The sequence below is a fragment of the Manis pentadactyla genome, chromosome 3 (assembly GCF_030020395.1).
Source record: "Manis pentadactyla isolate mManPen7 chromosome 3, mManPen7.hap1, whole genome shotgun sequence".
In the NCBI taxonomy this organism is placed as follows: domain Eukaryota; kingdom Metazoa; phylum Chordata; class Mammalia; order Pholidota; family Manidae; genus Manis; species Manis pentadactyla.
In genome coordinates, this window is record NC_080021.1 from 31355440 (window position 1) to 31499618 (window position 144179).

A 144179-nucleotide genomic window follows, 5' to 3' on the forward strand; every position below is an offset into this window, starting at 1 on the left:
ACATGTTTATTTATTTGTATGAATGGCTTGAGATAATAGTTATTTTTGCTGAACTCTAATGATAACCTAAAATGTCCAAACCTGAATAATAATTGTAATTTTATTAACACTTTGTGAATACAAAATTGGAAAAAATCCTATCCTTGTACCTACAATTATTTCAGTGTATTAATTAATTTATTTAACATACCAATTAAGTATAAATCATGTGCCTCCCTCTGTATTAGGTACAGGTGAATTGAAAAGCAGTATTTGTTGTCTTTACAGAATAATAATCCAGGTTCATGAGTCTGGTATTAAAATACAATACAAGAATGTCTTCTGGTGGTTTGTACATTGTGCTAGGGAAGCACCCAAAAGAAGCACCACTCACCAGGACTTAGGTGCTCAGAGGAGATTCCAGGAAGAATGATCCTGTCTAAACTGAAATCTGATGAAGAAAGAGGAGCTGTCCAAGAGAAGAATAGAGTGTGAAAAAAAAAGTCCAAGGTAAAGAGATGACTACATGCAAATGTCTCAAGGTAAGATAATCCCCCTTTATTATGGAAAAACAAACTGCTTTTAAAAACCTTTAGAAAAATAATTCAGTGTCAAATTGTGTCCCTTCATTAAGGAACTAATATTTATACTTATATGGCTTCTTTTATTATTTTATAAAATACTACCTTGCATTAAGTGTAGTAGTGAAAAGTAAATTGTAGGTTCTCAACATGGTATAAACCCTAGAATTTCAGGACAATTTTAAAGAAGCTCTAGTAGGTAGATTAAATAAACCAAATAAAGTACCTAATCCTAACAAACAGTCTGAGTGGGATTCAGATATCTCTTAAAGGTCATTAAGTTACTTGTGAAATGAATTTCATGACACTACCCAAAAGACAAATAGTTACTAAGTGGAGACATGATCTACTTCACTAACATAAGAATAGGACAGCATTTCCTGTAAAGACTAAAAGAAAGGAGCCCATGAATTAGAATTTGTTCAATATAATCCAGAATTTGAATTTAATAACTGGTCATTATGAGTGAGAGAAGATGGAAAAGTAGAATTATATAAAAGGAATCGATCAATGAGAAAACAGTCAAACTTAGCCATTTGAAAGAAATCTTAGAGAAGACTATAATTATATCACTAGATGTAATATGATGATGGAGTAGCCAAGATCTATAGAGCATAACTATTTTCTGGGTAAGTATGTTGTAGAGAAAGATGTATCAAATATCCTTCATGACTACCATGTCCTTTTGTTTTCATTATGTCGTACTCAAGCCATTTCTACTTGTCTAATACAAGCAATAAAAAAGGAACTGAACATCTTTTATTATTAAGTAGAGTTTTATATTGACCTGAGCATTCTAAACCCCAAATATGATGATGTGGCCTTGAGCCTGGACTCTCCCTGTCAAGGTGCAGATATAAGAAAAAAAAGTCCAAGGTAAAGAGATGAGTACATGCAAATGTACTGAGAGCCCACCGAGAGAGGCTGCTTATACTTTCCTCTCTTTTTGTCTCTGCCACATGTTCCTTAATTATAAATTAGGAGTACCGCAGTTGAAGTACTTCAAACAAATTTCCAAAAAATTAATTTTGACAGCTCAAATATTATAGTGGTTTTTCATGCAATAATAGTCCCAAACTCTACTAATTGGATATTTACTGTAAAGAAGGCCAATTCATATGACAGAAGCTAATGAAAGGATATTGCAATGATAGAGCTGCAGAAAAGTAACACATTTTTTAATTAACTTATATTAAAATTGAGATAAGCCCCATATTGCATTCTTAGTTTTTTCTGAAGATATTTAATCAGCTGATAAACAGTTTGCATTATTATACCAAACTTTGCTGTGGAACATGGTGTATTATTATCAATGAATCAATATATCACTGACTCCTTCTAGCTTTAACCGTGTTTAACCTATGCATTAACTGAACATGAATTGACATTAAATTAACAAGATATTTTATTTAACCAAACTCAATTTTACGTTAACCCCATGAACATATTGTTAATAAAAAATTGTGTGAGTAATCTTCCTAAGTAAAGAGATTTATGAGAAATGTGTTTGAACCTAGAAAACAACATCCAATCAGAACATGGAAGTTATGTTCATCTACCTCTTCCCCAGTTAGGCCATGAGAGAAAGTAAATAAATGAACAGAAAACTATATCTTCATATTTCTTATTTTTTTGATGATTCATCTTCTAATGCAACTTCCAACCTCCAGACATTAGGATACTCTTTCCAATCACAAATGGGGGAGTCAAGTCTTTTAAAACTAGAAACAGGCATCGAATGGGGTGAGAAGAAATTAGTTAAAGACAAGCCAGAAGAAATAAGGCCTGCCTGACACTATCCAAAGTCAGAAAACCTCTGAATTAGACCCAACAAAAACTGGGGGTGAGGAGTCATAAATGTAAAAGTTCACAGATGTCAGTTTGGTCTATGAAACAGGGACAGGAGTCAATGGAAATGGCACCTCTACAATGTGTCATGAAGGACCCCAAAGACAGGAGCCTACAGGCAAGTTATTAAATTTTTCTTCAAGTGTTAAATAAAAATACAAGTGATAACTACCTCATAAAAACAGTATACTGCAAAAATTAACTTGAATAACAAATGTAAAACTGTGTTTAGTATATAACTGGCCAATAAAAGAAAGGTTATTAATAAAGGAGGGTTATTAAATATTTTAACTACTGCCTACAAGGAGATGTAACATTTAAGTGACTTCAGTTAGCATCTGCAAGAGGAACAATTGACTCTCAGTTAAGAATCAGAAAACCTTCCTGAATAGCTGTGGTGGAGTTTGAAGATCAGGGTTGATAGTGCCTTGGACAGGAACCAAAAGTAATTTGAACCAATATCTAGGGCAGGCCCTGTTGACACTGAATATAGTGTTAGTTAATAATCCTCCAGAGCCAAAATATGTGAGCTTGATTTTGCCAATTTTCTGTAATGTCAACAACTACACATAGCAAGAATTTTAAAGCATGATCTGGCCTTCTATGTCTGCAGAAATGCACTAGGAGAAATACTTAGTTGATTTAATGAAGACTCTCTGCAGGCTTTTAAACTTAATTTCCTAACTATAGCTTAATTTATTCTTGGGGGATGAATTTATTTGCTATACTCATGGGTAAATAAAATATCATTCCATTAAGCACATGCACATTAATATGTAAAAGAACATTATAGAATTTCTGATAGCATTCTGAGGCCTATAGAAAAGCCTTTGCCTTACTTGTGTCTTTATAGATTTTTTTTAAAGATTGATGCTGAGATTCAATGTGTGAAAAAATTCTACTGCAGCATTCAGATAGTGTTACAGAAATATAATTATGAAACCCATTCATTTTTATCACTGAGTAAACATTTATTGAGCATCTACTACATATAATACTACTGGGATTTATAGGAACTATAGGGCAGCTATAGTTTTTCTAGAGACACAAAGCACTCTCCCTATTTATGCAGCTCCTTAATTATTTCTGTAAATCACAATCAAACTGGTAGTCTTCTGCTTTCCCTATCCATCATTCACTGATTTACTTTATGTAGGTGATGGAAAAAGTAGAAAATGTCAAATTAAGTAGAACTTAAATCTATGAAAATATTTAAAGATGGTACTTAACCAAATAATAGTGATAATTTGCCCTATTTGGATCACAGAAGGTTTTCAGTGAAGTAGATGTAAGTCTGAGTGTGATTCTATTACAAAAAATAGAATACAACTCCAAAGATGTCAAGCCCCACTCCTCACTAGTTCTATACCCTACGCAAGCCTACAGTTAACCTTTGACATGCTGAACAGAAAAAAATACAGATTGTAATATTCTTTTATGCATATTCATAGCACTAGTCATGAATATAGGTATTACCAAATGTAATTTAACCTTCAAAGAATGATATGTTAAGATAGATTTATTTCTCAGTGTTTGACAGTCTAGAAATGTCCTTGGGTTTCCAGCTCATGTGAACATTTATAAAGCTTTTAACCTAGTGTCCATGATAATTTATTTGAACTACAGGGATATTAAAAAGGGATCATCAAATATTTGCATTAGCTAAATGAAATTTATCCCCAAAGGCAGTTATATCCTAATTGACAGTTAATATGCATGATAATTAGAATGTTAAAAAAATTTCTATACAACCTGTAAATCAATTTTGCTCATGAAAAGAATATATTTTACAGAACATTTTAGCTCCTCAAAGAATGACACATTCATATCTTTGAATTTTGTCTCCTTCCATTTCTTATATCTTTTTAAAAAAATAACTAAATGTGAAAAAAGTCACATGATCAAAGTCCATTTCTCGGTTACCTGAGGGCCTACGTTATGCTACTGATTTCTCGCCTCATCAAATTTTAATAGGTACCCTTTTGACAACCCAAAATACTGTGTGCTTGGGATCAAACACTCCTTTACATTCAATTTGTGAGAACAATGGCCTGTTGCTCTTTCTGGGAGGAAGCACACATTCTCCAAAGCCTTAAGTAATGTAGGGGGACACAGTAAAGTGCCTAGAGGGTGATCAAGGATTATATCCGATTTAAAGCTCATATAGAAAGAGTGGCATATTTTCCAGTATTTCAGATACCTTTTTAGTTTCTTAAGAAAGCCACGCTTATCAGATGGGTTATTGATAAAGTGAATGAAACTAACCTTATGTACTCAAACTGGTCAGGGCTTTGGTAGTGCGCTGATCCAGAGGTGTAGAGTGATTAAAAGATTTCCATGGTGACAGTGCCCACATGTGTGGGAGATGTTCATGGAGATGGATGAAGAAAAAAGGAGAAGGAGGAAACAAATCAGAGGCCAGTCTGTTAGAGTAAGTAGCTAGCGAGACATGAGCAGGGGAGAGGGCAAGGGCACTTCAGCTTACTGCTGTATACAAACAGCTGGGGGTTCACACTGCACGTATCCCATGTAACCTGTTCTCGTGGGATGTGGGGAATGAGAGTGTAGATAACAGACCAGCTGAAATCAGCTGCTTCCAACATGGAGGAGAGGTTGACCTAAACTTCACCCAAAATACATTTTCCACTCTTTAACATAATAAAAATCACACCTCTCCATGCCCTGACAGCTACAATGAGAACCAAACATAGCCAAAAATACCCTCACCCATCCTGAGGGTGAGGGAGGCCTGAACTCTGAGAAGACCCAGCCTGTGCCCTTTGTGACCTACCCCACTTAGTGACCATCCAGCTCCCCTTACAATCAAAAAGCTCCCTATTGTTTCCTCAGGACAACTCCCTTGAGGGTCTTCTCTCCAGCATGTACTTTTATTTCTTTAAACTCTCCAAAAAACTCCTAAAACAAACACTTTTGTGCCCATCCTTGAATTCTTTCATCTGATGAGACAGAGAACCCATCTCTGGTAACAAATCTAGCAATCATAAATTTTCCTTGTTTTCATGCTTTATTCTAATGAAGAAGCTAATTTTCACGGTGCTCCAGGAGAGTAGGATACTATTATATTTTATTTCATGTTTCTCCAACTAGAATGCAAGCATCTTAAGGGCAGGGAATTTTGACTATTTGGTTCATGCACATAGCCACAGTTCTAAGAACAGTGCCTGGCACACAGAAGTTGTTCAGTAAATATATGTTGAATGGACTAAAAAAATCTTCATCATATTTTCTGTAGTTGAAATTTTCCCCTTTGGCCTAACAGTAAGTATGAGAAACACATATCAGAATATGGATGGAATATTGGGATTTGATCATGTATATATGTATAAACTATGCCTCTAAACACAGCTAGTTTAAAAAAAAACACATAACTTTAGTCACAAAGATATTCCATTTATAAATGCAACTTAATCAACACAAATAGATCATCATACTAAAGAAAAGTTACAAACTCACACTAGAGCAATAGCACCATTGTAGTTTCAGTTGTACATAACTAGAGAATTCATCACATTTCCTGACATCGGAACTTGAGATACCATGAATATATACATGAATCTTGACAAATGTTAGTTTTCCCTATTTTTGATACTTAATTCATGTCTTCCTGAGGCATCTGTGGTAAATCAAAATAATGTCCCCCAAAGATTCTCAGGGATTCCCTAATCCCTGGATCCTGTGAATGTTACCTTAAAAAGAGACCAATGACTAAATTAAGAGTCTTGAGATGCAGAGATTATCCTGCATTATCTGGGTAGGTTTAAATATAATCAAAAGTGTCCTTATGTGGGTAAAATTGCAATATTTCCAGAATCTCTCCCCTGGACTTAGTGCATCTCCATAACAATAGGTGATTACAAGGTGGGTGGGGGTGAGCAGCACCCGGACCAGAGAGTTTTTGGTGAGGCCTTGGCAGCCAGGTCGCAAGAGACATGGACGAGCAGAAGTAGATAACTGCTTGTAAGCAATAAATGAGTGTCTCTCACCTTCCTTATTTCTCCCTTTGACTGATTTTTCCTTCAAAGGTTTGTTTGCCCCAGGCCAGGAACATATTTTCCCCAGAGTTACACCTTATAAAAGGGAAACAGAGGGAGATACTACCACAGGAAAAAAGGTAGTAAGATGACCTCCACAGAGAGAGAGATTTGAAGGGGCTTTGCTGCTGATTTTGAAGATGGAGGAAGGGGCCACAGGTCAAGGAACAGAGCTATGGAAGCTGGAACAACAAAGCAAAGGATTCTCCTCCAGAGCCTCCAGGGGGACCACAGTCCTGCTGACACCATGATTTAGGCTCATTAAAAATAATTCTGGATTTCTGATCTCCAGTACTATAAAAAAAAAATTTGTATTGTTTTAATGGACCAAGGTTGAGAACTGTTACAGCAGTCTTAGTAAAAGAATATAGTACCTGTAAAGATGCTTCAGGCGAGTATCATAGGGGGTGTCTATGAAGAAAGGGTTAAAAGTGGTCAAATATTAGCCAAGGTAATTGCAGGTAGCAAATGCTTGAAATCAAAGAGTTAAAAAATTGTAATCCAAAGGAATACTGATAGATTTAAATCCAGTGAGACTTAGCATTAAATTAATCAAGATAAAACTGTATCACAAAATCAGTAAGATAATTCTAACTGTTCTTTAATTAAGATGGTGAAAAATATCCTCCAAGTCCTAATGTCAGTATATTGAAAGTCTCAATTATTCAAGAATCTTATTACAAATATCTAATAAGTATAATAAATAGTTTAAAATCTTAAGATGTAATTATTGAATAGATATAATAAATAGTTAAAATGCATCAAAAATTAAGTCAGAAACAATATTTTACTACTATCAGTGTTAAACTTTGAGCAGAAATATAGAATTTTAGAGCCAGTAAGGATATTAGGAGATATATTCCAAGTAACTATACCAGTTTCAGCATTTGCGCCAACTCTGGAGAGAAATAATTCCATCATTGGCTAGTGAAGTGCTCCATGGCCAGCTGCAAGCACGACTGACACGGTAGCCTCTAAGTACATGTGACCTTGGTCAGCTTCAAATGCTGTTTTTTCCAGATATGACTAAAACACAGAAAAAGAGCCTGAACTATAGACTAAGTCATTAGCTGAATTACACAAGTTAAGTCAGCAGCAGTGACGGGATTTTTAACTATGGTCTCCTAAAAAAAAATGATTGTCTCTTCTTATACTTGAAAATACTTTAGTTGGAAAAATAAAATAATCGATATTTTTATAAGAACTGTCCTGAGATATGAATTCACTTTTTCTCTAACCCATGATAATGTTCCCTTTATCAAAAAGAGGCATTCTACTTTATTCCTAATGCATTACATAAAAACAAGCCCACTCACTACTATGAACCATTAAATGGCATCCTTATGTTTCTGAAATCCACCAAATAGTGGGTAAAAGTGTGAAAGAATTAGATAATACCAATACATGAATTCCAACAACTAAAGACGATACTATTTTTTTTTTCCTGTTAAGGTTTCAAATGTTTGCCACAAAGAAAGAAAGAAATATTCATGTTTGATCTAATAATTAAATTGACATAAAAAGATCACAGGAGAAAAACAAACTTTATGTGTATGCGTGGGAGCTTATAGAAATATGAGAAAAAGAAGTAATCAAAGCAGGCAGCATTTATATCTTTAGACAAAGAAACAACAAATTTGTGAAGAACTCAGATGACAATGTTTGGGCCTGAGGTAGTGTTGTGCCCCATTTCCTTGAGTCCCCCATGTGGAGCCGCAGTCACCAAGCTCAGTCGTGAGATGTAAGAGCAAAACAGGTCTTTATTGCTAGTTTGAACTAGGGTCCCAGTGGCCTGTCAAAACACAGGACTCCATCTGAGACCCTGAACAAAGTGCCCTTTTTGCTTTTATACTGTAGCAAAAAACAGGGGCTTTCCAAGGGGGGGTGGTTTATTGTGACCTTAGCTGATTGGCTGAGGAGGGTTGCTGGGCAAGGTTTCCATGGGAATGGGCGTGGCTTGAGAGGGAAACTCAAAATGGGGGACACAAAACGAAATGGAGGGACATAGTTATTCAAAATGGAAGACACCAAATGGAGGCAGGGGTCATGTAGGGGACACAGCTATTCAAGATGGTGGACACAAAATGGAGGCACATAGTTATTCAAGATGGGGGACACAAAATGGAGGCAGGGTCTCACATTCCCCCCTTTTCTTTTGTGCCTGAGTGGGCATTCTTGTCCCACTATGGGTCTGCATTCAGTTGGTGACATTGGTGGAGTCAAGGAGGACTGAGAGATGGGGGGCAGAGGCTGGAGTGTCATGGTGTGGGGTGGCGATGCAGCTTCAGCTTAAGGGGGTTCTGCAGGTGCGCTTTCACTGTCCACTGTTCCCCAGCAGGTGCAGGTGTTTTCTCTGGGTTGGCTCACCGGATGTGTGAGTAATGGATCCACGGCCCAATGCCGTCTACCTTAAGGGCTGTAGGGGTGGTAAGGAGCACAACATAGGGCCCTTTCCATCTAGGTTCCAAAGCTTTGGAACAGTGACATTTTACCCATACTTCTTCTCCTGGTTTGAGGTCATGTTGTGCCTCCTGGTGGCCGGGGCTCCCCCCAACAGCTCGTAAGAGGGGCCACACCTCCCGGTGTACTTCCTGCAGCCTCTCCAAGGCTTCCCGAAGGGCCAGGGGTCCCAGGGATTCAAGAGTTGAGGCTGAGTGGGGTAAGATAGGAGGGGGAGCCCCAAACATGATTTCAAAAGGGGTCAGTCCTAATTGATAAGGGGTGTTCCAAGCTCGGAACAGGGCAAAGGGAAGGAGGGTCACCCAATCTCAACCAGTCTCTAGTGCCAATTTAGTGAGGGTCTCCTTTAGGGTCCGATTCATCCTCTCTACTTGTCCTGAACTCTGGGGGTTATACTCACAATGCAATTTCCAATTTAACCCCATGTGGGCAGCCACCCTCTGTATAGCCTCTGCGGAGAATGCTGGTCCATTGTCTGATCCTATGGTCAGAGGCAGGCCATATCTAGGCATGATTTCTTCTAGCAATTTCTTACCCACTACTAATGCCGTTTCTCTCTTTGTAGGGAATGCCTCTACCCACCCGGAAAAAGTGTCTACCATCACTAGCAGGTACCAGTACCCATATCGGCCAGGTCTCACCTCAGTGAAGTCTACTTCCCAATGTTTCCCTGGCGCATGGCCCTAAAGGTGAAGTCCTGTGTGTGTCTCTTTAACTCGGCCCGGTTGCATTACCTGGCATGCAGTGCATGATCTCAAGAGAGCCTGTACGTGGGCTTTGGCCCCTGGGATCCGGATCTTGGCTTTTTCTAAGAGCACTTGAGTCTTCTTCTCACCCAGGCGGGTAGAGGAGTGCAAATTAGTTAGCATCTCGTTCCCCAAGGCCTCGGGTAATATTAGCCATCTGCCTTGGTCTCGGTACCATTCCGGAGTCCATTTTCTCTATCCAAAGCTGTCTCTTGATCCACTGTGTGTCTGAGGAGGAGTACTCTGGGGTGTGGGGAAGGGCCCCTATACCTGGCAGTGGTATTGGCTCTAGTCCTGACCCCCTCAGTCACTGTCTTCTCCTGCATACATCACCCGATGTCTAGGGGCCTCATCAGGTTTTTGCCCTCCTCGCGAGGTGTGAGGGCGATGCAGATGGGGGCACTCATTCTTCCAGTGCCCCATTTCTTTGCAGTAGGCACACTGGGTGGACTTTAGGTTTCCAGAGAAAGGCCCTTCTTTTTCTTTATTCCAAACTAAGCTGCCATTTGCTGGGCAGGTGCAGCTGTAAACCCCTCTTCCTTTCTCTGTCTCTCTCCGTTTAAGGAGCCCGAGGAGCCTCGGGGTGGACAGCCATCCTGGGCCCCCAAGTGGAAGATGCGGGCCAGTTCCTTTTGATTCTTATGGTTTTCTTCTGCCCTAACTTTCCTCTCTTTCCTTGGGGGTCTCTTGGTTGTTGTAGACCTGCTCTGCTATTCAGAGTAGGTCTTGTATAGTCTGTTCCCCAAGTCTATCTATCTTCTGTAGTTTTCTCCTGATATAAGGGGCGGCCTGGTTAACAAAAGCCAAGACTAAGGCGGCCCTTGTCTCATCTGCTGAAGGGTCTAGGGGAGTGTATTGTCTAAATGCTTCCATTAATCTCTCAAGGAAAGCAGCTGGGCTCTTGTGGGGTTCCTGTCTAATGGAATTTACCTTGGCCAAATTAGTGGGCTTCCTGGCAGCTGCCTGGAGACCGGCCATCAGAGTCTGGTGGTAGACTCAGAGACGTGCCCTACCTTCTCCCATTTCAAAATCCCAGTCAGGGCATATTAAGGGGAATCCTTCATTGATGAGGTGGGGCTGCATGGTGGGACGACCATCGATACCTGGCACCAGTTTACGAGCCTCCGTGAAGATCCTCTCCCTTTCCTTGGTGGGGAAAAGTACTTGGAGGAGCTGCTGGTAGTCCTCCCAAGTAGGACTATGGGTAAAAAGGATAGATTCTACCAGGTCAATAAGACCCTGGGGTTTCTCAGAGAAAGAGGCATTTTGGGTTTTCCAATTATAGAGATCACTAGAGGAGAAAGGCCAGTATTGATAATTATGGCCCCCATCAGGCCTCCAGGGCCCGATTGCTTGGATAGGAAGGGCTTGGACATTGGAGTCATCTGAATCCATGTCCGTGGAGGCAGAGGATTTGCTAGTCTGGTGTCTACCCCTGGTGCCGAAAGCCGGACCCCCTGGTAGCCGTCCCTGGGTGGGGCGGGCCCGATTGGGCTCAGGGTCCTCCAGAGGTGGACTGCCTGCTCACAGATATGGGGGAGGGAGAGGTGGTAATGCTGGTGCAGTGGGTTGGACTGCTTCGGCCTCCAAATCAAGAGCACTAGGATAGGGGGCTGACTCTGAGAGGACCTTGGAGCCTGCCGGCTTCTTGTCATCTGAGGTGGTTGCTATCGTGGCTTGGATTTCTGGGGGTGGCAGCCCCGGGGGTGTTGGTGCCATGGGAGCGGGTGCAAAGAGAACAGGTTTTAGCCAGCGAGGGGGTTTCTTAACAAGGTACTGCCAGGTGAGTATGTAGGAGGCCTGGTCAGGGTGGCCTCTGGGCCCTGGGTCCATGACTCTGTCTCGAACCACCTGAATCACAGAGAGGGTGAAACATCCCTCTTGAGGCCATCCCACACCAAAGGCAGGCCAGTCTGCAGAAAAAAAGGTTATGAGTTTGCTCTTCCAGACTTCCAAACTAAGATTACGAGCCTCGGTTCTGAAATCAGAAAAATGGTCAGTCATGAGGGTCAATGGTGAAGATTGCCCTTACCCCATAGTTGGATGAGGGCTGTGAGAGTAAGAGTGATAGAGGGAAAAAGTCAGAACTGGCCAGACAACACAAAACAGGACAACACAAAACAGGACAATATGACTAACAAAAGTAAATAATGACAACACAAATCAGGACCATAAGACTAACAAAACCAACCAAAAAAACAAATCCTTCCAGAAGTCTGACAGAAATATCTTTCAGTTAGTCTTCTCTCTAGAGAAGACTGACCCCAGAGACCCAGGACCATTCGCTATGGTCCTGAGCCTGCAACAGCCTCCCGGCGTGTCCGCCAACCTCGGTCTTATGTTGCCCTGAACCAGACGGAGGTAGGTCCTATGGAAGAACTTATGTCCCCTCTATTCCAGCCAGCCTGTGGAATTCCCAGATTCAATAAAGACCTTACCCGGTGGCTGAGGCTGGTGCTCCTCACAGGGATCCCAGATGAGCCCCCAAATGTCGTGCCCCGTTTCATTGAGTCCCCCATGTGGAGCCGCAGTCACCAAGCTGTCGTGAGATGTAAGAGCAAAACAGGTCTTTATTGCTAGTTCAAACTAGGGTCCCAGCGGCCCATCAAAACACAGGACTCTGTCTGAGACCCTGAACAAAGTTCCCTTTTTGCTTTTATACTGTAGCAAAAAACAGGCAGGGGCTTTCCAAGGGGGGTGGTTTATTGTGACCTTAGCTGATTGGCTGAGGAGGGTTGCTGGGCAAGGTTTCCAATGGAATGGGCGTGGCTTGAGTGGGAAACTCAAAATGGGGGACACAAAACAAAATGGAGGGATAGTTATTCAAAATGGAGGACACCAAATGGAGGCAGGGGTCATGTAGGGGACACAGCTATTCAAGATGGCAGACACAAAATGGAGGCAAGGGGTCATGTAATTATTCAAGATGGAGGACACAAAATGGAGGCACATAGTTATTTGAGATGGGGGACACAAAATGGAGGCAGGGTCCCACAGTAGTGAATTAGTAAAGAAGGAACAAGGTTTGTTTACACAGTCTTTCTTTCTTGGCCTTGAATTCTCTATCTTTAGCAAAAAGGATGTCGTCTTCCTTAGTAAAGGAAGGGTACCTTTCACATGGGAGATTTATTTCTGCTTTCAGGCAGACAAAGGATGGTTAGAGTGGCCTCCTTGCATAGGTTGTTCTTACATAAATTTAATTTAAAATAATAAAATATGACTAAGTGACATGAACCTCATCAATGCATAAGAAAGATGTTAAGGAACTTCATAAATATTATGTTGTGTTTTTAAAACCTCCCTATGGTATTTTCTCTACTTTTAAAATAGATCATGCCCTTATGCAAACATTATAACCATAAAAAGGCATGCATATGTCTGGTGAAGGTAGACCTTTGTATCCAACTGTATTTACCTATCCAGTTAACAGCAGAAGACGGTTGGGAAATTAAAGTCTTCCTTTGTGACATAGTCACCAGCATTTTAAAGATTTAGAAATTAAAGTACTTTATTAATAATGTCTACAATTTTTATTTTTCAGTTAAGCAGATAATAAAAACAGGCATGTCTGCTTCACACACATAAGATAAATAAGTAACACCTATAGAAACTGATTCTGTCCTCACATGCAAATCTTGGCTCTGAGAGACTGAGCTATTGGCCAAGGATACACATATCTTATTCGGCCTTATGCAATGGCTGATCCAATGATGGAAAAGGTACTCTGCATATCACACAGCAGTGACTTCTGAAGGGTGTTTCCTGTCATCTGCTGTTCAGTGCATCCACACTAAAGAGAGTAAAGCTAGAAAAGAGTACAATCTGAAAAAAAAATGCACAAAACTGAGAATGGTAAAATTGATTCCACTTTCTCTGCCAAAGTTAGTGCAACGTAGAATAAACTAAACTGAAAAAAGATTTGTAAATCAATGCACTTTTTTATTAGTGTATTTCCTTTTCAGTTCATCAGCTTATAACTGTATCACAAGAAAACACATTTCTTTCCTTTTCTGCTCCAGGTAATTCATAGCATTTGCATGCCAGGGATCCTTAAGATCTTCAAATATTTATGTAACCAGATTTCTCACTTCTACTTCATGAGCTAGTTGAATCCCAGGCTAATTTCTCAGTAATATTAGAATTGATGTATACCTAAGCTAGAATTGTCTTGACAGTTAACTCCACATCAGAGCCTCATACGAACACTGAGAAAAGGTGAGAGTGGTGTGCAGATTTCTGGGAAATCTTCAGTGTAGGAAGTGTGAGCAGTGTTAGAATTCAGCTGGATTCACAGAGTACAGACATGTCAGAAGGAGGAAATCACAGGAGGAAAGAGAATGGAATTGGTTCTGAGAGGAGTATGTCAGAGATGCTAAATTTATTATGTGACTCAAATACCCACACTGGGGAACAGGGCAATCAGGTTTCAAGCAAACTTTCATTAACAGTGAATTTCTTATTCCTTCCATGCTTGAATTATGATTATTCCACAAGATTTTCTTCTCAACTCTCATTGACCTCATCTATCCCAGTAACTTCAGCCATCCCCTGCTTTCATAGCCTCTTAAATTACCATGGTTCTGAGACACACAGAAATGAGTCTGAATCTTGCCATGTCAACTTACTAACACGGACCTGCTGCAAGTTAACAAAAACTCTCTTACCTGTAGAATGGGTATAATATTGACCTCAACCATTTAAGTTTATTATGATGATTAAAAAGGACAGTACATTTAAATTGTTTAACAAAATTTCAGCCAGGGTAAGTACTCAAAAATATTGGAAATTGTAATGATTATGTACATGCAAATTTGCTTTTATATTTCCATTTGAATTAACACGTTGATTCATTCTTTTATCACTTTAAGTTAAATGTCTACAATTGCTTTTCCTTCTTGGTAGGTTTTTTTGATCCTTCTCATGGTCATTTTAACAATGGAAAATTTAGCAAGGGAAAAAGAAGTCTGCATCGTTAATGTCACTATATCATTTTCTATGCATGTTTTAAATAGTTCAGTTTTTAGTTTTTACTACAAATTATATAGTCTGCAGTTTTACTTCGCAATTTAAATGTGGTACTTTTCTCTTTAAAGAACTGCAGAAACATTGTTTAATGGTCTCATAGTATTATTTTATGCGACTTCTAGAATTTACTTAACCAATTCTGATTTTATTACTTAAAAAATACTGCAGTGATTGTGTGTAAGAATATTTCCTTGTTTGAAGATTCTGTGAAGCTCTTAAAAGGTACAGAGTTTCTGTCTGGAGTGATGGAAAAGTTTTAGAAACAGATAATGGTGACGGTTGCACAACATTGTGGATATAATTAATACCACTGAATTCTACATTTAAAAATTGTCAATATGGCATATTTTATATTATGTATATATCTTATCCCAATAACATTTAAAACTGAATTATTAAAAAATGTACAAAACCAAATAAGTATAAAAGAAATTTTAAAAGTTAAACTTTAAGATGACTTTATAGTGAGTTTGTAGCATTTGGCTTTTGGAAGTTATTAAAGCTAAAAACCACAAAGATGAGTATATATTTATTATAATACATATTAGAAAAATATGACTAGTAACTAAAGTATAATTAAGTGATATGGTTTCTTGCTAAAATATACTGATTTAAAATAAACTTTTAAAAATAATAGTATAGGTTGTATGGTGATATGACAAAAAATGAAAGTTTTTAGATAAAAATGAACTATCTCATATGTAAATTATCATATCCTTGTAAGGCATAAAAGACAGGAATTAAAATCTCTATTTTGCAAATGAGGAGAGACAATAGCTAAGTAATAAAAATAAACATTACTGTTTCCAGGCACATGGCAAAATGCCTAGGAAAGAGCGAGTAATCAATGAGTATTTTGAATCAACAATGATCTAATATCAAACAGATATGAAGTGTGTGTATATATATAAATACTAAAACTATGTCAAGTCTTTAAAACAAAGAATAAACCACTAAGATTGAAGAGACTAGGCAGCTAGTTTGGGATGCAATTTCCCAGACCCTCTCCCTCTAACTGAAAATTATAGCTTATTGGCAGCCATCTTTCCATGGCCATCAACTCTGCATTAAGTATTAAAGACACCTAGTATGAGTCTTTCATATCTAGTCACCAGCAGCTTTTATATAATTATAAAAGGCATTTCCATCCCAGTGCTCTATAAAGCTTTCCAAAATGACCCCAACCCTCATTGATCATGTCTTGTTGAATGGGATCCTATCACACTGATTTGGCTCATTTTTATTGTTATTTATCTGAATTATAGACCTTGCTAAAACAGAAGATGTCATATTTTTGTTTGCTTTAATACTCAACAACTAGTATTTTGTCTATCAGACAATAGCTTCAAATTTATTCAGGAAAAGGATAGTTGGGGCTGGAAAGAATATAGTAAAGAAAAACATGGGTTTTTAATTTTTCTTTTCTTCTCAAAATAGGGAGTGATAAATTCACAAAAGAACAAAAATTAGAAGTCACACTGTGCCTTTAGAAGGATGACTTTTCTGGCAAAAGTCTTATATAAAACACTGGAACACTAGTTAAATGACTAAATAGAATCTGCCACAAAAACAGACTTCATGATAGACAGAAAAGAACAGAAAAATCTTATGAATTTACTGTATAAGAGGATTATATTTAATAATAGACAGTAGACTCATAATATGAACTTAGTTTTGTACTAGAGATTGTTGGATTTAAAAAATTCCCAAGAAGGAATATTAGGGCTAAGTTCTTCTTGGATTTTGTTTCCATGTGTAGCAGTATGGCCTCTTAAAAGCAAAAATAGAAATAGAATGAGCTTGTAACCATAGAAACTGCATGTGGCAGGGAAAATGTACTTAAGATGTAAAAACACCAGTGAATATACAGTGAATAACAAAAACATATTCCTAGTTGTCAAACTGATGTACAAGTGTGAATATTGTTCACAATAGTCTTTGATAGTAATCCAAGTTCTTAAGGAGATGCCTCATAAATGTTAGTGGAAATGAGCTGCAAATATTAAGAGGGGGAAAAAATCCCTTTTGTGATAATTATAGTCTTTGAGTATGCTAATAAGAGATTAATGGAAAGCATATATAACTGAAGTTAAATTTCACTTAAAGATGCATTACAGTCTTTAATCAATAAACAAAGAGTGTTTATTGATTATATAATAGTCCCAGTGAAAAACTAGTGTTGTACTTTATTTTCTAGAGGAATGAACAATATTTATTCCTCAAGACAAACTAACAAAGATCTGATCATTATGAACAAGACTACAGATTTTCCTTATGTCCCAATAAAACCATTGTAAATTGAAAATAACGTAGCCGAAATTTATATATACCTTTTTTATATATACCACATTTAATATACCTAACCCACCAAACATTAGAATTTAGCCCAGCCTATCTTAATTGTGTTCAGAACACTTAACATTAGCCTACAGTTGGGCAAATCATCTAACACAAAGCCTGTTTAGTAATAAAGTGTTAAACAGCTCATGTAACTTATTGAGTACTATACTGAAAGTGAACAGAATGGTTGTTGGGATACAGGATGGTTCTAAGAATGTAGGTTATCATTGTGATCACACGGCTGACTGGGAGCTGTGGCTCGCTGCTGCTACCCAGCCTCCTAAGAAAGTATCATACCACATATTGCTATTCCCATAGCAGGTTAAAATTCAAAATTTGAAGTCTGGTTTCTACTGAATGCATGTCACTTTCATACCATGGCAAAGTTGAAAAATTGCAAGTAGAACCATCCCTTAGTTGGGAACCATCTGTAGTGATAAGAATATAGGGCATATAAAAAGGAGCATTGATAAAGAATTGGTTCTTCAACAGAGTAGAGAATACATTAAAATTGCATTGAACTTACATATTAAAGTCATTAGTGTATGGATGCACTACACTTTACCACTGTAGACTTTATTAGCATATTTAAATAAAAATTAGGATAGTTTTCTGTTTGTTATCTTACTTCCCAACCAGATAATAAACCCTGTGGGAGTAGGAATCACACATATTCATCATTATACCCTCAGTACCTAGCACTGTGCCATGAGTAGATATTTGCTCAGATACTTTCTGAATGACTAAAAGAAGAAAAATACTTTAGAAAAATCAAAGTAATTAGGATCAGGTGAAGAGAGATTAAACTAGAGAAAAAGAAGATAAGCAATGAAATAAAGATACTAGAAAGTCATGGGGTGTCCTGTCATCAATCATCTAAAGGGCACAGTTTATCTCCTGGCTCATAGTAAGGACTATTTAATTGGAAATATTAATATTATGGTGATGAAGGTATACCAGATACTCTATTAATTCCCAAAGACTTAAATAAAATATGATCCTACTGCAATGAACTTTTTGTTTAGTAGGTGATAATTTCTAAAATAGGAATTTAACAAGATAGAGCTGTTAAAGCAGAGTGGCCAAGGGTTTCTAAGGAATCAGTGATGGGTTTCTTGAAGAGATGTCAATTGATCTGAACTTTAAAGAATAAATAGAAGGTTAATGAGACAAGAAGATGAGTCAAGGTATTCTGGGATGTAAGAACAATATGCACAAAATCAAAAAGACAAGTCACTGGGAAAAGAAGTGGTACAGTTCTGGTCAAGAATCAAGTATAAGAGGGAAATGGTGGGAACTGGTGCTAGACATAAAATTGGGATCTGGAAAAAAAGTCTATATTTAAGAGTATGAACATTTGATTGGAAAATTGGAGGAAATTGGTAGTTAAGCAGTTTTTTATTAAGAGAGACATGATCACTTGAGGGTCGGTGAAAAATTAATTACAGAAAAGCTTAACAAGAGCATTAAGGAAAATTAATCTTATGAAAATAAACAATCACAATAACTGAGCTACAGCTAAGATTTCTGAAGTTTTAACATCCCCATCTTATTCTCAGTTGAAAAAATTTATCTACAGATTGTGGCTTCCAAGAAAGTCATTAAGACAAAATCTAAATATAATGAACAAGCTGAATTAGCAAACCAGGTGGTGTGGAGGAGGGATTCAGACATGTCTCAACCACCAAACATGAATTTATTTATATTGTATCATTATCATTTTCATTATTAAATAGAAGAAAAGGGACAGGATGTTAAATGCGCATTTCACAGATATAAAAGATGTTTTTAAGCAATCTAGAAAGCTGCAAAGCCAAGAACGGTATAGACTGGGCTTGATCCAGCTCTTATTGGGAATTCTAAAAGAAAAGTAAAAGTTCAAATAGAAATTAGCTTTAAATGAAAAGCATTCAATAAGGTTGTTGAAAAGATAATAAAGTATTATCATTGACCTCCTTAAAATGACAAAATGTGTTTTCATGGATAGAATAAACCATTTCAAAGTGTTTTAATTGACTATATCTTACAGCTAAATAAAATGTATAGTTCTACTAAGAGAGCTAGATTTTCTGTAAGATATACTAAACTAAACATTTATTAAGTTTGCATATTCTATCAGCCATTCAGTGACTGACTCTTATGAGGATTTTCCAATGTTTTAAGAAATTCCGTCTTGGAAATATTAACAAATAGTTATGCCTTTTAATACACACATACAAAAATATCTCATGTGCATTATTATAATTCTATTTTTAAAAAAACAGATAAATCATGTGGAAATATCAAAGATTTCAATACATTTTAAGACTACATATGTAAAATTCATTGTAGTACTGCATATTTTAGGAAGAATTTGCTAAAATACATCAATAAATAAATTACTTGAAAATTTGTATGGCAGGTTCATTTACCAGTTATTTTCACTTATACATATATGCATCATTTGCTTATTTTACTATTCTAGCAGAAATGAAAATTAAGATATTTTGCCAGGCTGGATCAAAAATTTATAAAACTTGGAGGATTTTGGTTTTGAAAATGTTTAAGTCTGGAAAAGAAAGAGAATATGGACAAAATGACATTCTGTCTCTATGAGACCAAGAGGATTCCTTCCAGCCCGGAGGTCTCAGCGTGCTGCAAGGCAGCACGGGTTACGTGGGCACAAGCCTTCTGCCAGGTTTTCACTCCCGTGCAGGGTCTCCCTTGCTCACTATCTCTTCAGATTGTGTGAATTCAGGCAATTAATTATCCTCTCTCTTCTCATGATTTTTTAATCTAAAAAATGGAAATAAAAATAATAAGTGAGCCATAGGATTTTAGGAGAATCAAATATAATTTCAAATTTTAAAGCAGTTAGACCAGCATCAAGAATTGGAGTCTGTACTATATAACTGTTCACTATTACTATTCATAAAAAAATAATTTTTTTACTTCATATTATCATCTCCTCCCACCTCTACATACATGCAGGTGTATATGCACCATACATACACACCAAGATATTCCAGGAAGCAGAAACTACACAGGCAAAGACAAAGACAGAACATTTTCAGGCATAATGTGATTTGATTCTACAATAATCAAGCAGAAGAGGAAAACGGTGGGATAGGACAGGCAAGAAACTGGGGTACAAGTAATGCATGTAAGGAGAGAGAGAGTTCTCAGTACTCTAATCCTGCTCCACTTCCCCGAAAAGGCAACATTAATTTACACCTTTATGTCAAAAACAAATAAAAGCATTTATCAAGTAACCACTGATTATGAGAGCCAGAATCCAGGTGCTAGAGCACACTCCACTTTAAACGGAAAATGATGATAGCTCAAGAATTTTAGTCTATTAGAGCAACAAACAAGTAACAGAACACCAGTCCCTCCAATAAAAGACTGAATATGATTAATGTCACAATATAATTAAAAAATAATCTCAACACTTACTATTCAAAGGAATAGGACAAGATGGAAGAGATAGGGGCAGTTTTAAGGAGGGAGTGGCATTTAAGGGTATACACAAAAGAAAGGTTGGATTTCAAGGTCTGGGAATGTAATTTAGAGCATCTTTCCATGTTTTTGCTGTTTTCATGTCACAATCTTTTCTTCAACAATATAAAGCCACATAATCTACAATTATGCAACTTCCAATAGAAGTTTGGTTAGAATTACTCACGTAGTTCAAGCTGTCCTCAAAATCCTCTTTAGCAATCACCTTCAAATTAAATTAATATGATTGAAACATCTAATTTCCCGAAAAGAGAAGTCTATGCCAGATGCGGCCTCCCTGGCAGGGAGTCCTGATCTTTCTTGGGCAGGAACAACAAATTTTAACATCACATTAAATATTTATCCACACATTTTGAAAAATGTAACAGCAAATTATTTGGTGCAATTCAAAAAATTGAAACAATATGTCAGATACATAGATTTGTGTTGATAATATTTCCACAGTTCTTACTATTAAGATTGTACATTATGACACATGCATCAAAAATGTCATTCATAAATAAGAATGAAAAGCAAGTGTTTACCGAGAAACTCTTCAGTTTGACTTGAATGCTGTAAACTTTTCAATATAAAAGATGCTAACCAACAGATAAGGTCATTTTATGGGCCAAACATACATTATTCAAGAGGACAGCACTAGCCGAGCATGGTGACCCCAAGAAAGCTAGAAAGTGCAGCCTTGCACGCTGCATTCCAAATGTGGGAGCAGAGAAAAAGGAACCTTGATGCTTGATTCTAGATGTATTTTCCTTAACCTTTGGTGCTCTCCTCAGTAATAAGGGTTCCATTCTCCAGCAACCTTATTTCCCCCAGCTTCTCTTGCTCAGAATTTTCTCAGATAACGAGATATAAAAGATTTCAAAAGCAAAGAAAGGTAATGGTGTGACTGAGACTCAGCAGGAATTTGGTGAATGCAACATGATACAGTAGGACAAACAAATGATTTTGGGAAGGACAGAACTGGGTTCCATCCCAGCCTTGCCATTAATGGTAATGTGACCTTTGAAGGTCACTTGACCGCATTAAGCATCACGATTGAAATGACTGACTGCCTTCCCTGAGCGTTTGGGAAGGTTAAATTAGGTAAGGTATTTGGAGTGTCTAGCTAAGCACTTCACATACCCTAAAGACTCGGTAATGTTGGTTCTTGCACTTTTTTATGGAGCTACAGATACAGAAATCTTAAGTATAGGGGTGAGTTTTGAAAATACAATTAATGATCTAATCACCAATTTTTATTTCCCCTTTTTAGTTCTCATCTTATTTCCTGGAACCTTGTTGATCTCCCCTTTCCTTCTGTAAAATCTCTTCTTCCTTTAAGTTCTTTCCCTTCTGTTTCTTATTCTATATCAAGGACAGTTATTTCTCAGTCCCTTTTGCTTCTCTTTTATTTATGGAATATCATTAAATATTATATATGTCAGTGTTCCTGAGGGTTCCATCCTAGCTCTCCTTCTCTACTAAGTGACTTCACTTGTTTATATGGATTGGCTTCAATCTTTACATCTATAGCTCCAAAATCTTATGCCCTGTGATTCATATACTATTTGCAAATACCTGAATTGTCTTCAAGTTAGTATACAAAAACCAAATTTATTAATTTTCCTGTCAAAACTAATCCCCCATAGCATTCAACCAAAATAAAACCTGTTACTTTATTTTTTCCACTTCTTCACTCACAATATTCAATCCATTACCATGTTCTGTTGATTCCATTTTCTGAATACCTCTCGGCTCACCTGTCACCATTCTCACTGCTACCAGTCTAGTTTTAACCCCATTAGGCATGTATTCTATTAAAAGATTGCTTCAATTCATTTCTAAATCTTTAATCTTTTTTCTTTCATTACCCAGTATGGAAGCCACTAACCAATGTGGCTGTTAAAATTTTATGGCTAGTGCAATTCAAATATGCTATACATGTAACATATACACATCAGATTTTGAAGACATAAGTGGAAAGGAGAAAATAAAATAGCACATTAATAATGTTTATATTGATTACACATCAAAATCATAGCATAGGTATATTGGGTTAAATAAAACATTAAAATTAATTTTACCTGTTTATTTCTACCTTAAAAATTTTTAAGTGCATATGTGGCTTGCATTCTATTTTTACTAGAAAGCATTGTCTAACCTACTTAGCCATTTTCTGGCAAGAGCCATCTTTCTAAGATACAAATTGGATTGTGTCATTCCTGAGCTTTAATCCTCTTGAATAGGTTTTCAATATCTTTGAAGCAGGGCTGCCTCATTGTGCAATTCTAGAATATAAGGAGAATGGTACCACTTTTGGTTGTACAACCAGACTTTCAAACAAACTTAAATTCTCTACCATAGCTGAAGTGTCCTTTCAACTTATTTCACCATCTTTATCCCAAATCACACCCTGCCCCAACACTGAGCTCTGAGCACTTTAGCCACACTTGACTAGTTCAATTTCCAAGCAATCCATTCACTTGTATGACCTTGTAAAATTTAACTTGCTGTTTTAGACTTGGGAATGCCCTTGTCTCGGCAATCACTTGCTAATTATGCAACTGAGACCTCAACTCTCTGGAAAGGCTTTTCCTTCAAATCCTTCCCTGGAAAAACTGATTACTTTCTTTTGTTCTTAGTACCACTCAGCACATGACTATATTTTGTATTTACTACTTGTCAGGATTGGTTTTTATAGATGTCTCATATTCATATACCAATGGGTTCAGATGAGAGACTGACTGATTTACTAAGCCCATATATTTTTCTCCACCTATATTTTATTCTGCAGTGGTACAATTTCTCTCTTTTAAGAGAAAGAGAAAGATTTGGCTGGGCCCAAAGAAAATACTGGGAATTTTGGCTTTAGTTGGAAAACTATAAATTATTTGCAAGATGGGAAAATACAGTTGGTTTCCATCTAATAATATAAATGATGGATTCCACTTTTCAGAAAAGTATAATCACATTAATAGATAAGATATGCATTGGAAATACTATTTAAAAATTATAAAATTATGTTTAATCAAAATAGGCATAATATTTTTAAACTGATGGCTTCCAGAATATCTAAATCTAGATATTATGTTGGGGAGCCCCTCTCTCTCAGGGACAGTGGGAAATAATCAGTCAGTGTTTCTGGCATACTGAGATCTAAAGAGAAGATGCATTAATGAGAAAAAGAGAAGTCCAACTATCTTTAATGGGTTTCCAGTTGACTCCGAGTTCATGTAGTTTTCAAGGAAGCAGTTAATCTACCATATTTGCCTTTCAGAAGAAAGGTGGAGACAAATGTTATCTTTATCAGACTGGCCGACAGAATGGTTCAATCAGGACATGCAGCTGCCACTTACTTAAGGATAGTTTGCATTTCCTCACATTTCTACAAGCTTTAAGGCACATACCCTTCTCGTCTAGTGTTGATTTTTAAAGTGTTTATTGGACAAGGGAAAAGGCACTAAAGGCCTAAATCAAATTAGTTATTGAACTAAGCATATATACCTAAGAATTCTAGGTGTCACTTTGTACAATATGAATACATACAATTTTTGATGAACATAAGAAAATTCTGATTCATATCTGTTATTCTATTGATTATAAAAATGGATTATAACAAATCAATCAATACATTTATATGTCAGATATTATGTTGTTTTTTTGTGCATTATTTCACATGATTATCCTCATAACTCCATAAAATATATCATGAAAGGTATCAGAGTTCTTAGACATAAGCAATAAAAACTATTTCTGCCTAATTAAGTAAAAGAAAATTTAATAAAAGCCTTTGAATCTTCAGATTCAATGGCTGCTGAAGGGCCACCAAGAAAGAAAACAACAGCAGCCTGAGGTTTAAGAAATCAGAAAGACATAATCTTTACACTTTCAGAATAGCCTGCTAAGGACATCACTCTGCCTCTACTACTGTTACATGCATGACCTCCAGTAATTCCGTTTATCCACCTTCACCCTCTCAATTCCCAGAACAGAGGACCAGAGGTCGAGGAACCTCTCCGTGGTAGCAGTGGAGTAGCAGAGAGTCTGTCTCCTTACTCTTCCTGTATTTCGTATAGGAAATATTTTTCCGCCGAAACTACACACTACTCGGGGTGGGTAATTTCCCCAAACAGAAATCAAGGTGCTACTACAAAGTATATAAAATGCTAAGAGATCAGATATTAAAAAGGTCCACTCTGGTCCAGCCCTTTTGCTGCCCAGTATCCACATGGGCATCTCATACTTCCAAAAGTGCTTCCACCTGACAAAGTGAAATTAGCCTCCATAAAACTGCAAATGAGCTCATCCTCTTCCTCTAAACTTTAACTGGTTTTGCAGCATCTTGGTGCCATGACTTAAAGATAACAGATTCTTTAAGCATAATCAGTAAAAGCACCTGCTCATCAGTCTGTATGTACTGTACAAATATAGGACTTGAATTTATCATTGCTTTACTTTAGCCCATTCAGCTGCATCAGTGGCAGCCACCCAACTCTGTAGTTCCTGAATTCTCCACAGCGTCATAACTTTGTCTGTGGAACCTATGTGTGCTCACAGAAGCTGGCCTTCCAAGTACACTCAGCCACAGGTGATAATGTATTTGTTAATTTCCACCACAGAGAGTGAAGTTATCAGATTCTCATTCCAAAGTGCAAGTGGTACTTTCACCACCTTATGCCCGTCCCTGCTTAAATAAAGAATACAAAATTATGCAAATTTTCCCAAGGATCTTTGGCCAAATATCCATGTTCTAGTGTCAATTTATTTTTCAGTGGTTTTTGTGATTCCACAAAAGAAAAACAACAACAAAATTATAGCTGAGTCTTAAGAAGTTGGAGAACATCATAGGAAGGTTTTTAGAGGCCCACAGTGTTCACGGAGATTGAAATCGTTGAGGATGGACAGGAACTAGGATATCTCCATGTGTGAGCAAGCAGGGACCTCTGCCTCTCCTTGGTGTGGTGCCTTACCATAACTGCACCTTCAGTGGGATGTCTTCAGAGGTATTCAAAAACCTCAACTGAAAATCTGAAGTACTTACTCCTTTTGTTATCATGGAACTTTGTCTCTTCACCACCTCATGACTGTTGACACTTCTTTTTAATGCCTTAGCTTCTCAGGACCTGCTTTCCACTTTGTTTCTGGGAGTTTTGCCCACACACAAGTAGCTAAGTTGTTCTTGAAGAGAAATTGCAAGAGAAGTGTTGAGTTTATTTTTCTCCAGTTTCCATGTTTCTGAGTTACTGATGCTTTGAGTCCTGGCTTCTTTAACCAATTATATTGAAGCAAGTTTCAGAATTTAATACTTTTAGCTTATTTTGTCTACATCAAAAAGTCAAACATCTTGAGGAAAAATGGAGGCAAACATGAGGCTCACCTCAAAGTTCTGTCACTTATTCTGGGTTCTTAGCTCCTTACTTCTTGCTGCCTTGGATATTCTCTGTGCTTCATTAGGTTGGTTTTATATTTTTGTTCAGATCTTAAAGGTATTGCTTTCAGGAGAATTAGTCTATTATAAGCCACTACATTATAGCCAAAAGGGGAAGACCTTCCAGTAGCTGGTTTCTGCTTAGAAGTCTTTGAGAAGAGCTAAGTAATTCAGACTTTTCTAGTTGGGCTACTTTGTAGATGACAGAATCATTCATCAAGAAATCACATACAGGAAGAAGAAAAGGTTTGCAAAGGATACATGTAGGTGGTGCTAAATAATAACTTTAGCTGATATTTTGGTTCCTTTCTCTGGTAACAAGGTAGGTCACATATGTACATCTCACATACACACAATTTGAAGCAAACATAATGATATACTGTATGTGGGCATTGCTGATGATGTTATGGCAATACTGGGGTTATCCACCACATATCACTTTATTTCAAACATTGTCAAGACCATATTTCAAGAAATCTAAGACATTATCCTGAAATATTCTACTCAACCAAACTTGTGAAGTCAAAAAATTTTCACCTATTCTGCCTAGAGTAAATTCTAACTTCATGGTTCTGCTAGGATGAATCTTGATGTGTATTCAAAGTATTGAAATAGATTATATTCTAAAAGAAAAAAGATGTCGTCTCTGATGGCTTATCTATGTAATTTGTTCTAGGCAGTCTAAATTTGGTCAAATTAATTTGGCAAAATAGAAATTCCAAAGCTCATAAAGCCTGGAAACAAAAATTTTTGAGCCTCTTTATTAGTGTCTGATCCATGATCTTGTCTTTATTTTGCTCATTAAATATGTTGATACTTTCAAGCTCAGGCTGCTTTCTCAGTATCTCAGTGTCTTCCCATTTAAGTACTGTTTTTTTGGCAGAACTTAAATTTTAAAAATGAGTCTGGAAATACTTTATATATTAAATTTGTCATATTCTGAGGAGAGTTCAGAAAGGTCTATGGGGTAAAAATCTTTTCAAATGGATAACTGTTCCAAAGGTCATAAGGTGGACCCAAAGCCTTTAAACTAATTAGATTGAAAAGCTTGATTCAGCAAATGCAGTTTACTTACTACAAACCACATTTGACCTTCCCCAAGTTTAGAAATGATTTCCATTACTTGTGACAGTAGTAAGATGCCTCTATAACTTTTCACCAATGAAAGAGGGCAAACCTTCAACCCTGGAGATGATCTATTGTACATCACTTTACGATCATTAGCAAATGCATAAAATTCCTGAGTGCTTTATAGTAGAATGTACTTACCTTTAAATTTGCTTTTGTAAGTGGGAAAATTTCCCTTTCTTAATACCTAATGAGTGTACTTTCCAACCTGGTGACAACACCTTTCTGAAAATCACAAGCAAAGGGAATAAATTTGTTTTCCTTACTTAATTTACTTTATAATTTTAAACAAAAGTCACACTGTTTATCCTACATGAAACCTGGAAGTTTGGTTAATCTGACAGCTATCCATAAAAACTAATTGTTTTCATCAACATTAAATTGGTCTGATTTACCTTAAATATGTGACTAGAAGCAGATTTCAAAACAAAGAATGTAAAATTAAAGAAAGGTAAATAAATGAACAAGCAATTTGTCTTAATGTCTATGTGTCTTATCTAAGCTATTTTATTTTGGTTCAAATTCCAACACATTCCATTAGCCATAGAAAGGTGCATTATATATTGGGAGAATACAAACCAAGTTAGGTAGATAGACACCTGGCTCATAGTGATTCCCTAAGAATGGCCAGAGAATTCACAAGTACCATCACCTTTATTTTATAAACCATAGATATTTGCTTGACAGAAGCCAAGTTGATCCACTATTACTGTGGGAATTTAAATTTCAATGGGGAAGTAAATTGACCTGAAGTCAGTGAAACTGAGTCACTTACAGGAAGAAGATGCCCCTGAAATCCTGTTATTATGAACCAAAAAGAATTCTGAGACTCAGTTTTTAACTGTTACCCCTATTCTATTAGCTACACCAGTGTATTTCCAATAAATTATTTACTTTTTCCAAAGCCTTTTATGCAATCAATAGGAATTCAACTGTAAAACGGATAGAATATAGCAGGATATTACCTCTTTTGCTCACTCTTATACATGCATCACGTACTCATTGACAGGGAGAATAGCATAGTGATAAAGTTTAGAGATGTCTCTGATCCAGTCTCAGCTCCAAAATATATTTAACTGCGTGAACTTGGACAATACTTATTTTTCCTATGTTAAATTTAATATAGAAAGTGTTAAACTAAACATGCCACATAGAAAACAACCTATTAGTATTATCTATTACTGTTTCATAGCCATTGAGTCCCAGGTGCTGCAGTTTTGAAAGAAGAAGATGATTCAGACCTAGGGGCAAATCCAAATGCAAAAGATTGCATAGAACAATTAAATATTCAGGTTCTACAGCAGATAATGTAATGGAATTTCCACAGAGGAGTGATTTTTTATGACTGAATCTCTTTTGAAAAACCATGTACTTGTTACCAAAAGTAGTCCTGTTTTTAAAGAATATAGAGTCTAAAAATATTTTGGTTTTCTCATGCAGTGGCATTGGAAGAGAAAAAAAATGTTGTTTTATATTAAATGGGTACTAAATCTATGAACTACTGGAAACTCAAGTGATACTCTGCATGTCTTGGCTATTTAAGTTCATTGATTTTCCCTAAGAAAATAAAGATAGATATGGTTAAAAGAATATGTATGTTAGGATTTGTGGCATGAAAAAAATCATGCCAAATAACAGAAATAATTTTTAAATAATCTATTAATAAAGAAAAATAGCCAATGATCCAGGAAACATGAAGCAGTAGGTTAGTACCCAGCAACATGAATGCTTTATGAAAAAGAATTATTTTAAAACTTTAATTTCTTTTTCATTTAATGGAATAGAGATTCATATGATTCCCTTATGGTCTGTGGTTGAAACTTAAGATAAAACCCCTCTAAGGCATTATTAACAAAACATCCATCATCATTTAATGCAGCAAAAACGTGTTAGGTTGGCTGTGTTGCATAAGCTTTCTAAAGTCAGTGCAAATGAATCTTTATGATATAAGATTAAAATAATGAAAATGTATGTAAAACTATGACCCCTATCCTCAAACAATTTAAATTTTTTTAGAAGACAGATGTGTACAAATGGACAACTACAGCAAAGTAATGAGAGTCATAATGGAGATAAGTGGAAGGTGAACAGGAAACAGTTCCTGAGCCCTTTGGCCTGAGTCAGGGAACACCATGGAGAGTGACCCTGGGGCCTGGGAAGTGAACAGCACTATGTGGAGACATAAAAGAACATTTCATCTTTAAGGAACTAAAAATAGTAGTATATTTCTGAAACTTAGAGCATCAAAGAGACTGCCTAAGGGAAAAACTGGACAAGTAAGCAGGGGCCAAGTCCAGAAGGAACTATGCTATGCCCAAGAGTTGACATTCTGTCTTACAGTGAAGATATATAAATTGAAGAAATCTGCAATTTCATGATACTTGAAAGACATATCTTTATTTGTAGAAATAAGATTATAAGTCATTACTCTTATATGGTGTGATATTGTGGCTTATGAGAAATATATATTTGATCTGTTTATCTTAAGTTACAAATAGCAGTAGATGAAAGAGAAGAAGAAAATAATCAACCTAGTAGAATAATATTAAACTATTGGTAATGATTTTATATGACAAAGAAGTTGTTTCTTTAAATCTATCCCTACCCAACACTGGCTTCTCCAAATGTTAGGCACATTTTGTTGGTACTATTGTTATCTGTTCTATATACCAAATAAAAGTATTGTGCCAGATATGGTATTTTGCTGTAAGGGATCTGTTTTTGAGAGTAAGGGGTAGACTTCCATAGTTTAATTTATAAGAAGAATATATATTGGATCATTCAGATGACAACTACGTTTCTTATAAAGGAATGCCTTGCTTTATTGTTTTACTTTATTGCACTTCACAGATAGTGTGTTTTATTACAAATTGAAGGTTTGCAGCAACCCTGCCTCAAGCAAGTTTATCAGTGCCAGTTTTCCAAAAGCTCATTCCATTTCTCTGTGTCACATTTTGGTAATTTTAGTAATTTTTTTTTTCATTAATGTTACATTTGGTGCGATGTCTGTGATCCATGATGTTCGATGTTACTATTGTAATTGTTTCGGGTGCCATGCATGCACCCATGTAAGATGACGAACGTCATTGATAAATGTGTGCGTTCTGACTCCTCCACTGCCGGCCACTCACCCATCACTCCTTCACCTCAAGCCTTCCTATTCCCTGAGACAAAACAATATTGAAATTAGGCCAATTTATAACCCTACAATGGCCTCTGTAAGTGTTCAAGGGAAAGGAAAAACCACATGTCTCTCACTTTAAATCAAAAGCTAGAAATGATTCAGCTTAATGGGGAAGGCATGGCAAAAGCCAAGATATGCTGAAAGCCAGGTCTCCTGTGCCAAACGGCCAAGTTGTGGCTGCAAAGGAAAAATTCTTTAAAGGAAGTTAAAAGTGCTCCTCCAGTGAACACACTAATAATAAGAAAGTGAAGTAGCCTTGGTGCTGAGATGGAGAAAGCTTTAGTGGTCTGGCCAGATGATCAGATTAGCTACAGCATTCCCTTAAACTAAAGCCTAATCTACAGAAGGCCCCAAATCCCTTCAATTCTGTGAAGGCTGAGAGAGGTGAGGAAGCTGCAGAGGAGAAGTTTGAAGCCAGCAGAGGGTCACAGGTTTAAGGAAAGAAGCTTCTCTAACATCAAAGTGCCAGGGGAAGCAGCACATGCTGGCGAGGAAGCTGCAGCAAGTTCTCCAGATGATGTACAGATGATGTAGCTCAGGTCATTCATCAAGGAGGCCACACTCAACAGCAGAGTTTCAGTGTAGGTGAAACAGCCTCCAACCGGGAGGAGAGGCCATCTAGGACTTTCACAGCTAGAGAAGTGAAGTCAGTGGCTGGCTGCAAAGCTTCCAAGGACAGACTGACTCTGATAGGGGCTAATTCAGCTGGTGACCTTAAGTTGAAACCAGTGTTTATTTACCATTCTGAAAATGCTGAGGCCTGATTATTTGAAAGATTGTTAGTGCCCTATTATTTGAAATTTCAGAAGAATTCACCATTCTATAAACCATTTAGAATATTCATGGGAAGAGGTCAAAATATCAACATTAACAGGAGTTTGGAAGAAGTTGACTTAACCTTCATAAATGGTTTTGAGGGGTTCAAGACTTCAGTGGAGGATGTAGTTACAGATGGGGTGGAAATACCAAGAGAACTAGCACTGCAAGTGGAGCCTGAAGATGTGACTGAATTGCTGCGATCTCATGATAAAACTTTAATAGATGAGGAGTTGCTTCTTAGAGATGAACAACGCAAGTGATTTCTTGAATGGAATCTACTGGTAAAGATGCCATGAAGACTGTTGAAATGACAACCGAGGATTTAGGATATTATATAAGATTAGTTGATGAAGAAGCAGCATGGTTTGAGAGGGTTGCCTCCAAATTTGAAAAAGTTCTGTGGGTAAAATATTATCAAACAGTAATATTGCAGGCTACTGAAAAAATGTGAAAGAGTCAATCAATTTGGCAAACTTCATTGTTATTATGTTAAGAAATTGTCACAACTGTTAGGCAGACATGAGCAGGATGAAAGAGGGTGAGGTCCACCAATAACTCAGGGAGTTTATCAGATAAAGCCAGAGAGCCAGAAAAGACTCACAGAGTTAATGCCCTTTGCAATGTGGGTTCAGTTCACATGCTCTGAATCTGGGATGACTTTGAGACTTGTCTAGCTATTGCAGGTGAGATAGGGCAGAGACATGAAACAAGCAGTATGATTAATTTTCATAAACATGCTAAGATATAAATAGCATAGTGAACATATTACATATGTTAGTGCTCTTAGTGAACATACAGGAGAAGAAGGGTGTATCTTGAGGCTAAGAGCAGAGAGTTGAGGGGTTAGATTCCTAACATATTCTTTGGTAATCAGACACCAATTTATCTTAAGGCAAGGCAAGCAGTCTTAACTGGTGTGTTCCCAGGACTTGGGAGTAGCTGCTCTCTTAGAGAAGAGCAAAGAGTTTGTCCTACAGAATTACCTGGAGGATTAGCTACAGACAATGACATAGTGTCTCTCACTGGAAATAGATGTCATGAAACCACCTGACAAGCCTCTGACCCCAACCTTTTACCTTTATCTCATTCTTGAAACTCTTTAAAAGACATAATCCCAGATTTTGTTGTACCTTCTCTCTGAGGTTCACACTCACCTTTCTTTGAGTGTGTCACTCTCTCGGTCTGACTTCAGATAAATAGGGAGGGGCTGCTGACAGCTCTGATTTGGGCTTTCAAGTTCCTGTCACCTGGGTGACGCAGACAGGACTGAAGCTATACAATCATTCTCCTTAGAAGCCTGCCTGAAAAATCTCTTTCCTTTGCCTTTAGGAAGTTCTCAGAACATAGTCTCACTCTATCCAGGGCTCTGTGGCTTCCCCAAATCCTGGGGTAGCAGGGACTCAGTTTCCACACCATTCAGATTCAGTCAGACACTGGACACCAGGTGTCACTGGCTTTAGGAGTTGGCAGGGGATTATGCTCTATGCCAAGCAGCATTCAGTGAGCTTCCCTTTCCTCCCTCTGTTTTTCCTTCCTATCTGCTCTATTTGAGTAAACCTGCCTTTATCTACCTTGACTTTAGCCCATTCTTCCCTTAGAGTGTATTTAAATAAAACTTTTATTCTGCTTCACTACTGTGTCTCTGCTCTTCAATTCTTTGTTGTGGTGGGAACATGAACCGAGGAGAACAAACTCAACCCCCTAACACTCAGGGAGAGCAGGGACATGGGACAAACATCATGATTAACTTTTCCTGTCTATGATGAAAAATGATGAGATACAAACAGTATATAGTAAGAATAAGAGGGACCGCATCTTAAGGCTAAGATTCCATTTTAAAAAGCAGAGAGTTAACAAGTAAGGTTCCTTACATATTCTCTGGTAATCAGACAATAACCCACCCAATCTTAAGGCAGGGCAAGCCGTCTTAACTGATATGTCCCCACTGCTTGAAGGTAACCACTATCTTGGAGAATAACAGGAGCAATACATCCCTTGTGTTAAGTTAATCTTATAGAATTATCTAGAGGACTGACTGTGGTGAGGACGTAGTGTCCTTCACTAAAGAGAGACATCATGAGACCACAGGTCAAGCCTATGCCCAACAACCCCATCTGCCCTTTACCCCTTCTTGAAAACCTTAAAAGAGAGAATCCTAAACCCTTTGGTGCATCTCCTCTCTGAAGACACCCACGCTTTCCTTTCTCTAAATGCATCCTTTAAACTAAAGCTTTCTCACTGCTCAAATTATTGTGTTTTGTCTCTTTGCCATTTCATTTTATTTCCAAGTCTTCACTCTGTCTCTGCTTTACTACTTATAAATAGGGAGGGGCTGTGAGAGCTCAGATTTGGGCTGTAAGTTCCCACGGCCTGGGTGACCCAGATGGAACTGCAGCTGCAAGAGCCTGCCTGAAAATCTCCCTTCTTTGGGAAGTTCTCAGAACATAATCTCACTCCATCCCATGCTCTGTGGCTCTGCCAAATCCTGGGGTGGTAAGGGCTAGTCCCCGTCCGGTGCAGATCTAAGTGGACACAGGACACCAAGGGATCCTGACTTCAAGAGTTGGCAAGGGAATCTGGCTAGGCCAAGAACTTTCCCTCTTTGCCTCTGCACTTTCCTGTCCTCTGCTGCCTACAAGGCAGCTTCCGTTCCCTGCTACTCTTGCTTTAATGAATTCCTTCCTTACTTACAATCTTATGACCTGCTCAAAAATTCTTTCTTGTTCAGAGTCAAGAACTGTCTCCTGTCCAGGTTGAGGTTCACCTGGTGTGCAGGGAGAGACCTCCCCAGACTGTTATGGAAAACCAGAAAATCTGGAGTGGATCGCTGATGGAAGAACCAAATGGCACTCAGAGGTATTGGAGGATGGAGGTTTATTTCACACCAGTGGGCTCAAAGGACAGTAATCCCCAAAAGTCTGAGCCCCGAGCATAAGCAAGGGGAGCAATTTATCCTATTTTGCTTCCATATATGTGGCATTTTGGCATGTGCAGCAGGCAGGGCGAAAGAGGAGCCTGGAGGAGTGAGAGAGAAGAGGAGGGGGCTGGGAGTTTTCTGCCAACCTTGTTTGCCATGTTAAATATTTTCCTTATCACTCCCTCCTCTCTGATGCCCCTATAAACACTTTGTTTTAGGGGGCATCATCATCTTGGTTTATGATACAGTCATAATGGCTTTGCACATATATGAGCTGTACAGAGGAAATGCATTCCTTGATGAAGTTAATGAGCCAGTTAAGTATACAGGGTCCTACTAATAGCTCAAGGAGCTAAAGGGCTGCTGGCCCAGCAAGGCCAGTTAAAATAGCTGTCAGCCATGGGTTCCATTCAAACCATTCCTGAAACCACGACTGTTTGTTTTCCAGTATCTTATTTCTATGCTGGATGTTTTCTTTTACTTTAGCTAGAGAGCTTTTAATTATGCCAGACTGGTTTGCCTAAAAACAACAATCTTTTCCAAGGGCAATGCATAAACCTTCCTGGGACATGAATAGGAGCTCAAGCCCTCTATGATTTTACAGCACCATTTCAGCCAGGGAATCAATGTGATCTTGAAATTGATTCCTGGTGGATTTAAGCTGCTTTAAAACTTGATTAACTTCTTGTGTTAGGGCAGTGAGCTCCAAGTCTCCCTTTATTACAGCTGCTGTGCCCACTGCAGCTGATCTGGCTACACTGAGTCCAACTAGAGCAGAGATCAGCAAAGGGGCAGCCCATTTTGCTCAGGAAATCTCACCAGGGAAAAGGAAGTAGCTTTCCTCAAGCCCACTCTAAGGAAATATTTGAGATAGCACTCAGACAAGGATGCACGGTCCAGGCTGGGCAGCACTATAGATCCATCGAGCTAGTCCGATTTCAAAGGCCCACCACGTGCTGTTTGGGTGCAAGGTAAATTAAAGATTTATTAACAGTGAAATTATTAGAACAGATATCAGTGATGCCTCTTTTTTGCAGTTTAGGGGAGCTCTTAGAGGGCCAGAGGCAGGTGGCATTTCCTGTTATGCTACCTATAGCTAGCTGTGGTCCTGGGTGTATGCACAGGAAATAATTATAACAGTGGTGGGAGTCAAGGCAATCCCTATTCCGATATCGTAAGGAGGTCTGGCTCTAAGGCACATCCAGCAGTCTTTGGCCAGCTCAGGCAGCACTGTATTTAGGAGTTGGTGCATATTTTGCAACATAGGAAACAACATGGGATTTCACCACATTTTCTGGGGGTGGGGCAAAGTCTCTGTGGTGACAGACCATGGTCCTTGGTGAGAACTTTATGGGGGTCGAATAATGGATCCCCTAAGCCTGCCAAAGGTCCATGTGTCCTTGGAGTGAATCTTGGCTCTTTATGCTGGGTGGTTATTAGAACTCCTGTATCATATCCAGACTTGTATAGCCTGATTTTCCAAGTGTATCCAGTTCCCCTCTGGTAACATAAAGGTTAGTTTATAGTGAGGTCAAGTATCCTTGCTGACCCCTGTTTTAAAGATACCCAGGGGTTACTAGTTGGCCATCCTGAATAGGTGGCTGCAGTAACACATACTCAACAGGGGCAGTCAAATTGTCCAGGGTCATTGCAAGGTTTCACTTTTTGGGTTTCAGGGGGGTCATCAGGGCACAAGTACATGGGAGAGTTTTTTATTATTCTTTGGGCTCGGCCAGAGTATGTAGGTACGTTTGTTTCAGGGAACAGCTGAGGCAGGTAGAGGGTTTGTATGGGAAAGGTGCAATTTCCAGGGGATTAGATGGCTTGTATTCATACTTCCAACTGCTTTGAGCTGGACCTTTTCCCCCTGAGGACAGTATAAATTGTATAGCTTAGGGTTTCTCCATTCTGATGCAGTTTGGGTAGTTAAGCACAGTTCAAGTAAGTATAGAGGTAACATTTTAGAGAGGTACTGGGGAGATGCAGGCTGCGGCTTGAGTTTAATTAGGGAAGACAGGTAAGCACAGCAAAACAACCTATGATTACCCAATTGACAATTAAAAGGGCAACTATCTGAGGTACAGTCCAGTCAGAGGGGGTGGCAGCAGAGAGTCCAGTGCCCGGAAGAGAGATCCCACACCAGGAAGAGCCAGGATCCATGGCTTGCAGGTTTATTAGTCATAGGGTAATCATCAGATAAGGAGGCAGAGAGGATTCTGGAGCTCTGGCTGGGCTTTCCACTGATGTATTTTTTCTCTAGAGTATGGGCTTTTTTCACTCTGGAATGATGGGCCCACAGAGTGATGCCTGCAACTTTGAGGGTGATAGAAATGATTAGAACAATAATGTGGGGGCCAGTCCACTGAGGTTTGAAGGGGTCTCTTTTCCAATCTTTGACCCAGACTGAGTTCCCAACCTGGAAGGAATATACTGGGGTGCCTAAGGAGACTGGGGCTCTTTCTATGGTATACTGTTGCAGCTTATTTAGGGTGGCTCCCAAGGCTTGGAGCTGTTCTCTTGCTCCCTTAGCTCCTGTCTGGCATAGGTTCCCTGGGAGGCTTCCTAGACACAGGGAGTTGGGGGTGAGGGGGAAGGCATCCATACACGAATTTAAAAGGGGAAAAACCTTGAGTCCCAGGTGTGCAGAGAGCATGCAGGATGGCCGGGGTGGGGTAGTAGGTCCGGCCACGGGAGGCCAGTTTCTTGGCAGAGCTTAGCTAGGGTTCCCTTGAGAGTGTGATTCATTCGCTCCACTTTCCCAGAACTCTCTGGCCTGTATGCAGTGTGGAGTTCCCAGGTAATGTTGAGAGTTTTAGTTAAAATCTGTACTACATCTGCTACAAATGCAGGTCCATTATCACTGTGAATTGTAGCTGGTAGACCAAACTGGGGCACAACCTCTCTCACGAGGACTTTGGCTACTTCTTGACTTCATTCTGTCCTGGTTGGGAAATCTTCGATCAACCCAGGGTATGTACACACTATTACTAGGAAGTATGTGAGTCCTTTGCTTGGCTGGACATCTGTGAAATCTATTTCCAGGTCTTCAAAGGGGGCAACTCTTGTCCTTTGGACACCTGGAGGAGGTCACAGTGTGAATCGAGCGCTATTTCTGGCACAGGTCACACACTGCCCACTTGCTGCTCTACGCAATGCTGGCAACTGGCTGATGTAGTACTGCTTCTTGAGGAGGGCTTCCAGTGCAGTTTTTCCTAGATGGGCGAGCTGATGGTACTCACTAACTAGATGCCTTCTGGTTGTAGTTGGGACAAAGATGTGTCCATTAGGCAGCACCCACCATCTCTTTTCAGTTAGGGTGGCTCCCTCAGCCATGGCCCAGTCCTTTTCTTTTTCAGTGTACTTGGGTGGAGGGGCCTCCACTGGGTGCATTAGGGCCAAGGTGAGGGAAGGAGCTTTACCTGTTTCCTTACTGGCCACTGCCTTAGCTGCTTCATCTGCCAGCCAATTCCCCCGTGTTATAGGGACATTTCCCTTTTGGTGTCCTTTGCAATGCAGAATTGCTACTTCTGGGAGCCAAACAGCCTCATGGAATTTTAGTATCTCTTTCTTGTTCTGTATTACTTTTCTGCTGTGATAAGGAGACTTCTTTCCTTGTAGATTTCCCCATGTATGTGTACAGTGGCAAAGGCATATTGGAAGTCAGTGTAGATATTGCCTCGCTTGCTCTCACTGAGGGTGAGGGCCCGGATTATGGCATGTAATTCAGATCATTGTGCTGACCATCCGGCCAGTAGGGCTTTTGCTTCTAAGATTTCAGTGGCAGTGGTTACTGCATAACTTGCCTTTCGGATACCTTCTTGTAAAGTAGCTGCTGCTATCACTGAATAGTGTGAATTCTGGATTTTGTATTGCTTGATCCCGCAGATCTGGGTAACTTGCAAAGACTTCATCAGTTACTTTGGGGCAGTCATGATCTGGCTTCCCCTCTTTGGTGGGGAGGAAAGTTGCTGGATTCAGTTACTATTTCAAGAGTGACCCATGGGTTTTCACATAGGAACACTTGGCATTGTGTTAGCCAAGAGTTGGGCATGAAGTGGTGCCCCTGTGTGTTCATGAGGGACACAACCGTGTGGGGAACCTTGACATTTAGTTCTTGTCCCAGGGTGAGTTTATCTGCTTCCTTAATGAGTAGAACTGTGGCTGCCAGTGCCCTGAGGTAGGGTGGCCATCCTGCTACAACCAGGTCCAGTCTCTTTCACAAGTACGTAACCGGCCACTGCCTGGGGCCAACAGTCTGTGTGAGAACCCCAAGGGCCACCTTTACCTTTTCATGTATGAAGAGATTGAAGGGCTTTTCTATATCTGGCAGGCCTAGGGCTGGTGCCTGCCCTAAAGCAGCCTTTATTTCCAGGAAGGTGGTTCTCAGTCTGGCCCCCCCAGGAGGCTGTAGAGGGGTCTTGCCATTGCCGAGAATTCAGGAATCCAAATTCGGCAGAACCCTGAAGCCACCAGGAATTCTCGTAGGCCCTTCTTTGTCTGTGGCTGGGGTAAGGAGGTGATGACTCTTCTCCTCTCTGGCCCTAGTGCCCTCCTTCCCTGGGTGAGGAGGAGGCCTAATTACTGTACTTGCTGCTGGCAGATTTGGGCCTTTTTCCATGATACTCGGTATCCCCAGTCTGACAGGAGTTGCAGGAGGGCCTTTGTGCCCTCTGTACAATTCTCTTGGGTGTCACTGGCAAGGAGGAGGTCATCTACATACTGGAGGAGGGCACAGAGTGTGGCTTCCCTTGGAAATTTCACAAGGTCTGTGGCCAATGCTTCTCCAAAGAGAGTGGGTGAGTTCTTGAACCCTTGTGGAAGCCATGTCTAGGTTAACTGAATCTGCCACCCTATATCCAGTTGTCCACTCGAAAGCAAATGGGCTGGTTCTAGGGGGGCAGCCAGAGGCAGAAAAAGGCATCCTTTAAGTCTAGGCAAGTGAGCCATTTGGCAGACTTGGGGATCTGGCTGAGGAGGATATATGGGTTTGGGACAACTGGGTGCAAAAAAACCAGTCACCTTGTTGATGGCTCACAGGTCTTGTACCGGTTGGTACCCTCTCCTTGGCTTCTTGACTGGCAGGAGCAGGGTGTTCCAGGGTGACTGACACTCTATTAGAATGCCTGCTTCTTTGAGTCTGATAAGGTGTTCCTGGATGCCTGCTCTCACCTCTTGTGAGAGGGGGTACTGCTGCTGTCTTTGTGGCTGGGCTCCCGGAGTTAATTCCACAATGACAGAGGCTCAATTATGGGCAAGTCCAGGTGGGTTGTCTTCAGCCCATACCAAGGGGAAGGCAGCTCTGAATTCAGGTGGGCTACTTGAGAGGGTCTGGGCACAGAATAGCCTCCATTCCTCTTCCCTAGGTGTGGTTATTGCCAGTATGAGGGACCCTGACTCTTCTTGCCCTGAATTTAATTTGAGGCTGGTGCGCCCAGTTGATTAAAAAGTTATTTGGGCTCCAAGCTTCAGGAGTATATCTTGGCAGAGGAAGGGAATGGGACACTTGGGCAGGCAGAGAAATTCATGTTGGACCTTGTGGCCTCCAAGTTCACATTGGTAGGCTTGGCAAAAGTGTTGCTAGACTGCCTTTGTCCTGGTGGCCCTGAGAACAGTTGCAGTCCTTCCACTGGAGGGGGTTACAGGGATGGTGACCACAGAGTGTTCTGCCCCTGTGTCAACCATAAAAGTCATGTTTTGGCCCACCACCTTCATTTTGACCTTGGGCTCATGGGGGCCGAGAGTGAGAGAGCCTGGTGCTTGTCAATCTGAGTCCATTCCTACCAGGCCAGTGAGCCTTTCCCATGAGGCTCTTCCCAGTTGCTCCTGGGCTTTGGGTCTTTCTCCTGGGCTTTGGGTCTTGCTCCTGGGCCTCTGTTGGGTCATTCATTCTTCCAATGCCCCTTCTCTTCACAGTAAGCACACTGGTCCCTGGCAAGGGTTGTCTTAGGCTTCCCCCGTCTTGGTGGTTGGGTTTTCTCTGCCTTTTGGTCTTTTTCTTTTAGGGTGGCTGCCAGGAGGCTGGCCTTTTTCATCATTTGTCTTTCAGCCTCTCTGTCAGCCTGAACTTCTCTGTTCAGATATACTTTGTCGGCAATTTCAATCAGCTGGGTGGTATTCATTTTGACAACACCTTCAAGTTTCTGGAGCTTTCGTCTGATATCTGGGGCAGCTTGGGCCACGAATGAGGTGTTGACCATTTGTTGGCTCCCTGGTGACTCAGGATCAAAGTGGGTATAGATGTGATAAGTTTCACAAGTCTTTCATAACAGTCCCCAGGAGACTCTCCTGGTTGTTGAGTGACTAGATATTTTGGTCATGTTCATGGGCTTTTTGGATCCAGCTTTGATTCCGTGGAGGAGGGTATCCTGATATCAGCGGATCTGGTGCTGCCCCTCACTGGTAGTGAAGTCCCACTCAGGGCACTCTTCGGGGACAACAATTTCAGTCCATTCACTCCAATCTAAGACCCCGGCTGGTGTGTGTTCTTCCAGGTATTGGCAAGCCCCTCTTATAATCCACCACCTCTCTTCCATGTTGAGCAGGGTGCAGAGAAGCTGTTGGCAGTCCTCCCATGTCCGTCAATGGGTTTGGAAGAGAGATTCCATGAGATCAACCAGGGCTTGTGGCTTCACTGAGTACGATGGGGTGTTGTGTTTCCAATTAAGGTTGTCAGTCATGGAGAAAGGTTGATAGTAGAGCATATACCAGCCGGGCTGGGTAGTCCTGTCTTCATCACGCGTCTCAGGCTCCTGCATCTGTCAGATTAGCATCTGGAGGGTGCCTGCACCCAGTCGGGCATGCAGTCTGGCTGCTAGTCCAGGAAAGAGTGGGTCTGCTCATTCCGGAGGTGGTGGAGAGGTCAACAGTGGTAGGGTGTCTGTGACTGGGGGGCTGGGGGCTGTCAGCCTTGGGGGTATACAAGGTGGAGGTAATATTAGCTTTTCCTCAGGATCACCAGCAAGAATTTGCAGAGGCTCAGGCTTTTCTTGGTCCTTTGCTGGCTGCTTTGTGGAGGCAACTTAGACCCTACCTTGTCCCTGCCTGTTGCAAGCAAATCACACCCAAAGGAGAAGGATCTGGAAAACTTCTAACCAGGAATCAATGTATCAGAACTGATGAGGATGACCTGGATCTCCAATGATGACCCGTCAGACTCAGAGGACTGTTGGAACATCTAGAGTCCCTTCCAGAGGCCACCCTACACTAAAGGTGGGCCATTTGGATTCACACAGGGCTTGCGGCCTGCCAGAGGATAATTTTACTCTATAGTCTCCTGAAAATCCCATCTTGAAATTTATCATAGTGTCAAGAACAGTGGGTTTGCTGTGTCCTTACCCAGGACATGTCCATGTAACAGTGTCATGACAACACATAAGGGAAGGGGTGCCCCCTTCAGAGAGGAGACCAGTCAGGTGCTCGACCATTCACTCTGCTTGTGGAGAATCTGGTCAGCCTTGTCTAAGGTGCACCTGTATAACTCCCGGGCCAGGTCAGCCGAAGCTGAGTCACTGTTATGTCGTGGCGGCTGACAGCGAACGCAACAAAGGGCCCATTCGGATTCCGTAGCGCAGGCCATGGAATCACAGGTTCAGTGCAGGCTGGTTTCAGCCACCTTGCACACTCACTCAAACACTCAGACCAGAGTTTAAACATTCCCTCCCTGGGAATCCCTACCTGTGAGACTTCTAAGAAGTCTCTGGGAGGTGATCAGTCTCCTTTTCCACCTCAATGGGTGGGAACTGGCTGGGTCAGGGGCCCCAGGGCCTTACCGTAATCCAATGTCGGAGTCAGGTCCTCACCTGCCAAGCCTCCTTGAGTCTGACTGGAACAGCAGAGTGGGGCTGGCCTGGATGACTGGGCAGGAGACTGCCAAAAGATCAGGCAGGGTGTGCCTTCTCCATTGTGCTCGCCCATTCCATCACTGCCCCATCATTGCCCCAAACCAGTGGCAACAATGGGCCAGCGTGGTTGGGTTTCCCAGTGAGGGAACCAAATGTTACGGAAAACCAGAAAATCTGGACTGGATCGCTGATGGAAGAACCAAGCGGCACTCAGAGGTCTTAGAGGGTGGGGGGTTATTTCACACCAGCAGACTTAGAGGAGAGTCATCTCCAAAAGTCTAAGTCCTGAGCATAAGCAAGGGAAGCAATTTATACTATTTTGCTTCCATATATGTGACATTTTGGTGTGTGCAGCAAGCAGGGCAAAAGAGGAGCCTGGAGGAGTGAGAGAGAAGGGGAGGGGGCTGGGAGTTTTCTGCTGACCTTGTCTGTCATGTTAAATATTTTCCTTATCATGACAAAACGCAACCAGCCCTACTTTCAACAACTTCTACCATGATCATTCAGCAGCCATCAACAGGGAAGAAAATCCTCTACCAGCAAAAAGATTATGTCTAACAGCTGAGAATGTAGTTATAAATTTTTAGCAATAAAGCATTTTTTAATTAAGGTATTACATACTTAATAGACAACAGTATAGTGTAAACATAAGTTCTATATGTACTAGAAAGCCAGAAACTTCAATTAACTCACTGTAGGTAAAATTGCAATATTTCCAGAATCTCTCACCTAGCTTTAGTGCATCTCCACACAATAGGTGTTTCCAGGGGGTGGAGAGGAGCAATCCATCTCCATATCAATAGGTAATTACAAGGGCCAGCAAGGGTTTATCTCGACCAGAGAGGTTGGCGGGAGGGCTCTTCTTTGGCAGCCAGGTCTCAAGAGACAAGGGGGAGCAGAAGTAGATGATGCTTATAAGAAATAAACTTTATTTCTCTCTTTGACTGATTTCAGTTTCAAAGGTATTTGCCTGGGATTTTCCCCCTGGAGTTAGTTACTGTGGGGAGCCGGCTATGCCCTTTCCCCCACTTGCTGATGTGGTGGGAATGGAGAACAAAGAACATCCTGTTTACACATTCCATGAGCAACTGAAGGAGCACTGCTGTGCCTACCTTTGCCCGGCTACCGCTGACGTCGATACTGTGCTTGATTTGTCTATTGGATAATGCTATTTCCTGGGCTAGTGTGCTTCTTTCCTGTATAAATACTCTGGACTCTAATAAAGCTTGGCTGGCCACACGCAGGAGCGTCAGCCCTCCCAGTTCTTTCTGTCTTTGTTTTCTTCGCCCCCTTTCCGCACTTCAGGACCTGCTCAACTCGGCGCGGCCAGACCGCGTCAAGTTACACTCACTTTATTGTGATATTCACTTAATTCCAGTGGTCTGGAACTGAAACTGAAATACTTTTGAGGTATGCCTGGATATGTTTGGTCTTGAACCACATCCCTGGTTCACAGATCCCCAAACCCTTGGAATTTCCTAAACTGTCAGAGCAATGGGAGCATCTTTTGTTATAATATTTGGTCTTTTGTCTACAGTTCTTGAAAATACTTCAGAGCCATAAAGTTGAAATGCGTGTATTGTTACTCATTACAGGCCTCTTTCCCCCACAACTGGGTATGTTAATGAGAGAGGTAACTTTTGGAAAGCTCCTAAGGGTGGGGATTGGGCCAGAATAACCATCCATGAATACAGGGTTTGAACTATCAGTCACACCCCCTGATTTCTGGGGTGGTGAAAGGGCTAGTTGTTGAATCAATCACCAATGGCCAGTGAGCTATATCAATCATGTTTACTTAATGATACCTCCATGAAAACCAAGAAAGGGGGAGTTCTGAGAACTTCCAGGTTGGGGAACCAGGAAGCTTCTCTGTGCCACCATGCTGGGACCCAGGCTCCATGAGGACAGAAGCTCCATTGTTCAAGAACTCATCCTCTTCATCTGACTATTGATTGGTATCCTTTAATATCCTTTGTAATAAATAGGTAATCTAGTGAGTAAATAGGTTTCTTGAGTTCTGTGAGCCATTCTAGCAAATTAATCAAAGGTAAGGAGAGGGTCATGTTGTTTTCAGGCAGCTGCATCTGGGGAACTCTCTCCCTGTGCACTAAATTAAACCTAAACCTGGACTGCGGAGGGTTCTTGACCCTGATCAAGAAAGAATTCTCAAGCAGGTCTGAGGAGTGTAGGTAAGAAAGAAATTCATTAAAGCTAGAGTAGCAGGGAATGGCAGCAGTCGTGCAGGCAGTAGATAGCAATGATGAACAGAGGGAGGAAAGGGAAGCTCATTGAATTCCTTCTCAGCATAGGGAAGATCCCTTGCCAACTCCTGAAGCTAGGGCCACCTGGCATCCAGTGTCTGCTTGAATCTGCACAGCATGGGAACTAAGCCCCTACCTCCCCAGGATTTGGGGGAGCTGCAGAGCACTGGATGGAGTGAGATTATGTTTTGAGAACTTTGCAAAGGCAAAGAAAGGAGATTTTCAGGCAGGCTACTAAAGAGCATACTCTTACAGCTGTGGTCCCATCTAGGTTACCCAGACAATGGGAACTTGCAAGCCCAAATCAGAGATCTTAGTTGCCCTTCCCTGCTTGTCTGTAGTAGGGCAGAGTGAAGACTTGTGCTCAAGTCTGGAAAATAGAATAAAATAGCAAAATGGCAGAGACATTTACAATTGGAGGTGGAGGTTGTCTTTATGGAAAAGAGTTCAGAGACAAGTGCATTGGCTTATGCAACAAGAACGATTATCTGATATAAGACAATACACACAGGAGTGTGGGCGACCTCAGAAAGGAGGCATGCTTAAGGGCTTAGGATTCTGTTTGTTATGGTTTTCAAGAATGGGGCAAAGTGCGGTGAGGCAGGGACATAGGCTCAACATGTAATCTCATGATGTTTATCTCCAGTGAGAGACATTGTGTCATCATTTTCTGTCCTCTAGATATTCTGTGAGACAAATTTAACACAAGGAATTTCTTGATCCTGTTCTTCTCCAAGATTGTGGTTACCCTCAAACGGTAGGTACATATCAGTTAGGACTGCTTGCCCTACATTAAGATAGGGTAGGATATTGACTGATTACCATAAAATATATTAGGAATCTTACCTTCTAAATACCTGATTTTAAAAATGGAATATTAGCCTTAAGATAGAGCCCCCCACATTCCTGTTAAATTATTTATATCTCAGAATTTTCATCATAGGCAGGAAAAATTAATCATGATGCTTATACCATGTCCCTACCCTACCTCAATGGGAATCTCTTATTTATAGTCAGTCTATCAGAAGTACAGATAACAACCTGGACTTCTCATTGGTATCCTGAGTTGGAAAGAGCCTTCAGAACCTTTCAATGTGTAGCCAGCCAGTCAGCACAGGTAACAACCTGGGCCTGAGATTGGTATCTGAAGTGGAGTGTGGGCTTGTGGGATTGAGCCCATTACTTGTGCAATCTGAAGCTATCTCTGGGTGGACAGTGGCAGAAAGTAATTGATTTCTTGGACACCCAGATGGTGACTAATGTGGGAAAGCCTCCACACACACACATACAAATGTTGGAATTGGGTCCTGGAACTCCAAAGACGTAGGTGTTTAATGAATGAGTAAATGTTAAATTACACTAAAAAATATTTACTTGGAATTACCTACCATTGTAGAATGGGTTAGCATGAGAATGGCCATCTTAAGGGCTGAGAAGCCATTTTCTGAGTACATGACTCAGGGGAGGAGGAACTGGGTAAGGTTTGATAAACAGGTTTTGAAGAACAAATTAATCATGGACACCGAGTTGTGGGCAGTTGTGACCCTGGCCAGCTTATCTTGCAAAACCACTCTCTCTAATTGAGGAGTGGTCTTATCTTGATCTTGCTTAACCCCAGGATGTGTGACTTGCAAAAATAATATGTAACTGTGGAAAATTACCGTGAGTTAAGTGTTTTGAAAATGCTATATAAACCCTTGGCTTTGAGTGCTCTGGGTGCTTGTTGAAACCCACTGTGTCGGGCAGACACTTGGACCCCAGCTAGCTGGAAATAAACCTCGCTGTGTGACTTGCATTATCATTGAGTGTCTTCTGTCTGTTTGAAAGGTGGTCGACTCTGGGCCCTAACACTATGAGATACTGTCTTACCATTAACTGATCTCAAAACTTCCTAAGTCAATGTAAGATAAATTCTAGCCGGAATAAGCAGGCAAAGAGAGACAACAAAGGGCCAGGTAATTTATTTAAATACCCCCGGGTGAGGTTCTGTAGCCTTATTATCAGAGGCCAGAGAAGTCATGCCCAGTTAGGGAGGTGGGGCGCTTATAAGGGATTAGGAGGGGGAGGAGTGGGCAAACTATCTTATGGGGGTGTTGAGAGGTATGATTGGCTAAAGGTGACATAATAATCAACTAGAAACTTTTTTCCTTCCAACAGGGAGGAGGCTGACATCTGGGTCTTAGTTGACACATCAGGATGAAATTCAGGGAGAGCTGTCCCCTTTCCATATACAGCACGGACTTTGGGGTCTGGTCTGTTCTCCCCCTATGGCATCTCTCTGTTCTGTTTGCATGTCCTTGTTTTTCCTTCCTCCAGCCTAATATTCCAGCCTTTTGGTCATAATGGGCGATGACTCAATCTGGCTACTTCCAGCTGACAAGGGGCGTCGTGGGGGTTTGAGGCTGGTATTAGGCCGAAGGAGGGGGTTCAGTGGGAAGAGGTGCGTAATGGTGAAGTAACATCTGGTTGGTGGCGACCCGGGTCATCTGGGTTAGCCGCTGTTGGAGGAACCTGAGGACACAAGGGGCAACTAAGAGTAAACCACAAACTGTTATTAAGGGGCCCAGTAGGGGCATTAGCTAGACTGTTATGGGGGACTGGAATTCTGGATCGAGTTTACATCTCAATGACTAGTATTAGGATTTAGTATAGATAAGACTGCATTATTGAAACAATACTTTTCTCTAAAATCACCCTTATTTTTATTAGAAGTAGATTAAGAAAATAATTAACAGTTGGCTTGATTATTTGCATAAGTGCAGCAAGAAGAGCAATTGATTACACAGGCTCTTTTAAATATGCTTTGCTGGAACTTTTTGTAAGGAATTTCAGATTGAACTTTTAAGGGCCTCTTGAGGCCAGAAAGCCAAGCCAGACTTGCCATCAGGTTGTGCCTGCAGTACCTGTAGATTTGGGTGAATTCCTCTCTTCTTGAGGTTCCTGCACCTGCCAGGAAGTGACCTTCTTTACTCACCTGGTAAGGCTGCTGGGAACTCTGTAAGCAAGGTACCAGGCCAGTTTTTTTTAAGGGGCTTTGTTGGCTCCATAAAGTCAATCTTAGTTCCTTAAAGCTGTCTGTTCATATCTGAGTTTACACACATGTCTCTCAGGTATGACATTTCCAGTCAAAGCCTTGGTAGTATAACCAGTGTTTTTAATTGGTCCTCTTACAAGGAAAGCAGGTTCTTATTGAACTTATGCAAATAAACATACTGCATGAAATATAAAAATAGTTACTGAGAGTTTTTAAATTCTGGAGGGATCAGGTAGAGAGAAAAATAAAGTTTCAATTCTGCTTATACAGACAGTCATTTACTAAACTGTTGTCAGCTTAAGAGAAAAAGCTTAAAACACTTTATCAACATTTGAAACAAAAAGCCACAAAATCATCTTCTTTAGCTTACTTAATCTTATGTAACTAATACCTGTTCTGCTGAAATCTAGTTCTTTACTAGCTTAAGAGTAATAAAACAGTGACTGTAAATAATAAAAGACTTACACATGACAATGGTTAAAGTTCTGATGAGAGCTTACCATAAGACAGTTGACATAAGGAAATTCTGATATTTCTGTAATACAAAACATTCAGCAACAAAGTTTAGCATTATTCTTTTTGACAGTGCTTCCTAGGTAATTAAGCAGGTAATTATATATCAGATAAATAAGCTAAATTAGCCATATACTTTCTCCAATGAGAAAAAGTTCCTCTGACATGTTCCAGGGGCCCTCTGGAAAATATCAGTTAACTAGAGGCAAAAGCACTTTTTTGAATTTGATTTTGGGAAGCTGTTAAAAGTTTTAAGGCACTTGCTTAAATAGGATTATAGGTTGCTATAAAGCAACACTTATCCAATTAACCAGAATGACAACAAAGTACTTCAAAGGCAAATAAAGAAGGTTACATAGTTATTATCAAAGTCTTAAAAGATTTAGTAGATAACATTGACTTAAATGACCTTAGGTAAACTTAGGCAGCTGATAACAACAAGGACATGACTGCTTCAGCTAAACTCAAATTAGCATTAATGTTTAACGCTTTTTACTAGATTCTCTGGAAGTTCTAGAATGCTCAGTCTTCACAAGCGCTTGTTTTTAAATAAAATATTTTTCATTTATACACTTAGACACACAAACGTACAAACTGAGATACAACGCAACACTTTTTTCATAAAAACATATACACAGATAGACAAACCGATACAAAGACTTAAGTTACTGATATCTAATTGCCGTCTCTCTTCTCAGCTTCTTGTCTGGCTTCTGGAACTAGAGGGTGGGAGGGGCATGTTCTGGTGGGGGAAGAGGGCGGTGAAGGTGGAAAGAGAGGGGGAGGGGGTGGTGCAGCCACCGGAAGAGGAGAGCAGGACAACGGCATGGTTGAGAATGCAGGACTTTAAGATGGAGGCGACACATGGGAAGACAAAGGACTTGAAGATGGTGGTGGAGAGAGGGGGAGGGGATTGCGAGCTGAGGGAGGCGGGCGACTGAGGTTTTCTGGCGGTTCTGAAAAGGACAGACTGAGCAGAATAAGAGGCTGACAATCTTTAACTGGAGATCAGACCAGAAGAACCTGAGTTATAGAACACTTAACATAAAGGTTTTGATGGGAGTGCAATGTCCAAAAAGCCTGCACATACGGGATTTCATTCTACTTTCTGCTCCAGTGGCAATAATTAGTTAAGTCGGTGAGGAGGCTAAAATCAAAAGTTCCCTCAGGGGGCCAGTGAGATTGGTTGTCCAAGGGATACTGAGGTCCGGCTTCAGAGCAAAGGAAGACTAACTTCCGTTTGCAAATTTCCCGGGACAAACAGAGTAGCCAGATTAGAAATGAGACACTGCCGTGGGGTCTGAGCCTCTGTTTTCATGGGCTGGTTCCTCACGTCTGCGACCACTTCCCAAAAACCATGCCGCTGAGAGGAGCACCCAGCGCCCCAAGTGCACCAAGTCAGGGGAGACGGCCTGGGAGCCTGGGTGAGGGACGTCTCCCCCACCACAGGGCCAGGAGCGAGTAACCCGGATACTCGGAATGGATGGGCTGAATGCCCGGACCTGGACGTAGCTACGATTTTGGACAGACCAGGTGAAACGGAGTTAGGAAGGGAAGCAGACCAGGGGAAACTGAGGGACTCACCAGACAATAATCTACAGAGCGGAGAGCAGGCTGAGGTCCCAGTTCGGGGAAGGAGGGGGTGGGGCCGCCGGTGGCCAGTCGGGGCCTCGAGCTCACACTCCTACCGGGTTTCGGCACCATATGTAAGATAAATTCTAGCCTGAATAAGCAGGCAAAGAGAGGCAACAAAGGGCCAGGTAATTTATTTAAATACCCCCAGGTGATGTTCTTGCCGCCTGGGTACTACAAGCCGGAGAAGTCACACACAGTTAGGGAGATGGGGTGCTTATAAGGGATTAGGAGGGGGAGGAGTGGGGAAACTATCTTAGGGGGATGTTGAGAGGTATGATTGGCTGAAGGTGACATAGTAGTCAACTAGAAACTTTTTTCCTTCCAAGAGGGAGGAGGCTGACATCCGGGTCTTAGTTGGCATATCAGGATGGAATTCAGGAAGAGCTGTCCGCTTTCCATATACGGCACAGACTTTGGGGTCTGGTCTGTTCTCCCCCTATGGCATCTCTCTGTTCTGTTTGCATGTCCTTGTTTTTCCTTTCTCCAGCCTAACAGTCAACATTTAAAAAGTGATTTCATAGTGGCTGCAAAACATTTAAAGGCATCACGCTTTACAAAAGTGCAGAGAAAAAAAGAAAATATATTCCCTAAATGCAAATTACTTTATCTAAAACTAATATAATCAGAGGAGACCCTGGATTAGGAATAAAGAAACCTTAGTTCTAGAGCTCTTGCTATTTTTATTTGCTACTTATTAGCACAATGTGACTTTAAAAAATAGTAAAAAGTATTGATTAATATATCCTCTATTCTGATGAAACATGGGCATCTACAAAAAAAAACAATTTCTAAGCAGAAGGAATAAAATTTAGGATGTCATATTATTTTTTTTTATTGTTTTTTTTTTTTTTTTTTATTGAAAGGTAGTTGACAACAGTATTGCATTACATTAGTTTCAGGTGTACAACACAGTGATTCAACATTTATATACATGATAATTCTAGGTACCAGGTATCACCATACCAAGTTGTTACAATATTTTGACTATATTCCTTATGCTATACATTACATCCCGGTTACTTATTTATTTTACAATTGGAAGTGTGTTTATATATATATTTTTTGTGAGGGCATCTCTCATATTTATTGATCAAATAGTTGTTAACCACAATAAATTTCTGTATAGGGGGGTCAATACTCAATGCACAATCATTAATCCACCCCAAGCCTAATTTTCGTCAGTCTCCAATCTTCTGATGCATAATGAACAAATTCTTACATAGAGTACAAATTCTTACATAGTGAGTAAGTTACATGGTGAACAGTGCAAGGGCAGTCATCACAGAAGCTTTCGGTTTTGTTGATGCATTATGAACTATACACAGTCAGTTCAAATATGACTATTCATTTGATTTTTAAACTTGATTTATATGTGGATACCACATTTCTCTATTATTATTATTTTTAATAAAATGCTGAAGTGGTAGGTAGATACGAGATAAAGGTAGAAAACAGAGTTTAGTGTTGTAAGAGAGCAAATGTAGATGATCAGGTGTGTGCCTGTAGACTATGTGTTAATCCGAGCTTGTCGAGGGCAATAAACATCCATGTATGCAGAAGATTTCTCTCAGAACATGAGGGGGGAGGTTCTAAGCCTCACCTCTGCTGCTCCCCATTTTCTCACCAGATGGCCCCCTGCGACTGTGCCTGTCTTAGGTTGTTCCTCCCTTGAGGAATCTTACCCATGTCTGGCTAACCAGTCATCTTCCGGGGCCATACAGGGAAATGTTAAGTTGGTAAGTGAGAGAGAAGCCTTATTGTTTGAAAAGGTTAGCTTTTTACTTCTTTGCTTTTTATGCCCTGTGGCTTCTATGCCCAGCATTTGTCTTGAGGTGTCTTTACCACTTGGAAGAATTATGATACTCGGTAAATTCGACATGTGGCACGAGTTCTATTTAAAGGTTGTGATTAGGTAGGAAGAAGAAAAGCTATAGAAGTAGCAGGCAGAAGAATGGATGTCATATTATTTATATTATTAACACTAACTTTTTTATTAAGGACATAAAATATTTGGATTTAAATATTGTAATTTGTATTTTAGTATCCACATCATCTGTTTCCATGTATTTGTCATTTATTTTTAATAATATTAATAGATGAGTGAATTCCATTTGCTGGATCTTCTGGTTAATGACAACTTAAAACCATTTCCATGTACATTTTACATGTACATATAAATTATTCCTGGTTTCACATTAGAAAGGGAATAATTGGTGAATGAAAAATGAGATACAGAAGTTAGCTCATTAATAAGAGCATGTAACTAAACAGCAATAAATTATGATATAGCTTTGAGTACTCTGGCAATGGCCTAAAATAACAGTGGCTTGAACAAGACAGAATTTTATGTCTCCCTGGGTGTAAGTAGTTCATTAATAATATGATGAGCCCATGGTGCCAGGAATCCAGTATCTTTTTTTTTTTTTACTCCACCATGGAATGTTGTCCTCATTTTCATGGTTTGAGATCACTCACAACTACAAGTAAATACTCCAGCCAATGAGAAAGGGCAAGGTGTGTGTATGCTTCTCATATCTCCTGGGCCAGCACTTAGGTGACCATTCTTAGGTTCAAGAGAAACTTGTGAATCCAGATTTTATACTGGGGAGCCAACATCCCAGACAGAAACTGGAGATTCTTTTCCTATGGAGAGAATGGATATCAAAAGCAACCCCATATTTGCCACATGTGATAAGAATTCCGTGGAGAAAAAGCTTATAAACTTGCCACTAAGACGTTAATGTGATGTGGAAAAACTTTCAACTATTGTTAAATCCTCTAATTTATTTCACTCACAGACATTTAATAGGAAGGAGCAAAATGATTTTTAAGTAAACTTAAATCTATATAGACATTATTTGTAGGCGAGTGTTTGAATAATTATCATTTTTACTTATTTTACCTATTAAAACTCAGTTTCCTGTTTTTCCCTCTCTCATATATGCTGACTACTGGGAAAATCTCTCACTAGGACAGAAGATAAAAGTTTAGTACAGAGAATAGTTAAAAAACATAATTTTGAGTCTTTCCTATGTGAAAAGTATACCAGTGTGGATACCCATGTTAGATACAAATACTCTTTGAGTCTGCATTTTCAAAGTTTAATTTTGAAGTAAACTAAACTAAGACCTGTGATCATCATATGAAGTATAATCTGTATGTTGTTCTACTGAGATCGAGAATTTTAGTAGGAGAATTTTATCCTTGTAACTTTCAAAAGTAAGGCAGATATGCTCATGGAGATGTAATAATTTTTCTCTACATGACATTCCTTGTCTAAATAAAATAAGAAAAATAATAAATCATGCCATGTACAAAATAGGTCATTAGACTTTATTTGTTTGACTACATGATGAATAACATGTCTGCAATTTTTTACAATAAATTTTAAGGCATCAAGCGTTATGCACTGTGCAATTTCATGTTTAAGACCTTTGAATAAATATAGACAATAAAGAGTATGCATATCCAATGTGAAGTAAAAAACAACTTGGAAATTCAAACCAAATCTAAACTATTTGACACAGTTATCTGGATTTTAAGTGAAAAAAAAATTACTTTTACCTAAGTTTTCTGATAATATTTTAAGGCCTTAAGTTAGGGCTGGCTGCCAAAAATAAACCTGAACAGTGAATTAAGACCATTTACCATTCTGCCTTATAATCCAATACTGAAGATAATATAACAGTTTCATACATCTAAGAAATTGAGTTCATCTCAGATTATCATGTGAGTCTGCAATATTTGTCAACCAGAGTGAGAAGACATAATTTTTTACAAAAGAAGGAGCATACTCTTTGAGAGGGCAGACTCTAGACCCATACTTACCAGCTTCAAATCCTGGTTCTTTTTAGGGGCTGTGTGACCTGAGTTGACTTATGTAATATCTCTGGGCTTCTACTGCTTTATTTTTAAACACATTCATCAAGTGGCTGTGGAAGTGACCTGTACTGTTATCATTTTAGCTACTATACCCAGAGTTTTCAACTTCTGGAGCATAAATGTATCCAGAACCAGGCAAAATCTATGTCAACTTTGAGTACAGTCCCTTTTCATACTTGTCCTTTTCCAAGTATCAAGGAAATATCTATATTTAGGATAAAAATAATAGTATAAAGTCTGGTCCAAATTGACTATATAAAGAAATCCTATTGTTAATTCATTTACACAGTATCCATGCAATCCTTCTGAATGTATTGAAATTTTCATGTAGTCTGCTCTAAAGGAATATATTAAAATCTGAATTTACAAAAACATAAATTTGTGAAAGAATTATTCTCTTCAAGAAATGTTTTTGATTAACAGGCTTTACAATAACCATATAAGGGAGAGCATTTTGGTCAATTGTCTACACATAGGGAATGGTACTTGTTTTAAAATGAAGACATGAATAAAAGTAGATCTAAGTACTTCAACTTCTTGATTCCAGTTTAGCTAGAAGTATATTTTTGCAAGATATTTATGCTAACTACTATTAATAATCTTTGATAGATCTTTTTTTTATTCAGCCATGATGAGAAAGGCCCTTTAAATTCCTAAAGTGATGAAAGATGAATGGGCCTTAGTTATCTTCATCTCTTACTGACTTGTTACCATTGGGCAGTTGTTACTAATATAGATAATGAATGAAAACCTTTCTTAAAGATATGATTTACATCTGATTTTTCATCTCTATGGTAAGTCAATAACTTATTTCATCAAAATATGTTATGAAGTGTAGTAGGAATTATATTGTACAAAATAAATAGGATTAGACTTCTTAATTTTAATATTTTATTTACATTACCTTGGTTTTATATCAGATAAATTATTTTTGAATACTTTATTCTTAGAATATTTTTCATTATAAAACCAACACAATCAAATTATTTTAACATTTTTAGATTAATGACAAAATCCCAATGCTGTAATATAATCATTTTTTATTTTCCTGTTATCTTTCTTTCCACATTTTACTTTGTCATAATCACACTCCATGTATAATTTTATATCCTACTTCCTTTAAGTTGGTAAAATAAATTTCTTCTTATTAGTACCTACTCTCCATAACCATGATCTTTTAACAGCTTTATAATATTTCTTACAGAAGACATCACAATTGACCATTTCACAACTTCCTTCTCTTGTGTTCTCTAAGTTAGTGAGTGACACTCTTAATGCCTAAACCAGAAACCTGGATCTCTTGCCTCCCTCCTTCCTTACTTACCTGCACCTGTCAAACCAAGTCAATTCTTAAAACTAACTATTCTATTTTCTCAGTGTAAGGGGAATACAGCCATCTCTCTCCATCCATTCTGCATGTATTTCAATTCAGGCCACTACTTTCTCTAGCATGAATTATTATAAGGGTCTCTCAACTATCTTTCTTCCTTCTGTCTTGCCTGTCTCAAATACTTTATTTACTCTGCAGCCAAGGTGATACTTTTTTTTTTATTAAGGTATTATTGATATACACTCTTATGAAACTTTCACATAAAAAAACAATGTGGTTACTACATTTACCCATATTATCAAGTCTCCACCCATACCCCAGTGCAGTCACTATCAGTGTAGTAAGATGCCACAGATTCACTGTTTGCCTTCTCTGTGCTACACTGTTTTCCCCATGATCCCCCACATCATGTGTACTAAACATAATGCCCTCAATCCCCTTCTCCCTCCCTCCCCACCCACCCTCCCCAACCCCTCCCCTTTGGTAACCACTAGTCCCTTCTTGGAGTCTCTGTGTCTGCTGCTATTTTGTTCCTTCAATTTTGCTTTGTTGTTATACTCCACAAATGAGGGGAAATCATTTGGCACTTGTCTTTCTCTGCCTGGCTTATTTCACTGAACATAATGTCCTCCAGCTCCATCCATGTTGTTGCAAATTGTAGAATTTGTTTCTTTCTTATGGCCAAATAGTATTCCATTGTGTATATGTACCACCTCTTCTTTATCCATTCATCTACTGATGGACACTTAGAATCATCTTGGCAGCACTATTTACAATAGCCAAGTTATGGAAGCCAAGATGATTATTTAAACAAACCTGAGCAGGGTGCTTCATGCTTAAAGTGCTCCCAGCTCCCCAGTATTCTCACCATAAAGTTTGAACTTTGCCGCATCACACAAGTCTTCCCTATTCTGTACTCTGATAACTGTTCATTCCTTTACTCTGTTCCTTTTACTGTGGGCTGTGGTCATAATTAAATGATTTGCAATGGTTAATGAGCCCTTGTTACCCTGGATATTTGTGCATGTTGTTTCTTCTACTTCATTTACTTGCTTGCTCTCCTGTCCACTCTTCACTTTAAGAATGATAATTCATCAAGATTAAATGAATCCTAAATGTAACTGAAGAAATAGAGGTTGGGAATTGTATGAGACTTGATTTAACTAGTGAGAAGTAGAGGACAAATTTAGGGTTTCCAGCAAATATTTTATCCCTGATTAATAAAAAAAAATAAAGCTTCCAAAGTCTTCCCTTCTTCCACTAACCTTGAATAATAAAAGGTGCCATTCAGACCATCATTTCCAAACTCTCCTATGTACAAGAATATGAATAATAAACTAACACCTATTATTCAATAAAAATTTAAAAATCAAAAATGAATGGGGAGAGAAATAAAGAGCAAAGAAAGAAAGAATGAGATAGTGACTTTTGAACTTACCTAATTATGTTACATTGTTAACTCCCAGATGGATATAACTGTGCTTTGATATCTAAAATTACAGTGGCCCTAAAAATAATCACCAAATAAAACTGCACTTCTTTTTCATTATTAATAATTATTTTCCTAGCACTGCTTCTTAATTTAATTCATAGCTATGTAAAAAAAAAAAATGATCATGTTTCCCAACTCAAAAATGACTGTGCATGTGTCTGTGACATTTAAAAATATTGTTATTTATGCAGATAAAAAAGGTATACAAATGGCAGTATCTATCACAAGAATACAATAATATATTTATCTAAACATGTTTTAAAGAAATGGGATTTTAAGGGAATCATCAAAAAAGACTTTAGGGGATTATAGAATTCTCACAAAACTTAGTGGTATCAAATAATCAGGCCAGCACTATTTCAATCAATGAGTTTTGAAAATCATTAACCTTGATGAACTCATGAAATACAATTTTGAAAAACTTTATTTAATCTGCATATATGCTTTTTTAATAGATTTGGAAAAATGACCAGCACAGGGGAAAATATCTAATCACTCCTGAATGATTGAGAATTTATTATATTTATATCCTCATCAAAAAATCCTGAATGTTCTCATACATATAGCTCTGGGATTCACATGAATCTAAGTCATTTAAATAATGAAAGTTTACAATATAACAAAAAAGTTAAATATGAATATAAGTAAAATATAATCAAGTATATACAAATATGAAAGAAACAAAATCTCCACTAAAAGTAAAAAGTTAGTCAAACAGATATACAATATCTATGTCATGCTCACCTCTTTTCTACTGCATAGTCCTCAGTTCCCCAGAAGGTTACTTTTGTTAACTGAGTCCTTCCTAGTGCTCCAAGCAATCCTAATCAGAGGAAGTGAGTAATCAAAAATCATCATCTCCATACATGGGAATCTAGTGCTGAGCAAATGATGCCTCAGTGTTAACGTCTGAGTCCCTCCCCATTCCGTCCTTTGTCCTATTAGGCTCACATAAAAATCAGTGCCCTCTGTTGACCAGTGGTCATACAAAGTGTTGCCAGTGTAGTTTTCTCTGTCTGTGCTGAATCCCATGACTAATGCCTATGGAGGGGTTTCTGCTTGTCAGTGTCTGTAGTCTATGCAGATACACAGACTGATTCCATTCTCATCCTAGGGCCAGTAAGGTGCTTTTATTTGGCAAGTGCCTTGCTGGGGAACTGAGCAAACTCTCTAATCCAAGTTATGAAAACAAGGCCCAGATATACATGAAATGACTTACTGTGACCCCTGCCAGCCTGTCTCCTTGAATTCTTTCTCCCTGTCTGCTTGGTAGGAATGGTGAAGAAAAAAGAATTTGAACTGAAAACTGGGGTGATGGACCAAATAAGGAAAATAAAGGAGGCATGGAAACTTTGAGTGAAGAACGAAATCTAAGCCAGGCAATCCAACTCTACTCTAATCTGAACTAGCTTCATTGTCCAAGAGATCAGCTGGAATAGAAATATCCAGCAATATAGACAGACACATCATTAGGAGTATAATTCCTGCAGCGAAGAGGTACAAATTGGGTTTATAGAATGTCCAGGCCTGGAAAACAATATTGTTAAACAGCCAGTTTCCTTAGGAAATTAGAATAAACAGCCAGGGTAAGGATCTTGCCCAACCAGAGGCTTCAGTAGGAACCAAAAGTAAGACACTTGGATATAAGGTAATTTAACCTCACTTATAGTAATAAAGGATACCTTGGTTTAAACCTTCCATACACATTAGGAATGGACGCAACAGTGTATAGGTCTCACTAATGAAAAAGATACTTCCAACATACCTGACAATGCTCTCCCAACTGGTATGGACTTTTGATCTAGTATATCTACAATCTGATACTTCTAAGACTTCCAAGCATATAGGTACCAAATGAATGTTAAATGTAAGTCCAATAGGGGTGTGGAATAGGTGAAGAATAGTTTAATGGAACTCTTGCCTGAAAAGCTGGGACTCCAGCCTGATATTTGAAGGGTAAAGAGGAAAGTAAAGTAGAGTGATTAGGGTACTCCATTCATGAAGCAGATGATAAGAAGGAATTTTCTTCACATTTCTGGGAGACAAGAAGACCACTTGTTGTTATACCTATATCATGTTTGTGTTTAGATCATACAGTCCTGAAAAATAAAAAAATTAATTAGTACATATCTGAGAAATTCTAATGTAAGAGGTGGACTTACAGAAAATCAACTAATTGTATTATATTTAACTATTATAGAAAATCAAGTAATTTTATTATATTTGACTATAGTTTGTCAACTATACACCATCAAAATGCAGTGAAAAGCAAAAATTTTAAAATAAGTAGATAAGAGGCAAAAATGCATTTCTTTTGCTTGAATTATAAAGCTCAAAATGCAATCCTCCACTTGACTTCTTTATGATGGTACTGCTGAAGAGTGGGAGACAGCAATGTTCAGTAAATCCAAGTGGGAAAATTGAAAAAGAAAAAATCCTATTGGTATGCTAATTCCTAAGGCATATAAAATAGCATGAATGTCATATCTGGTCCCATTCTATAATAGTCTAAACTAAAAATATGAAGTCATTTTTTATTTTCACAAAAATGGAAATCTTTTATAAGGAACGTAATTTCAAAGTTAAACTATTCTGACTTCATAATACAGTCAAACACCTTAAGGACATAAATGACCCATAACTCTCATAAACCTATAAATTGTATGAAGTATATTGTACTCGTAAAGATTAGAATTAGTAGGTTGCTTTAGTAATGTGCTCAAAGGTTACTACAGCAACCCTTTTATGCAAATAAGCTTGGTGGTCCCTCACACCCCTCAGATATTTGAAGTAGGGGAGGAAATGAAGCAAATGGAAGAACACTGGAACCTCCTCCATAGTCAGAATCAATCCTTTGACAGGTAGTCACTAAATTTCTCTAATGCACCAATTTATTCATCTACAGAGGTGTGTTATGGCCATTAGAATTGTTCTTCCTTGAACAACGTGAATTATATAGCAGCTCTATGAAATAAATCTCAGAAAATGTACTGTTTTTCCCATTCACTCAGCTCCCATAGAGAAGAGATATGACCCAACAATATGACATAAAAATTTTAATGACAAAAGACAAACCCTGGAGCAGTAAAAATAAATCTATGACCAGATGTATCTGGGTCTAAATCATGGATCCATATACTGCTTCATAAGTGATCCTATATGCATTATTCAAATTATTTAGATCTCAATTTTCTACACTTTAGAATGTCAACAAGAGTGTCCACTTAGTAGAGTAATTGTGAGGATCCCATATAATTTATGTGAAACACCTACAATATGGGTTGGAATATAGTGGGAACACAACAGATTCTGGTTAATATTATTATTATCACAATGGCTTTTTCAAGAGGAACATGCATGCATATAGAAGCACCACTGTTTTAAACAAAGAATAGTAAAATTATACACTGTCTTATTCTGGGGGACGTAATTTGGTGAAGAATAAAACATTACCTCAGCCCAGTTGAAATCATCACATTTTCCACAGGGCAACCCTACTAACACTGCATCCATTTACTTGTGTGTGTCTATCTGCAAACAAATAAGTATGTATATATTTATATTTGTGTGTATATGTTTGTATATACACATGACATATATGTGGATGTCTGTGTATATATGTATTTAAATGTAGATGTGTGTGTATATGTGAATGCACACACAGAGCAGGCAATGCTAAAATCCTTTCTCAGAGCTCTCCAAGGTGCTGACCACAGGCTAAGTCCATCCTCTACTTGCTTTTCTATTACAAGATGCCTCATCAAGTGGTGAGAGCATCCAGCACAAGCACTGTTCCACAGAGAAACTTCACTACAGCACATCTCCTTCCACAGACATAATACAAAGATGTCAGAGAAACAGATTGGATACCTCTGGAAGGGTTGTCCAAAGTCTTTTGTAATATGTGAACATGAAATGTTCCTATCCTAATAGCCACAGATGAACTAATAATCATATAAAGAAGAATTCAGTTTTGATCTCAGGATGATAGGGAGTTGAGTCTGTTGTGGGACTAATAGACAATTATTCAAAAAACCACTGGACTCTATTCAATAAGAAAGAGAAAAGTCTTTCCTTTTTTATCAGATTTATTTTTCTTTAGTGATTAAATTTAAATGTCTTTATACACTGAAAACTTTATTGAATCTGTAAGAGTGAGCTCATACCTACATATGTCATCAGTTGGAAATGAATCTAAATGGAGTCCATCACAAGAAGAGGATCCATAAATAAACGCAAAAATATTGTGTATATCAACCTAGTCTGGAAGAGCAAATTAACACAAACACCTTCATAAGTCAGACATTACAATGGAAAACACTACTGGGAATGAAAATACAAATCTTGAGATAGGAAAGATTGGCCTTCTCACTCATATATCTTTCAGTTTAGAACATGCTTTTAGATTGTCTTGCACATGGCAAGACCTTACCAAATACTGAATAGTGAACCAGTAGCACTACTATTAAGATAGTAGTCAACTTTTAATTTCCTACTGCCTCATGGATTTTTATATGATTCAAGTATAGTGAAAGACAAGAAAACCTTAACTGTGATTTACCTTAGTTTTCTTTTCCCTGATTTTCAGTTTTATCCATGTAAGATATATTATTTCTAAATAGTTTTAGTGTGGTTTTAAGAGTTTATTAACTTGTAAATAAAGGTGCTCAAAACTATTTGAATGTCAGTTCAAATGAGTCAACTTGAAAAAGGCCAAAGGACTGCACCTTGCTCTCAGACAGCAGTGGCTTTGAAGGTTTCCTTGAAGGCAGTGTCCTTTGCTTAGTGTCCATTTCCTAACAAATGTAATTTTTATACAATGAACAAAACATGGAGAAAGGCTTTAAAGCAGTACTGTGAAGGGTAGTTGGTCTATGTTAACTATTCAGAACAGTTCATAAAATACATTTTTCCTGATACAGCTGAACTGCACTTATTTCCTGAGAGAATCCAAGAGGTCAAATTCATTATTGTGAAATGGAATCTAAAATAGAAGGTCTATTATCAGAAGTCACTGCTCTAGTTATTCATAGCATGGTTCAGACTGCAACCAGCCCTCACAGATGAAGCAGAGGTTAGATGGCCACCTTTATAACATGATCAGTAAAACAGACCCCATGGTATTTTGGAGTTACCAAACAGCAGCTGACTGGGTCCACAGGAATACTGGTGTGGAACAGTCTGTGAAGATTTTTCAAAGCATCCTTCATCAACTCATGGGGATTTTTCCACCATCTAGGAAGAGCATTCTAGAGACTATGATAAATTTTACTCATATGTAGTTTAAACAGACAAGAAATGCCATGAAGGGCTCCCTCTGACAGCAGTAGTGCTACGTTATACCATCATATACTTCCCTAAGAAATGTTTGATTAGTTTCAAGAAGCTGCCTTCTGGAGGCTGAGGCAAAGGAGCCAGCATGCTACATCTTTGAGTGAAGAATCCCCAAGTACAGGAGATGGCAGAGGCCTCCGCAGCGTCCTGATGATGCCAGCACGTGAAGCACTTACGTCCAATGCTAACGGGCAATCTATTACAGAAGCTCTAAAAGCATACCTCCCCTGTGTTCAATACGGTAATGTGACAACTCACATCTGAACACTCAGAAAAACAGTCCAAGTGTTGTAAACACTGAAAGAAGAACAATTGTAGTAATAGCCACCATTTTCAGAGTGCCTGTTATCTGTCAGGCAATTTACATACATTCTTTCAAAATGGGCATTTTTTAAATCACATATTACAGATGAAAAAGATGAGAGTCAGAGAACAAAAAGCAGTGTGTCTAAGGTTGTTCAGAACTGTGATTTGAAGCCAGGTCTCTCATGCCAGAGTCTGTCCACTGTACCACACGGTTGTCAGGAATGGCTTATAGTCATATCTGGCCTTTACTAAGTACATGAAACTATGCATATGGAAGGAAGGAAGGGAGGAAAGGAGGGAAGGGAGAGAAGGAGAAAAGTAGAAAAGAAAGAAAAGGAAAGAATGAAAATATTTTTAAAAAAGCTCTTGGCTGCTGCAAAGAAACTCTGTGCATTTGTGTTTTTAGTCAATACAAAGACAATATAGATGTTCATCATAAGATATAAAGTCTAATTTGGGAAAAAAATAGGGTAACCCAGAAAACTAAACAGATATCTAGGTGATAGTAAATACAAAGACATAATGATAAAAATGATACTTATCAATAAGTATCATTTTTATATGCCATGTTCTTGGGGGAAGCAATTTTATTAAAACTGCATTACTCCATTTCATTTATAAAACAACACTATGATCTGTGTACTATTAATATGTCCATTTTATAAATGAAGAAACTTAGAGGAACCCAAAAAACTTTTAAATGTTACATGGCTATTAGTAGCAAATCCAGAATTCCACTCCAAATATACTCATCTGGCAGAGACACCCCTCTAAATATACTAGTCTGGCATTTCTATTACTGAGATATTTCCATTCGCTTGAAATTTAAAAGTTGTCATTAGATATAAGGAGGTAAGTAGCATTCAAAACAATGACTGTGATTATTTTTCCTCACAATAATCATTACCTTTTTCTCAGTCTATCAACAGAGTCCACTTGCTTTATTATCTTGCTATATATCAAACCAAGAATATTGTAAGCATTCGGGTAATAGGAGTAAAATTTTTCTGGAGCTCCATTGCATATTTTTTCCTCATAGAACTAGTGATAATTATAACACTTTCTTGGTGTTTTGGAGCCTCCAATGTGCTTCCAAAAATTCAACATTTCTTGCTCCTCAGAAGAAGCAATTTTTATTAGGCTATTTCACAAATTTAGGAATTTGGGCTTAGAGCAGATAGGTGACTTACTCTATATCACATATTAGAAGATGAAAGCAGATTTTCATGACTTCTTACCTTGAAGCCCTTTCTAATATCCAATTATTGGGGGGGCTACAATTTATACCCTTTCATAAAGAGTGGGCATTTAAAATTTTGTTTAATTCAATAACTTAGGAAAAAAAGGACATTTTTGTTTCTGATAGGACTCCAACTGATCCATTACCAAAGCACTTGCCTACAAATACAGGGATATTTTTAAGTTGTGCATGACATTGAAATACAGGCTTGGAAATAACCACTTGCTGCTTTGTCTGGGGCAAATAAAAGGGTACAGTCTTATAAAAAGAGAAAAAAAATTGCTGACTTCAGGTTTTATTACTATTTTTAGGAAGCAAGATTTTTTAAAAATTTGGTGCGAAGGCTGGCAAATACTTTCTCCCTTTTCTTCTTCTTTTTTTTTTAATTCAAAGGTAGTTGCCATTGGCCTGTTAATACAGAAAGCTCATTCTAATTTGATAAATTAGTAGTACAATGCATCACAAACCATATTTCCCCAAAATTATCTGAAGTGGAGTCATTCCCAAATTGCGTTTGTGATTCAAAGATGAAAAAAGTGCTGCCTCTTTTTATCTATTTACATACACTGGTGTTTTACACTCACAGGGAAAGTGCTGTAGTGGGTGGGGCTTGGGTATTCCTAATTCCCAGTTTTGTTTTGTTTTTTCAGCAAATTTAGACCAAACTATGGACAAGTACTGCTTGTAGTTAGGCATAGCTTCCGTTTTGCTACAGCTTGAAAACAATAGACCAAGTGGGACTTGGAAGGGGTCCTAGTGGAAGAAAAGCAGTGAAGGACATGCCCCTCATTGACACTGACACTGGCTTTCTTGTGTAGGAAGAGAAACAGACCCCTGGGCAAGTCAAGAAACCACAGACATTAGTGACTGGGAGCTAGTTGGTGTGGCCAGTTGACAAAACAGGTGAAGTGAAACACACTAGCCTATTCCAGGGAAATCAGCTGATGTCAAAACAGGTTAAGTAAAAGCAAAGCAGCTAGATGCTACCTGAGAACAAAGGTAAATGATAGTTATACCAAAGCTCATTATATGTTCATGGACATATTAAAAATCACACCGCTTGCCCCATGACAGTTCCCAGGCTGACCATGTCAAAGCAAAAAGAGAGCATAGCCCCTAACACTCCCTATTCAGAGGTAATCCCACCTCCCCTGATGAATATGCCAGCCCTTGCTTAAAATCCAGCTGTGAGACTACCCAACCCAAACCTCACCATGCTGCTCATCTCTTATGCGTGCCTGCACTCCCTCCTGGAGTGTGTACTTTCACTTTAATAAGCTACCCTTTGCTTGCACCTGCTTGACCCGCTCATGAATTCTTTCTTGATCAGAGTCAAGAACCCTCTCCTGGGTTGAGGTCTCATAGCGAGCAGGGAGATCTTCCTGGAGAGAACTGCCTGACGAGACCCGTGGGGCCCTACTTTGGGATTAGATAAGACAATCACAAAATTCTCCTCTTTTCCTTCTATTTACATTTTATGTGAAGAGAAAATGAGAGTCTAGTATGGAAAAGTGCTTTGAAAGTACATTTATAGCACACCACTGACCAACTTCAAAGGGAAACTAACTCCATTTATATTTTAAAAGCAGAAACTTCTTTAACAGAGTCAAGCCAATGAATACAGGAAAAAAACTTGTCCTCTTCCCCTTGGTTAGAGTTGGAATATATGGTATGTTTATGTCTGCAATGTATCTTTTTTGATATAATAATCAGACTTTTGCCATAAGGTAAACATCCCATTTATAGTCTACAAACCCTTTTCATTTTTTGTTTTCTTGGTTTTTATTGCTTTAGTCTCAGAATCATATCTGTATCTTCTTCCACTATTTTTAAGAGACTAAGAAGGTTGAGGTGTATCTTAACTAATTATCCCCTCCCCAAACTTTAACATGATAATGCATTACTGTAATAATGATATAAAGTTAGTGCCTGGATATTCTCCAAAGGAGAGATTTCATATAATCGTATCTTATGAAGTTAACCCAACCTTATCAGACCATAAAAACCACCATCCCTTCACAGGTGTCCCTTATGAAGAGAAGCAAATGTATGAGAGCACATGGATATATGTTGTCTTCTAGGGGGAGAATTGCTCATTAACTGAATTCCCCTCCAATGTTTACAAAACCCTCACCTTATGAATGTTTGCATAGAATCTGAAAATGCCCCGAACACACGTCTCAATCTCCCATGTGTACAATTAGTAAGCATGTGACCTAGGCTAATCAATCAAGTGGACTGGACTCACCCAAACTTTGGAGCAAGGGAGAATGAAATAAAGGGGCATTGGAATACCTGAAGGTAACAAAATTATCTGGGTTCTAGAGCTGGTGGAGTTGGTGGCAATAATCATGGCAGCAGGATGACTGTCCCATACCATTTCTGGGTCATTTTTTTCTAGCTGCATAGTCCCCTGTCTAGGCCTTCATCTTTCCTATTGATTCCATGAGTACCAATATTCTCTTAACAAAGTTTGTTTCTGCTTAAAGTCATGAAGAATTTTTGTTTATTTTTATTCATTTGTTTGTTTGTTTGAAAACAACTTAAACCCCTGCATGATTCAGAGTTTTGTTTTTGCTCTTTTTTTTTGCTTTTATGTAGAAGCCCAGTCTGTGTATTTAAATCCATTTTGTGAGTTTTTTGTTTCCAGGGTCTGAAAAAACTACCAACTAGACAGTACATGTTGTAGATCATCACCCAGTAGGACACTTCAGATACACCTAGCACTGAGGATTTAAGAATATAAAAATAAAAATCCCTAAAAGTCAGATATCAGATACGATATATAAGAAAGAGACAAAAGATAGTCATTATCTTAGTAGTAACCAATCTCAAAGGTGCCTAAATAGAAATACAAAATAGCCCCATGACATTATTTTCCTCAAGTGAAGAGTATTTGAAACAGCCAAGGCAGATATGACTCAATAACTCACCTCATTTCTAATTGAATATTCCATCTTTAAGAACTCAACTTTTATATTTTTAAAAAATCATAATAAAGCCAAATAGACAAATAGTACAGGAAAAGAGATTTATTATGGGTTAGGTTAAAAAGAAAGAAAATACTCTCATTTCTATGAAAGTAATTTTGAAACTAAATGTTAGTTAAATAAGGATGAATAATACATAGAGAAAACATGGTATAGTCTTACAAAGAGAGTATCAGTAGTTACTTCTACAGTAGGGAAAAAAAATCTTTAGAAAGTGTCATTCGATTCATCTGGAGACTGGGAGAAAGTGTGGCCCTCCAAAGTTACTCTAAGGGTGCTATTTTTAACTCACTGCATATTTTATAAACCTATTTAGTTTAAACAAACCAACATAGACCATGGGGATTTTTATATAGCCAAAATATTTTTTTTTGTACTCAGTTTAATTTCACATTGCTATATAATGCTTACCTCATACCAAGAAAGGTATCTTTTCAGATTTTAGTACACAATTCACCTACTTTAATAAGTTTCTTTGTCTTATCTGTGTCCAATACCATGATATTGGCAGTTTTCTTTTAAAATACATTATTTTTCATGAAATTACCTTCAGTATTCTTCAAATTTTCACTTTACGGCTAATAAATTTGAAATTGTAGACATCTTCAAAAATTTTAGGATAGTCAATTTAGTATACTGATCATTATCCTTTGAAAAGAAAAGTAAATCCATAATGTGATGAAATACCTGGTGAAAGGCACAACTAGAGACCACTGATCAGTAATGTGCAAATAAAAAAGTATGGGACTTGTTTTCCCAAAACCGTAGTCCAAGTTATTTAAGAATTTTTATTTTCTACTTCTAGATGATTTTATATGAAAGTGAAGCCTAATTTATTCCATCTTATATAAAATGTTTGCAGCAGACATTTTCCATCTACTGCTCTCAGGCTATATCTTCCCAGGATGAGATGTCTGTATTAAAAGTTAACACTCTGGGCATTTCCAAACTGACACATATGTAGTATTCTGCTAATAAAATATTTGAAGAAAATCAGTCTTGAAGGAAGTCAAAGCTCACTGCTTGGTACTGTGTTAAATGGGTGAGGGAAACCCAGAAAACAGAGGGCACTAGCTGTGATCACTGCACATTAACAAGAAGCTTCTGCACCTTTTCTAACCACCTTAGACAATGTTTATTTGCAGGTACACACCTCAGAGAATTCTAAGGGGCACTTCTCTCTCATTCTCCCAGACAGACACTCCCGGAGGTAGAGAGGTTTGGACTCTCATCATCAGCTGAATTATCAATCAATATTGTCTATTTCGTGCATTTAAGAACTCAGAGTTGTGGCCCTGAAAGCTACAAATCCAGACTGGAGAGAGAAGGAGGGGAGGAGATGTAACTGAGGGGAGGAGAAGGAAAGGTGGCAATGGTGACCTCAAGTGCCTCTCCAGCCACCCCCGGACGACGTGGCTCTGGAGCTTCCAGCCACAGAGGATATGTTTGGACTTCACTTTAGAAAGTGATATATAAAAAAAAAGGTTTTACTCTCCAAATTAACTTCCATCTAGTATTTCTGATATGATCAATTTAAAGAAATAAACTATTTGCATTGCCATCTGCAAATTAAATGATTTAGAAATACTGCAATATTCTTATATAAATGCTCTAAATAATCCTCAAGATAGCTTTCTGTGTGTGGAGTGCTTGTGAAATACGACCAAGTCTTGCTAAACATTCTCATAAGATACAATCATATCTTTTGCTAAATCCTCCTGATTCTTGCAAAAGAAAAGAATGTTGAAATACAATCTCATGTTATCTGACTGAGAAACATGCATACCACATCCACAGGGACCATTCACAGGTTGCTTTGGATACTTACATTTACTAAATATTTATGTTAAGTGTTAATGGCTTAACCTTAGTTGAAATCATTTCTTAAACAAAACATGATGTAAATTACTTCTCTTTCTGAGAGGAGATATATCTTGCATATTATTGGAGATTTTCAGAGTCATAATCTTCACACTAGAAAGATTCACATATGTGCATCTTTGCCAATTGATTTCAACACTAGCACACAGACAGCTTACAAAATCTCGTGCACATATATTCATGTTTTCTAGGAGAAGAATGTCTTCTCTGTTATAGCTGTGATTTAATAATAAGGGCTATATAATTTGCCACACCAAACCTCTTCTCTATCATGAAGACTGTACTTATTTCCTTAAAACAAAATCTTTCATAGATGAACAGTGCTCTCCTGTGATCAAAGAAAGGAACTGCTTGATTCATAAAATAGGTAATTACTGTCTTTTTATTGCCAATGTTTCACCTCCTGATTTCCCATAACTGTTAGCAGGATTATCTTCTGTGTATTATGCCCATTATCTCTCTGAGGAAGGCTTTCTTTTGCCTTTCCAAAGTAAACATGTTACTATCCTAACTTTTTTATCCACATAATTGAGTTTCTTCTGGCTTGTTTTTACCCTACTTTGAGTCACAGTAGAAAAGATAGTTTGTGAAAAGAGTAATTTCCCAGAGTTGATTACACAAATGTTGGCAAACTGAAAGATGTATTATTTGCAAAATTATTCCATACAAGGCAACATGCTCATGCAGAATTAGAACCTTGAATTCCTAAATTCAGTCAGCTCTGCCTCTTATCAAAACATAGGAAAGAATTTATGCCATCACTTCAGAAAAAGAGCTTCTGAAGATATTCGCCATTTTAAATGCCCACAATTTACAAAACATTGACTAGCACTTTATTCTCAAACAATTCCTATTGCTATTAAGAAACAGAGGTTTAGGCTTTCACCAATGGTGTTTTATATTCATTCGAGTTTCTTGAGATTTCTGTAATACCACCATAATTTCCACTGACACATTTATCTAACAGTTGATGTCATTTTGGTGAGAAAAGGAGGCAGCTAGGAAACTTGTCCCCTGAACGCACTGATCCAGAACACACTGCAAACAGGTCTGTCAGGGAAGCCTTCTTTGGGAAGAGTAAGATCAGTTCTAGATAATCAGAGTCTGCCACCTAGATTAATGTCCTACAGAAAAGGCTAAAATGTGTGCTTACAATAGTAGATTTGTGTCAGTCACCTAAAACATAGTGCAGAATTTCTGAGAAACTGTTTTGTCACACTGAAATTGGTATAACATTAGGTACTATATATTTGGATCATATATAGATAGTATAGCTAGATAATATAAACATATATAAATAATATATATAAATGATAGTCATTGTTTTGCAATATACACCATCTGTGGATGCCTGTGGGCCCTTCTTACTGCAGCTGGCTACAATCCCAGCTGGCCGACATTACAGTGGCCACCTGCCATGCACCTGCTGAAGCCATAGCTGATAGTGCTAACAACCTGGAAACAAGGGATCGAGTTCTCAAAGACAGTCAGTCAGACCCAAGGGGAAAAAAAAATATCTCAGGGAGGTATACGGGAATTTGACTCAAGTAATCGAGTGCAGATCATGTTAATTGAGCAAAGAGAACACCAATACCTAGGGAAAGAGCTTTTACAGACACAAAAATGTTCACCAATTAAATCAGTGCCCCAGTGAAACAATTCTACCTAAGATTTTTCAGAAGACAAAGAAAATGAATTGGGTTTCATTTAATTGAAATAAATCTACTGGACATGAAATTGCAAGATAGTAAATCTCACACATCAGCAGTGATGGTAAAATCAGAGGTGAGGGGATCAGAGGAAGTGAGGCAAGGGCAACTCAAAAAATAGGTCATTTTCTCACAATAGTAATACTTTTTCCAAGTAGTAAAAACAAAACAAAATAAAGTAACTCCAGAAAAATGCTTTCCAAAATAAGAAGGATTCACCTCTGTGGTGCACAGCAAATGCACATCCTGCTCCTCCCTACACTTCGGGGAATGCAGAGCCTGCGTGCCCAGCACAGCGCGCACCCGCTCCAAGGCGCTTCGTGCTAACTGACATGTATATGAAGTGAATGTTAGCAGTGTGAGCCTGGGCAGAGATGTCTGGTCCAAGGATGGGAACATGGCCGAGCTCCAGCTGACAAAGCCCTCCTATAAATCTGGAACTGAAACCGGAAGGAGATCACATGAGAACCTCAGAAACTCTTGACTGCTATTCCACCACCATGAGGAGCAGAGAATTCATCTAGTGAGTGTGGAGGGAGTATAAGGACAAATCAAGGAGTAAAGAAGGAAGCAGATGTTCACAATATGCTTAGGTAAATAAGGAGAATCTTGACTGCATTCAAATCATTAGTTTTAGTAGTTCTTGGTGCCCACCTATATCGCTACCTTAGGTTCTATCACATATCATGCTTCTTTCCATAAATCCCTCATTTCCATATAAGGTAGTAAAAATAGGTTTCTTGTGTTTGCAGCCATAAAGTTTTAACTCATGTACTGGCTAAGAATTCCAACAATATGATAGTTAACTGGAACCTATAGACTGTTATTTTGTATAACTACATTAATATTGATGGCTTAGTAAATATACAATGTAAAAAAAATCAATTTAGGGAGTTGAGCCATTATCAAGATATTATTTTGTTGTCATGAGGTTTCAAGAAAAATAGGTTTTATTGATGTGACAGTAGCAGTTCCATATGACAACTCAAATCAAGGTTCAGATACCTAAAATGAGCATACTGGGTAAGCAGTGAACCTATGACAATTCTGCACAAAACAATATGCATTCAAACCTAATCCCTCTTACATGCTATACATATAAATGAAACTTAACAGTTTGTTATTTCTAAAGTACGACCTAGAAAACATCTGTATTTTTGTAAGAATTATATGCCACCTTCCCACTCTGCTAGAGTGCCCTCAGAAGTTAGCCAAGGACAAGTTTATTTTGGGATTTCATAGATTTTTCATCTTTTCCCTCCACATGCAATACCCACGATTGGTAGAATAGGATCCAGAGGGCAATGTTACTTCTTAAGGAATAGCAAAATCAATCAAGCAACAATGTGTGTGCGCACACACCCATACATGGGTGTATATATGTGTTTGTGTAAATGTGGTATTACACATTCAAATTGAATAGTTATTAATTCTTAAACTGTGATAGTAGTTGTAAATTTATATTTCACAAATTTAAAAAACCTAATATTATTTCTTAGAAGAGGAAAGTTGGAGGCTAATGATAAGGCTATTCTGAAAATGAAATCTGGATAATAACCTCTTTGACGGAAAAATCAACTTGCCATATACAATATTAGAGGGGATAGTGAGGTGGTGTGGCAAACTGGAAGGAGGATGGGATTAACAGGAAAGTAAAAGTTGGGTTTAATCCAGATTCTGTTTCTAATATCTCTGTGAGCTTTGGCTTACTAAATTTACCTGAGCCTTGGTTGCTACACTAATGAAATAAATAAAATAATACCTACCATTTAGAACTACTTTAAAGTTTAAATTTATTCCTTTATCCATTTAGCAGCAATTTAGGAAATGTCTTTACCTTGTCAGATAAAACATATTTCATGAATGAGTGCTGGAAGGAAAGAGGGGAGTGGAGGGAAGGAAGGAAGGAAGGAAGGAAGGAAGGAAGGAAGGAAGGAAGGAAGGAAGGAAGGAAGGAAGGAAGGAAGGAAGGAAGGAAGGAAGGAAGTAGAGAAGAAAACAGAATTATTTATTTGTTCTGGACTTCATATGCTAGATTTATATCAAACAAATATTGTTGCCTCCTTAAAACATGGAACTAGAGATTACTAGGTAAAAAAGAAAAACTATTTACAACAGCAGTCTAATTTGTCATGTGAGAATGTTTTAAAGTCATTGTTTTATATTTAATTAAAAGGCAAAATGAAAACACTGTACATTTTGTCTTGTTTGATATTAAAGCAGGATCCTGGAGATACTAAACTCAAAAATCCAGATGAAGTGATAAAGAGTAATGGGTTGTAATTAACTTGAATTAGCAGGATGATTACCTCTCTGTGCCACATTCCCTTGCTTCAAGAGCCCTTGTCAGCAAAAAAGTTTGACTCCTTTTATTACAAAAATCCATTTTAAAAATTCTCATCCTCACTTTAGAAGGGAGTGAGACAAGAACAAGAACTTAAAAGGTTCAGTTACTCAAGATAAATAAGTGCTAGAGATCATCTCCTACACAACATAGGACCTATAGTTAACAATACAGTACTGTGGATTTTAAGATATCTTAAGAGAATAGGCCTCATGTTAAGTGTTACCACAACACACACACACACACACACACACACAAGAACACAATACATTTTTGGAGCTGACAAATATGTTTAGTGCCTTGATTGTGGTGTTGGTATCATGGATGTGTGCATATGTCCAAACTCATCATGATGTATACATTACATGTGTGCAATTTTTTCTATATAATGCATACCCTTATAGAGCTAAAAAAAAAAAAAGTCAAAAGAATTGAAAGAGAAAAAAAAGAGGTTAATAGAGTGTGTTTATATAGAAATGAGTCCTTCGTCCTACATATGCATAGCATTTAACAAATATGTACAGAATGGGATGGGCACTATGGAAAGAAAGGATTGAAGACACAGAACTGAAGACTCCTTGTCTCTGGACAGGAGTTGTTCAGACAGTCTGTGAGAGAGACAGATTAGTAAACAGCTGGTTCTGTTTATTAATAGACTCCTAATGTTCTATTACTATGATCAAAATTCAATAGACCCACAAAGATGGTAGTGATTAGGTTTGTAAGGAAGGATGCCTGGGAGAACCTCACAAAGTACATTCGAGTTGATGCTTCAAGTATGAGGAGAAAAGAAGGTACTCCTGTAACTCATTAACACAGTTTTTTTATTAAGAAATACCTTGTGATTTAATGGAATCTTCTAGAAAACCATAAGAAAAGTAATGAACTCTGTGGAGAACAGTCATGACATGCCAGTGGCTAAAGCAAGGCTAAATCCAAAGTGTCTTGATGGGCAGTTTCTTGCTCCTTCTGTGATCATGGCCTTCTTCAAAGTCTCGAAGAGAAAAAATAAAGAAAGCTGGGAAGAGGGATAAATGAATCTCATTGGTAAGTGGCTCTTTGTCTTAATAAATTCAGGTTCTTGTTCTACAAATAAAAAGTATCTTTGGTGGAAGAGAATTACTCTTTCCTGAACGGCTTTGGTGCACCAGATTTCAACACACATTATCTCATCTTAATCTGTGGATTATAGTAACAAAAAGTCCACTATGTGATGGCAGTGTATTGTGACTGCTGTTGTTTTTTATCCTCAAGTTGAAAATATACCTATCACTTATATCTGTCATTTCTATTTTCACAAGATAAATTTTATACTCTTAAATTTCAGTAATAATCACCTATCCTTCTTTATTTTCTCCAAATACCAAGTAAAGGGGCATAAATACTGGCTAGCTGGAGAGGGGAAAGTTATTTCAGTAAAAGAGATATCTGGTAGCTCCACAGCAAACTAATGTGTGGCTGATATTTTTTCACAAATCTGAGCATTTCCTCAACATAAAATAGGAATAAAGTCTGGAAATATTTTCTACTTAAAATTAGTTTCCCATACTGCATAACAAATGGTGACCAACACATGCAACATCTGAATTGTTAAGTCAAAAGTATCTCTATTTCACAGATCAACACCTTAAGGTGCAGCAAGTTAAAGTAGGCCAAGGGGGTCACACATGAACTTGATGTGTACCTATTGCCAGTATCACCATTTACTTCTTTCTAATCTACTGCTTTTCTGCTGGTTGGATTTCCCTTTGAATTATACCTGTACTGTGGCTCCCTTGAATAAATTCAAGGTTTCTTGAGCAATAGTTATAAATAAGGAAACAGTAAATTTCTCTTTCCCTCTCTTCCCTCCTCAGCTAAGGAGACATGCAGGGATATTTCCTTTTAGACAGCTGCTAAATTTACATTTATGTCCTTCTTGTATTTTGTCTCTTGGCTACTGAAATGCACTGTTCATATGCTTCAGCATTCTCTGGGTAGGATCTGATGTAATTTCTGGCAGATGCTTTCAGAGGGTTCCAGGCTGTTGGATTCTGGCACTAGGGAATTGGGAAGAAATCAAGCAGATCTTTCATAATAAGAGATTGTTGAAAGGTGCTTTATACACTTCACAATAGCTATGAAGCTTTTCTGTGGCACATCCTGCTCAGCCTTGGTGTCTCAACAGTTCTCTCATCTGCAATTGAGTCTCCTACCAGACCTTTCTAATCCCAAGAGCATGTGAAAATCCTAGTAACCCAGTAATTACTGGCACTTTGACAGCTGTTCAAGCAGGGCTGCCACTGAGTCATAAACATGCATCAAAAATACAGAGGAAAGGTATTTGAAAAGAGTGGTCACATCTCTTTAAGACATTTTCCCAAAAATGTTTTACATGCCTAGTGTATATTGTCATGGGTTGTACAATATTTTTGTTGTACTGTAATTTTTATTTGGTATACATTGGCAGATTTTTTTCCATCCCTTTTCTTTTTCAGCTAGTAAAATGTATTGTTCACCAGCTTCTCTCTGTGAAAATTACATTGAAAGGATGAGCTATAAAGCAATCCTAGTTTTTCCTGCATTTAGGAAAAGTCACTTGGAAAATTGATCATTGTTATTTAACCTTCAAAAATAATTAACAAGTTGGTATCTGTAAAAGAGCATTATGTAGTACCAAATGTCACTATTATCACTTACTGTATCAAAAAAGGAAAGACAGCAGGCTACATTGTTCTGGAAGACTCTCAGAATCTTCTCAGACAAATTGATCATTTTAAACATGTTTTTTAAGTATAGTTTCTGGTGAGACAAATCGTTCCAAATCTCCTTATAATAAGAAGGGCCTTGTTCATTAGCTTGAGACTAAGCGTTAAGTGAATGAGAACAATATACTATGGTCCTTGTGTTTCTTCCCAAGGGAACAGTTTAAATTCTATTGTAAAGGCACTTACCTTATAACTAGCTAGTTTATTTTAAACTCTCAAGTATTTTATTCAAAGAGAGAATAAAAATAACCAAACTGAAATAATGTTATGCTAATTTCGATTTAAATCTATGCCCCTAGAGAAAACTGAAATGTTTAGATTTTAGAAAGACAAAAATGTATAATGTTGATGGGATCTAATTTATCATTTTTTATAGGTTTGCTTTTGCTGTAATAGCCCAAAAATATTTGCTTATCACAAAGTCTTGAGCTTTTTCCTATGGTTTCTTCTAAGTGTTCTCTTGTTTTGAGTTACATTTAAGTCTATGGTAAATTTTGGTTAAATTTTTGTGTTTTGTGTGTGGGTAAAACTGCAATATTTCCAGGATCTCTCACCTGGATTTAGTGCATCTCCATATAATGGGTGTTTCCAGGGGGTGGAGAGGAGTAGTTCCCATCTCCATATCAATAGGTAGTTACAAGGGTGAGTGAGGGCTTATCTGGACTGGAGAGGTTGGGTGGGGGCTCTTCTTCTGCAGCCTGGTCATGAGAGACACCAGTCAGTTGGGGGAGCAGAAATGGAAAACTGCTTGTAAGAACTAAACTTTATTTCTCCCTTTGATTGATTTTGGTTTCAAAGGTAATTTCCCAGGATTTTCTTCCTGGAGTTACACCTGGAGTAGTTGGCAGGACCTCTGAACCTGAAATCTGTCTACATGGGACCAACCCTTGGGTGGGCTGCTCCTAGAGATGGTGGAGAGATGCCTGGAAGCCCCCTGTGGATAATGGGGAGGCCCCAGTGATTGTAGCAGTAGAGGGTGCAGCTTCACCCTGGAGCCCCCTATCTGTGGGACTTTCAATTGGGGAGCCCCTAGTGGGGAACTGATCTAGGGTAAAGCACCTCCTTAGAGGGGTGGGGGCTTCCCCAGAATTGGGGAAGATGGAGACACTGAAAGCTGCAGAATTAGCCCTGCATAAGATAGAAGGCTGCTTAGAGGCCCTGAGTGACTGTGTAGCAGCTGGGATTGTAGGATCTCTTTTCCTCCAGATAGAAGAAAGTGTTATTCAGGAGAGATAGGATTATTGAGGAGAAAGAGAGACTTTGGCAGGAGACACACTTCAGCATTCCTTGGAGGAATAGGGCGATGACCTATGGGGTGCCCTTAAAGAAGAGAGACAGTTATTGAGAAGACGGGTCACACTCCTGGAAGATTCCTTAGCAGCAGCAAGGGTGGAGGCAGCAGAAGAAACTGTGTTGTAGGAGGTCGTTGGGGAGTGGGAGGAAAGAGTGGTGCTTCAGCGCTGGAGATGTTAGAGGAGGTGTTGAGAGAGGATGAGGGGCCGGGGCCAAGGGCTGATCTTTTGCCGAGGCAACTTCCAAGGCACCAACCTCTCTGTATTAAAGGCCCACCCAGTTGTAATTAAATTTATAAAAATAGAACAAGCACAGGCTCCCAGGGGGAGGAGCCACCCCTCCCCAGATTGTGGAGCATTCCATGCTCCATCCCTATACCCAGGATGAGCTGATGGGCATGTGCATCCAGTATTGGTAGAAATCATTGGAACCTCTGCCTAATGGCTTTTAAGTCTCTGCTATCTGGCGGTGCAAAATTGTTATAATGGGTTCTGAGATGAGTAGACTGGCTTCCCTGATGACTCTCACTTCCCTCTGGTAGCAGATGCAAAGTGCCCTTCATACCTCAGGGAATCAGGTGCTTTTGGATTGGCTGACAGCTGCCAATAGGGCAGTTTGGCCTAATCAGGGTGATTTACCATACTTACCCACTAGCTGGAAAATGTATGCAGAGCTCCAGCAGGTGTTATGGGAGCTGGAAAAATATCATCTGTAATACTGATCCCACAGGGCCCTGTTGAGGGGTTTGTTCACCATAGGAATGAGAAATCTGGTGCTCCATACAGCTCTCACATCTCTCTTTGGGTCCCTGGTGACTATTCTTGCCTCCCACATAGGGAAACCCATAGGTTTAGCAGATCTGGGGGAGGTTGAAACAATAAGAATACAGAAGGAAGTAATAGCTATGACTGAAAGGAGAGGTGCAAAGGGCCCCATGAAGGTCTTGAGGACCCAACGTGGGTTGATTTGATAAAGGCCAGTGAAACGATGGGCAGCCCAATAGGATCTTATTAGAACCATGGCACCAATTTAAGCCAGAGCAGCAGTTAAAGCCACTGAGGTGCAGGACATGGAAGCTGGAGGCAAACCCCATGTCTGGCCTGTGTCCCTGCATGACTTCCTGGGGGGCAGTACTTGGGCTCAACTTGACCCTCATCCCCACTGGATGATGATTGGGCATTGTGGTTTAACTGAGGGAAAGGTCAAGGCCCCCATGTTGGAGACATAGTGGGAGCCAGGGGTCACATGTAGAATTAGCAATTCATTGGTCCCCTGTGAATGTACAATGTGTCATGGCACTGATATACAGGAGCTGACTGTTCTCTGACTTACGGAAATCCTGAGCATTTTCCTGGGACCCCTGCTGTGATAGACGGCTATGGGGGTAAGGCAATTAGAGTGAAGAAAGCCCACATCCCATTGGGAATAGGGCGTTTACCCTCAAAGGACTATACTGTGTACACTCTGGAGGTTGATATTCTGCAGGACCTGTGGCTAACACTGAAGGTGAGTTCAGACTGAGGGTACATGTGGTAAAGGCAGTTCTGAGTGGACATACTAAGCACCTGTCTGTATCTCTTTCTGTACCTCATTGGGTGACAAATACTAAGCAATATAAATTGCTGGGGGATACAAGGAAATGAGAAACTCCACAGGAGTTGGAGAACGTGGGCATCATAAAGCCCACTCATAGCGCTTTTATTTCCCCAGTGTGGCCAGTGAAAAATCCAGACAGCTCCTGGCATATGACTGTGGACTACAGGGAATTGAATAAAGTCAAACCCCCTTTGCATGCTGCTGTCCCCTCTATAGCAGCCCTTTTGGACACACTCAGTCATAAGGGACATATCATTATGTTGTGGACCTTACTAATGCTTTCTTCTCTATTGACATAGCACAGGAAAGTCAGGAACAGTTTGCCTTCACATGGGAAGGCTGGCAGTGGACATTCACTGTCTTTTCACAGTGATACCTCCACAGCCCCATTTTGGTATGCCAATGCTTGTGTGTGGACACAGCTACTAGACTGTTGGTTGCTTTTTCTGCATGTCATGTAGATCAGCAAACCACCAAGAGAGGCCTAGAGCTCCCTTTTCAGCCTATGGCTGGCCACAGGAGATTGAGAGCCAACAAGGCACCCACTTTACTGGACATGCATTATAAGAATGGATGCAGAAATTAGGGATAAAGTGGAAGTTTCCTGTACCATATAACCCTGCTAGGACAGGCATGATAGAGAGGTACAAGGGTTCATTGAAATCTGGCCTGAAGTCAGACAGCAATAGTCTATGGGGCTGGGCAGTTCCCTTATGGACATTGCTATGACGTTTGAATTAGAAGTCCTGAAAAGGAGCCTTGAGCCCTGTGGACGTGCTAACACACATTGTTGCCTCTATCTTTGTACATGCTAACTGAAGAGCAGTTGTTGAAGCCAGTATATGGCCAGCAGAGTAACTTTCTGCTGCCACCCAACTGCTTTAAACCTTGGAGACTCTGTTGAGGGTACATGACCCTCGACATTGCAATACATGGACCAGCAATGGCTGGCCCTTCTGGCACCTTGGGGAAAAGGACTGGAAGTGGCCTCCTATATGTACCCGGAGTGACAGCACAGTGGCCCCCAAAGATCATGGTAGTTTACCCAAAATGTCCAGGAAGTAAGAGAATCTTACAGAGAAGTTTTGTTTCATCTTTACGGCCAGTGTATGTACCTCCTGCAGCCCTATATACTGACCCATCTATAACTTCCACTGGGAGTGGGGGTGAAAGTCTGGTATTTTAGACAAGGAGGAGATCCCATTCCTGCCACTGTCCTATCACAGGATCATTCTCTTACATGCATCCTACCTGCTAGACAAGATTTGCCTATGCCAGTGTCATTAAAACATGTATCTTATCACCCTTAAAGTATTTTCTTCTCCACTCCTGAACCTGGCTGCAGTTGCCACATGATAAGTGCACTGAACTCCTACTGTTTCAGTTACTGGCCTCCTGTGGAGTGGGCAAGCTATGAACTTAATCTGCCTAGGACTTTGAACCCAGCTGAATCCTCTGGTTTGAGGATTGTCATGATTTTATTGCTTTTGTTATTTTATATTATCAGTCTGGTTATTATGCTCCAGTTTTCTCACACAAGGGCCATTGTGGAAGATGGGGAGTGAGTAGATTGTGAGGCTAGATTTCTGGAGGGGTGGCTATGAATAAAATTGCAATACTTCTAGAATCTCTCATCTGGCCTTAGTCCATCTCCATATCAGTAGGTGATTACAAAGTGGGTGGAGAACGTGTGGGCACCTGGACTGGAGAGGTATTTTTGGGGTCCTTTTGCAGCCAGATCATAATAAACATGGGCGAGCAGAAGCAGAGGACTGCTTGTTTGCAATAAACAGGTTTCTCCGACTTTATTTCTCCCTTTGACTTATTTTGGCTTCAAAGGTTATTTGTCCCAGGCTAGGAACATATCCCCTGCCCAGCCCCCAGGGCCCGGAGTTACAGGGGATAACACATATAAAATAAATATACTTATTTATCTTTTGACTCTGAACCCCAATTTCATCTCCTGGCAAACTTAGCCAAATCACTGATGGTCATAAGGAATTGTTTTACATGTATTTGACAAATCAAAGTGACCTAACGTGTGTCTTTCACATAGGCTCTACCCTTCTTAAAGGGAGAGGAAGACCCAAAACCTTCTTGGTTTATGTTGAGTTCTAACAGAGAAGCAAGTCAAAGAGAAATTCAAAAGAGGTTACAAAAAAGCCCAGATGATATAGTATGGGAATCATTAATCCCTTTACTCATCAAACTAAAGCTGTAAATCCTTGCACTATGATTAAATAGATTTAATTTTTTAGTGTACTGCTCTTCCTTGGGTTTGAAATATCAGGAAGGCTGCCTTGAGCACTCTGTAGAAGTTAGAGAACCAGGGAAAGGAAAATATTCAATGTTCCAATGGATAAATTTTATTAAATTGACAGAATGTATCAAACACCAAGAAAATGCATATAGCTAGTGAACACATGAAGAAATACTTAAACCAATAAACTCACAGGCAATTTAAAGTAACTATGAAATGCCACTTTTTGCCAATCGGTGCTGGGAAAGGGTATCATGCTGAACACTTGATCTTTATATGCTACTGGGACCCTAAATAAATACATAAACCTTTGACTAAATAATTAAATTTAAGAAGTATGTAATGCCAAATACACTTAAAATGTTTCCATAAATCTTCATTATAGTAGTGAAAACAAAACAAATTAGATTTGCAATATTGATAGTGAAATATCCTACATGAATATAATAATATTTATGATCATTAAAAACTGTGAAGTATTGAAATAGCATAGGGAAATGCTTTTTTTCCATTAACCAAAAGAAGCACTAATCTTAAATATACAGTTTGTTTATCTTTGTTTAAAATTATAAATGTTTAGAGGCCTCAGAAATACTCCATACTGGTAAATGTGTTCATATTATTAGCTTAAGTATTTTTCACTTATTTTTATATGTTCCAAATATTACAATGGCTAACAATTAACTTTATGTATTTTTATTTTTAATTTGTTTTGGAATACAAATTTTTAATTTGTTTTGGAATACAAATATTCATGACATCCCATTCAAAAGAATAAAGTCTCCCTCTTAAAGCTTGACTTCCAGGTAATAGATACAATCAGTGTTCTCAGTTTCTTGTATATCCTTTCAAGGACTTTCTATATATATAACAAACATCCCCTTTTTTTTAGCACACGTGGTAGCATACTGTATTGATCTGATGTGCATACATCACCTTGCTTTATTTACTTAACTGTATATTTTGGAGCTCACCCTACATACATATATAAGGTATAAATATACAATAGAACTTTCCATTTTGGGGGGGGATAGTTTTTGCTTTCTGTTTTTAACACTTCATGCTATCACGTTATAGATTGTTTCTAATCTTTTTTTAGTGTAGTAAGCATGTAATTTCACACATATGAATACATCTACAGGGCATATGAAGGAATAGAATAATTAGATCAAAGTGCATATACATTGCTAATTTCAATAATAATTATCAGAGTCTCTCTGAGACATTGATCCAATGTACATAACTACCATTTATGTATAAGAATGATTTTTTAAAACATTTTCACCTATAATGATTCTTATAACACTTTTGTATCTTTTCCATTTAGAGAGAAAATAATGCCTTAGATCTAATATGCATTTTTGCTATAGTTACAATAAGAAACAAAAACATTTTAATAGACTAACTTTCCATCATTTCTCTAAGTGATTTTCCCTAGATATGATCATCATTGTTCTAAATTCCCCAGTTTTCCCTTGTATTTTGATTGTCCCATTTTTCAACTTATAGATGAGTCTACTGCCCACACACTCCAAATTAATGTTCAAGTAGAGCTCCCCTTTAAGCTTAGTTTTCCTAACGAATTTACGCTTCAAATATATATTACCAAAACAGATTGTTAAAGAATGTAGACATTCCTACAGTCCTTCTCTTTACCTTTAGACAGGTTTCCAGCCTAAAACCACACTCTTTCCTCCAACAGAATGATGTTAGAACCAGAAAATAGCTTCCCTTTCTCTTCCCTCACACTGAATTTTTTGCCCCTAGAAATTATGCCCAAGGAGGAAAGGATGAGACTTCTGACAAATACAAGCCTGAACATTCTCCCTAGGCTCAGTTACCGACCCTGGCCTAGGCTGAACACTATAAGGACTGGTGGTGTCATTACAGCTCAGGTGCCACCTCAGTGAATTGCAAGGGCAGTCACTGACTGGAAGGTCTGCTTTCAAGCAGACTGAAGGAGAAGCAGAGAATCTCATTGCTTCCTGTATTCCATGAATGCTTTTCCTGTTACATTATCACCTAAGCAATGAAATGTGATGAACTTTTCAAAATAGGTGCCATTTCCTTGAAGGAAATGCCGAATTAAAATAACTCCGTATGTTTTTTTTAAGTGCTCCCTGAAGTCAAGTGCCATGTGATGCTCTGAAGCTGGGGACTGGGACCCTTTCTGATTTGCACCTTGAATTTGAAGACAACCCATTAATGAGAAGGAGCTTAATTTATTCGTAATGAACCAAAGAGAGGAATTCTAAACTAGACCAAAAAATCATTCTGATTCCATTATAAAGGAAAAAAAAATTTAGCATGACTTCATATTAGAGTAGTTTGTTTATGTAAAAATAACTACTTTCTTTAATCAGGTTTTTCAAGACAGAGCTAAGCTAAGTGTTTTATTTAAATATGCATCTGACACAGAAAAGAAGTACAAACAAAAGGTTCTTTACCAAGTGTTTTGTTTTTGTTTCCCAAAAACATATGGTTGATGTTTCTTATTCTATTTTCAGGATATCAAGTCATGTCTTTATCCTAGTTTTTCTTGCATTTTTCAAGTCACAGCATTAGAGACACTGCAGAGTGTAATCTCCCCTGCTATTACCTTGCTAATGCCCAAAGAAAAAGAATCACTTATCAAGAGCAAGGTGTTTCATAGCCTCTGTAACCTTAAGAGTCTGGAAAAAATATCAAAGAAATCCTACAGGCCCATTCTGACCGGTCTTAATTGTCCCCCAAAATGAAAGAGAGCCTAGTGCCTGCCCCAAATTTTATAAATGGTCTACACCTTGTAAACTTAATGTCCCTTGTATCATCCCATCTTGAAAGTGTAATCTTAGGTCACAGCTGCCAAAGTGCTCACCGCATCCTGGCTTGAGCATGTTGCAATCAGCTCATTCCTTTCTACAATCCTGGCATCCCATCCATCATTCCTCTTGCCCTTAAACCAATATCCTTGCATGTTTCAACTTACAAAAAAATTCACTCTTCCACTATGATTTCTTTTCACATTGTGCTGGAAGGAACCTTAGAAATGATATGCTTAACCCACCTGATTTTGCAGATTAGAAAATTTAGGTCCTGGAAAAGGTAAAAAAAGCAATGAACATCATTCTATAACCATATTTCAGTTAGTGACTAAGCTGGCATAGTCCATACCATATCCTTACCCATTAGAAATCACTTTCCACCCCTCAACAAACTACCCCCAAAATATTTTCCACCCTTTTTTTAAATGTGCAATTTATTCAAATCACACATGAGAATGAATACAAGTGAGTTGACCACAACCATTGCTAGCAAATAATTTAATTCAAAATAATTTAAGTAAGCTAAAGAAGTAACTGTTATGGGAATTCAAAATAAGCAGTAAGATACAGTTAGAAAGATTCAGGAAAGACTATGTTTACTACATGCAGATTATTTTCATTCTTTATATCGAGACAAAATCTCTCTTTCTTGTTCTACACAGTTATTCCTTTACCAACTGTAGATATCTATTTGAGTGTAGAAACACCATAACATCATAACATCACCATAACAGTAATAGCTATTAGTCATATAGCAATTCCATGTGTTAGTTAACTGTCTCTACAATTCTGAGATAAGTATTATTATCACATCTGTCTTTCAAATACACCACATTTATTGTAAGTAACAAATCCAGACCCAAATTTATCTCAGACAATAGCATAAATAATCATGTAGTCCCTATGCCAACCCTGTCCCAACCCATATCCAATTAACCATACTTAATATTTGCATATTCATATTTTTGATCACACAAATACCACCTTAATCCAGGCCCTTTTCATTTCTTACCTGAGATACTCTAATTATTTCTCCCTCTATATTTATACTTACTCAATTTATTCTCCATCCTTAGGTTAATCTTTTTTTAAATGCAGCTATAATGAAGTATTCCTTCCAGCCTCCACTTTAAGCATATTGTTGTCTGTGGTGGCAGTTTTTAATTTTTAACTGAGACAATTTCCATTGAATAAGTAATTTCCCTATTGAAAAAATAAGTTGTATAACTACTGTCCATATCAATAAGATAGAAATGCCTTACTATGGCATAGAAGGCCCTCATAATCTAACATATTTCTATGTCTTTAGCACTATTTCTTCTCTGACTTTCCTTCAAATCCTACTTTCCTGCATGCTGAGTTATTCATGCTTCTCCAAATATCACATTCAGCTAGGCCTCCATGTTTTTTATCATATTGTTCTTTGTCCTGGAATGACATTTTGTTCATAATTCCCAACTCCCTTACAAGTGGCCACCATCTTTCATCTTGGGAGGTTAATTTCCTTTTTGAAGACTTCCTGACACATATAGTATAATTGAATCCACCTCACTTGATTCAACCTCTACAGATTTCAAGCATATAGTTATAACACATGGCAATTATTTTGCAAGTTTGACTTTCCCTACAAGACCATAACCTCTTTAAGGCAGGGGCTGTAATGTCTTTATTTTTGTATATTCAATGGCTATATAGTATCTGACACCGAGTGATTATTAATGAAAGAAACAAATGAATTTAAAACTGCATTTACTTAAAATACAAAGAATAGTTCATTTGTTAATTTAAAAAGAAGAGACTTAAAAAAATTTCAGTTGACCTAGAAAGGGAGAAACTTTTACTTAACGGTGGAGTTCCAGCAAGAGCCAAACACAAATGAGTGGCCCTAGGAACAGGGGAAAATTTTTTTCTCAAGCGTCTCCAGGGTCATATAGTTATAAAGGGAAACAAGCACAGAGCTGGACTTGAACTGCAGGTCAGCCTTCAGGACCCTCTGACTCAGATGCCAACTGAAGCAAAGGCATCACATAAGAGGAGGACACATAGATCCAGATTTTAGAAAATTCCAAGACCAACCATTGGGAGATGAAGACGCAGTTCCATGAATAGTTTACATTTCTGAAGTTTGGGTCCTCTGAGCCAAGGCATTTGCTGCCAATTAAATAATGTTTGTATAAGGTGGCATTCCAGAATAATAAATCTTAGAGACATCTCCCTCCCCAAAGATAACTCAAGTTAGTAAAGATAAAGACCCCTTCTTCCCTTCCCCAGAGTCAATTTGTTCATATTCCAGAGTAAATATAAGGTTTCTATCTCTCTGGACAGGAAGATGGACAGGTCACCAAATCCTCATATAAGATCAGAGTTTTGTTGTGGTTTTTAGTTTCTAGGTTCTCCTCCTACTCTTTACTTCAAGTACAGGTACCATCTGGCTCTCACCAAATGCCCTTTCTGGATTGAGACTCAGAGAAACAGTCCAAGATAATGTTCTGCATGTTGTATTTACTACAAGCAATTGAGTAATGAGCTGTCTCCTTTTTCTCTGGCCCAAAGGTTTTATATGTAACTATAGCCTACTAACTTGCTTTCTTCTAAGTAGGGTTAAATCTCAGAACCTTCACAGATTCTGACTTAACACCAACCTCTATTGTAATTTCTGTTTATTAGTGGAGTGCTTACCCATACTTAAGCAAGGAATTGAGGGCAAAACTACTAAATTAACAAATGAATATTTCTTGTGTGATCTTTCATTTCCTTAGTTTCATGTATGATGACCTTACTGTTGCTCCCTGAAATTTATGAAAGTCATTTCAATGTGGTTCATGAAATAAAGTAAATTTATCATTTTTCACATGCAATAGTGAGAAATTTTTAAAAGACAGTGAGTGATTTTGCTAATGGAGGGAGAAGGTAGAAAGCAAAACTAAACAAATAATTGTTCTGTCTCCATACTGTTAAATATTTGTATTCCAGTCATTTGTAGTTCAGGAGTTTCTATGAAAAGTTTTTCAAAAATTCATGAAGCTGTAAAACTTCTTTGCATGTGCATACCAATGGTGTTGTGGCATACTCATTTGAAGAGTTAACGATGTAGAGAGATAGTATCAGAACATATTTTTGAAGTATGTAATTACAGGGTTTAGTAATTCCCCAAATAGTGCACATTTAAAAGAAACAACCAAAAAGGATTCATCTTTTTAATTTGGAAAAGACCAATTTCTATGGGGAAGATGCAGAATTAGAAAGTATACACATGATTAAAATATGAAAAAAAAGCAAGAATTCCAATTTTCCTAGTATTTAGCTATTGAGTAGAGGGAAGGGTATTTTTATTGAACAGAGAAAAAAAGCTTATTTTCCCATCCACAAACTTGTTAAGTCATCTTCTGAAGGTCCATCCCACTTTCAGACACAGATCATGATGAGGTTGTTGATTTCACACTGGAACTTAACACTTGATTAAAGTAATTTTGGGCTAGTATAATTTTTAAAAAGAGTTTTTACTTATTTATTTGGTTGAGGTAAACCTATTGTATGAAACTTATTTAATGTATACTGAAAATAAGAGTAAGAGAGGGCCAGGTTAATAGAACACATCTATGATGATCAAATTCTAGATTTTGAACAACTGGAAAAAAACCATAATAATATCATTTTGTATTGTCAGTGATAGAGGACATTTTAAAATGAGTTTCATTTAAAGTAATTAATTTCCACTGATTAAGACAGAATTGTGTTGGAAGTTTCCTCTTATTGATCTATTTTCTTTGATATGTTTTCTGTTTGATGTTCTGTGGCATGTAACTTTTTAAGAAACTTCTGCTTTAATTACAGTTACTTTCATTTCATCAAATGAAAAACTCAAATGGGTATTTGGTGACAAAATTTTATTTCCTGACAGAGAGCATTGTGTAATAGTGAAGTTTTAGCTCTTAATTATCTTTCTGTGTATCACCTTTTCCAGGTGTCACATCTATATGAGGAAGTTATTTGAAACATATATGCATAGACTAGGATCAAGTTTTACTCTTTAAATGTGATGGCCAAAAGTACAACAAAAAAATAAAAAGAAGCAACATCTTTGCTCTCACAGCTGGAAAAGTTGCAGTACCATTTTTTCCCTCCTTTCAGTATCATAATGGATAAGTAATAGGACTTCAAATGAATACAGATAACAATGGTGAGCTGAAGAGTCCTCTTTTGTAAGCAACTGCTAACTTCACTTTAATTATAGCTGTTGAGTGTCAGGGATGTGAAATACAGGGAAGCCAAGAAGGGAGAGAAGGATTCAATAATCTTCAGTGTGGTTTTAACACCACCATATATAGGAATCACGAGAAAAATAGTCATTTGGATAATGTAAAATCAAACTTATAAAAACATTCAAGAATATGCCTTGAGTAATAATTCTACACCATTAGGTGAATTAATGAGGTATCCTAATGGGTATTTTCTTCATCAACTTTTAAAATTATGTAATATTGTGTCAGGCTTTTATATAATTTGCACAATTAGGAACAAATACTGCCTTTCATTATGCATTTCCCCTTAATTCTGGAAGATGCTACATATTTGAATAACCTGTTCTTTTCAGAACTTTAATATATGCATTTGTGGTACCAGATCAAGTCGCAGTGACTTTTTTCCCATCCCCTCCTCACTTTGCTCCCACTTGAATTATATCTCTATGAATCACAGCTACAAAACTATCTGAAAGGCAAGAATTTAAATTCACTAGAGCTTCCCTTTTCTGGCATTTCTAAACCTAGTAAGTTTACCTGGTGACAATCCGTTGCTAATGATGCCAGTATTATTGGCTTCTTCACCTTATGGGCCAGATGAATTAGTTCATGATGTGAAATGCGAGCATATACCTAATTCTGACATCCCTTTTGTAAGTTAGCTCTTGGGTATATTAAGTTCTAAGTAAGGGAACTTGAATGGAAAAAAAGGATGTATGACCACTCTAGTCAAAGAACTTACACAAACTCTTTTATTGACAATCAGTAATATCACTACACAAGTGTACACACACACAAACAGGATCATTTCTTTGCATAATGTGCAGTAATATGTATGTGTTGTAAGCAAATTTAAAAGCACGGCTACATAAAAAATTATCTATTGAGGAAAACGGGGAGCAAGTGACAAAACAAAAAGTCTAGAGGATCAGTCATAGACATACCACAAATTAGTTATAGGATATTAAGCAACCACTTAAACTTTTTTTCTGTAAAAAGGTGCCAAGTGATTTCTAAATTTCCTCTATATCTGTAGCTCTGGAGGGGAGGGCCCCAGCGCAAGTCTCATGTCAAACAGGTAAAACCGAAGTAAGTCAAGGGAAAGGGTAGATTGGGAGGAAGGTTTTAATTCTTTACAGCCACGAGCCAGGCTCCACAGTGTCCGTCAGCCTCCTCCGGCTGCGGCTCACGCCCTCCTTCCCCCACCTGCTCCTTCTGGCAGGAACTCCATGGGCGGAACTTTGGTGACTGGCAAATGTCTGACAAATTATATACCAGGAACAGAGGGGAGGAGAGAATGGCTGTTCTCTCTCCACCCTTCACCCCAGATTCACTGGAGGCTCTGTAGTGGTAAATACCTATTGATATGTAAATGAACTAAGGCTAGGCAGGAGATTCTGGAAATTCTGCCATTTACCTCACAATATTTAATACTAAGTTTTTGGCTACAAGTTCAGTCAGGTGATATTAATATCTTCCTCTCATATGTCATAAGCACTATCTGATTAACATTTAATAATATTATTTTCCCATACTGTTTGGATCTATGTCATTTGGTTTCACATCAAGATAAGCTGACTTGGAGAATGTTCATTATAAACCTTAGACAACATCCATACACAGAACGACTACAGAGCCACTTTGCTGTATTTTTTTTACCTTCTGTACACTTGAAATTATTTTCTATTGATCAAATGTTTATTTCCAAGTAGTACAAAAATGGATACTTATATAACAAAGCAGTTTCATCACTGACCTCCAACTTGCAGCCATTTACTACAGATGACATCTCAAGTAAAGTTGTAGAAGATGTTTTTTCCCATTTATTCACAAAGCACATGTGGAGTATTCACTATTTTAGGCAATAAAAGAATAAAGAGAAAAAAGATATGACCTTTGTGTCTGAGAGACAAAATGGATTTGAGAAAAAAGGAGCAGTAGTCACAGAGTAAAAATACTGAAACAATACTACCAAAAACAAAAATGAAAAATAAGAGATACAGACAGACGTATCTATGTGGCCAACTTTAGAAAACCCAGCACTAAAAAATCATATATATAAATGAGTTCTAATGAGCAGGGTATCCACTTATCAAGAATGACTGAAGTTATTTTTTTTTAAGTATAAACCATCATATCCACATGTTCAAGCTCTAAATTCATGTAAAACACATTCTAGAGACCACCTACCACATTTGTTTGGGATGTAACTCTAATGATCTATAACAGTAGATCATCTCATCTCTAGCATCACTGGAAATATCTAGTTACATATGTCCCTTAAAACAGTCTTGTAAAACCAAAGTTCTCACTGTTTATAGCACTCTACTGTTAAATCCCACCTACCTACATGAAAAGAAGATATCACTCTCATGAGCAAGAATCATGTTTTCTTTTTTTCCATTGGTTTCTTTTATATTAGAAGAAATAAAGATTATTAAAAATTTCAAGAAATCATATTTAAATATAAAATAAAAATCAGATAATATCAATGTAAATTAAAATAATTTATTTGAATTAAAAGTAAAATATCTCTTCATTTTTAAAAAATCATAAATTTTATTCTTTGGAAAGATTACAGTAAATATTCCATCCATTCTAACAATTAACAATTCTCACTCTTGGATAAGAAAAATGAATTGCAAACTAGATATCTCATACTTACTTGCTGGGCTTAGATTCTGGCAGCATCAGGCTTCCAAATCACACAACTGGAGGTTAGCAAATTTTTCAGGGTTTCCCCAGACTGGAGCTATTGGTTTCCTATGACTTTTCATCTTACCTCAATGCCCTCAGAGAAAACTTTGAAAGATGTTCTGTACTCCTGGAAGATCTCATTTATTATCTAATAATGAATAGAAGCTTCAAACTCTAAAACTGCCAATCTAATACTCTAAAAACATATTTAAAACGTTATCAAGGGCATTACTGATATGTCAATCATTTGAAAATGTAATTTATTTGATTCACTCTTCTCAAAATTTACATAAATGTTTAAATTAATAAATTTGACATGGTAAATATGATAATAAATATTGCATGGTAAATATTAAATTTCAGGATGAGTGATAAATACTGGTTTATCAGAAGATTTAACATATGTGAAGAAAATACTGATATTACAAGAAATGACTTGTTTTAATACATTGTGTCAAAACGTATTAGCTGATGAGTGCTTGAAATTATTTTTCAGGCAAAGAAGGAGTGTCATATTCAGTAAATGTCCTTGAAATAAGTAAAATAATTCATTGTCCAACCTACATATCTCTATTAATGTAGTTTCTATATCATGACACCTAGATGGGAAATGAAGAACTTTGTAATTTACCAAACAGCATTTTTAAAAGTTTCAAATAAAGAATCTTATCAATATTTTCACTGAATTCATTAGTTGTCAGTTTAGAACACTTTTCACAGTCAAGCAAATATAACCATACAGACATAAACTAAGCAAAATCACTTATTAAAATGATGAGATTTTTATTTTCAATATACGATTGCATTTTGACAGACATTCATTCATCATTGTTCACAATAATGGTAGACTCAAGAGCTCACCTTTCAATAAATATAGTACTGATGACTCTCAATATTTTTATACTGTCTCTGTTATATTTGGCATGTTAGGAATATAGGAAAAAACTGAGTTTTATCCAACATCATGGAAATTGTCAAAATGGCACGTTTCAACACTTCGAATGGCAATAGTTTCCTAAATTGCCTTCACTGCACTTTTAAAATTAATTTGGCCATATTATAAATAGGAAAAAAACTGCCATGGGCTACTTTTTTTCCATTAAATTATAACCATTAAATTGGGTATATTTGGAACATCAGCAAACCTGAGTACAGATTATACCAATGAGACAAAAGTATTAAGGTAAAACCAAATGCAGCTTTTATTTTGATATATTAATATTAATGGCTATTCCTCAGTACAGAGTATATTCCAAATGTAACAACATGGGGAAGCACTGATATTTTGTTTCTTCTTAAGCAGCACAGTAAAATGTTCTTGGTCTCTTTGAAAATTTCAAATATGGAAAAAATTCCTTTATAAATGATGCATGAAAGTTTCAAGGACCTGTGAAATACCAAAAGCATGTAAATACTTAATTTAAAGAGAGCTACATATCCTGAGCCAATTTATGAATTAATAAGAATCATCAAATAACACCCCCAACTCTTTAATCATCAAAACATTTATTTTTTCACCCATGCAAAAAATTGTTGGGATTTTTATTTCATTATGGTTAAGATAATGTTTCTTAGAAAAACCTGTTTCTTTTTACAGGGTTTGAAACATCTTTACACAGTTTCATTTCTTTTGGTTAGATAAAATTAAATGAATGTTGGCTGTTTGAAGAAAAGTGGTTCTGTTTTAAAAATCATTGTAGCCTGAAAATATTTAAGGAAGAAAATTATTTCACTTGCTTCTACCTTACAATAGGAACAGCAAAGCTTGGCAAGAGGTTTTGGGCTTCACATTATCATAGTAGTGCAGACATGGAACTATTCACAGACTTGTTTATGTTAACACTTGATATTATAATTATTTTCTCTGAAGAAAAAACTTTTAAAAAGATATAGACTATTTTCTATGTGGATCAGTTATAGGTGAACATATAAATTTATTACAGTCAGAATTAATGAACAATAAAGCAACTGACAGGATTGCCTTCAAGAAGTAAAAAGAGAGGCAAATTTTATGCATCATTTTATGAAATTTTTTCATCTAAAATTTTCTTGTTCTCACTTGCTGATTTTAACTTTAAACATGCATTTTCCTTTTATGATCATCAGTTATACTTGATTATGCCATAAGATACTTGTCAAATGGCAGTAAAAAGAGGAAGTGCAGACTGAAGTAATTTCCAAATACTAATCTTGGAGTTCTAACATAGTCACTAGAAAAACAAGAGGACAATTTATTTAGGGTTCTTGATTCTTTCTATATTATCGAGAAGAGTTAAAATAAGTTAATGGAATGTAGAAGGTTTTTCGTTGTGCAGAGTCAATTAGAGTAGATTTCAGTAACTTCAATCAAACTTTAATCAAAAAAGAAGATTTCAGGTCAAGTTGGAATCAATTATTTCATTGAAGTCAACTTACCCACCTTGCAGGAAAATGGTGACATATTTTAATGCATATTATCATGTATTAATATTTGTATTTTAACATCAATTATTAGTAGAATGTCATTGCATAAAGGAAACTTTAAATATTATCTCCCACTAGGAATTATAATATCTTTTTCTGTGGCTTCCATAACTACTCACATATACTTTTAGATTAGGCTGTGAACTTCAAGGTGAAGGAATGCAAAACAGGGAAACTAGAGAACAAATACATTAAAACAAGACCAGTCCCAAAATAGAAAGTGTTTTTCCCTGCCAAGGGTCCACAATCCTAGCTGTATATTAAACTCAACAGAGAATTTTTTAAATACTGATGCCCAGCCTCAACCACAGATGAACTATATAAAAATCTCCAGAGATGAGGCCAAGACATTGGTAATTTTAATTACTTCATGTTACATTACTGTATGTTATAAGTGAGTTATGAAACCATTTCATTATCACAGTTACTAAGAGAGTGAATAGTAGTGTCAGCTACCTGGGTTTGAATTCTAGATCAACCTCACTATGCATATGACCTTGAGCAGGTTATTTACTCTTGCTCAGTTTTCTCATCTGTAAATAGTTTTCTCCTCTATTACTTTATTCATTAGAAGCAGGGATATAGTCACAAATATAAAATTGAACACCTATCACACAAGGAAACAGCTTGCTATAGAGTTAACTAGGCCAGTGACTGGCTTGGCTACTGTTAGGTAGTTAACCTCTAACAGTGCAACATGAACCATAGGCTTGCAGGGTTTTAATTTCTCTGTTTGTAAAATGGGAAAAGGTAGAGAAAAAAATCTGTATTATTACATAAAACTTTAGCACAAATATTAAGGTTTTTTTAATCTATAATAATATTTCCTATTAAATGTTAAAACTATAATAGAATCAACAAGTTGGCATGGAAAAGGATGGAATTTCATTCTTTTCCTACATAATCAGATAGAAGGAACATTAGGTTTTAAAAGAGCCTGAACACAGACAAGGATCACCATTTTTGAAAGCATAGATAATTCACAACAGTGAAAGAAACACCAAGACAAATGCCATATGTTAAAAACAGGTGGCTATCTGACAGGTTTTAAGTTTATAAAGTTGTGGAAGACTTCGATTAATCTGTTCTGAATGATGTCCGACACTACCATGTATATTTTGATGGATTTGTTAATGACACTTTAAAATGCCTTCTATTATTTCTCAACAAGGTAGCTTTGAAAATTTTTGTTTGAACTAAAGAAATTAATTTATTTGATCCTTGCAAATATTTCATGAACTGGTAAAATGAAAAGGGCAGAATGGACCAACTAATTTCCCCTGCTAGGATATAATAGTGAAATTCCACTGATTGGTTATCCAGAGGAACCCAGCAACTTTTTGTTGGGTAATGAGAAACTGAACAAAGAATCTAGTGAGAGTCTATTGTTTCCATAGGAATGAGAAGTTATGCTGAAATAGGAGCCAATCAACAACGGTAATTTAACAAACTGAAATCACTTCAATTTGGCTGATCTTACTGAAAAACAATTTGAGTCTTGAAAATGAGGAGGACTAGGTGGTTATCCAAAGAGAAACTCAGTGGGAACAACATTTTTGAAAGTTTGCAGCCTGAGATTTCAAATATACCACACTTTTAAGGAAAGTGATGGAAGAAAATATCCCAATGCTCTGAAAATAAAGCTACCACCGCAGGAAGAAATGTGTGTAAGAGTTTTTATCAGTTGCAAGATGCTTTAGTTTTAAGAAAAGACTTTTAAAAAAATTTGCATTTCTCTCATCAACTCCCCTCACTAACATACCTTGATCTGTTCACTGATCAATAGAAGAAAGGATCAGTTTTACTCATGTGTCAACAATGTAAAATGAGTAACCTTGTGGTGTTTGTTCGCATGCTCCCAAGGGCAGTGCTCGTGTAGAGACACCTGGAGTGCTGCCCAGGCCTGTCCTCGGCAGGCAAGCAGGTCCCTTCCTCCATATTTATGCCTTGGTTTCTGCCACAGACCAGTTCGCTCTCTGAGGACAGGATAAAGTAGAGACTGCACTTATGCAGCAGCTGAAGATCTTCTGACCCTTGCTCTCTCCGTTTTGGATCATGTCCCCCAAATCAAGCTAGATAGGCTCCCAAATGTCTTTGAAAAACAGCAATCCACTTTAAAATAAAAAAATGAGAGACATGTCTATAGTTCAAATAGTATGCATTAGTTCCTGGGAAATAACAGACATTGAGTGCACAAAACATAAAACACATACTTCAGGGACACATTTCTTCAAAAATATTTCAGTCACATCAGCAGTCATCTAATTACACTGATGAAAACCAACAAAAAACACTCTAAATTGATAAAAAAAATTTCCCCGTGTATAGATCACAAGGACTGAATGGCTCACATATTTTGGGAGAAGACACTAATCTTAGTTTTAAAAGCTAAATGTTTTTTGCAATAAGCGACTATACAAGGTATTGTTCACTGATAACTGTAATGTAAGGTGTATGCCACATGACCCAATCAGCAAGTAAGCTATGAGGTAAAGGTATTGATTGACAGATAAGTTAGGTTATGGGAAAGAGGCTCAAATAAAGCCTGGATACCTCAGCATTGCCAGAAAGGGCAGATCTATGAGGTCATCACTGTGGGGGGTTCTGGGTAGTCAGGGTGACCTGAAAGCACTAGATGCTATGGGGACAAAAACACTAAAAAGCAGTGCAGCAATGGGAGAATGTGGAGGCAGGGATGCCAATATCTCCACACTCGTTGTTTCACCTGAATCCAGCGCTCGCACATCAGCTAGGACTGTACCCATTGCTCATGATTAGCTCACATTAAATTAGCTTATGAAGAGAAATAGGGAATATATGTCATATCTAACTAAATAGTCCACAGGTAAATCTAGGCTCAGGTGCAGTTCGGCAGTTTGATACAGAGGGTCAAGAGACAGCATCAGGAACTCAGGACCCAGCTCTGCTCTCCATTCAGTCCTGCTCTCTCCCACATGTTGATTCTATTCTCAGATGGGTTTTCCCCTCAATGTATAGCAATTCCAAGGGGAAAACACACACACACAAAATAAACAAAACTTGGATAGAGAGAGCTTACCTCTTCCGTTAGCTAAACAGAAGTCCTGAATGTGACTTTCCTTGCCCTAAATTGGGTCACATTGTGACCAGATGAATGGGTACACTACTGGATTTATAAACTAGGCATAGGATCAACCTCAGTCAAGCCATGAGGATGGAGATAGACAAGGAGTGTTATCTCAGATATTGCGGTTGTGTTATCGAATGGATGCTGAGGAGGTAAGCAACACACATCGACTACACTGTTGGTTTGTTGTTAGGGAAGAAGGTATTACTGCAGAAGGCTGCCTACTAACTCATCACCTCCAGTGGGGTGGTTGGATGCACACTTCATAGCTCTACCTCCATGCCACAGGAGGGTATAATACCTATCATGTCAAGAAGGAAGTTTTGCTCTGTGGACTATACCACAAATATGGGACTCTTTTCCTAACTTGAAGATTTTGGTCTATCTGCTTTCTTTTCAGATTTCTTTTAAAGATCTGAAGAACTTTGAAATATAAATACAAAATACACTTGTTTATTAAAAAAAAAAAACCAGTACATACCACCAAACCTAAGGCTGACATACCAAAGTTCCTACCTTTCTTGACATGTGGCAAAACCAAAATTTCCAGATCCAGGTGAGGTCAGACCATGACACAAAGATCTGCCAAAGGTGTAGGCAAAGACAGAAACAGATCCAAGCAAGACTGAGCCAGCATTTCTGAGGCAGAGTCTTCAAATGTTCCCTAAGGGAAATTCTACCATGGTGTGTTGTGGTGGCCAGAATTCATTACGGAAGACCAGTAACTCCGTCAGTGGTGGAGAACCACATTGCTAAGGGGAAAGGAACAAAGTAAAGTAAAGAATAAAATTAAGCCCTGGTAAGCACAGTTTTCTTCCTCTTTGATAACCAGGTGAAAGCTTTCTCTAGAAAAATACATAAAGACACACACAATTTTTTATGTCAATTACAGGATATCCCAGCTGCCCTGAAGTTCAACTATAGAAGCCCCCCAATGCATACACACCCAGGTTAAAATATCCATTATGGACCAAGAATGAGAAATTACTTAAGCATTTAATTGCTTGTGATGCTAGTATTTCAAAATAAGGTGGCTTACAAGAAAAATAAAAACAGGTATAGATTACTATAAAGATACCAGCTTTAGTGTAGAAACACATTGCAGGGGAAGCCCTGAAATGATTGAACATATTGCAAAGAACCCATTAGCTTGGTGTAAGATAACTACCTTTTTCTACCAAATGTGACAGCAAATACTAGGGAATATATGTTAACAAACAGTTTAACATAACACTAAAAATATAAAACTGAACATTTTAGGGAAAACATTCCCATACAGTGATAAAGTTCTTCACAGACATTGATTAGGTTGCCTTTAAGAAGCTCAGAGATTTTGAGTGTTTTAAAAACATTCTTAAGTTTTCACTTTGGTTGAGTCTCATGTCACAGACTTCATCCCAAAGATAACCTTGTCAAGAACAATGACCCAGGAAACAAAACCCATCTATTATCACCATAAATCCTGGATCCAGCTCTTCCTGGGACTATCACTGAGCATGTCCCACTCAGGGAGCTGAGTGATTGGCTGGGGGACAGGAGTTCTTGTGAGATCCCCACTATGTTCTAGGGACTTCACAGCCTCAATGAATTAAATTATATCACACAAATATTAATTCACTACTAGAAAAAGCAACTGGCATTTAGGGAAAATAGATTTCTATATCTTAGATATGAGAAAAAGTTCCAAACTAATCTCATGTCAGCATACAGTTATCATTTTCTTATCATTTCAAATGCACTTGAGATTTAAGAAGAATTTATAGAAGAAATAAATAATCTAAATGAATCTCATGAACCGAAAAAACAATTTCTCTAGCTAATATGAAGTTCATTTTGGAATTCTAAAAGAAATGAAATGTACAGTGTATAAATGTTGAACTAATACAAAAAGGTGGGAAAGGACATAGGCATGTTCTATGAATTCTGACACTTTATTTTCTTGGCTTGAATAACTTACCTATTAATACACTATGAGTATATAACTGAAATTCCTGCCTGAGAAAGCATGGCTTAGGACCGAATCACCCTTGTCACTCAACACCTTGATTAAACGAAAGTTCATCTGAATTCCTCCTACATTGATGGTACACAGAATAGAACCAAAAATTTTAATTTAGTGGATGTCAAATTCTAGAGTCATTACTACTTTGTAATGTTTCAAGTTAGATGTTTTGTGATATAAAATACATGGCAATTTCTTTGTAGCAACTACTTGGAGGACTACAATAAAGCATCCTAGAGCAAGCTTCAGTAAAATATAATTACATTTGAACTACAATAAGTTATATCAGTTATGAAGAATACTACTACGCTTCTTCACAAGACAGGTGGCAAATAAGTGACACTTTTTAGACCAAGAATTATCTCATAATGCCAGTTGAAATTATAAAGGGTTCAAGAAAGCTTACTTTATAGGAAACTATGGTTGGCCAAATTAAATGGAGTTAATAATGTGAAATCCACACTACCATCAGCTTTGAAATTAGGTTGGCCTCATTCTGGATGTGCCACTCTCTGAGGAGCTTGAGAAACATCTCTTAATTACCCTAATTCTGTCATCAGCAAAATAGATCATATAATACCATACAGATTTCATGTGATGATTCAGTGGAACAAATTTTGGCAGAAGCCTAGCAATGCCTGGCAAATAAAAGACATTCAATTTAAGACAATAGTAAGAATAAAGGTGACAGTGGTTATATTAGCATAGTAGCAATATGCCAGTCAGTTCATGATGAGCACAAATCCAACACGTGAATTTCAGTTACCATTCTTTAACTAAGTATATATAACATAGTCCTCTCAAAAACATAGTTTAAATTTTAGTTACCATGCTATACTAAAGGAAAATGCATAAAGCACAAACTTCGCTGCTAGATCTTTGGTCCAAAAATCATTTAGTAAGTAATTTATGTGCATCATAATTATTGAGTAGCCACATCACTTCTTTAAGGTCATATTAGTGATCATTTGTACGTCTGCATCCAGTTCATGCCCAGAAAGCTAAGCACACTTGCTTTGCCTCCTCGCCTCCTAGTGAGAAACATCCATAACATTGTGCAAAAATGAATAATCAGAAAAGGGAACTGGTGAACAAAGATGAAAGTTAAGCAAATAAATGGAAATTACCAAAAGTAAAATGTAAATAAAAAATAGACAATTTTTTTGGTATCATTAATGTAAAATTACATGAGCATCATTATGGTTACTAGACTCCCTCCATTATCAAGTCCCCACCACACACCCGATTACAGACACTGTCCATCAGTGTAGTAAGATGCTACAGAATAACTATTTGTCTTCTCGGCCTTCCCTGTGCCCCACACACACATTATATGTGCTTATCATAATGGCCCTTTTTCCCCCGTATCCCTCCCTTCCCACCCATCCTCCCCAGTCCCTTTCCCTTTGGTAACTGTCGGTCCATCTTGGGGTTCTGTGAGTCTACTGCTGTTTTGCTCCTTCAGTTTTTTCTTTGTTCTTATTCTCCACAGATGACTGAAATCATTTGATACTTGTCTTTTTCCACCTGGCTTGTTTCCCTGAGCATAATACCCTCTAGCTCCATCCATGTTGTTGCAAATGTTAGGATTTGTTTTCTTTTTATGGCTGAATAGTATTCCATTGTGTAAAATGTACCACATCTTCTCTATCCATTCATCTACTGATGGACACTTAGGTTGTTTCCATTGCTTGGCTATTGTAAATAGTGCTGCGATAAACATAGGGGTGCCTCTGTCTTTTTCAAACTGGGCTGCTGCATTCTTAGGGTAAATTCCTAGGAGTGGAATTTCTGGATGAAATAGTATTTCTATTTTTAGTTTTTTGAGGAACCTCCATATTGCTTTCCACTATGGTTGAACTAATTTACATTCCCAACAGCAGTGTAGGAGGGTTCCCCTTTCTCCACATCCTCCCAAACATTTGTTGTTGTTTGTCTTTTGGATGTTGGTCATCCTAACTGGTATGAGGTGATATCTCATTGTGGTTTTAATTTGCATTTCTCTGATGATTAGTGATGTGGAGCATCTTTTCAAGTGCCTGCTAGCCATCTGAATTTCTTCTTTGGAGAAGTGTCTGTTCAGATCCTCTGCCCATTTTTTAATTGGATTATTTGCTGTTTGTTTGTTGAGGTGTATGAGCTCTTTGAACATTTTGGATGTCAACACTTTATTGGATATGGCATTTATGAATATACTTTCCCATACTGTGGATGCCTTTTTGTACTACTAATAGTGTCCTTTACTGTACAGAAGCTTTTTAGTTTGGTATAGTCCCACTTGTTCATTTTTGCTTTTGTTTCCCTTGCCCATGGAGATATGTTCATGAAGAAGTTGCTCATGTTTATATTCAAGAGAGTTTTGTCTGTATTTTCTTCTAAGAGTTTTATGGTTTCATGACTTACATTCAGGTCTTTGATCCATTTTGAGTTTACTTTTGAGTATGGAGTTAGACAATAATCCAGTTTCATTCTCTTACATGTAGCTGTCCAGTTTTGCCAACACCAGCCATTAAAGAGGCTGTCATTTCCCCATTGTATATCCATGGCTCCTTTATCATATATTAATCGACCATATATGTTTGGGTTAATATCTGGACTCTCTGTTCTGTTCCACTGGTCTGTAGGTCATTCTGGTGCCAGTACCAAATTGTCTTGATTACTGTGGCTTTGTAGTAGAGCTTGAAGTTGAGGAGCATAATCCCCCCAGCTTTGGCTATTTGGGGTCTCTTGTGGTTCCATATGAATTTTAGAACTATTTGTTCCAGTTTGTTGAAGAATGCTGCCAGTATTTTGATAGAGATTGCATTGAATCTGTAGATTGCTTTAGGCAGGATGGCCATTTTGACAATATTAATTCTTCCCAGCCAAGAGCATGGGATGAGTTTCCATTTGTTAGTATCTTCTTTAATTTCTCTTAAGAGTGTCTTGTAGTTTTCAGGGTATAGGTCTTTCACTTTCTTGGTTAGGTTTATTCCTAGGTATTTTATTCTTTTTGATGCAATTGTGAATGGAATTGTTTTCCTGATTTCTCTTTCTGCCAGTTCATCATTAGTGTATAGGAAAGCAACAGATTTCTGTGTATTAATTTTGTATCCTGCAACTTTGCTGAATTCAGATATTCTAGTATTTTTGGAGTGGAGTCTTTAGGGTTTTTTATGTACAATATCATGTCATCTGCAAATAGTGACAGTTTGACTTCTTCCTTACTAATCTTGATGCCATGTATTTCTTTGTTTTGTCTGATTTCTGTGGCTAGGACCTCTAGTACTATGTTGAATAACAGTGGGGAGAGAGGGCATCCCTGTCTTGTTCCCAATATTAGGTGAAAAGCTTTCAGCTTCTCACTATTAAGTATGATGTTGGCTGTGGGTTTGTCATATATGGTCTTTATTATGTTGAGGCACTTGCCCTGTATGCTCATTTGGTTGAGAGTTTTTAATCATGAATGGATGTTGAATTTTGTCGAATGCTTTTTCAATATCTATGGAGATGATCATGTGGTTTTTGTCCCTCTTTTTGTTGATGTGGGGGATGATGTTGATGGATTTTCGAATGTTGTACCATCCTTACATTCCTGGGATGAATCCCACTTAATCATGGGGTATTATCCTCTTGATGTATTTTTGAATTTGGTTTGCTAATATTTTGTTGAGTATTTTGACATTTATGTTCATCAGGGATATTGGTCTGTAATTTTCATTTTTTGTGGGGTCTTTGCCTAGCTTTGGTATTAGAGTGATGCTGGCTTCACAGAATGAGTTTGGAAGTATTCCGTCCTCTTCTATTTTTTGGAAAACTTTAAGGAGAATGGGTATTATGTCTTCTCTAAATGTCTGATAAAATTCAGCAATGAATCCATCTGGTACGGAGGTATTGTTCTTGGGTAGTTTTTTGATTGCTGATTCAATTTTGTCACTGGTAATTGGTCTGTTTAGGTTTTCTGTTTCTTCCTTGGTCAGTCTTGAAAGGTTGTATTTTTCTAGAAAGTTGTCCATTTCTTCTAGGTTATCCAGATTGTTAGCATATAGATTTTCATGGTATTCTCTAATAATTATTTGTATTTCTGTATGGTCTGTCATGATTTTTCCTTTCTCATTTCTGATTCTGTTTATCTGTGTAGACTCTTTTTCTCTTAATAAGTCTGGCTTGGGGTTTATCTATTTTGTTTATTTTCTCAAAGAACCAGATCTTGTTTTCATTGATTTTTTTCTATTGTTTTATTCTTCTCAGTTTTATTTGTTTCTTCTCTGATCTTTATTATGTCCCTCCTTCTGCTGACTTTGGGCCTCATTTGTTCTTCTTTTTCCAGTTTCAATAATTGTGACTTTAGACTATTCATTTGGGATTATTCTTCCTTTTTTAAATAGCCTGGGATTGCTACATACTTTCCTCTTAGAACTGCCTTCACTGCACCCCACAGAAGTTGGGGCTTTGTGCTGTTATTTTCATTTGTCTCCAAATACTGTTCAATCACTGTTTTAATTTGGTCATTGGTCCATTGATTATTTAGGAGCATGCTGTTAAGCCTTCATGTGTTTGTGAGCCTTTTTGTTTTCTTTGTACAATTTATTTCTAGTTTTATGCCTTTGTGATCTGAGAAGCTGGTTGGTAGAATTTCAATCTTTTTGAATTCACTGAGGCTCTTTTTGTGGCCTAATATGTGGTCTATTCTGGAGAATGTTCCATGTGCACTTGAGAAGAATGTGTATCCTGCTGCTTTTGGGTATAGAGTTCTGTAGATGTCTGTTAGGTCCATCTGTTCTAGAGTGTTGTTCAGTGCCTCTGTGTCCTTACTTAATTTCTGTCTGGTGGATCTGCCCTTTGGAGTGAGTGGTGTGTTGAAGTCTCCTAAAATGATTGCATTGCATTCTATTTCCTCCTTTAACTGTGTTAGTATTTGTTTCACATATGTTGGTGCTCCTGTGTTGTGTACATAGATATTTATAATGGTTATAGTTGGACTGACCCCTTTATTATTATGTAATGTCCTTCTTTATCTCTTGTTACTTTCTTTGTTTTGAAGTCTATTTTGTCTGATGCAAGTACTGCAACTCCTTCTTTGTTCTCCCTATTAGTTATGTGAAATATATTTTACCTTCCCTTCACTTTTAGTCTGTGTATGTCTTTGGGTTTGAAGTGAGTCTCTTGTAAGCAGCATATAGATGGATCTTGCTTTTTTATCCATTCTGTTATTCTGTCTTTTGATTGCTGCATTCAGTCCTTTTATATTTACGGTAATTGTCTATAGATATGTACTTATTGCCATTGCAGCCTTTGGATTTGTGGTTACCAAAGGTTCAAGGGTAGCTTTTTTAGTACCTAACCATCTAACTTTAACTCACTCATTATGTTATTATAAACACAGTCTGATGTTTCTTTATTTTTCTCCCTCCTTTTTCTTCCTCCTCCACGCTTTACATCTTAGGTGTTTTATTCTGTACTCTTTTATGTTTACCTTGACTGCTTTTGTGGATAGCTGATTTCATTTTTTGCCTTTTGTTAGTATTTGGTTTGTCTGCTTTCTTTGCTGTGATTTTATTTCTACTGGTGACATCTATTTAACCTTAGGAGTACTTCCATCTAGAGCAGTCCCTTTAAAATATCCTGTAGAGGTGCTTTGTGGGAGGCGAATTCCCTCAACTTTTCCTTATCTGGAAATTGTTTAATCCCTTCTTCAAATTTAAATGATAATCTTGCTGGATACAGTATTCTTGGTTCAAGGCCCTTCCGTTTCATTGCATTCAATATATCATGCCATTCTCTTCTGGCCTGTAAGGTTTCTGTTGAGAAGTCTGATGATAGCCTGATGGGTTTTCCTTTGTGGGTGATCTTTTTTCTCCTTCTGGCTACCTTTAGTACTCTGCCTTTGTCTTTGATCTTGGCCATTTAATTATTATGTCTTGGTGTTGTCCTCCTTGGGACCCTTGTGTTGGGAGATCTGTGGGCTTCCATGGTCTGAGAGACTATTTCCTTCCCCAGCTTGGGGAAGTTTTCAGCAATTATTTCTTCAAAGACACATTCTTTCCCTTTTTCTCTCTTTTCTTCTTCTGGTACCCCTTTAATGAAAATATTTTTCTGTATAGATTAGTCACATCATTTTTTTAATATGCTTTCATTCCTAGAGATCCTTTTATCTCTCTCTGCCTCAGCTTCTCTGTATTCCTATTCTCTGATTTCTATTCCGTTAAGTCTTGCACCTCATCCAGTCTGCTCTTAAGTCCTTCTATTGAGTGTTTCATTTCTGTTATCTACCTCCTGACTTCAGCCCTTAGCTCTTGCATATTTCTCTGCAGCTCCATCAACATGATTATGACTTTTATTTTGAATTATTTTTCAGGACGTTTGGTCATATGTAACTCACCCGGACCTCTCTCTGGTGTTGTTTGAGTGATTTTGGACTGGACTAGGTTCTTCTGCTTTTTCATGGTGGTAGAAGTGATCACCGGCAAGTGGTGCATGTGTCAGCTGGGATAACTTGTCCACCTGTTAAATTCTTGTCCCTTTCAGACTTTTAAAGCTCCAGCTTTTCTTTTGTCCCAGGGGAGCCGGCTATGCGGACCCTCTTGCCGTCTCTGTCTCAGATTTTACTTTTCCGTTTCTCTAATATCTAGTACACCATGCAATGTGTGTCTGTGCTCCCAGTGCAGATTACTAGGGCTGCTTATTTAGCAATCCTGTGCTTCCACTCCCTATGCACTCTGATTCTTTTCCTTCCACCAGTGAGCTGTTGTGAGGGGAGCGCTTGGGTACCTCCAGGTCATGGCTTTGTATCTTACCCTTTTCCGTGAGATGCTGAGTTCTCATAGATGTAGATGTAGCCTGGCTGTTGTACTATATCTTCTGGTCTCTCTTTTAGGAATAGTCATATTTGCTGTATTTTCAAGATATATATGGTTTTGGGAGGAGATGTCTGCCACCATACTCACGCAACAATCTTGAGCACCCCCACCACAAAATAAACTTTTAACTAATCTCAAGAATGTTGACATCTTTGCCATTAGAGAGACTCCAGATGTGAAGCCAGAGGAACTTAGTGAAGGTAGATTTATGAACATAAATGAGGAAAGTGGTTGTGATAAAAGAATGAAGACATCCCAGAGGAAGTGACACTGGCCAAAAAACCGGGAGCTGATTCAAACATTCAAAGGAGTACACCAATTTTGCCTTGGGCTGTAGGTTCCATATTGTAAGTTATTCTATGAGAAGAAAAAGGTAAGAACTCTCCAAAGTACTTAAAGTCTTTAACAAATACTTTGCCAATGTTTCTAATGTTTTAAAATACAGTGTAGTAAATAAGTATTTGTTTCACTATTTCTTTTCTCTGTACATTTATAAATCTCCTCAGACTATAAGATTCCCCAGACTATAAGAAAGTTTTCAATGTTATAATAAAAATCTTTAAGGATCACAGAAAAATTATTTTTCCATTGATTTTTAAGAATGCTTTGCATGGTTGCAATATAAACAATCATTGTTGTGGTTCTTGGCCACCAAGCAAAGCAAAGACTCTGCATCCACTTTAAAGGGAGACTTACTGTGGGTGCGTGTCCTTCTCTGCTCCTTTCACCTAAATTCCCTTAGTGATGTAGAACCTTACTTCTTGAGTTTGAAGGTGTCCATTTTCCTTTAGGCTATATTTGAATGAATTGGAGAGGAGGACAAAGAGCAGAGGATAAGGTCAAGAACTAAGATTGCTGAGGAACCTATTTTCCAAACAAGTAATCTTTTCTCAAGGTGTGTATCCCATCTCCTCCTGTCTCTCACTCCCTTAGCTGCAATTCCTGACAGCTAAAAAAATGCATAACTTAAGAAAATAATAGGCACACTATAATTTGTACAATTGTCCTTTAAAAACTACGAGCAATGGTAGAAAAAATCCCTGCCTGTGTAAAATTATCCTCTTCAATATACTTTGTAATACTTCATTCAGGCTGATTTTAAATGCCCCCAGGGATTTTATTAGAAATATTGTATAGAATAACTCAATTCTCTAAGCTTGCTAACCCATAATGAGTTGTAATAAGGATGTAGTGGCATCCAGAATAGTATTTCCATTAATTTTTGTCAATTTAAGTAAATCATATAGTGATATTTTCTTTTGTGTAGATATTTTAATCACTCTATTTACTGGTATTGCATATGTTACAGAAATTTCTGAAAAAAAAAATGAGTCTATTTTCTGGTCCTAAATGGCAGCCAGCAGGATATGTAATTATTATAAATGACATTCACACAATTACAGGCAGGAAAAAGTTTTGTTGAATATTTGCAGAATAAATGGGCCAATGAAAGGCTATGTTTTAAAAAGCTGCTGTCTTAAGTCAATCTATTGTGGAAGTTTCATTTCAAGAGATGTACTGAATTTTAAGAAAAGCAAGAATACGTCAAGGGAAGACATAGATCAAAGTTGTTCTGTTCTCACATACTAAACATAAGGAAGATTTCAGCTCACACTTTCTTTGAATTCATTGAAGACAGAAGTGTTTTTTAAAGCCACTTATAATTTCAATTCATCTCTCAGGACAAAGCTTTTCTGACAGTTGCAAATCAGACAGAATAATAGGTAGTTTTAGGGTTATTGTTATCATTAAAGGAGAAAATATATGAGAACATTCTAGCATGAGATCCAGAAAGGACTACTGAATCAAACTGGCTTTGGAGTTAAATTTATTTAAACCCAGTTCTGCAATTTAGCTCTTAGATATTGAACCATGCAGTGCAATGTCTCAGAGCAGTGGACTGAAGTAAGGTTACCTTATCCAATACTTACCAACAGTGGGATTTAGGCAAGATACTTAACATATCTACAGCTTGGTTTCACCATATGTCAAATGCAAATAACAACAGCACTCGGCATACAATTTGGTGAAAACTAAATGAGATAAATGTAAAGCACTTAGAGCAATGTTTGGCATGAAATAGGAGCATTCATTCATATGACAAAAAAAATACTTAACACCTACTATAAGTCAAGAATTTTTCCAGGTGCTAGAAATAAAGGTATTCATTCTGTCCTTTAGCCTGTCCAATATACTTTGGTAAAATTCTAAGCTTAAGACTCTATAAGGGAAATGAACCCAAGGACACAATTACCTTGAAGAAACCAAGATGATAATAGTAGGTATAATAGGAGAGGAATGTTTAAGTTTAAGAAAAAGAAATTTTGAAATCAAGACAGCAAAAATCAGGGCTATTTTTCCCTAATTCAGGATAATAACAGACAATGTGGCTGATCAAAAAACACTAGCTAATCTAATATTTGCAAGAGCCAGTATGTAGCATATCAACTGTCAGAGTCTCTACCCTCCATCCCACTGGAAAAGATCAGCTTCTATTTATTTTTCTTCATCCTTACTTATTACTTTTCCACTTATATTTATCTGTAATGAGTATAAACATTTATTTTGTAATATACTTGCTAAACATTCAGTTTTTATTCCTTGACTTGCTCATTTATATTCTTTGTTCATTTTCCCAATGAGTTTCTTACATTTTTCTTTTTGACATGCAGGAGTTTCTTTTTATTGGAGTCTATATTTATGAACATAAATACAAGCAATAATTGTATACAGCATATCAATCAATGTACATACAAAGAAATGTGTGAAGCCTACACATTTATATATATTATCAGAGCTGAAAGCCAACTGATAGTTAAATACTATCTCTATTTGACACTGAGAACTTAAATCAGAGATTAAGTGATTTGCATAAGACTAAAAGTACCACCAGATGACTGTAGAATTAGGACTGGACTCCATGTACCCTCTCCAGATTCAGTAGTTATTTCCAGCAATTCATCCTTCTCTCAAAAGAGAAAGTTAGTTAGTTGTTTGTGTGACTGTGTGTGTGTACATGTATGAGACCTTTGCCATAGTGTTAATAACATTGGTTTAAAAGGAAAGCTTTATCTGAAATATAATTATCCTTCTAAATATCAAAGAACATATTTGATTTGGCTACAAATATAACAAGATGAAAAAAGAGTTGTTCTGATTTTTTTCTAATCAAAGTCTTGGTAAATGGATAGCTTTATTAAAGAAAGAAAGAATATTCTATTCAGGGTCAACTCAAGTGTAGAAAAAAATAGCACAGAGAATGTTGGTTCTTGCATATTTGAAAAGTAGCTTGTTTTCAAAGGAATATAATAGGTAATTGGACGGTATGTCATTAATAATGAAATGAATCAGGAGGCAAAACTTCACAATTAAACTGGATGTACATTACTGAAACTCAGGGGCTCTTAATTAAATGTCTAAACCATTAAAATTTTATCCTTAGTTTCTTTAAAAAATAAAAGATGAAGCATATTGGCAAAAATTTCTTAGTTAATTTAAAAATACATAAACTCAAAATATACATATTGTATATGAAATTTGCATATCTCTTAAAGTGATTTTTGAATGTTATAGAGAGGTATAATATATAAAATATTTGGTTCAGACAAAGGAATCAATTCAGTTCAATTCATTTATCAAATATCCAGTATGGGCCCAAGTACTATACTAGTTGAATTGTTATATAAAATGATTAACTTTAAGATTATGATAGACATCATTTAGCATGGTTGGTAGCAAGAGTTTTCCAATATCTATGAGATTGCATAAGTTATATGAAGTCTATCTGTATTTGATCTTCTAGCTTATTGAGGTGTGGGGGTTATTTCATTTTGTTTTGCCAGTATCACTGCAGATTTTTATTGGTTAAGTATACTGAGCAGCAGGTAAAGGACACTATCTTTTACAACATAAAGGAGAAATATGTGTGTTATAGATGCTGCCTTTAAGAAAGACATACTGGTGGCAATTCTTACAAAAACAAAAAGTACTTTCACAAATACTTGTTTTGACAATGTATCTGTCAGTATTACTGCAAAACAACAAAGAACTTGACTGAAAGGTGGCTTAATCTAAACTGAGTTTAGCAGGATGACTTTGCTTCAAGATGCAGGTCTGGCTGGGCCTGGCACCAAGTTTGTTCAAGCCTCCATGAAGAGCAAGCTGGCTGAGGCATGTTTTTCTCATGGCAAGGGCAGAAATAGAGGTTCATAACAAACTGAGGTGCAAATAGGAGGCTGTAAAATTATCAAAAGTTAAAATATGAAGACCATTGCAAAAACATGGGAGATGCATAAGACCTATTAACTTTAAAAGTGATATAAGTGATACTATTATAACTATACAAAGATTATGTATGTATAACACAATCTATAATAACAAAGTTGAGATACACATTTAAAATTATAATAATATTTTATTACTTAAAACTGTCTTAAATAATTATTTGTATTTTTAAATTTAACCACAACTTTCCTTATATTTTTTATCCTTCTGAAATTAAGATATACTTTTAAAAAAATATGAATGGGCCAGAGGTGATAAATACTCTAGTTGTTCTCAAAACAAAGTTAAGAGTTTTAGAGAAGAAACACTCAGTATGTGGACAGAACTTAAAGATCCCTAATGCCAAGTACACTTCAAAATCCAGGTGACCATCAATCATAACATGAGGAAATAACACTATGCCAGTACCGATTATATTTTTCACCTTCAGAAAACAATGTTAATGAAAAGTACTTAAATTATTCATTATAAATTTAGATGTGCATATCTACTATTTTAGCCCATTTGAGAATCCATCAATGAAAAAGGAATCTACATTGTTTAATATGAGACATTTGTGTCAAATTTACTGACTTTAATAGGAAAAGTACACTATTAAAATTAGTCACTCTTTGTTTTGCAAAGTACAGTGTTAACTGAAACATATCGGCATACTGGAGGCACATTGGAACCGTGTCCTTGCTTTGCACGGCTCAGTAGCCAAAGACCTTCACAAAGTGAGGCGTTGATTACAGTAAGCCAGGGTTTCAGTTATCAGAGCACTGTACAGAGCAAACACTGCTTGTATGCGGATTATACCACTACAGTCTTAGGTTGATAAAATTTAATTGAAAAGAAATGATAAATAGTCTAAGTCTTTGGGAAAGGTGGATTAAAAATGAGGAGCCCCTGATAAAATTCTGCATTTAAAATAATGAGGCAAGTTTACAAAATCAGTAATGTGTACATTTTTAATAATGTTAAATTTTGTCTGTCAAAATTTAATATAGTGATTTGATATAAATATTAATAATTAAAACATGGAAAAATCTTTTTTCATTGAGATATTCATTATTCAAACAAATGGATCCTTCTGTAAGATAATTCAACCTAAGATGATAATGGACCAATAACGAATTGGCAGTGAGAAATGTCCTGGCTGGTACAGAGAGAGTTTTCAAACTTGTAGAACTGGCTAAATTATGCAAAACCTGCTGTACTAACATGAGCAGTTTCAAAAATAACAAAAAGAGCTAACTCATGTCTAATGAGTTGAAGAGACAAGGGATTACTTCAACCTTCCATGTAAATGGCCACTGACAATACTGTGCACACCATTCACAGTTACTCTAATGGCATGGCAATAAAAATATTAAAGATGCTTTTAAGCAGAACGTACTTCTCTGTTAGCACACTGAAATTCTGAAAAGTTCCCAGAGATGTCTGTAAAAGTGAGAGTTTTCTATTAGTGTTGAAAATGTTTATCTCTTGGGGAAGATTTTTATGTCATCCCATTTTCTTGCGCTGAGGATAAAAATTTATTCAACGGGTAGTGTTGGTTCCACTCCAGCAGCCATTTTTGTCTCCATAACGTGTGACACATGAAGCATGAACAGGCTTGCCCGGCGGCTTTCTGTAAGGTGCACTGTGTGTCCATCAGCCTGACTCCTGATACTGACTGGAGATCCATCACGGTCAGGGACTTCTAAAAACGAACCTGTCAGATTCGTGTCAGTTTCTTTTTTTTAATATTTTGTGAAAATGACAATTAACTCAGTTGGGAAAAAAAACAAGCTAAACACTAAGTCATGAAACCCCTGAAGTTTGCTTAAGTAAGACATGAATACTGACGATGACACATCCAATTGCTGAGAGCCACTCTCACCTCCCACTTGGAAACACTAGCATGGAAAAATTGTCCTCTGCCTCTCCCACCTCAGGGCTTCTCCTAAGCAGAGACTGATCTATCAGTAAGACTTGCTCCTTTCTTCTTCCTTTTCAAATCTGCTAGGCTGGGAAAGGCAGAGTCACTCCTCATCCACATGACAGTTTTCCAGTACAGGCACTGCCATTGCAAAGCAATTTCTGCAGCACTGGGTCAGGGGATAGGATCTCTAATGGGTGAAGTACAGAAAAGCTGGTTACCACTGTCTCAGTTGCATCCTCCATTTGTAATCACCATCTGCTGACACTAGTGTGTATCTCTTTATTGAACTAAACCGGAGAAAGGAATAAAGGGTTGCCCTTGATTAGCTCTTTAGAAACTAATAAGTATTAGTAGAGTGTGGTTGTAGAGGAAACTTTCAATTCTGCCTCTGACTTAGTTTGATACCAGACTTTGTTTTGTTGCCATCCGTCTGATCCTGCCTCATTCTTAGACAGTCTTCCCTTCTCCACCCTCTTTCTGTTCCAGGTGGATCATTCCCTGTATAATATGTAAACAAACATTTGAGTGATTGATATGTAAGAGATATTGAAAGCTTAGAAATGCCATTGAAAGTCAGCCTCAGATTAAATGTATAAAGTTGATACTATTATTATTTATATTCTAAAGAGTTAAATAAGCTTGGAAGGGTTTCATGCATTTGGACAGTGGTTTCTGCTAACTCTAAATCCCATGGCTTTGAAATGTTTCAAGGTATGCAATCCTCACAAAAATCCAATCAATTCTACAGATATAATGATTGTTATTTAAATTGTCAAACAATTATTTAATAACTATCTATAATGTGCTAATCATTGTTGCAGGTACTGGGAAGAAGATGCTGAACAAGACAGAGTTTTTCCTTGCTCAAGGAGTTTACAGTCTGGGTGTTGGAGTGGATAGAGAGATAGATAGGTAAACTTAAATGGTGATGAGTATTCTAAAGAATTAAAAAAAAAAAAATAAGGTAATGGAATCCACAATGATAGAACTTGGGAGAGGAGTGCAGCAAGACCTGTTTAGACTGGCTGATACAGGAAGCACCTCTGAATCAAAGATGTTTTCTCAGGGATATTTTAGCTAGTTCTGAATGGTGAGAAGTCAGCAAAGTGAATATCTGCAGTTATGAATTATGAAAAACAGTAAAGGGAAGGAATGTAAACTATAGATCTAGATTTTTTGTATTTGAAAACTGGCTGTAGTATCTACTAGCTGTGATTGTGGCAAGCTATTTAATTTATTGTTCATTAATTTCCTCCTCTATGAAATGAAAATAATAACACCTACTTCATAGAGTTATGATTATTAAATGACTTACTATACAAAAAGTGCTTTGATTTGTACTTAAACATAGCAAAACATATCTTAGTGTTAGATATCACCACCACCTCCACCACCAACATGATTGTCATCTCATACATTCCAGGCAGAATAAATGGCCTTTCAAGGCCTTCAAGGTGAAACAAGTTTGGTGAGGTCACTACTTTTAACATCCTAGGGTACAGAAGACTGAAGCAGGATTCTGACTGTGGTACCTCCAGCTGAATCACTTACATCTTAGATAGTTTGGTTGTATTTTTGGTCTCTCATGCCTGAGACTTAAAGCAGGACAATTATTTACTTTAAGGAATATAAATAATTTGAGGTACATAAACTCATCAAGAATCCCACATACTTTAACAGTTCACCATCTGTACCTTATTGCCATGGTAATCAAGTATTGAACAGAAATCATGTTAGATTACTGAGGTTCAAATATGTTAAAATATTAGTACAGAGAAAAGATTACTGTAGATATGAATCCCAAGTCTAAAGTTCATACTGGAGTATTATACAATATATATTTTTTCTAGTTTCTATCAGTTTAATCATACAGCTATGCATTCTCTCATTCATACACAAAGTTAAATGAAAATTCCGGATAAAATAGTTCAGTGATTGGATCACCACTTGAAACTATTGAATATCATTCTCTCCACAGTTTTATTAGAATATCTGAACAATAACTTAATCTTATAAAATGATGGCAAACAATAATGAAAAACAAGAAACCTAAGGAAGGTCGTAGGTTATCATTAGACTTGTATATGTGTGCCTTGTTCAATTAGCAGATTTAGAAAAAAATAGTAATCTGTACAACATGCAAAGATCATCATATTGATTTGTTGAAACTTTGAGATTTGTGTAGATTCCAACTGACTACCATTACCTACCACTGTTATCATATGAACAAAGGTACATTGTCTCATGATAAATTTGAGATTATAGGAGGAAAAGGTCAAGTATTTTTCTTCAAGCAATTAAGCTTCAAATCATAAATAGATTACCAAGATTTATCATAGCAGTGTAATTCTCTTCATGAATTTGATTTCAATGTCTAAATATTTTTTTAAATGCATGAGAACAATCAGTTAGTGAACTTAATTAACCTGTGGCTGAATAACATCATTTAACTGATTAGAAAATATATTAATGATAATAAGGAAAGATAGTAAGGAAAAAGTTTTGACTTTTAGGCTGACTTGGATTATCATTGTCTAATGTTTTCTACCAATACCCTGTCTGCTATCTATCTTTGAAGTATAAAACCTGATTATGTCAGTTATACAAGTTATAAACATTTTTGTTGGTGATGGAATTTAAAATATTTTCAGTGTCTACATTAGAAGTGTTCCTCAACCTGCTAAAAATTTTTTTGAAGTTAGTATGAATTTTCATGCTTGAATTAACTGCAAGAAGACAGAGTAAAATGAGAAATCTGTTTTGTTTCTGAAGTGGAACAGATCATATGAGATATCCAAATCACATTGAAAAATGTAATGTTCTCATCAGTAGGAATGAATATGTTGAGATACACATATGTTGAAATGTGTGTGTGTGTGTGTGTGTATGAAATAAGAACTTACTTCTTTTCTCAAAAGCCTATCTGAATACAGTTATAGGACTCACATAAAAAAATATTTCTACTTGCAGCTAGGCACTTACTTTTAAATTATAATAAGAAAAAAAGGTAGAGAAATGAAGGTAACCAGTCTTGTAAGAGTTTATTTTCTTTTTCACATAAACATTTACTTGATTTAGTTATATACTAAGGAAGGATATGTTAGAATGATTGAAACAAAATATATATCTTTTAAAGATTATTAGGACTTAATTTTTTATTTAATAGGATACTGTAGAGAAAAACATGAAATGTTATTAATACATTTTTCTCTAGCATACCCAATTTTATATTTTACATCAGTGAATGACTTCAAACATAATTCATCCTGCTCTGTCATTATTTACCGATCCCTCCCAGTCCTGAGACAGTACAGGACTTTTAAATAAAATGTATTCAGAAAGAATAGCAGATAATACCATAATTTTTAAATTAATGAATTCCAAGAATACGCCTCCAATTTATTTTTTAGATGGAGTTGAGGAATAAACAGTAGGGGATGGGTTTCAGTAGGCTAGAGAAAAAGTAGCCAACAGATTATTTAAACTGGACATCTTCAGCAAAATGTTGGAATTAATACAGGTTTTTAATATATATCATTTAAAATAAGCATAAGATTTTGAGTTTGGTAACACAGAAGAATGCCATCCAAATAATATATATTGATTTTGGAAAAAGAATGACAGTTTTCCATGAATAGTGTATATATATTATATTTACAAACCAACAGTGGAATATATCAAGTCTCATCAAGAGGCAGACCAGTCTATCCTAGAAAAGAGAATCTTATAGAAATAAGAATCTTCGGGCAAGCCCTTGGAGAAGCAATTTCTAGGATCTACCTAAGAGGTTTATGAGCCAATTAACTTATGAAAGGTGCTTTATGAGTAGCTATATGTGAAGATAAAGGAATTCATGCTTATGAGCTCATCAAAATAAATAAATATTTAGTTATGCTTGTATTACAGGATCCAATAAAAGGTAACAATAGTACTGACTAAATGACAAAGAAAAAAGTAAATTTTACATATGGCAAGACCAAACGTAAGTCAGATGAGAAGTGGAAGTTTTTTTTTATCTTAATGATCACTTGTAAGAAGGTAGGGGCTAAAAAAAAACCCTAAAGTTGGGATTTGAATTCTTTTTAATGCTTTGAATCGCCAATCTGAATTGAAGTTTTCCTGGGAGAATATTTATTTCTAACCAACTGTGATGGAAATTTTTATTTTACAAAACACAGTGTAAAAATGTTTATTATTTCTAACCTACCTCCTGGTCTTCAAAAGTCTTTCTTAAAAATTATTTTTCAAGAACAAACCATTTCATGTTTCAATATAAAACCCATATATAATTATCTAGTTAAATATTACAATTTTAATAATTATACAAAATGCTGCATTAAAGATGAAGTTTTCAGAAACTTTTGTGCCAACTGCTAAGAAAGACAGCAACCCTCATCGTTTTTACCTATTTCCTCTTTACATGGGTGCTTATTCATTTAGACTTGATCTGTACCTGTTTCTGATCCTTGTGAAACTGAAGTGTTTTATCTCCCAAGCACATCTTCCTAAATCCTGAATAGCTTACATCCTAAAACTCTACTTCTCAAAGGCTTATCTGCTACATTGATATCAGAGGGTTCTTATGAAAGGAACATCAAGGACCATCAGTTAACAGTTAGATACAAATTACGGAATGAGGTGTGTGTAAGACTTGAGAATCGGTCATAGCCTATTGCATCTGGGTTATTCCTTTCAAGTCCTATCTAGGGCAGCACTAACCATGAAGTCAATACCACTAACATGCATTTGCCACCAGTGTCTTTGACCTGTGTCACTTACTTTTAAAAAGTTGTATCGATGCAGACACCTGCACTGCCTTAAAAAACAGCTTATAATTGTCCTCTTTTGTTCACAGAAATATCTAGTGAGCTGTGAAGCCTGAAGTAGCATTTAATTTCTAAAATAAGATTTGACCAAGTAACAACGCACAGAATAGCAATATTGACCTTCTTTACTGTATGTTTTTGTCTTTTTGTTGGAATAAAGGCGGTTTAGAAATCAAACTGGTTCAGTGCATTCTCTCAAGCTGTAAATTCCTAAATGAGTGTAAGAGCCTATAAATGACACAAAACATGAGCATAAAGCATGATACAAAAAATCCAAGGCAACAAAACAGAGTTAAAATTCTATCTGCCTGCAAACTTTGTAAGGAAATGGATCCCACAAAGAGCAGAGTTGATATTTTGTGATACTCTCCAAGGGAGAGGACACATCCAGCAAAACGCCATGTAGAATATAATTTAGTTAATTTTTTAAGTCCAAGCCAACTTCTCAGTGATTATTTAAATGGAAGAAAATACAGCTATCTTAAGTTCATTCTTTGATTAAAGAAAGAATAATACAAACCAGATAGCCTATAATTTTAGTTAACATGAAACTATAAACTCTCAAAGGGGAAGATAGTATTTAGAACATGTTTAATAATAGTACATGTACAAAGTTTAAAAAATTTCCTAGTATATTTAAAACACAGTTGATGAAAAATACAAATACTATAAACATATTCAATACTTTTATTCTCAACAACAAAAATTAAAACTTAACCACCTTAAAAACTACCCCTGCATTGTGCAGCTGCTGGCCAAATGGAGTTAACATCAAATTTGAGACATTTCACTAAAAGAAGACATTTTTGACTCAAAGGATACATTGTAAAATGATTATAGGATAAAATTTATTGGTGCTTAGGAAAATACAAGTAATGACTACATTTTAAAATAACACTTTTTCTTTGCAAAAATCTATCTTTGGTGAGTCAATTGAATTGCAAAAAAAGACAGATTATGACAGCACACTGAACGTGCCCTACTTAGAATTCAGCTAAAGGCTCAAATGAAAGAGCACGGAGGGACCACAGAGCTTTCCCATGGATGCCGTTAGAAGGCACACAGTGTGACCCAAGAAATTGCCCTGGTCTGCCCACTGTTGTGCTAATCCTTGCTTATGAATTCAGAAGGTGAAATTTAGCACAAAGTATTCTACAAAACACCGGTTATTCTTGCCTGTTTTTATTTCCCTTCTTTTTTCTAATTTCAGGATCATAAATTTGTTAGTCTCTGCAGACCTTGTGCGCTGTTTATGCTCGATCTCGTAGTCTTCCCTTAGTAGCAATCCCCTAGTTTATTCTATCAAAAGCTTTACCATAACAAGCGCCATTTGTTACTGCTAACTTCATTGTTTCAAGGTTTTTTTTTTTGCTGTACCTTAAAGAGGTGAGAAAGATAAACTTTTTGCTATTTTAACTCAGACAAGGTAGTATACTTTTTAATAATAACCTCTATTTTCCTTACATTGAATTTTTGTAATTAACTCATGACCACTTATTGATAGCTTAGGGGTTGTTATTTTAAATGATTCTTTGTTGATTCTGATACTGGGGTTTCTTTTCCCACATCTTTATACTTAAAGACAAAATAAAAGGACCCTGAATTAAGTTGTAAATGCTGAACGTCTTACAGGCTTTGCAATTGACAAGGATGGTATAGTGTTACACGTCAGATCAGTAGCAACATCAGGGCTAAATTCATAATTAATAATTCCAGGTGGTGGTTTGAAAAAAAAGTAAAGGGAGGTGAAACTAGCTGTTACCGAGTACCTTTCACATGCTCAACCCTATCATATACAAAATCACATTTATTTTTCAAAGTATATTGGATTTTGTTTATCATTCATTCCATTTTTATAATGAAAATTCTTCAAGGTTAAATAGCCAGTACATGACAATTTCCATTTTGACCCAAATTTAACTTCAAAGTCCAAAGCACCAGCACCTGTTTCGCCCCCTTCCCTTGCCCTTCTCTCTCCATCTCCTTCTCTTTTCCCTCCTTCTTCTTTTCCTCATTATCTTTCTGTTTCTCCTTTTTATCTCTTCCTTTTTCTTCCCCACCTCCAGTATCCCTTCTTGTCCTATCCTTTCCTGCACGAAATCCTCCCAACTATCTTTCCCCCAGAATTCCCCAGCACAAGAACGATGTGGGGGTGAATTAGAAACACAGATGAAAAGACACTGCGACAGTGGGAGGCTCTTAAGGGAGAGCCTCAGATGATTTCTCAACTCACAAGGAAAAAAGAAGTTGAATAAAATAAATCTACAAAGGTGACCTGGAACATTATCTCTTCCAAAAAACTAAACACATCTATTTACATCAATGAAACAACCCTTCAGATTATAAGAACTGAAGTTGTCAATTTGTGTTATCTTTCCTAAAGTAACAAAATCCTGAATTGTCAAATTTCCATACTATTACTTATACAAACATTTGCAGTATGAGGGTAACCACCCTCAGAATCTCGATACTCCACAAGTGTTATGTACACATTCTATCCTTCCTTATATGGAATCTTCTTTTACATGAAGTTCTGGTAACTTCCTGTTCTGGTTAAACACCATTCATCTCTCAAGTTCCAATGGAAATGTCTGTTTCATGAAGTTTCATCTAGCAGTAACGAATCAGTTGGTCCTTTACATTCGCTACAGAATTTGTGCGAATGCCTTCCATGTGTGCCCACTTTCCTTTCCCACTGTCCCTGTGCACCTGAGCTGCATGGATAGGCTCCTACCTCTGAACACCAGTTGGAATCAGCCAAGGTGGAATAATGACAGGAGAAAGGGGAGAAGGAAGAGGAGAGCTAGGAGGTTCACTCCCCCCAGTCCTTTGCTATCTATCTGGGTCACTTACATTAAGAGAAAAAATTCCTTTTAAATTAATTTAAAAACTGCTCTAGTTCAAATGATGATTTCCTCCCTCTACCTCTTTAAGCCAAAGGTGGTCGCTTGCCCTTTCTCTGCATCCTCAACATCCAGCACGCAACTTGGTAAATCATCCTCTATTGAACTCTTTTTAAATGACCCAGTTTTCATTCCTTTCTGCTTGTGTGCTGAGACTGACCATATTTTATGTGTATCTGTACTACAGCGCTTAAAACACTATCACGTATTTTTGAATAGCTATGAAAACATTTCTTTCCCCCACAAAAGTAAGTTCTTTGACAAAAATCTTTCTATGCATTTTTATGTCTTCTAACACATATAAATGTTCTCCATATATTAAGCACCCAATAAATGTTTTTGAATTGAGAAAATTTACTCTGAGGTGTTGTTCTTTCATACAAGGAACAAGAGTTCAAACCTTTACTTTGGAGGCTAACATTTATCAGCTTGCAGACTTTACATATGCATTTTCTTTCTTAAAATCACCCTTAGGCATTGATGGAATTATGTCAGCTGTTGGTGAACACAGAAAACATTTAATGAAAGACCATGGCCATGATCAGACATCACTGCTCTAAAGGGTACTGAACAAAACTTCATGTTATATTCTGGGGAAGATTAATCTAAATGATTTTCTCTATTACCAAACAATATTTTTGTTCTCCTGTTGCCATCCTATAAGCATGACTGAACTGTGTACTGTTCTGAAAGAAACAATCAAAACATCTCTGTGATGGAGAAAATAATGCTAGCTTCAATTTACAACATTCTTATAATAGTTGAATAGATGGCATTTCTAGAAAATAAACCACAATAGATGAATGTACACCTTACTTAGTATTATAAAACCGTATGTCATGTTTTTTGGTTTTTATTCTGAAACAAGGATTTTAAATTCTTACTTATACATGTGTGCACACACACACAGCAACTCTAAATGGTTATTTAATATTTACCAGGCAGAACACTCTGTTAATCTTATAAAAGTATAATCTATTTGGAAAAATAACAGACTTATAACATTTATATGGCAATACAGGAGAAAAATAAATCTCTGATATATTTTTAAGAAGTCACAAAATAGGCATGGTTATTGCTCAAGTAAATGGTACAGGTTATTAGTCATATGGGACTTAATAGTTAAGCTGTTAGAACAGATCATGGAAGAGATGAGGTTTAAAATAGAGAGTGAGGGTTAGAGAAAGTTGAAGGAATATTTTCCAAAGTAAGAAATACAAAAACACAGACATGGAAGAGTAGGATGTATAAAGAATAGTAATTATATATGACTGGGATCGAGTATGATGACCAACATTTGGCTCATATGACAGCTTAATTTGAATTTCATTTTAAAGGGAAACAACAGTGTGTGAGTTGAGGGTTGAAAGCTGTATTTTAGGAAGACAATTCTTTTTGCAGACAATTCTTTTTGAAGGAAATTCTTTTTGCAGGTGGATATTCATCCATCTTCCAAGTAGATGATTTGGACAAGTTACTGGGTCTCTCTGTGCCTCAAATCCTTTAACGATAAAGTGGTATGTGAATATTACCTATCACATAATGCCATGGTATGGAACAAATTAGGTAATCTTTACAAAATACTTAGTAAAGTGTCTGGCACATTACAAGCACTCAATAGTTATTAACAGGCTTATTATTACTGCTGTCGTTTTTGGTGGTAGCAGTGAAGGTGTTTAAAGAATGCAGAGCCAAAAAGAATAGACTTATCTTCAGTCACCTAATAATGAAATGATAAGATTCTGATGTAAAGTCCTAGTGGTGACCACTCAGAATTCTGAGGAGCATGATTTAAAAAGCCTCGACTGCCTTGAACAGACTGTTCATAGAACTATGGCAGTTAACAGCTGCTGATGGGGGCACTGAAGGGAAAAATTATGTTTTCCTAGAGAATACTTAAATCATCATAAATAAACTTCTACCTGATTCAGATGCTTTAGATGTTGAGATTTGACACTTTTCAGCTGGTAAGATTTAGGTAAAATGTTGAACTTTGAGTTGATCCTGTATGGAGACTTTTAGGAATGTTGGACTAGAGTGAGTGCATTTTGCATGTTTTAAAAATGTGAATCTTTGGGGTAAGATAGTGGACTATGATAGGCAGAGTAAATGATGTCCAAGGATGTCCATGTCCTGTGAATGAGCTACCTTTTATGGTAAAAAGAACTTCACAGATGTGATTAAATTAAGCATCTTGAGATAGACTACTATGGACTGACAACGTTCCTTATAAAAGTAAAAGAAGGAAGCAGCAATGTCAGGAGAGAGGTTTCAACCTCCCTGCTTCTGGCTTTAAGAAAGAAGAGTGAGCCATGAGCCAAGAATCTAGATAATCTCTAGAAGCAAGAAAACAGAAGAAATCTCAACTCCTCCCTGAGAGCTTCCAGAAGGAATGCAGCCCTCCTGACACCCTTATTCTAGCCCAGTGAAACGCATTTCAGACTTCTGACCTCCATAACTGTAAGGAAGTGGATTTCTTTTGTTTTAAACCTTAATACATGGCAGGAATTGAAAAAGAGAAAACATTATGAAGAATCAGCAAAGCTTGGTGATTGATTTGATTTTAGGGTTGGAAGCAAACAAAGAAATAAATAACAATGCCCTCATTTCAAGCCAATGAATGGGAGAGTGATGTCTCCTTTCACAGATGTTTGTTAATTAAAATATTTAATTATTTTTAAAAGCCCCTCACCATTCACAGTACATACAGTCCCACTCTCTATTTGTCTCAGTTGTAACATCCTTAATTAATTTTGGTATTATCATACTTATGCTAATATTTAGCCTTTATAAATATCACAGAACCTGTGGTTCTTTTCATTATGATGTAAGGATTCACTTCTCTGTTTGAAAATGAGACCCATAACAGCAGGCACATTGCCTGCTAACTCTACAAGACAAAACTGAATAAAATAAACCTTGAAGTGAAGAAAAATTAGAATTTTTTATTCACTTTCCAGATGCGTTGTGCTTTTCACCACAGAAGAACAGAGCTTTAGAGGGAACAGGAAGAATGTTTCCCCATGGCTGACCCACAGTTCTATAGTACATATTTTAATTAGTCTTATAAAAAGAGTTTTTATCTCCATTTCAGGAATCATCTTTCCTACATTTTCCAAAAGAAGTAAAGCAATAGACATTTTTTAAGTTGGTGTAGCACACCTTCTCAATGAATAGCCTTCTATTTCACTACTGATGAAAGTTATGCAGTGATGAAGAAAAAGAGCCATGTAAATTGGAAAATAGAAACTTATACATACTTAGGTGTGTGTGCCCTCTCCAGGAGGTACAGTTCCTTCCCAGCACTGAGCTATTCCACCAGGCTCCCCACCCAATGTGAATCTTTGTGGAAAGAGTGACTCAATAAGTCCAATTTTTTCCTAATTAGGAGCCATGATGTAAATTTGACCTGTATTTAAACTCATCTTCCAGTAAGGCCATAGAGCAAGGCCTTTGAAATTTTACTCACACATACACAGACATAAACGTACATACACAAACTTCAAATGGTTATTTAATGTGCATTAGGCATGACTGTCTGTTAATCCTTAAGAAATTAAAATCCAGTTGTTCTTTGTGGTTTCTGGGTAATAATGGTTTAATCAAGTAAAACCCTGTTTGCTATCTCATTCAATATTAAGAATGTCTTTTGTGATGGATTAAATTCCAAGGCAAAAACATCTTAACCAATTGTGAATCTAGTTAAAAGAATTTAATAGACTTATTCGTAAATATCAGTGGTTTTAGATTACAGGGAAAACCTAGAAAGGCAGTAGGAGGTTTCAGGGGAATAGACCTCATGGCTGCAAACTTCAGACTAGACCAGATGTGAATCTCAGTTTTGTCTGGTACTAGAAGTTTTAAGCTGGAGAAGCTCTTAGGCCTCAATTTTCTTATATGTAAAATTTAAATAATAATTCCTACCTTACAGGATTATTTTGAGGATCAGCAATATCATATGGTGCACACAGCATAATAACACATAATAAATATTCAGTGAATGGTGTTTATAACTTAGATAACGTCGTTCCCCACAGAGTCCTCTGAGCAATGATTACAGAACTTTTATAACTGTGACTTAAAATTTCACAGGCATATTAGACATTAAATGAAGAAGTACTAAATTCAATTTTGATGAATTTTTTTATCTGGTGCCAATGGTTTTTATTTGATGTCATTTGCACCAAGTCTATAATCACTCATGAATTCTTTCACATTAGTAAGGAAATATGGTTTCTTTCCCCACTAGGGATTGTTATGGGAAACATTGTCTTTTTACAATAAAATATTCAATATTATTCACCTAACACATTTTGTGGCTAGTATCTTGACTTATGAAATGAATCACAATAAAAATATTGTCAATGTATGTCAAAGTCTAGATAAAGCTGAATTTGTGGTGACTGGTTGGCATTTAGCTATGTGTCTTGGCATCTTACAAATGATAATCTCCTCACTTTAAGGAATCAGTCCCTTATTTAAAGTGACAGTTGTGAATAACAAGCAGTTTTCAAGAGCAACCTGACACAAGATAATTTTTGTCTCATTTTCTTTTGTAACAAATGGTTGCTGCATGTGGTCCTAGTTTTATTTTCATGCACTTTTTATTACAACTATAACATAAAAATTGAAGAAACCTATTGATACTCTATTTTAAATTCTTATTTCTACCCACCACTATTCATCAGTTAGAAAACAAGCTATCTTAGTCCTTATCTTTAACAGAAATTATCTCAACATCAAACAATCTTTTATTCTGGGAAGTGTTTCCTACACTTACTTTTACTGACTGCTGCTAAGTTCCCATGCTGTACAAAATTCAAATGTTGTGGCACTTACATTTAAATTCCCAACAGGCTTTTAATTAGGGTCTGAACAATGCTGAATGCACTTATTTTTCTTTCTTTCTTAATGAAGCATACTCACCTCAAGAGCACATGTAGCTTGATTTATCAAATATTTTCTGCTGCACTTTTACATAACTGATATTTTTTCATTTATCTTATATTCATGGCACTTCAGTTTTGATACTTTACACTCCAGGAAAGGCAGATAAATATTTTGGGAAGAAATTATCTGGTGCTGTGTATGTGGGTGTTCATTTTTCAGTATGAGAATAAAATAATCAAAACATGCTATTTAAATGTATGTGTTCTGCTTTACTGAAAACCCAAATGCACTATAACTGATTGCCTGTAAATGTTTCATGAGCAAATGGGGAAAGACAGGAAAATCTTAGGTTAAAGGATCCCTTCAGGAATAATTATACTAATTATGATCACATATGTTTCATCAATTAAATGAATTTCTAATCTCTGTACCTGTCTGATATTTCTCTGCCTCTCTATTGTAGTTCACTCTATCCCAGCTGCCTGAAATGTCAGTCTCTTTCTCTTTGTACTCTATTCTTCTCCACATGGGTGTGCTACGAATGTGTTGGCATATGCTGTAGTAACAGTTTAAAGATACACATTTAGCCATAGAAACCTTAGCTACAGAACAGCGAGTAAGACGATTGTGGGCTCATTGAAACATGAACGAAGACATAGCTAAGAGGTAAATGAATGGCAGGGGTGCAAGGCAAATAGACATGTTTTAAAATCATCTTGGCCTGATTGGAAAAGTTGGAAATGGATTCAAATAAAGAAATCAATGCCATAATGTTCCATGTAGGAAAGTGATTTTTGAACATATATATATATTAGATTTCAAGGAAACACTGAATTATGCCAGGGAAAAAAATCGAGAGTGAATCTGCAAGCAAAATTTTAATGTAAACACCTAGATGACAAGTTTATTGTTGGATATGGTAAAGGTAAACAGGGTTATTTTTAGATATGGGAAAGGCTGACAAGAATCATTGAATTTTGATTTTACATGGCCCGAAGAGCATTTATTCAGCATGGATGGGAAATGTTCCATAATGAAACAAAACACGTTATGCAATGTGAAGCTATAGGAGAATTAGAAGTAAATCAGATAGGTACTAGAGGTTAAGATAAATGCAGATATGCATATCCAAATAGGTCCAGTCCTATTTAGCTGGAATAATATAGATTCACTATTCCTTTCTGAGTGAGTATTAGAAATGTTGACCCAAGGACAGCAAAAATATGTGTCTTAGTTATTAAGTATCTCACAACAGTGCAGATCCCTTACCTTCTGGAGCAGCTCAGTCAGTTACTCAATACCTGTGAGATGATGGAAAGATAACCTGACTTATCAGCCTCAATTTCCTTACAATTACATTTGCAAAAGTACTTTATCACTGAAAATGTGCAATCCATTGTTATAAAACAGTGCTCCGAATATAAGATCCAAAGATTAACAATTTTGAGTAAAATGAAGTCATACTTAATAAGGAAACTGATTTCACTCAGATAACATTAATCAAGGAAATAAAAATCTCATTAACTTTGCAAGTTGTTTAACCTAGCTGAAATTCAGTTTCAGAGTTTTAGATAAAATTGGTAGCTTTCAATTGGGTTAACTGTCTTTAATGAAGGGTTAATACCACTGTACTGAAAGGGCTCTGAAAGGCTTTTATAAGATAAGGTAGATAATATTTCTGATTTAGGGAAAGGCTTAGAGAAGATGCTCAGTAAATGACACTTTCTTAACACACTTCCTGCTCTTCATATGTGTACTACCTCTTAAGTAGTATCTGTTTAGAGGCTCATCTACAATATGCCAAAAACCTTTTATCCTTGTAAAGCAGGTTTTTAATATATTGAACCATTTCATTTGTCTTCTGTACATTGTAGCCAGTGGATATGGTTCTCTTACTACCCCTTTCTTAGGATTTGCTTTTTACCCTGAGTTGCTATAAATGGCATGCCAAATTGTTTTACATGCTAGATCCATAATTCAAAGAAAGAAAAAACATTTAGTTCTTAGAGAAATCTGATGCGCTCTTTCAGGTTTCATGAAAAGCCATAATCAATGTCTTCCCACTTTTAAGCATTTCGAATGAAGGTGGACAAAATATATTCATTCAAGTGGGAGAGAGTATATTCTTCCCTTACACTGCTTTACATAGGTACACATTTAACAAAGATACAATAACATGGAAAACACAGACCCTAGAACTTTCCTCAATGGTATTCTCCATGAGCTCCTTGTTACAAAATTCAGTGAAGCCCATTCAGCAGTTTTTGGGGTGGCTTTGTCTTGTTTTGTTTTGTTTTTCAACTTTTCTGCAGCATTGCATGATGCAGCCTTCTCAAAATTTAGTTAGAGCTGTGGCTCTCCGTGTGTGGTCTGTGCACCCCAAGGGCCCTAGGACCCATGCTGGGCACCTGCAAAATCAAAACTATTTCACAGTAACACATTGATGTTACTGGCCCTTTTTGCTGGGTTGACATTCGCATTTATTTTGTCAAATTACTGATGGTAAAATTGTTGGCACCTTTCCATCAATCAAGACAGAGGCTCCAAACTGTATCTCAATCTTTCACTACAACATGCTCACAGTTCATCAAAAATAAAGTCATTTCATTAAAAAGTATCCTTGAAGAAGTAGTAAAAAATATTTACTTTATTAAATCTCAACCCTTGAATATTGTGTTTTGTGTGACAAAATAGAATATGTACACTAAGCAGTTCAGTTGGATATCAAAGGAAAGCGCTTGTGCCATTGAATTATGTTGCTGAGTTGGCTGCTTTACTCATGGAACACAATTTTTGTTTAATGGAACAAATCATAGGTAAACTGAAGTTTTCAGATTTGAATATTTGGTGGACATTTTGTCGAAAAAATATGTAGTGAACCTATTCTTTCAATGAAAATAACTGATGTGGTTTGCCAATGATAAAACTTCAGTTTTGGAGAAAAAATTTAGAATATTTGGGAAGTTTTATCTGCCGCTATGAGCTTGACAGCTTCCCAGTACTTACTTTTCTGGGAAGAACAGCAGTGATATTGATAAATGTAATTTCTTAATATTATGTGATGAAATATGTCAATACTTGGAAGATCTAACTAAATGAGCTAATATTTTTCACAAGAGCTGATACAAAATCATGTGTGACTTAAACATTCAAGTTCAAGATGTACCAAGGGATTGTAATGTAATATAAGTACAGAAAGTTAATTGATATGGTTTTAGATTCTACATTGTAACTAATCTTCAAGAAAATACTACTAATCAAGTTCTACCGTCATATCAGAGAACAATATTCACAATTATCTTAAAAGGCTGCGAAAACTCTCCACTCTTTTCCAACTACATATCTATGTAGGGCAGGATTTTCTTCATATACCTTAACCCAAACAACATATTGCAATAGAAAAAAATGCAAGAGCAGATATGAGAATCCAACTGCTTTCTATTAATCTACACATAAAAGGTGTTTGTATAAAATAATGCCACTCACCTCACTAAAATTTTCTTGAAAATATAGTCATTTTAGATAGTAACTACACTAGTGGGGACAAGGATTTAATAATGTGTAACTGTTGAACCATGGTGTTGTATACCTGAAACCAGTATAATACTTTTTATCAACTATACTTCAGTCAACAAGAAAAAAAATTCAGTCATTTTCACAAAAAATTTTATATTTTGCTAACATTGATCAAATCTATTATTATGATATTTAGATGAATTAACAAGTATTTTAAACCTTCTCAATGTTATTTCTAATGTAATAAATATCAATAGCTAAAAACTACAGATTCTTTGGGTTCCTCATAAACTTTTAAGTGTGAAGAAATTCAAAGACCAAAAATTCTGATCATGCTAAGGCAAAGCATAGTGGATATACTCTTGAAACAAAAACAAGCAAAAAAAAAAAAAAACAGGCATCTTTAACTGTAGTTATATGACATCATTCTCATGGATTTCTTTCTACTTCTCTAGTACCTCCTTATCAGTCTCCTATTCAGGTAATTCTCTTTATTTGCTCTACCCTTCAATGCTAGGCACCAGCATTCTTTCATTGGTTCAATTTTGTCTCACTCTATAGTCTCCTGGATCTTTTCCAGGATATGTGAATGTACTAATCACTACCAAATCTACAGCACCAAACCAGACCCCAAAATTCTAATGTTCCTATCCTATACATAAATATCTACTACGTATTTCCATTTGCATGTCCCACTAATATATTCAACTCTACAACTCTAACAATGAGCCCATTGTATCTTCAGTACAGAATTCCTAAGCCTATGGTCTCCTTTTCCACAACTGGTATCACTACCCATTCAATCATCTAAGAAATTGATGGGATCAGAGGGAAGATCATCCTAAACTCTAGACTTTCCCATAATCCCTACATATCACTATATTCTCCAGATGTTACCACCCAAATATCTCTTCAATTAGTATTTTTCTCTTCCATTGTCATAAACTTGGTTAAGATCATTTCTTATCTGAATTACTGTGGTATTCTCTTGGCAAGATTGCTATTTCCAGCAACAGTCTCTTAAAATACATTCTTTAAAATGTAGTCAAAGTGATATCTCAGTTACTTCCTTGATTAAAATGTTTCCCCATAGGCTTCAGGATAAAATTAAAAGTCTGAATATCAGACCTTCATGATCTGGGCCATATCAAACTCAATACCTTCATCTCTCACCACTGCTCAAAATAAAGGGCTAGAATTTCAATGACTTGCTCTCAGACAATTGATTCCACATCTCATCTCTAGGCAACATCAAAGAATACACAAGTTGAAAGGATCTTTAGAGATAAAGTAACCGTATAATTTATCATCTAAACCTGGATACTTTTGAGAGTGAAAAGAGTGCTATTAATAATTACATTGGGATAGCAGGTGTAAACCTGGACTGTCCCAGGCAAAAGCCTGTATGATCTCCCTACCTAGAGATCAACTAGAGTCTATGACTGAACTTGAGTCATTAAAGTGAAAGTGGTCATGCTGAGCATTACAATGACTGGACCAGAATCAGTCTTTCCTATCTCTTAGTCCATTGCTTTTTCTTCCATATTATGCTACTTTCCTAATAATTCTCTGAAGATAAAAACCAAATAGCCTAATGGTCCTTATAATAATATGTTTGGCATTTTCCATATAATTATAGTAAATATATCTGATAGCTTTATTTGCAATAAAAAGTATCAGTATTAAAGGGAGTTCTGTAATGAATAAAAGGGATTACAAAAATTAATATCCATATGAAAAAGTAGATTTCATTTCAATAGAATGCTGATGGTAAAAGATGGCTGGGATAGCAAATCTCCAAATCCTTGATTCATAACAACTGCTACTCTGGCTGGATTACCAATGTGTGTGTTTAGTGTGTGAGTACATATGCATGCAAATGGGAGAGGGACAGACAGGCAGAGAGAAACAGAGAGACTGAGAGATAATGAGACAGACAAACAGAGATGTCTATTAAGTACACTGCCTGGGTGAATTAGACTGAGTCATGTAAGAAATCTGGAGACTCATTTACCTCAGCCCTTCATTAATTGTCTACTCTAGGAGCTGGTATACATACAAAGGCTTTTCCTTGCCTTATTTCACCTGAACCTAACCACATCATGTATGAATTCCAAATTCTAAGTTGTCTCCAACTTAAACATTATTTCAAACCCATAGTATCACAGTAGGGCATACGATGGTGGCCCGAAACAGTAACAGGGAGTTTGAGTCAAGAGAGAACTTACCCCTTCCAGTTCCATCAATATCTCATGTTCATCTGGTTTCTATTGAGCCATATCAAAGTTTCTTCCCTTTGAAGAAGGAAAGAAAATAGGGAAAACCTTGAGTATCCTTAAAGGTTACGGTATGAGAATAACTGAGTGTTCATCAATTAATGCAATAAAGTGCCATGCTTCAATAAAATCTTCCTGCCTTTAAATAAGAATATAGTTTCAAATAATTATCAAGATATATTGAAATAACAGAAATTCAAGGAGAAAATCACTCATAGTCCCAAGCAAACAAAATCAAAATTTTATTTGTACACATCTACTTCAACTTTTCCTATTTATGATATGCATATAATTTTATACTCTATATTTTATACTAACAGTATGTAATACATACTTTTTCCATTTTGCTGCAGATTGACATCACATTTTACAAATAGGACAAAAGAATTTATTCCATCCTCTCCAATTATTGCAAAGCACTTTAGTCATAACACATATAAAAATGGCATCAGCCAAAGAGAAATATCTCTGCATCAAAAGGATACACTTGAGATGAGGGGCGGAAGATGGCGGCGTGAGTAGAGCAGCGGAAATCTCCTCCCAAAACAACATATATCTATGAAAATATAACAAAGACAACCCTTCCTAGAATAAAGACCAGAGGACACAGGACAATATCCAGACCACATCCGCACCTGAGAGAACCCAGCGCCTCGCGAAGGGGGTAAGATACAAGCCCCGGCCCCGCGGGAGCCAAGCGCCCCTCCCCCCAGCTCCCGGCGGGAGAAGAGCAGGCAGAGCGGGAGGGAGACGGAGCCCAGGACTGCCGAACACCCAGCCCCAGCCATCCGGGCCAGAGTGCAGGGCGCTCGATACTAGGAAAACAGGGCAGCAAGAACAGTGAGCGGGCACTGGAGGCTGGGCGACAGAGGACATAAGAAAAGCGCGCGACCATTTTTTTTTGCTTTTTTGCTGTTTTGTTTTGGCGAGCGCTTTTTGGAAGTCTTAAAGGGATAGGGACCCCAATACTAGGGTAACAGGGCAGAAAGACCGGTGAGCAGAGGCCTGAGGCTGGCACCGGAGAATAAAGAAAAACGAATAACAACCTTTTTTTTTTATTTTAATTAAAAACTTTTTTTTTTTTTTTAATTAAAAAATTTTTTTTTTCTTTTTTTTTTTTGATGGTCGTTGTTTTGTTTTGGCGGGTGCTTTTTGGAAGTCTTAAAGGGACAGGGCGGGTCACTTAATCTAGAGGTAGGAAATCCGGGGATCTCTGGTCACCCTAACCACTGAACTGCAGGGAGCAGGGAGGCCCCTTACGGAGATAAATAGCCTCCCAGCAGCTCCTGCTCCAACGCGACTCCACCATTTTGGAGGAGCTGCCTGAGCCAGGCCACGCCCACAGCAACAGCGGAGATAAACTCCATAGCAGCCGGGCAGGAAGCAGAAGCCCTGTCTGCGCGCAGCTGCGCAGCACAAGCCACTAGAGGTCGCTGTTCTCCCAGGAGAGGAGGGCCACAAACCAACAAGAAAGGAAGTCCTTCCAGCCGTCACTCGTCCCAGTTCTGCAGACTATTCCTATCACCATGAAAAGGCAAAGCTACAGGCAGACAAAGATCACAGAGACAACACCAGAGAAGGAGACAGACCTAACCAGTCTTCCTGAAAAAGAATTCAAAATAAGAATCATAAATATGCTGACAGAGATGCAGAGAAATACGCAAGAGAAATGGGATGAAGTCCGGAGGGAGATCACAGATGCCAGAAAGGAGATCGCAGAAATGAAACAAACTCTGGAAGGGTTTATAAGCAGAATGGATAGAATGCAAGAGGCCATTGATGGAACTGAAATCAGAGAACAGGAACTCATAGAAGCTGACATAGAGAGAGACAAAAGGATCTCCAGGAATGAAACAATATTAAAAGAACTGTGTGACCAATCCAAAAGGAACAATATCCGTATTATAGGGGTCCCAGAAGAAGAAGAGAGAGGAAAAGAGATGGAAAGTATCTTAGAAGAAATAATTGCTGAAAACTTCCCCACACTGGGGGAGGAAGTAATCGAACAGACCACGGAAATACACAGAACCCCCAACAGAAAGGATCCAAGAAGGACAACACCAAGACACATAATAATTAAAATGGCAAAAATCAAGGACAAGGAAAGAGTGTTAAAGGCAGCTAGAGAGAAAAAGGTCACCTATAAAGGGAAACCCATCAGGCTAACATCAGATTTCTCAACAGAAACCCTACAGGCCAGAAGAGAATGGCATGATATATTTAATACAATGAAACAGAAGGGCCTTGAACCAAGGATACTGTATCCAGCACGACTACCATTCAAATATGACGGTGGGATTAAACAATTCCCAGACAAACAAAAGCTGAGGGAATTTGCTTTCCACAAACCACCTCTACAGAACATCTTACAGGGACTGCTCTAGATGGGAGCACTCCTAGAAAGAGCACAGCACAAAACACCCAACATATGAAGAATCGAGGAGGAGGAACAAGAAGGGAGAGAAGAAAAGAATCTCCAGACAGTGTATATAACAGCTCAATAAGCAAGCTAAGTTAGGCAGTAAGATACTAAAGAGGCTAACCTTGAACCTTTGGTAACCACGAATTTAAAGCCTGCAATGGCAATAAGTACATATCTTTCAATAGTCACCCTAAATGTTAATGGGTTGAATGCACCAATCAAAAGACACAGAGTAACAGAATGGATAAAAAAGCAAGACCCATCTATATGCTGCTTACAAGAAACTCACTTCAAACCCAAAGACATGTACAGACTAAAAGTCAAGGGATGGAAAAACATATTTCAAGCAAACAACAGTGAGAAGAAAGCAGGGGTTGCAGTACTAATATCAGACAAAATAGACTTCAAAACAAAGAAAGTAACAAGAGATAAAGAAGGACACTACATAATGATAAAGGGCTCAGTCCAACAAGAGGATATAACCATTCTAAATATATATGCACCCAACACAGGAGCACCAGCATATGTGAAACAAATACTAACAGAACTAAGGGGGGATATAGACTGCAATGCATTCATTCTAGGAGACTTCAACACACCACTCACCCCAAAGGATAGATCCACTGGGCAGAAAATAAGTAAGGACACGGAAGCACTGAACAACACAGTAGAGCAGATGGACCTAATAGACATCTATAGAACTCTACATCCAAAAGCAGCGGGATATACATTCTTCTCAAGTGCACATGGAACATTCTCCAGAATAGACCACATACTAGGCCACAAAAAGAGCCTCAGAAAATTCCAAAAGATTGAAATCCTACCAACCAACTTTTCAGACCACAAAGGCATAAAACTAGAAATAAACTGTACAAAGAAAGCAGAGAGGCTCACAAACACATGGAGGCTTAACAACACGCTCCTAAATAATCAATGGATCAATGACCAAATCAAAATGGAGATCCAGCAATATATGGAAACAAATGACAACAACAACACTAAGCCCCAACTTCTGTGGGACACAGCAAAAGCAGTCTTAAGAGGAAAGTATATAGCAATCCAAGCATATTTAAAAAAGGAAGAGCAATCCCAAATGAATGGTCTAATGTCACAAATATCGAATTTGGAAAAAGAGGAACAGATGAGGCCTAAGGTCAGCAGAAGGAGGGACATAATAAAGATCAGAGAAGAAATACATAAAATTGAGAAGAATAAAACAATAGCAAAAATCAATGAAACCAAGAGCTGGTTCTTCGAGAAAATAAACAAAATAGATAAGCCTCTAGCCAGACTTCTTAAGAAGAAAAGAGAGTCAACACAAATCAACAGTATCAGAAACGAGAAAGGAAAAATCATGAAAGACCCCACGGAAATACAAAGAATTATTAGAGAATACTATGAAAACCTATATGCTAACAAGCTGGGAAACCTAGGAGAAATGGACAACTTCCTAGAAAAATATAACCTTCCAAGATTGACCCAGGAAGAAACAGAAAATCTAAACAGACCAATTACCAGCAACGAAATTGAAGCGGTAATCAAAAAACTACCGAAGAACAAAACCCCCAGGCCAGATGGATTTACCTCGGAATTTTATCAGACATACAGGGAAGACATAATACCCATTCTCCTTAAAGTTTTCCAAAAAATAGAGCAGGAGGGGATACTCCCAAACTCATTCTATGAAGCTAACATCACCCTAATACCAAAACCAGGCAAAGACCCCACCAAAAAAGAAAACTACAGACCAATATCCCTGATGAACGTAGATGCAAAAATACTCAACAAAATATTAGCAAACCAAATTCAAAAATACATCAAAAGGATCATACACCATGACCAAGTGGGATTCATCCCAGGGATGCAAGGATGGTACAACATTCGAAAGTCCATCAACATCATCCACCACATCAACAAAAAGAAAGACAAAAACCACATGATCATCTCCATAGATGCTGAAAAAGCATTTGACAAAGTTCAACATCCATTCATTTTTAAAACTCTCAGCAAAATGGGAATAGAGGGCAAGTACCTCAACATAATAAAGGCCATCTATGATAAACCCACAGCCAACATTATATTGAACAGCGAGAAGCTGAAAGCATTTCCTCTGAGACCGGGAACTAGACAGGGATGCCCACTCTCTCCACTGTTATTTAACATAGTACTGGAGGTCCTAGCCACGGCAATCAGACAAAATAAAGAAATACAAGGAATCCAGATTGGTAAAGAAGAAGTTAAACTGTCACTATTTGCAGATGACATGATACTGTACATAAAAAACCCTAAAGACTCCACTCCAACACTACTAGAACTGATATCGGAATACAGCAAAGTTGCAGGATACAAAATCAACACACAGAAATCTGTGGCTTTCCTATATACTAACAATGAACCAACAGAAAGAGAAATCAGGAAAACAACTCCATTAACAATTGCATCAAAAAAAATAAAATACATAGGAATAAACCTAACCAAAGAAGTGAAAGACTTATACTCTGAAAACTACAAGTCACTCTTAAGAGAAATTAAAGGGGACACTAACAGATGGAAACGCATCCCATGCTCGTGGCTAGGAAGAATTAATATCGTCAAAATGGCCATCCTGCCCAAAGCAATATACAGATTTGATGCAATCCCTATGAAACTACCAGCAACATTCTTCAATGAACTGGAACAAATAATTCAAAAATTCATATGGAAACACCAAAGACCCCGAATAGCCAAAGCAATCCTGAGAAAGAAGAATAAAGTAGGGGGGATCTCACTCCCCAACTTCAAGCTCTACTATAAAGCCATAGTAATCAAGACAATTTGGTACTGGCACAAGAGCAGAGCCACAGACCAATGGAACAGACTAGAGAATCCAGACATTAACCCAGACATATATGGTGAATTAATATTTGATAAAGGAGCCATGGACATACAATGGCGAAATGACAGTCTCTTCAATGGGTGGTGCTGGCAAAACTGGACAGCTACATGTAGGAGAATGAAACTGGACCATTGTCTAACCCCATATACAAAAGTAAACTCAAAATGGATCAAAGACCTGAATGTAAGCCATGAAACCATTAAACTCTTGGAAGAAAACATAGGCAAAAACCTCTTAGACATAAACATGAGTGACCTCTTCTTGAACATATCTCCCCGGGCAAGGAAAACAACAGCAAAAATGAGTAAGTGGAACTATATTAAGCTGAAAAGCTTCTGTACAGCAAAAGACACCATCAATAGAACAAGAAGGATCCCTACAGTATGGGAGAATATATTTGAAAATGACACACCCGATAAAGGCTTGACGTCCAGAATATATAAAGAGCTCACACACCTCAACAAACAAAAAACAAATAACCCAATTAAAAAATGGGCAGAGGAACTGAACAGACAGTTCTCCAAAAAAGAAATACAGATGGCCAACAGACACATGAAAAGATGCTCCACATCGCTAATTATCAGAGAAATGCAAATTAAAACTACAATGAGGTATCACCTCACACCAGTAAGGATGGCTGCCATCCAAAAGACAAACAACAACAAATGTTGGCGAGGCTGTGGAGAAAGGGGTCCCCTCCTACACCGCTGGTGGGAATGTAAATTAGTTCAACCATTGTGGAAAGCAGTATGGAGGTACATCAAAATGCTCAAAACAGACCTACCATTTGACCCAGAATTGCACTCCTAGGAATTTACCCTAAGAATGCAGCAATCAAGTTTGAGAAAGACAGATGCACCCCTATGTTTATTGCAGCACTATTTACAATAGCCAAGAATTGGAAGCAACCTAAATGTCCATCGATAGATGAATGGATAAAGAAGAGGTGGTACATATACACAATGGAATACTACTCAGCCATAAGAAAAGGGCAAATCCAATCATTTGCAGCAACATGGATGGAGCTGGAGGATATTATGCTCAGTGAAACAAGCCAAGCGGAGAAAGAGAAATATCAAATGATTTCACTTATCTGTGGAATATAAGAACAAAGGAAAAACTGAAGGAACAAAACAGCAACAGAATCACAGAACTCAAGAATGGACTAACAGGTACCAAAGGGAAAGGGACTGGGGAGGATGGGTGGGTAGGGAGGGATAAGGGGGGGAGAAATAGGGGGGTATTAAGATTAACATGCATGGGGGGGTAGGAGAAAAGGGAGGGCTGTACAACACAGAGAAGGCAAGTAGTGATTCTACAACATTTTGCTATACTGATGGACAGTGACTGTAAAGGGGTTTATAGGGGAGACCTGGTATAGGGGAGAGCCTAGTAAACATAACATTCGTCATGTAAGTGTAGATTAGTGATACCAAAAACAAAGCAAAAAAAAAAAAAAAAAAAGAGCAGTTCCTGTGTGGTAACCTCCAACGAGTTCTACACAAGGGTATAAAGGGCATATAAAAGTGTAGGCAAAGGGTCTGTTTGTGTTTATACAGAGGATCAAAGCCTAATTGGGCTACCCCGAAAATGAACTAAGATACGATATGAAAAAGAACTTCCAACATCTGCACTCTCTGAAAGACTCATGCCAGAAGATGATCATCAAAAAACCCCAACAAAGATCCATGCACTGCTACAGCTGTAGATGCACTCATCCCACCAGTTCCTGGACTTGCCATGGGAAGGAGGAAGGAGATATCTAAGCTGGCCTGTGCATACAGTAAAACAACAAATTTGACTGGATCTATACTGTTGGAACTCAACCAAGAATTAGGAGAAGTGCAAATTGTAGCGCTCCAAAATCTTACAACTACAGACTATTTACTGTTAAAAGAACATAAGGGAGGTGAACATTCCCCAGGAATGGGTTGTTTTAATTTGTCTGATTTCTCTCAGACGGTTCAAGTTCAGTTGGACAATATCCACCATATCATAGATAAGGTTTCACAAATGCCTAAGGTGCCTAACTGGTTTTCTTGGTTTCACTGGAGATGGCTGGTAATTACAGATATGCTTTGGTTATGTAACTATACTCCTATTATGTTAATGTGTGTGCGCAATTTAAGTAGTAGCTTAAAACCTATACATGCTGAAGTACTCTACAAGAAGATATGTCAAAGAAATAATCAATCTTCCCATGTTTTCTTCCGCCTGCTACTTCTATAGCTTTTCTTCTTCCTTCCTAATTACAACTCTTAAATAGAATTCGTGCCTCATATCAAATTTACCGAGTATCATAATTCTTCCAAGTGGTAAAGATACCTCAAGACAAATGCTGGGCATAGAAGCCACAGGGCATAAATATGCAAAGAAGTAAAAAGCTAACCTTTTCAAACAATAAGGCTTCCCTCTCACTTACCAACTTCACATTTCCCTGTATGGCCCCGGAAGATGACTGGTTAGCCAGAGACGGGTAAGATTCCTCAAAGGAGGAACAACCTAAGACAGGCACAGTCGCAGGGGGGCCATCAGGTGAGAAATTGGGGATCAACAGAGGTGAGGCTTAGAACCTCACCCCCCCTGTTCTGAGAGAAATCTTCTGCATCCGTGGATGTTTTATTGCCCTGGTCTAGCTTGGATTAACACATAGTCTACAGGCACACACCTGATCATCTACATTTGCTCTCTTACAACACTAAACTATGTTTTCTACCTTTATCTTGTATCTACCTACCACTTCAGCATTTTATTAAAAATAATAATAATAAAGAGAGAAATGTGATATCCACATATAAATCAAGTATAAAAACCAAATGAGTATTCATATTTGAACTGACTGTTTAGAGTTCATAATGCATGAGCAAAACCGAAAGTTTCTGTGATGACTGCCCTTGTACTGTTCACTATGTAACTTATTCATTATGTAAGAATTTGTCCTACATGTAAGAACTTGTTTGTTATGCCTCAAAAGATTGTAGACTGATGAAAATTAGGCTTGGGGTGGATTAATGATTGTGCATTGAGCATTGAGTCCCCTATACAGAATTTTATTGTTGTTAACAACCATTTGATCAATAAATATGAGAGATGCCCTCACATAAAAAAAAAAAAAAAAAAAAAAGGACAGACTTCCAATGGTAAAATAAATAAGTAACCGGGATGTAATGTATAGCATAAGGAATATAGTCAAGATATTGTAACAGCTTGGTAGGGTGATAGCTGGAACCTAGAATTATGTATATAAATGTTCTACCACTGTGTTGTATACTTGAAACTAATGTAATGTAATACTGTGCGTCAACTACCCTTCAATAAAAAATAATTATTTAAAAAAAAAAAAAAAAAGGATACACTTGCCTGAGACAGGGTTGAAATTTTCCAAATGTTTTGTATTGAGAGCCTCTAAGCCAAATTTCCAGAATTCTGTCAAAGCATGAATATTTTTCCCATTAAAAAATTATCAATAACCTTGACAATACCTTTTGTACTTCCATTGTGACCTACATTCTAGGAATATCATTCGATGACTTCTCCTCTTGGAGCTGTTATAGTCAACAAGGGTATTTAAATAGTGTTTTCCAGTAAAAGCTATAGACTCTTCAGTATCTGTGCACTGAGGGATTAAACCCAGTTGAAAATTTTCCTCTTCCTAACAAAAATCAAGCAGAATAGGCAGGGGATAAAGAATTGGAAAGCCAATTCTCTATAGCATAGTAGAACACAGAGAACAGACAGAGACTAAGTAGAATGCTGCAATGTCATATAAATATTTCCACTTTTAGATAGCTAACAACTGAGAGATGGTAGTAATCAAAAAGAAAATATCATAACCACATTGTACAACATTTTCATTTTTTGTGCATATTTTAAAGATAATTGCATTGTGAATGGCACACTCTTCTCTTTCCATACTATGGGTTTGAAGTTCTTACTTAATCATTTTGCTATTATCAAGAAGTCCCCTTCAGATAGTTTCAGAATTAGATACTTGGCTCAACTTAACCTAAATACCTGCTGTCCAGATCCTTTTACTCCTCACAATAGTGGTATTCTAACAATTTTTTTTTCTGTACATGCTGAATATTTTGTACCGATCTATGCCATAGTTGACTGTTCCATTAACATTCATTAAGCATCCTTTCACTTATCTACCAATTTTCAACCTTTCTCCCAACACCTCACTTTCACTTAGGACCTCATTTCGCAGACTTCCTTCATGTCAGGCCCAACAGTCTCAGAGCCAGCTGACTGCAGCAATGCCCTCTATCCAGAGCTGGTCACTGCCATTCTCCACACCTGTACATCTGTGATTACAGATGGGCTTTTCCTGCTGAAGTATCTACACTTTAGCAGGAATAGAGTAATAATGTAGTAATAGAGAAATCCTACAAAATTTCACTCCCTCGGCAGAAAGAATAAATGCCTTCTAAGGTGACTTGCCTTCAACAATGGTACCTGTAAATCTAAAAAGAGAAATTAGAGGCCCAGTCAAAGAGACAGTAAGACGGAGTAAGACTCTGGATGCACTGTTGCCCTGTGATCTCCAGCACTCATTTCTCCTAGGAAGTTTGTTTATTCCTTTAAGTATGTATGTTGAGTTTCTTCTGTGTGCCAGGTACTGTTCTGGGCACTGCAGCTAGAGAAATTATGCCATTCCCCCTTCCTCAGGGGCTTATAATTAAAGAAGAAAAAAAAATAATATCTATATAGAAGGCCACATCCGCTTGAGGAATCCTTTTGGGCATAACACATATCTAAAATATTAAAACCAGAAGAGATTACAAATATCATCTAGTATGACCCCTCTACTTCAGGGATGAAGAAACTGAGATTCAGGAAGGATAGTTGCACTAACGACTTGCCAAAGCCCAAACCAGATTTCAGGTGTTCCAACTCCTCCTCAAAGGCACTTTCCACCAGACAACACTATTTCTTTCAGATCAGGAATTTCTCAGGGACTTAAAGAAGAGACCCATCCTGCTTCCCATGACTTTCTTGGGATTTTTCTCACTATATAGGAAATGTGACTTAGTACTCTGAAATGAGAAAATAAGGTTAGAAATAATTTTGCTAAGGATCCAGGCATTGATCAATGGCATCTAGCCAATAACCGTAGTCTATAGAATTGTCATCTGTCATCTTTCATTATTTGTTAACTAGACAGAGGAGCTGGCAACACATTGCACACAGGTTCTAATTTCATACAGCTAATGGTTTGCAATTAAGCTACACGGACTGTAATACAAAGGCAAAAAATATGTGAGATGAAATAGAGAAATGCTCCAAAAACAGATTTTCATAGACTGCTTTTGAAAAGCTATATGGAGCCACCTAGTGACAGAGTTTTGTGCTTACGGAATTATATTTGGTAATAAGAAGGAAAAAAATTTCACCAACTGAAAGATATTATAAATGAGGAGGTGAGTAAAAGAGCCTAGTTTTGTGTGTATCTAAGATCTCAATTGTTAAGGAGACATGATTAATCTGTCAAAGTTTCCACTTTAAAATTATTTTTATTTTGTGTTCACTGTTCACAGAAAACTTAAATGTGCCTTCTGAAAAAGATAAAATTTTTTCCAATTTACAAGCTCTTCAAAAAGTGTACAAGTTAGAGATAATTGGATTCCACTTTTAAAGTCTTACATTTTGCCTGAGTTAGGCTCAAAAAGTCAATTTCTTTAAATTACAAAGTATCTGCTAATGTTTCTAAATAGAATAAGACAAGCTTTTTTTCCCCTATGAACTAAAAAGTCTTTTAACAATGAGACACATTTTAACAACAAAGCTACAATTCTAAGGAAAGCTAAGGATGCAGAAAATTGGCACTCCAATTTAAGCCATCTGTATCTCCAAATAGAATAAAAATAATTGTATGAACTTACTTTCAAGGGATTTGTACAGGCACACATCTAATTTGAACATTTCAGAAATGCTGTGGTTCCTGTGTCAGGTTCACATCAGCTCTTGTTAAACACTTGAATTACCTTCTTCCACCTGAGAACTGATTTCTTAAGAATAAACCCAGGAATCTTTCAGAATGGTGGTTGTTTGATAATAATAACAGATAAATACCAAAGTTTGATAGTTTATATAAATAATGACTAACACTAAGCATAACTAGATTTTCAATCTATGATTGAAAAAATTACCGAAAAATCTCTAAACTGTTAATGAAATTACAGAAGGGGGCATGAAAGATGATTCAAGAGAGTTCATTTTAGTTTTAGGTATTTTTTCATTAACAACTGATAAGCTTGAAAATCCCTTTTCTTCATTCCATGTTGTTGGAAAACTTGATTTAAAATATTGAGTGGCTGTACCTCTAACTGATTGAGCCTCTGCCCAGTAAGAGAAAGAGCAGATGCAGAATTTCTTGCTAGTGTCTATGTCTTAAGATAACATACATTAAGTACATGTTAATTTTTAATTCATGAGATTTTATTGTGTACATATTAAGAATGAGACATCAGCAAGCTATAAACATCTTTTTCTAAGCATTGCTATTATATTCATCTAAAATCAATCAAATAATAATTCCTGCAAGGTAAAGATCAAGAGAACTGACATCCTAGGCAGAACATTTTAAAAGTATTAATAAGAAGAAATAAATCAGATAACCCAAACATTTTTTTTAATGGTTGGTAATGCTGGCAGAAAAAAAGACTAAAGTTTATACAACTCTGACACATAATTTCAACCAATATGACAATGGGAAATGTTACATAATTATAGAGAAATCAAGGTGGGTTATAGCTACAGCAGCCTGGCATGGGATATGTAAGTTTGACTAAATGTCTGTGGAATATTGCAAGCCAAGTAAGTGATGCAAATAGCAGCAATATCCTCACACAGCCACTACAGCTACAAATCCAGGAACAGCCAACTGTTTGCATTCTGCCAACAAAACACCCCTCCCTGTGGAGAAGGCTATTTCCATGATGTCATCATTGAATACTAAGGATAAAAGGCTAAGGATAGTTATCATTATTGAATGCCATGTATCGGCTCTAAACCAGGAGTATTACATATACCATTTCTATTAATATTTACAAACCCCTCAAGCTGATATTCATTGTTCTATTTTATGTGGCAAGAGACTAAAACTCTAAGAGAGATCTGGAATCCTTCGTCTGCCTCCAAAGCCATTCTCTTTCCTCTACACCTATTAAATCATATAGAGAATACAAATACATGTATCAGTGTTAAAGAGCCAAAATGTTATTCTAATTTTGTATACCTAACAATATACTAATCACTTTTTTCAATATCAAAGTAAAATGCTTCCTATGAAGCAAACTAATGATGCTCATTCATTATTTTTCAGGAATGAGGGCCCAAGCAGGATCCAAACTTCCATCTCAATACAGTCAAGTGCAGTTTTGCAATTCCCTTGTAGAAAATAGTCAATAATTTTTCATGTTTATAAAATGACTCTCATCTCTTACATTATTTTCTAAATGCACATAATTAATATAAATAAATGTATGGAGTTGGCATGGATTGATATCAAAGCCAAAGCACTGACAGTCAAACAGGAGAGGCCATAAGGGTCATCCTCAGAATGAAAGTCAGGTCCGTAAGTCCCATCTCCAGAGATTTTGGCTCAGTGTTTCTGAAATAGGGCCTAGGAATCTACATTTTGATTCATACTCTTCTTCCTACAATCCCAGGAGATTCTGATACAGGTGGTCCACAGACAGTATGAGACATACTCCAATATAGTACTTGTAACTCTGGGGGAGAACAATTCCAGGCAAATATCTTTGAAACTGAAATCAAAGGGAGAAAAAAAGTTTCTTTCTTACAAACAGTTGTCCACTTCTGCTCCCCCAAGTCTCACACAACCAGGCTGCAGAAGAGCGCCCACCCAACCTCTCTGGTCCAGATAAACCCTAGCTCGCCCTTGTAATTACCTATTCATATGGAGATGGACTACTCCTCTCCACCCCCTGAAAACACCTCTTGTATAGAGATTCACTAAAGCCATGCAAGAAATTTGGGAAATATTCCGATTTTGCCCACAGGCCACCCCCCAGAACCCTTGCCTCACAATCTACTCATTCCCCATCTTTCATAATGGCACCTGTGTGAGAAAACTGAAGCACTGTACCAGACTAATAACATAAAATCATGAGAGTCCTCAAGCCAGAGTATTCAGCTAGGCTCCAAGTCCTATGCGGATTAAGTCCACAGCTCACCCATTCCACAGGAAGGCAGTAGCTGAAGAATTAGAGGGCTCAAAGCAATCTTCACGTGGCATCTGCATCCAGGAGGTGCATCCAGGCCACAGGGACTATAGAAGAAAATAACCTTAAGGGTGATGAGATACACTTTTTAATGACGCCAGCATGGGTAATTCTTATCCAACAGGTAAGATGAATGCAAGAGACTGGTCCTGTGATGGACAGTGGCAGGAAAGGGATCTCATCCTGGTCTTGTATACCTGACTTTCACCCCCCTCCCTGTGGGAGTTACAGAGGGGTCAGTATATAGGGCTATGGGAGGTGCATGCACTGGCCATAAAGATAAAACAAAACTTCCTTCTAAGATGTTTTTACCTCCTGGACATTTGGGGTACACTACTGTGATCTTTGGGGGCCATGATGCTGTTACTTAAGGAATACACAGGAGGCCAGCTTCCAGGACTTTTCCCCAAGGTGCCAGAAGGGCCAGCCACTGCTGGTCCATGTGTTGAAATGTCCAGGGCCACATCCACTCAACAAAGCCTCCAGGTTTGACCTTTGAAGAAGTCAGCAGAGCCCGGAAGGAGTGCCTTGTGTGCTCTAAGAGGGACTTACACCAAGTCCTGCAGCAACATGGGACAATAGTAAAGGAGCCAATAGTCCATGTCCAGCGTCAGAGAGTTCAGGTCCCTTCAGTTACATGAATATCCAGCTCACAGAGCTTTCATGAGTCCACTACACTCAAGGCCTGTACAGCTTTGACTGCTCGCTTGACAACAGTAAAGGCAACTGCACATGTCTCATCCCAGTTCCACCTGATGCCCTTTTGTACCAACTGGTATAAGGGCTTCAGAATTTGTGCCAAGTGCAGGATAAACACTCTCCAGTAGCCCAAAAAGACCCAACAACTCCTGTAATACTGCCACAGTGGGAGGGGTAGGGAAAGCCTGGACCTTGTCTATGAGTGCTTCAGGAATAACTTTAGTTTTACCTGACCAGATAACCCCCAAGAATTTTACAGACAAACCAGGTCCCTGAACCCATCCTTTCTGCAGCCCATCCTTTCTCCTGTAGACGTTGCAACAGTCTGGGAACTGCCCCTTCTAAATCTGCAAGAGAATCAGACATGAGCATATCATCAATGTAGCGATACAGCCCCACCATTTGTGGTTTCTTCCATGTGGTCAAGTCCTGGGCCATGAGTCCATGACAGATGGTGGGACTGTGGAGGTATCCCTGTGGAAGGACAGTGAATGTCCACTGTCAGCCTTCCCATGTAAAGGCAAATTGTTCCTGACTTTCCTGTGCTATGTCAATAGAGAAGAAAGCATTAGCAAGGTCCACAACATAATGATACGTCTCAAGTTCATGACTGAGTGTGTCCATAAGGGCTGCTACAGAGGGGACAGCAGCACGCAAAGGGGGTGTGACTTTATTCAATTCCCTGTAGTCCATGGTCATACTCCAGGAGCCATCTGGCTTTTTCACTGGCCACACTGGGGAAATAAAAGCGCTATGAGTGGGCTTTATGATGCCCACCTTCTCCAACTCCTGTAGAGTTTCTCCAGTTTCCTTGTGTCCCCAAGATAACTTATATTACTTAGTATTTGTCACCCAATGAGGTACAGAAAGAGATACAGGCAGGTGCCTAGTATGTCCCCTCAGAACTGCCTTTACCACACGTACCCTCATTGTGAACTCACCTGCAGCGGTAACCAAAAGCCCTGCAGAATATCGACCTCCAGAATGTATGCAGGGATGGGAAAAATGTACACAGTATAGTCCTTTGAGGGTAAATGCCCTACCTCCAGTGGGATTTGGGCTTTCTTCATTCTAATTGCCTTACCCTCATAGCCATCTGCCACAGCAGGGGTTCCAGTAAAACACTCAAGAGTTGCCATAAATCAGAGAACATTCAGCTCCTGTGTACCAGTGCCAGGACACGTATATTCACAGGGGACCAATGAATTGCTAACTGTACATGTGGTCTCTGGATCCCAATACATTCCCCAAGGTGGGGGCCTTGATCCTTCTCTCAGTCAAACCGCGATGCCCAATCATCATCCTGTGGTGATGAGGGCTCAAGATGAGCCTGAGTACTGTCCCCCAGGAAGTCTTGCAGGGACACAGGCTGGACCTGGGGCTTTGCCTTCAGCTTCCATGTCCTGCACCTCAGTGGTTTCAATTGGTGCCACAGTTCTAACAAGATCCTATTGGGCTGCCCATCAAGTTTTTCTTTCACTGGCTTTTATCATATCAACCCAAAGCTGG